The following is a 143673-nucleotide window of genomic DNA, read 5'->3' as shown; positions in this document are numbered from 1 at the left end:
TGAGGGTGCTGAAACACTGGCACAGGTTGCCCAGAGAGGTGGGAGATGCCCCATCCCTGGAAACGCTGAAGGACAGGTTGGAAGGGGCTCTGAGCAGCCTGATCTAGTTGAAGATGTCCCTGCTCATTGCAGGGGGGTTGGACTAGATGGCCTTTAAACATCCCTTCCAATCAAAACCATTCCATAATTCTGTGATTCTATGGTTTAGCTTGATCTTGGCCAGACCAACTGAAAACCAAAAGAAAATAGCCCCCAGTGATTTCTGTCTACCTCTTGAACTGGGCAGCCCTGAGAGGGAATAGGACTCCTACAGGTTCCTACCACTGGTCCCACTAACGAGATCACTGATATAAAGCTCACAAGCCTCTTAGTACTAACAAGGTAAGCACCAACAGGGCTGATGAGGCTTTGGATACCAGAATTTGCTTAATCCTGGGATGGGGAAGAAAAACCTGCCTCCAGGGAAGCAAGGTGCTTGACTGAGGGGTTGCTGGCACAGGGTGCATAGTGCAGCTTGGGGGTTAAAATGGTGTCCCCACCCCCGTGGGGGTGATCTTGCTGCCCAGAAGTGGCCCTGGGCATCCAAAACACACAAAACCCACCGAGATGACTAAAGCGTGGACACCGCGCCCTCAGCATTGACCCTCTACAGGTCCTCTTCTAGCAATCCAGCCTGATAGAATCACAGAATGTGTTGGGCTGGAAGGGACCTTTAAAGGTCGTCTGGTCCAGCCCCCCTGCAGTGAGCAGGGTTAATGTAGGCGGAGCCTTTGGGACCAGTTGCATGTTACCTGCCGTTTGCATTACAGCTCATTGTATGTTCTTCCAAAAAATATAAATAAATAAAGGGGGGGAAAAATGCTATTTTTAGGCACTTGAATCTCAACTCTAAGAGGCTCCTCCGTAATCTGAATTTTCTTTGCAAGTTTCAGAGTCAAGATCAAGTTTGTTTAGTTTTCCTTTAAATAAGGCCTGCGACATACTTGAACAAGCATCACTTGCCAAATACTTTTACCCCGCAAGCACTTCTGTATTTCATGGGCGGGTGTATGTTCTGAGGAACCTCTCTTACTTTCTCCCGCTTGTATTTATTTAAACAGAGATGGCAGACCAAGTCCTTCCCCTCCCTGGGGAGCCAGGGATGTTCCTTTGAGCACAGGGGGATTCTCTTTGCTGGGAACGGGTCTTCTGCACTGGGAAATGCAATGCAGCTGTAGCCTAACTGCTGGTGTCCCTTCCCAGCCTCCTTGTCTCCCTGCAGCAGGAAGGAAATATTTTTTCCCAGTCCTTTCTGTAATCACCTCCCCCCCGTAAGCGGCCAAGTAGGTACTTGTGCTGCATTTGGTTTGTCTGCAACTCATTTTGAAAGCTCTCAACTACCAAAAGGGACATCTAGTAAGGGAAGGAGTTGCTTCTCAGTTGCTGTTGCTGGCCCAGCAGCCATCCCTCCCTCCAGCTGGAGCCGGAGGCGGAGAGGGGGTTTGCTCCTTCCCTGCACAGCCCTCAGGAGACCCCATGACTCAGCATGAGCAATTGGGACTCCTGGGAAAGTGGCCAAACAGGGATCCTGCTTGCCAACTGCCCTGGAGCGGACGCTTCACACCCACCTTAAGGGACAGGTTTTGGTCCGCGTTTGCAGGTAGGAGCTCCCTGGCCTCAGAAGTGCGTCTCCCTCATCCCTCCTGCCGTGGGCAGGAGCCGATCCTGCCCTCCTTTCGTGGTTCTTGCAGAGAAATCCCAGCACAGGGCACTTGGAGCGCAGGCTGTTTGCCTTTCTGCAGCAGCCAGCTTCTCCCAGTGCTTCCCGGGCTCTGTGCCTGCACGTGTGAAGCATCTGACTTTGTGGCAACAGCCCCGAGCCCCAGAACTGCTCTAAAAAGAAGAGGAACGGGGTGGGGGGGGGGTCCCCTTGCTCCACAGCTACCATGAGGTGGTATCACCACCCCGGCTTGCTGGTGGCTTTTTGCAAGGTGTATGTTGTACTACAGAAAGGTCTGTTGTGAGGTAATAGAGGGTTGTGGAGGGTTTTTTTTTTCCCTGCATCCGTGTTAGGTATATTGTGATACTGGTCAACTGTCCAGTGAGGTGACAACTTTGGGTACTGTTGCAAAGGAGCTCAGTGGGGCTGGTCAAGTGTCAGCGTTGCTCCGACTGCCCACAGAGAAATCACACTGCTCCTTGGCAGAGGCTTCCTAGCAAAACCACCACATCAGAAGCCTAACAACTGAGGAAACTAAAGTACTTTCTTAGTAGGTCCATGATAGATAGGCAACATAGTGTTAGTGATACCGTAACTACATTTTAAAATATAGTAAATATATATTAATATATTAATATTTGTATATATTAATATTAGCATACGTTAATTTTCTCAGTTTCAGCTACTTCTTTATTCTTGGTGCTCTTTGCTTCTGCCAGTCATTTGACCTGCTGTAACGTCCCAGCTCCCGTACCTGTGAGCGCGTGTTAGTTATGATTCATCCTTTCAAATGGATACAACCCTGGCATTCCTTGTTTTCCTGGGCTGTGTCAGACTAAAGATGTTCCAGACTTCTTAAAGCTACCTTTACAGTATTGGCCTTAACAAAACTCTTGATCCATGCCAGTGCAAGAGAAAAATCTGGTTTCTGAGCTCCTTTTTTGCATGGTACATAAAGTGTCTTTTCACCTGTATTTGTTTGAAAGGACTCATCTTGTCCATTGGATGCAAGTAGGAAACATCCCTGGAGGATGTTGCTACACCTCCATGGGTTCCAAGCTCCGTGGGAGGTGCTCTAGCTCACAGGCACCAAACCGACAGGGTGCGGGTCTCCCCTGGGGCCTGAGGAGAGCCTGGTGATCCTAGGAGGATCACAGGTGGCTTTTGGTGTCTAGATGTGAGCGACTGAACTGAGACCAATAAGTTGCTGGAGCGGGTCCAGAGGAGGGCCATGAAGATGATCAGAGGGCTGGAGCATCTCTCCTATAAGGACAGGCTGAGAGAGTTGGGGTTGTTCAGCCTGGAGAAGAGAAGGCTCCGGGGAGACCTTATAGTGGCCTTCCAGTACCTGAAGGGGGCCTACAAGAAAACTGGAGAGGGACTTTTTACAAGGGCATGTAGTGACAGGATGAGGGGTAATAGCTTCAAATTGGAAGACGGTAGATTTAGATTAGATATCAGGAAGAAATTCTTTCCTGTGAGGGTGGTGAGGCACTGGAACAGGTTGCCCAGGGAAGCTGTGGATGCCCCATCCCTGGAAGTGTTCAAGGCCAGGCTGGATGGGGCTTTGAGCAGCCTGGTCTAGTGGGAGGTGTCCCTGCCCATGGCAGGGGGGTTGGGACTAGATGATCTTTAAGGTCCCTTCCAACCAGAACCATTCCATGATTCTGTGGTAAGTCTAAATAGGATGAGGCAGGATTTCCGGACCCATGACGCTGTACCTGTAGGTTGTCCTCCAAGCTTCTAGCCAATGTGATAGACTTTGGTTTTAAAATCTCAAAATGAGCACTTTGTGGGGCTTTCTGTTTCCTAAGGCACAAACATCTCCGTGGTCCCTGTTGGAAATGTCCTTGTCAGTGCCGGTGCTCTCTGGTGACCACTTTTGGGCTTCGAAAAATTTAAGTTTTTCAGTCAAAAACTTGATTTCAGGCACTTGGCTCCTCAAAAGAGATGACACGTTGCTCAGTCAGACACCTCAGCCCCTGGCAAGCACAGGGACATTGGCGTTTTGGGGCAGCAGGAGGAACAGGCATCCCCCAGCCCAGGGGAGCAAGAGGAGGCAAGCACTGCAATGGGAGTCAGCTGACCTGAAGCTCGTGACACCCCACCCTTGGCTCCATGGTGGAGCTGGTTGGAGTCAGCCTGAATCAACAATGGAACTGCAGCAGAAACGTAAGGTGAGAGCCAGAGCAGGGACAAGCGGGTGTTGGTGGTACGTGGGGCTGGGGTGTTGGGGGGGGTTGTGCTTTGACACCAGGGATGGCTCGTCTTATGGGCTCTGCTCTACCAAGGTGTTGAGGGAGCTTCTTCAAAGGTAGGGCATATATGTATGCCTTATATCTACAACATCACACGTGTTTGTTGGGTTTACCTCTTTTTCTGGTCCCAACAGGTTCACTTGTTCCTAACGGCAGCAATTCTTGGTCCCAAAATTTTGCCTGGGCTCGTGCTGAGATAACCCGCTAAGTTTTGCCTTCAATACGATGGTAATTTTTTTTCCAGATCTGTGGATTTTCTGTGGGATTCCGGTAAATATTACAAATGGTGTATGCTACATGGCCTTGGAACCACCTGCGCTTGCAGTTTTTGAAGTGCTCATCACCTACAGAAACTAAAAGTGTTCTTGATTGCCACAGATCCAGAAAAAAACCATCCCCAGCCTCATTTGATACTTCTGCTACTTTTAGAAAAGAAAAAAAATATTGAAACTCTTAAACTCTTGCCTTTTCTGCATTGTTGTTTCAAGGAAACCACAGCAACCCTCCTGTCAAACTTCCCCACCAAGTGAGAGGTTTTTGGAGTGCCGCCTCTTATGTATGTCCTTATGACGACTACGACTTTGCTCCTGGCTACTCTGCTGACCTGCCTATTGCTTCCAGTCAGCCACTCCTTGGTCAGTTTTCTACCTGTCATTGTTGTTGACCTATTAATTGTGTTTCCTATTAATGATATATTATTTAATTTTAATTACTACCTTCAACAAGCCAGCTAACCGCAGCGAGCTGTTAGCCGGATACTTTTTTCCCCTAATTAGTGATACGGTGATACTTTTGGCTTGCAAATAAGGCTGTCAAAAGAACTCTGCGGTTGGCATCCAGGCTCTGGGCGCCTTTGCTGCTGCGTCCCAGCGATGGGGACGTCACCTGGTGGGCCACAGGCACCTGGTCCAGCCGGGGAGCCTTCAGCAGAGCCGGGCAGCAAAGGAATGGGGCTGTCACAGGTAAGGAAATCCAAGAGGAGAGGGGGTAGGTCCAAGGGGAGGGTGGGATTTGCTAGTCTGCATGAGCTGGAAGAACTAGTGGCTGCTCCTGGCTCTTCCTCGCAGAAAGGAGGAATACGCCAGAAATGGGTGTATTTGTTCTGCAGCGCCCTGAACGCCTCGGGTGCTCAACGTGCAGTTTCACGATGAGCGGCTGAGGAACATCAGGTAGGATGGAGGAAACAAGAAAACCGATCGCATCCACAGCAGACTGCTGGCAACTCCACCTGACAGCTTCTGCCTGTGAAGAGTTGCCCAAGGCCAGCCCAGCTGCAGGATGAACCGAGACGGGGGAGTGGATGAGTCAGCCTTGCCTAAAGGCATCCAGCGAGAGTGAACTCGTGGGGCTGAATATCCTGACGGTGTGTGGGCCAGCACACACTGCCACCTCCACCTTCCACCCCCTCCCTCCTCAGGCAGGCACAGAGGGAAGCGACACCCGACAGCACTTCTGTCACAAGGTTAGTGGGGACAGGGGGTTGACGTGAGGTCACACGCACCCTTACACACAGGATGCCCCGGGCCAGAAGAACCATTACCAAAAAAAGTCAAATTTAGCCAGGCTGAAGTGTCAATAGAGCAGCGGGAAGAACAGCCCTAAGCCCTCTCCATCCATCCATCCATCCATCCATCCATCCATCCCTCCCTCCCTCCCTCCCTGCTGGGGAGCAGCAGGCAGAGGAGCTGGGGCAGGAGGGGTGAGGACGGGGCAGAGCCCCAGCCTGGGCGTCCCCCTGGCCCAGCGACACCCCCTCACCCATCCTGGCGGGGGTGAGGAAAGGGAGACAGGACCCCGGGGACAACGCGCCAAAGGGAAGAGGCACCGGGAACACATTTTATTGAGTTTCAAGGACAGCGGTTGCCTCACTCCACTCAGGACAGGGCAGTAGCACGTAGCAGGTAACCACCTCGCTGAAAAGCATCGCGGCATCGTAAGAAGTTTAACAGACATGAATCCTTGAATATAAAAAACACCCCACGCGTTAAAATGGATTTTGAAGACCTGCCATCCCTGCCTTTAATTTTCGCGGACTTTCTCGTAAAGGTACGTTTCGGCCCAATGAGGGACCGAATCGCCCGCACCCCAGAACTGCACACGACGAGCTGAAAAAATGGGGAGCAGAAAAATAAGCTGGATGAGAGCTGGAGGTGACCGTGTCCCTCAGAACAAACGCTTGATCTCAGTACTGGCATCAAATAGACCAAATGTTCATTTAACAGGAAAATATTTTGAATTTTATTTTTTCACGTTATTATCAAGTACACAATTACAATAATGTCACACATCCCTATATGATTCTATGTATTTTGTTTTTTTCTTTTGTCTTTTTTACAAAGTGTACAGAGGGAAGGACGTATACAATATTTAACAGGGTATTTTCTACAGAACAATAATTTATATTATGTCCTTGTAAAAATCTGTACCTTTTTTAAACATTAAACTGAAACATCCATTTTATAGCATTTGCTAAGCAAATTATTTAAGAATTAAAACTAACCTGTAACTAATGTCAGTACATTAACAATAGCTATAATTTCATTTTCTTTATACAGACAAATACATTTTACAAAATCCACTTGACCAAACCCTTAATTATTAAAAAAAAAGTTTCAACGTTGTGCTTAAAAAAAAAAAAAAAAAAAAAAAGTGTGTATGATTCCAGGCTACGTAAGAGAAAAAAAAAGGTGTAAAATTGTGTTCTTTGTCTTTCAGCTTATTTAAAAAAATAAAGTTCAAAATGGCTAAAATCCTCGGCAACGCTAGGGGCATTTACGCAGACTCTGAACACTTTTCAGGTTTCCAGTTAGAAAATGCTTGAAGGTAAGAGAAAGGGGCAGGGGGGGAAGGTCGCGAGAGGGTACTCTGCAAGATGCCAATGGCAAATCTCCGCTGGGTTTTACTGCATCTGATTTGGCAATCAGTAGGCGACAAGACAGACAGACAGACAGCTACGGCCATGTAGGAAATCCACTGACTTCCCCGGGGGTTTCAGCGAAGGCACAGTGCAGCACACCTAGGTATTGACGACACGCTAAAGGTCCAGGGCCCGTTAGTAGCGGTATTATACACGAGCACGTTGGGCAAGTCTGGGGGGCACTGTCAAGCAGGCATCGAAAGGAAAAAACCCAAACCATTATACAATAAAGGTAGCGACACGGCATTCGGCTCTCCTGAACTGCAAATTAAAACCACAAGTATCTGGGCTTACGGTGAAAAGGGAAGGGCTGAGCAGTAGGAGCAGGGCTGGGTAACACAACAAAATACAAAAGGCTTCGCAAGATGCACATCTGCCAAGGAAACCTTTGTCCCTTTACCACCCCAAACCTGAAATCATCAACTAAAACTCCTGTTTCATTGCAACAGGAAGTTCGCCTGCCTGCAAACAAGAATCGTTAGAGAATTGTTGGTGACAAATCTATCCCAAGCTGGCAGGCAGCCGGCTATCCGCAATTCATCGCCAACCTGTGGCTTCAGCAGGAATCTGGGCAAGGGGAGCGGGGCTGGGTCCTAAAATCTGGCTTGTAATTAAATGGTTTGGGGTTTTTTGCTCCACAGTTGTTGTTAAGGTACATGACTTTGTGCTTGGTACGTTTACGCTGCAATTAGCAAGTGATACGGCGCTATTTTATAATAGTCTTCAGGTGGCAAAATTGCATCTAATAATTGTAATGTTCTCCCAGCTGTTTATAAACAGATTAAAAGAACTGGGTTAATTCTGGATACTGTACTAATTAATAAACAGCAGCTTAACACAGCTGCTAATGGCTCAGGAAAAAAACATTCAATTTACGAACAGTTCTGCTACTATCATAAGTTACTTATTATGGATATCTACATTAAAACACCTCTACTCCTTATGAATGCACCTGCTCCACTCCGCCCCCCTCTGAAGCTCTCACTGTAAATATCTGGTTTCCAAAATCGAGGCACCTCTTGGTCTTAAAATTTTATTCTAAAACAATAAAAAACGTGGACCTGAACCACAAGCTGTTCTTTCAAAGAAATACTAACATACACAAAAGCATTAAGTTTGAGGTATGTTTACCGGCACGTACAGACAGTTGTGATCTCTTATCTCTGCAAACGCAACAACAGTATTTTATGTTTCCAACATTAAGACAGCAGTAAATTGGAAAAAAAAAACCCAACTCATTTTGTAACAGGCAAAACCTTTCAAAGACAAAGAAGCACGGAACAATAAACACAATATTTGAGCATACTTTCAAATTCGCTAAAGAAAGGTAACAAATGCCCCAAACCACTTTGAAAAATTTTTCATCTCTGAAACCTGAATTAAAACGCAGAACAGTTTTCCGCAATAAAGTCAGATGTGTAACTCCTCAAATGGAAAACAGTTAACCTGCCACAAAGTCTGTCTAGTCAAAACAAGACAATCAGGTGGGCCCTAGTGACTTTATCTTCAGCATCACAATTCCCCATTTTATACACACCTCTGACAATTTCATCAAAAGAAATCTCGTATTTTTAAAATTCACGACAAAACTGCATTAACATGGACACTGTGAGTATCAACGAGGTCAGTAAGATAAATATACTTAAATAAACTATTACGGTTGAAAAATTCAGTAAGAGACAGGGTTTACTTTATTAAATGCAACTTTATTGTTGCCATCTTTTCTTCATTTATTAAACAAACTGAATAGAATTCAGAACACGCTATTGAACAAAAGGTATAAAAGTCAACTAGAAGCAATAATCCTATTTTTATACAGCAACAAATCAAATGCACAGTATGTTTTTTTTTTGTTGGTTTTTTTTTTGTGTGTGATCGCAGGTGATTGGCTTTAAAATAAGCTAAGTGCCTGAAAGGCAAAATTCCTTTATAATTCCAGCCGTAAGTCTGTGAAAGAGACTTTAAGGCAGCCCAACATCTTTATGATGCCGCATAATGTGCTGGTTCTTCTCTGAAGGCCTTCGGAACCCTTTCTTGCAATACTCACAACGGTGAGGGTAGTCTTTTGTATGAATGGAAATAACATGCCGTTTGAAGCCTGAGGCGTCTGTAGTGCTATACTCACAGTACTCACATTGATAAACTTTCCTGCCACTGTGTGTTTTCATGTGTTTTTTCAGCTCGTTTTGTTGCCTAAAGCCCTTCCTACATCTCTTGCACCTGAATGGAAGATCCTTTGTGTGAACTGAGAGTATGTGGCGACTCAGAATGAAGGGATCTGCAATCTTAAAGTCACAATGTCTGCATTGGTGCAATTTTTTACCCTTGTGAGCCGCCACGTGTTTTTTCAGTTCCGAAGGCCGATGAAAGCCTTTATCACACATATCACACTTATGAGGATAGTCTTTCGTGTGGACTGAAATTATGTGTCGTTTCAGATCACTCGAGTTTGAGCTCTTATGGTCACAATGCAAACACTGATGTGTTTTACTTTCTTGATGCATAAGCGTATGCTGCTGTAGCTCTTTGGTATCTGAAAAAGTCTGGAAACAAATATCGCACTTGAATGGCGTTTCCTTACTGTGTTTAGTCTTTACGTGAGTTTTCAAGTTAGAAGAGTCGGCAGATCGGTATTCGCAATATTGGCACTGGTAGGGTTTTTCACCAGTGTGGATTCGCATGTGCTTCTTGAGCTCTGACGGATGGCGAAATCCTTTGCCACACTCCACGCAAATGTGAGGAAAGTTCTTGCTGTGGACAGCTAAAAGGTGGTGACTCAGTAATCCTTGTTCTGCTGTCTCATAGTCGCAGAATTTGCACTTGTGCATTTTATTAACTCCTTTGTCCCTGTGCACCATCTTGTGAGTAAATAAAGTTCCTGCATGAGAGAAGCTTTTCCCACACTCATCGCACTCAATAAGCTTTTCTGTTTTGTTGGTCAGCTTATGACTCTCCAAGTGGTTATGTAAACTTATTTTTTTATTCGTAGTGTAATCACAGTCTGTGCATCTGTATTTCTTCTTAGTAAGAAGGTGCTCCGGGTGGTTTTTCATGTGCCTTTTCAAGAAACCTCTAGATTTAAATTTCTTTCCACAAATCATGCAGGGGTAGACTGTCAACGGATGACCATCAGGGCCAATGATTATTGCTGAAAAACAACAAAAAACCCTTCATCAATATTATACTACAATATTACACTTCAATAAACGTCGTATTTCAACCTAAATAACAAGATGAATTGTTAATAACAAGATGAATTGTTAAATAAGATCACAGAGTCAGACGCATCACTATACTATATAATAAACAAGCTTGTTACCGGGTTAGGTAGAAGAAACTGAGGGAATTACTGCTTTCATTAATTACTGGGTTAGGTAGAAGAAACTGAGGGAATGACTACTTTCATTCATTATCAGGAGAAAGGAAATACTGTTTTTCGATGGCGACAACCAAAGCATCACCCAGCTGTTCTTCACCTCAAATAATTCTACTTCGAAGAATTCTGAATGAGTTCAGACCTTAAATACGCATAGAAACTGCTGCTGGTGCAAACAACAGCAGCCAACTTCTTTGACCGAGTATTACGTAGTAAGAATAGCATGTGATCTTCTTTGACTTTCCACGAAATCTGTAGATAAAGTTTAATCTGGCAGCTTAATCACCTACTGCTGACTACAATTGACATCTCCCCAAACTAACACCTCCTCCTTGTGCCATCTGTCACAGCCACACTCTGAAGAGATAGCGAGCAGGAATCAATGAGAACACACTTCACATACGGACACCTCAAAGCTTTGGAACTTATTTGCACTCATCCGTCAGCCTGATTTGTTTACCCTGAATTTGTCTAGGCATGCTAAAAAGCTCTCTTTTCCAAAAATGTTTTAGAAGGAGAACTGACTAGGTAGCTGGAAATAGAAAAAGCAAACTTTAAGATTACAATTTGCCTAGTTTACTAATTCAGTGACAGACAAAACCAAACTCCTACAGTTAAGTCACAATTTGGAAAGAAACTTTTAGTATCGTTTAAAGCAAGGCTGCTGAAGAAAACACTCATGTGCTTTTTCAACTTTATCGGACCAAATAAATCGTTCAGACCATAACACAGTAACAGCAGAAACCAAATAATGCCAAAACAGCACATCTGTTCTTACAGATGCAAGTAAGAACATTGCTGTGAACATCAAGGCAATTTATTTCACAATTAACCAGAAAAGGGTATAGAAGTTACACTACCCACTGTAACACAGAACGTTCAGATTTTCCACTTACTTATGGAGCTGACACAATGAAATAGATTGTTCTATATATTTTCAATAAAGAGAAAAAGGGTTTTTTAAAAGTACTGTTACAGAACACTGTTTATCTCACATCACCTTTAAAAAAGTTACATTAAACATTAAAATTGGTGTGGCAAGTTAAGTATATAGCTTTTTAACCTTTTGCTATGATACTGAGTTTTTCTATGTCAGAGATGGTTTCCTTTAAAACACCCCCCACAATCCAAAGCAGCTATGTGTTTAAGAACTTTAAAATGAAATATGCACTCATTTATGATGTAGAAATGTTGTCAACAAAATGATTCCCAAAATAATCACTGCTTTTCACAAGACATTGCGCACCCTACCAGCAAAGTACATTTGTTTATGAATAAGTGCCGAGAGGAATGAGAGTACAACCAGCCACCAGATACTCACCTGTTTGATACTGCCTAGACTCAGGTCTCCTTTTTTTCTTTGGTTTTTGCTTAGCCAGTCTCCCAAGTCCAGCTGACTCATCTATGTGCAAAAGAGCACTTGCAGTGCCATTCCGACTTTCAATGCCGTCATTATTATTACCTAACAAGATAAGGTAAAAAGTTACCTACTGTCATCACTCTACAGATTATTTGAGCAATAAATTCTACAATGACAACACAAGAAATGATAAACTATTATCTGGACATTTAATCAAACCATACTAATGTACAGGATGAGCTGCAAAACTTCTCTGTATTTAACTTACAAATTACGCTTAGTATTATGAACCTGCAAGCATTGTCTTTGTTAAAATAATTTTACAGGAGTTAATGGTTTTCCATTTCACAAAGAGTTCTCCTTTAAAAGCAGTATTTTTTGCATTTCTTCGGTTGCTCATTACGCCCAAAATGTTTAACATCAGTAAACAACAGCAGGACACTGTGCCCCATTTTCTTCTCAGTCCTGAAATACATTCATATTTGAGCTTCCATTCACTTCTGGACATCTGAATTCACCTGACTGAAGTTTTTCGCACACCAAGTTTCAGAACCAGAACTGCGATCAAAGAATCGTTCTGAACAGTCCATACACTTGCACACAAAGTACACTACTTACTATTGGCACACCTGATGCTTTAACACTTACAAATTCTTTCTACTGGGAACAAAGAGCATGCTCAGTATTGTATAAAAGAAAGAAGGAAACAATCTTTGCCTCACAGAACTTCGTGTTTAATACACAAAGGGTATCACTGGATGTAAAACAAACATGAAAATTACAGGTAAATACATCTATATGTTCAGGAAGGTATTTACCGGCAATCAGTTTAACACTGGTGATTTAAGGGCATAAATGAATTTTAGTAACAGATTTTATGGTTTTTCCTTGAATCAATAGAAGGCAACAGTTCCTCGTGAAAGCAAAGCACACAAATAAGACAGAAGTGGAAGACAGGGCAAGATGCTCAATAGCTGTTCCCTTTGTAGAGTGCTGGGGATGAATATTCATGATTAATAGAAGAAGATTCAGAGCCAGAAACAGGCATGTGCAAAGCCCAAAGATTCTGACGTATATACTAGCTCAAGTGTTGAACAGCAAATGTGACAAGTGACAGACACTGAAAACAAAAACCCATTTCACATCTTACACGTAGAAAGTTTGCAACAGGTGCATGAAGAGTCCTTCTGGAGTGTGACACAGAACAGGCCCCAAACATTTTCTAACACTAGAATGAAATTGTAAAAACCTTCTGGAATGTAAAGCGCACTGGGACTGGGCTTTGCTACAATACAGCAACAAAACAAATGTAACATTTTAAACGCCATTGCTATCAGCTCTTAATCCCTCTTTAAATGAAGAAGAGTTCTGAGAAGTGCAGATGACCAACCTCTGCCATTTTCATGCCTTCTTGCTTCGTTATTTCTTCCCTTCCCACCACCTCTCACCTTGCATGTTAGGCTGCTTACTGCCAACAGTGCAATGACTCCACTGTTTCCCACATTCTTAAATTCTCCTTTCAATTCCAACTCTCTGTTTTTAATACACTCTGCTCAACTTTCTCCTCCTCCTCCAAAAATCACTCAACGTTCAGTCTACCACTGTTGTTCCGAGTTCACTTAATTTCATTTTTAGTTCCCACTCAACCTGGCTTCTGTCCTTTCCTCTCCGCTGAAACTGTGCTCACCAGCATATGGCCAAAGATAAGGTCTGGGTGCGCTACCACCCGTCTCCTAAACAACTTTTAAACACACGCTGCTGCCTGAAATCTTGTCCTCCCTTGACTTACATCCGTGATTCCAGCCCCCATCGTGTCCTCCGCACTTCCCTGCCGTTTGTTTGCCACCACAGTCCACATCATGCAGACACGTAACCTAAGTTTTGTCCTCTACTCCACTATTTCTCCTGCTTTGTTTACTCAAATTACGTTTGGAAGGAGAACGTGGCAATACAGAAATATTTCCAAGACGAGATTTTGGTCTACCAGCTTACGTAAGTTTTGGAAATCAGTTTGTGCACCAGTTCTGCATGCTGGAAATATTCTCAAAGTTCTGCTATAATTTTAAAATGTTTCCCTCCAGATTCTTTTTTGTTAATCAATTGATTATTTCCATTAGTGAAATCATGTATTTGTATGTCCCTTCTAGAAAGCATTTAAATCAAGCTAGAGGTCAGTGTTGCTTTTCACTATTACACTGAATCTTACATATTCCCATCTGCTTTTTTTTTTTTTTTACCACTGAATAAAAATACTCAGTTCTATTCCCAAGCCAGCTCTTACTGTGTCCTAAAACTGTGAAGGACAGGTGTACTTGAGATGTAATTTTTCAGCTGAAAGCTCATGTACATCCCCTTCTACATCATGAAAATATGAAGGAAAATGCTTGTTAAAATAGGAATAAGAAGAAGCCTGCCTTACAGCTTCTCTCTTCTTCTGTTTTTAATATTAAGGCTCATTATGCCAAGAAATCATTCTTAAACTAAAACTTTAAAAACATATCGAAAACCACAAATACTCCACTACCCTTCAAAAAACAACGCCCAACATCTGCTAGAGACAGTGTCACCAGGAAGAATTCTTTTGAGTATTACCTACCATAAGCTGCTGCCCAAGCTATGGGCATGAAAGTTTTAATTTCAGTGTCATCAATTTGCTGTTCATGGGCCACTGCTGCATCCTCCTCTCCTACAATCACTTCCATATAAACCTCATCAGCTATTTCTGCAACATCTGAGAAAAAGAAGTCAAGAAAAAATTAATTGAAACACTGCACTGTTGAAAGTGAAAATCCCTGTTCCCAAATGAAAGCCACCTACTTACTTAAGTCTTCATCTTCGTGCTGAGAATCATTTACAGTCATGTAAACCATTTTCTCCCTTGGAATACGAATACTGCTATTTTGATCAAGTAATCCAACTGCGTGGTCATTCTCTGGCTCGCTCTCCACAATGTCTACTGTGCCCCCTAATTAGGAAGACCAGAGCAAAATATTTTAAATACGCTTTGTTCAAATTCTATGCTAAACTGCAGAAAACTGCGTTTGTAACTCTGTAACATTTAGACCCACAGCTCTTTACAGATGACTTGAAAAACAACAGTCTCTAATTATGCAAAATTTCAAATGCCAGGCTGAGTATTCTAAAATGAGCGTATTTTACCTAAGTCATCTTCTCCAGGATCTGCTTTGAATATATAGACCTTGATGACTTCTGGACAAATGCCATCCACTTTACAAGAGCCACTTTCTGACTCTGCTTCCATGGTAATTTCAGCAGAACCTTCGTGTTCTATCTTACCAGCATCATCCACTACAAAAACAAGTTATTACAATTATCCAGTCATATACAGACAGACATACACGAAAGACTTTATTATGTTATTAATCAAATTTGGAAGCAGTTTAAAATTAAGTTGTGATAAAAAACCTACCCATAAATATTTTTTTCACATCCTTGAAAACAATGACAATAAACCCAGAACGAAATTCAAGCTATATCTTCTAGTTAAGGGGGAAGAGAGCTGTGGTGATATGACTAGAGGCATGAGCACCACACCAGGCAATGCTAATAGGAAAACAGTGATCTGCAGCAAGATGATGGTAGAAAGAAACTGCACGTCAGTACTTACTCTGTGGCTTAATTTCACTTACTCTCAGTTGTAATTGCTTTCTCCTTCACAACTACTAAGCTATTAACTGTTTTTTTTTTTCAAAAGCATTATCTGTTCCTCAACCCTGTCTCTAATGCAAGTGGTACTATTTCTGCCAGCAAGACCCGGTTCCTTGCAAAGCGGTGTTATTGATGCTTCTTCAGCTCACCAGAGAGGAAACCTGAATGAAAACTACAGGAAGAAACCCCCCTACTTTCCTCATCTGCTCAACAGCTGAGGGATCAAGCACAGTGCCAAAGTGCTGCCCTGACACCACGGCACTGGTGAACCCATTCAGCTAATCGTTCATGGTGCCCTTAATGGAAGGGACTTGAACTCAATTTTATGCTGTAGCCTTACATACTATCCTTACTATCATCTCAAATTTTGTTCTCTTCCTTGCAGAAGTGGACCGACACCACGCTTCAGTTTGAACTGCCATAACTTGCCTAGTCCTCCCACATAAACAGGGCTAACAGCCAGCTTTACGAGGAACACATTTCTAATTTTTAAGACATACTCTACATCGGCATGCACACCCACACACCATCTTACTTTACCAAGCGTGGGTTTTCAAGACATAAATACTGAATATGCTTTCACAAAAATCAAATCCAGTATCTCAAGGCCTTCAGAGAATATCCCCATTTCAGAAGCCTCAGAAGTTTCTCAAGTGTTAAGATCGTTTAAGAATTCTTAATGTGATGGCATAGTTTTGTAATTTGTGACTTTACTGCTCATAAAGTCCCTTTTGAAGGCTGACACGGCTCCCTCAAAGCCATGCACGACTTCAATTCATGACAATAAGACACAAAATTTGTTCTAAAGGAAGTGTAAGAACTATCCCATAAATGCTGTAGAATTTTTAACTACCATACCTAGCATGTACAAAATACTTAACAAAGTATGCTTATTTTACCGGCACTCATTAAACTACCCTAACTAAATCATAGCTTAACTATTCAGTAACTGCAACTCTTCCATTTACTTCAAGATCTACTTTTTTAAAAAAAGCTCAAAATATTATTACTATTATTTTCCTGACATGAAGTCAATAAGTTAGGCTTTAAATTAGATAAACTAGCACATGTCCTGTCTCATGTATCAAACACATTTCTATTTAAGTACAATTTCTCAATCAGGCATCATTATTCACAAAGAAATATGAATAACATTAAATTATGAAGCACTAAAATAAATTAGTTTATCTTTCTCCGCAACAAAACAGCAGCAGAAAAAACATTAAATACTCTTATGCCAAGTTCATGATCAATGGCCACCATACAGAATGTTTCAAGCCGTACGATGTTTAAAAATTATTTTGTGTCACAGGACAATGTAACATCTTGTAGTTGAAACCCCAAAGCATTTTAAAAGTAAAAACCTTAAGATATTCTTTTGAATCATGTCAGCAACGTAGCTCCACAGTATGTATATTCAGTTATTGAGCAGACTTTCATAAATTCTTTGGCATATGCATAAAACACCAAACGTCACTGGAACTCTGACAAAAAGTAAACTTGCTTTCGTTCCTACACTAAATTTATGTAGTTGTTCTCCTTTAACTTGGCCGTTTCCAGTGTCACGCACGTGTGCTTGGAAAGCTTTCAAATGAGCGTAGACTGATTTTACACTGCTGAAGCCAAAGGGGAAGTCTGCCACCAAACTCAACTGATGCTGGAACATATTCAAGGAAGGAAAATTATGGCTGAAGCAATCAAAGAGAATGTAAACCTACGTGCACCAATTTGAAACAGGCCGGTTTCTTTTTAACAAGACGAAGTTTTTTACTTCCATACATACATGGAAGTATTCATTGATAACATTCACACAACAGAAGAATTCTAGATCTTAAAAATATGCTCCATTTACTCTTTGAAATAAGTTCTCCAAGATTCAAAATCACGATTAAAAAAAAAAATCATTATTAAAAACAAATCGAGTTTGTTTATCCCTGATTTCCCTCTATACTCAACAGTGTTTTCAAAATGTAACAACTGGTTTAAATATATTTTTAACAGCGCCATTAAACTGTAAGGAAATTGATGTGTAGGAATATTAGGCCAACTTTTCTCATCCAAAAGGAAAAAAAATTTCATTCTTGACAGGTGGCAATAGTTGAAAAACTAAAGCCCCTGAAGGGCTCTAGAAGTAACAGTATTTGCAGCATAGCAGCAAACAGGTAACAGGAAGAAAAGTAGGGTGGAAAGAAAAAGGTAGGGAAAAAAAAAAAATCAGAAGAAGAGACAAACAAGGCAAAAGCGAATGGGTATCTATCACACAAAGCACCATTTCCATGGTATTTTGTCCTATGGCTACATAAGCTTTTACCTCTACTGATTCCCTGATGCTCTGGCAGCATTTATGAAATTTGATTTCTATTTAACACTTTCCCTATGTTTCTGCATTCTCCACATATCTGTCTCACAATCAGAGACAATGATATTCATAAATACTTGACTGATCAATGTTTGAATCTGGAACTCTGATGATGTTTGAATTTTTCAGTCAAATTCACAGCCCACCAAGGGATCCCACAAATACTGTGCACGACTGATCTTCTCTCACATTGTTCCTCTTTGAAATTAAAAAAAAACAACAACCAACAACAAACCCCCAAAAAAGTACTTAGAAGTATTGGTTAAGCTTCTAAGAGATCAAGAGATTCCTTTCAAGTAGAGACCCGGGGCAGTTATTAAACTAATCACAAGTCACATGCTAGAAAAAAGTTGAAATTATCGTTATTCCAATGCTGTCATACCTTGTGCCTCCATTTAATTAGATAGTTAACTGAACACTAGAAACTTTATATGTATTCCCCCCCCACAACTAGCTGGTAGCTTTACTTCACTAAACAAGGATTCAGACTAATTCTCCAAGTTAAAAAAAAAGAGAGAAAAATTATTAGGAACATCATTATTTTACGTAAATTGCAAGAATGCATTCTGTGGCCAGTCTGCTGATGTTCCTCACAGACTTCGCTGATCAGAGGAGCCTGCTCTTCGCATACTATGAGCTGTAAAAAACAGCTAAAAAAAGTACGTGCTTCTCCAATGTTGTAATAATTGCTTCCATGTAAAGATAATGCTTGATTTTTTTATTAAAAGCACAAACAGACGAGAAAGGTGTCACACAACGTGAAAGATGTAGCATATTTAAAGCCTGTCTAGTTACCTTTTACAAGGATATCAACAAAAAGTGACCAACAGATAAAAAAAGGAATAAAGAGTAAAGTTAAGAAATAAAAGTACGCAACATTAAGAACAGATTGCTTAATATGTACAATCATGATGACAGCATTTTTCCTAAAAAACATTAAATCTAATTTTAAAAAAATCACATAATGTCATAAACCATAATATCCAACCAGTAATTATCTCCTGTATCTTTACCCTCCTATTAAAATATGTCCAATAGCATTTTTGTGACCAAAACAAGCCCCTGTGCATTGATAATAAAAGCAGTATTTAAAACACAGATGAGGCTAGTTTCCCCATATCGAAGCATACATGCTAGCCCAAGATCCTGCATTTGCTTAATTGGTACATCTTTTGTTTAACCAAGACACATGCACTTTCCTCCAGAAGTTGGTTTTAGGTTTTTATATCCAATATTTAATGGATCAGCAGATACAGACTTTGTAGCCTTGCAATCTTTTACTCCTAACTAGAAAAATGCCAATATTTGTAACTATCTTTTTTTTTTTAAATGGTTTCCATAAGCTTTTACACTTATTCTTTCCTACCGTTTCTCCTTTATGTGCAATTAAATGAGGGAAATAAATGGATTGTAAAAGATAAAATTCACTTAAACCGAAGAAACCTTCCATCTTTTTCAAGTACACACTGCTGTTTGCTGAATAACAGACTGAAACAATTCTTACAAACATTCCAAGAAAAAGTCTCTATCTACATCAGTTTAACAGATCTTAAAATCTGTCTGTGGAGCAATTAGGCAAGAAGCATCTATTTTGTCAGCCTTTATGTTCCCAAATGATTCTCTCCGCTGCTCAGAAAATGCGTATCATGGGATACTTGCCTGCTTACAAAATAAACAACCCTATTTAACAAGTCTTAATGAAAAAGGCCACTGCTAACTATTTTGTTTTCTCTACAATAGATTAAAAGCATGCTGTATTCCCCAGACAGACTTTGTTCAGTTATCTGTGACAGAAACATTTTACTTGTACTCCACGGGATATCACAGAATTCCTAGTCCAATGAAGAAGTTATTTTTACTGTCCAGTTATTTCTTAAATGGCAAAGCAGCTTTTCTAACCTGTGGGAAAACAGAAATCTGTTCTATTTTGATTTTAATGCCGCTGCCATTACACATGAGCACCAGTATACCCTATGCATCTGAAGCTCCCCTCAGGGCAGCAATCTAGCAGGGAACTTCCTGAGCTCCAAACTGGTATCTAACACTTGTCCTTCTTGTCCTGCTCTCCCTGGCACCCAAATCACACTAAGCTCTGAGGCATCACTCAGCTCAAGGGAACTCTCATCTCCCCCACCTCTCACGGTGACCTCCTGAGCAGCCTCAGCTACAACAACTGTTGGTGCCATTCCAGAGGTCAGGCAGAAGCACAGCAGCAAGTTCTACCTCACAGAAAGATAAACGTGATTGATTTGCTGCATCTTTAAGAACCTCCAGGGAAAAAGAGGGAGGTACTTATTTATGTTTAGAAAACAAATTAAGAGCATTTTCTTTTCTTGATCAGAAGTCTACTGGATGGCCCTAATGAAGCCATGAACTTTATGGCTTTGTTCATCAGATACATTGCTTTCAACTTAAACATCCATACATTGCTTTCAACTTAAACATCCAACAAGAATGAGAAAAGAGGGGTTTCACCTACACCTATGAAAAGATGCAATCATTATTCTCTCTCTTTTAGTACCCTGGGCTCTGACTCCTGTAATCAAAAGTGTTAATTCAGATACAACAAACAAAAGACATGCCTAACTCAGAGCAAAGTAAGGGTGTGGATGGACATAGCGTAGCCCCTGTATTTACAAACATCATCGGACCTCCTAAAACTGCAGCCTAAACTTTGTGAGGCTACCCTTCCCTCTCTCCAGACTCCCTTGTCAAACCTCCACTGTGCCTCACCATTTTTACTGCAATTAAATAACAGTATATCAGGAGTACTTTTGTCTTATGGAATGAGTTCGTGCCAGAGGATGTGTCTTACCTTGCCAAATCAAATAAAATCAGACAAGCAAAAATCTTAACTTCTATCTTATGGCCAGATGTAAGGCACTACTTTCCTTGGTTAGTAAATGCTGGGGATTTTTCTGTTGTTGTTGTTGACAAACACTAGCTAATCTCACCATTACTGTTTCACTTATGGAGAAACAATTTTCCAAGCCTTAAAATTTGCTACCAAGTAATTAGTAGCAGTGTGAGCCAGAACACAATTTATCCTTTCCTTACCAAACTCATGAACTGGCTTGTTTGCATGGCATATGCAAAAGAAAAACTGATTCATCAAACCTTCTTGATTCCTTTTCAAGCTACTATCAGTTTGCATTCTTTATTGAACGAATATCTGATTCTGCTCTGCCGTAAGTGTCCCAAGTCTACGATGGACCAAAAATGAAGCTTGGGGGCAAAGACAAAGTATCCAAGAAAAAAGGTGAATACATCAAAAGGTAGTGATAATACAAGCTGTGACAAGAAACGTTATCTTGGAAATGAAAAGACAAAAAAAAATGGCGTATCAATGCAGAAGCTAAATTAAATCTAAATGGGCAAAGAAATATTAAAATGCCGAGCTTCCTGAAGGAAAGTCACAGAATGAAACCCAGAGGCACTGTACTCTTTGAAAGGACAAACTGGTCTGAAACCAAGAAAGAAGGCAGAAACACAATATTCAAAAAAGTACACATAGCCTAGTCATTTCAAAACAGCTATTTTGAGGTTAAAGCTAAGAAAATTATCTTAAGAAAATCTATGTAGACGTAGTTCATTAGGAACAAAAATGGAAACACTTAAAAGAGAGACACCGTATAGGAAGAAGAAAGCAAAAAGATTTTGCCAATAACTTCCATTGAAGAATATAGACTGAGAAACCTACAACAGAAAGAACACAAAGTGTCATTGCCTGCTTTGCACGGGACTAGATAAAAGAAGACAGGCAAAGGCATCCTGAAGAACACTGCCTAGCTCCCAGATCTTAGAAGCACGTACATTTGGCTACTGTAAGAGCAGACAAAATTACATTCCAACACCTGCCCCAGCAGTTCATGGAGGTTTGGCAGAATCAAGCACGAATTTACAGGCTACGATGAAAAATCAAAAACTAGGCTGATGTTCCTTTTAAAAGCCACCTAATACCAAATTCAACTGAAGAACCGTGACAGTCAACAGATCAATAAATGCAAATACCGCTATGCAACAAAAAAATATGGAAATTAATTCAAATAATGTTTTCCATACAACGAAGAGACTATTTGGCAAGATAATCTTCACTTGACGGAAACGCACTAGACACTGACTTCACAACCAGAAGAACTTGTTATGCAGCCTTTAAACACAGTAGATGGTAATAGGGAACTTCCCTTTAAAATGAACTGTAAAACATACTTAACATTTTAAACACAAATAGAAAGGATGCATGTTTTGTAGCATAACGACTGTTTTAAATGCTTTAAGGTTCTGAATCTACACAAAATATAGCACAAGACTATCAAGAGGAATTTAATATTGAATAGAGTACGAAACTGCAGAAATACATGACTGAAAATGCAGAATAACCCAGCATATCTGTACTACCAATTTCCTTTGTTTTCTGACCGTTACCACCTGTTGATGACTGGTACATCTAAGATGACTTTCTAGCCAGGTGGGTATTTTAGGGATCATGTGATACGGCATCCACCAAGACATTCTATCCTCATTCAGCCACTGGCAATGGTTGAATGGGACACGGATCAACCCACCCCCTCAACTTGAATTTACACAGACACAGTTTGCAAAGTGATCCTGACCACAGCCCCAGAGGCCTCACTCTGCTGCCCATGCTGCAGGATGACAACCTGCAGGGAAAAGGTGAGCAGACAGACAGGAGCAACAGTACCTTGAAGAGCTACAGTCAGGGATAAGACACAGGTAAGGATCACCACCAGCGCCTTTACACAGTGAGGCCTCAATTACCCATAGGTGGATTATCCACTTTGCTGCCTAACTATGCTGCAGGTGCATTTCAGCTGCTTTCATCTGATCTAAGTCAGGTCCAGAATCAGAAAACGCATTCATTAGTTTGGATAAATTATTTGGATAAACTATTTCAGACAGCAGCACCCCTGATCTATTTCACCTCAGTATGATCCTGCAGCTTAATTTTACAATGTTCTGTGTTATCCATATTTTGCATTATCCCATTTCATTGTTTTCCCAGATAATAGAGAATTAACTGTACCTCATATAAACTCAAAACATGGCTGCACAAGGTTACTCAAGGAACTCAAGAGATGATAAATTAAGAAATGCAGTGATCCTAGGTAAGGAGAAGCAACATTAAAATCCATAAGTACAGAATATAAAATTAAAACAAGTTATTACACATTTCAAAAAAGCGTCCAAAGGAAAAAAAAGGAAAAAAAAGAAAAGAAAAGAAAAAAAAAAGGCAACTGAAGCAGAGCATGAAGTGTGCCTCATCAATGGAGTCATTTAATGCTAGACAAAACTGAAGTGCCTGAAATGGCAATTAAACAAACCAGCCTAACAAAGCTTTTCTATTTCTACGACAAACAAATATTCAGCAGTGACACTCTGATGTTCCTAGGTGCTGCACTGAGTAAGCATTGTAATAACTAACATAGAGTAAACTCTAGTTCACAAATGGATATCCTCAGCAGAAAAAGGGTTGGTGGTATGCTCTGTTCTTCTCCACCCTCTACTTTAAGTCTTTTGAAATATGATTCAAATGGATTGTGCCACTGTTCCTAAGGGAGATTAAGTATTCATGATTGCTTCTCAGCTGTGAGCAGCATGAGCTACTCTTTTTGTTAGCATACCTCCATCCTTTGCTTATTGAGAGAAGAAATCACATCCTAACAGCAAAGAAAACCATACTGTTGCCTGTATCTAACTATAAACGGGGTGGAAGGGGTGAGTGCCTAGCAAAACACAAGACAAAGATAATAAATTGTCATTTGGACTTCTAAAAAACAGAGTTTTTTTACTTTCCCTTTCCCATAATTTTTTTTGTTTGTTTTCTTAATGTCTTGGCAATAGTATTAGTAACCTGCATATACATGCGTTTTCAAACAACGTCACATTTATTTTCTTTCAGTTCTTACTAAGTATATGCCATTTAGTTTACTGGAATTCTTAACTCTTTTGTTTATATGCTATAAAATGCTACAAAAATAATTTATAATCAGACATGCATTTCCCAGTATTTCTCTCCATTAGCTTCACCAGAATTTTTAGCTGGTACACGTTCCTAAAAATTCCCCCATTTGAGTACCTTTGTGAGATCTGTATTTCAATAAATAATACAGAAAATCTGGCTCTGGTCCTGTCGTAACCCCTCCCTCAGATATTTTGAGCACCACCCAGGCCCATATCCTAAGAATTTCGATGGCTTTACCAAGACACTTACAGGAAATCATAAGGTAATCTTCACAGTTGCCCTTCTCATCTTGATGTTCCACAGGGATTCCATTGGCATCGATCACTGCCTCTGATGCACAGTCTGCCACCAAGACTTCTTCAGATACAACATCTGTTCCCAGAGTATCAGTGACAATATCTGCTTCTTCAACGTTATCATGAACTACATGTTCTACATGTCCAACTTCAGGTACATGCATTGACTCACTTGTCAGTACATGTTCTGGTATAGACATTGCTTCTGCTGTTATGTCAGTAGCTAAAACATCATCTGGGACAGTGCAATGAGCCAAAGAAACCTCTTCGGCTACGTCTGTGTCCAGCACTTGTTCAGGAATAATGACAGTTTCAGATACATCTGGCTCCTCCATGATGTCTGGGCACTGAACATCCTCGATAACAACATCCTCAATGACATCTTGGATTACTACAGAATCTGGATCATCAGGAACAAAGTTATGCACGGTTATATCTGAGTCGACTACATCTGAAACAAATACTGTTTCCTGTACTTCCACAACAATCTGATCTCCATCCATATGTCCTGCATCAGCTCCTGAAAAACATAATTAAAACAGCAGTTAAATTGTAAACTAACTCGGATTAAGCGGTTAATAACTGAAAGTACTTCTATTTTACTTCAACTTTTACACTATGCTGCAATTTAGTAAAACAGGCGTTAATAGCCTACAAGCAATTAAGATAGACAGATATATGCGGAGCTGATAAAGCAAGTCTTCAGTAGATGCTAACATAACTAAGATGAACAACAATTTTTAGACTCTCCCCCAATATCCAAACAGCTATTACTTGGCAGAACAGTAGCTCATTCATATTGCTCTGAGTAATAAAAACAACTGAAAATCAAAAGCGACTACTCTATACAAAAGCATTGATGCGGCATAGCATTTTTAAGCAAAGACAAAATAAATGACTGTCAATAGCATCTAATGTGAACACTTATCTACATATTATCTCCTGACAGACCTGTTGGATCAAAAAATGCATTTGGCTCATGCGGCTGCAATTCAAGCCCATCTTCATCCATGGCCTTTAACTCTCATCAGTCACAGTATCTGTAGAAGGTAAAAAAGAAAGGTTATTCAATTCATATTGTGCAAGGAAGGTTGCCTCTGCCTGTGCACTAAAAAGCAGACATTTTGGGTGCCTACAAACACAGAAATGGCTGATAAAGGGATATGAAAATATAACTTCCTTATAATCTTACAAATTAAAAAAAATTAAGACAAAGCCTAGACAAGTTCAAACTCAAGTCTTTTTTGGATGGTGGGGAATATGGTGCTGTCATATCAATAAAGTTCAATAAGATAAATCAAAGGTAGCAGCTAATAATCTGAAATGCACTCTGCTTTTGATGTCCCCTGTCTTCATACCTGGGCAGTCAGGAGAAAGTTACTCTTACATCATTTCAGGAACTGAAATCATCAATGTAAAATGGTTCCAGAACATAATACCACGTTTCAAACCTCAGATGTGTGAATATTTTAAAAACTCCTTCCCCAAGACGAAGTACCTATTTTCTTTTGTACTAAAAAAATGTCACTGGTTCTCAAAAATTACCGAATATCATATTCTACCAAGTTTCTTTGAACTGAATGTCAGCACTTCTTCAATGCATAATAACAAATTAAGATTTCAGTCTTCCTAACAAAACAACCAAACAGGACCACAAAGTTAAAACACTTACTAAAATCTGAAACTGCAATCTAAATTTTGCTGCTGAAATATGTGCATTATAATTAGGACCAGGCAAACCTAGTTGGGTAAAACGTGATCTAATATAAACTTGTACTGCTCCTGTGCACTTAGTCCAACTAGCTTCCTAAGTGCAGAACCAGCAAAAGGCAATAGAATGTTGCTACACATTTCTGCTTGTGTTTCTGTACAAGTGGAAGATGTGATTCTCCTTCCTCCAAACATTTTTCACAGTGTCAGGCAGAAATCTCCCCATTCCAGTAATACTTTCACAATGTGAAAGACATAGAGAAAACATTAAGACTCTGTCCAAGGTTTCCATAAGAATCATAACCTTTCTGAATCACATCAAGTAACATTTACATTGATTAAGTCTTCATGGGGGAAACTGCTATACAAAACAAAAAATTAACAACTACTCCAAAAACACAAACCTACAACCATAATCTGTAGCAAGTATTTTCTAGACTTCACCATTTTTCTAGCTCAACTCTTCGCAACTAAACACCTAATTTATATGAGAAAATGTATTTTTACAAGTTGAAGGAAAAATATAGCCAGAAATTGAACTGGAGGAAAAGCAGCAGCAGTCAAATATTTTTCCAAGTGGACCCATATTTGTGTGATGTTCAGTTGGAAGGCCCCTACATTTTAAAGGCAGCTGCTCTAACAAATCATTGTGGTGTCCAGCTGGACATAAATCACCTCATGATTATTCTGACTGCCAAGCATTTCTGTCAGAAGCACCCACCATTAACAGAAACAGCTCGTCACATAAATGCTTTCCTCAGAATCAAGAGCAGAAGAAAAGCGTTTCTCAGCCTCAAACACAAGACGTAGCTTGACTGATGGCAATCAACTTCTGCCATGCCACAGAAACAGGAACAGAATAACAAGGTTTCATATAGTTATTTAAGCAAGAATTATTCATACCCAAATTGGTTTACTTCCATCTATTCAGCATACACCTAGCCAGTCTATTACAAATGCCTTGAATGCCTATTCATGTGGTCATTTTTTCTGTGTTGCCTTTACTGGTTAGTTTCTTCTTTTCTGTAGCTTCTTCTCCAACTTCTTGTGTGGCTGTACCTATACCATATTCATTACCTCCTCACCCCCACATTTCATCTCTCCAGTTTATAACTACAGCCCACTCCCATCATTCACACAAAGCCATGCTACTCATCAATTTGTAGCAAAGATTGTATCAGCAATTCAAAGAATTTTTTTTTTGGAGGAGGCAGAGGGGATTAAAGGTTGGCAGAAATAAATTGCCTCTCTCCTCAGGCAACACACACATATGAAACTAGCACTTGCTGTCCAGCTCTCTGGGAAAAGTCAAGACGCTGTTTCTGCCTGTGCTTTTGACGGTTCTATTATCATACATATTAGTCTCTGATCGGCTGGGACCCAACCAGCTTGAAGTGCCAGTTCACCACTAGCTACTGGAAGAACTGGCATTTGTTTTCCCCGCTTCCTGCTTTCATCACCCACCTGACCACCACTCCACCACAAATTCCTACTTCTTATGATTCATGCATGCACTTTCTCTATCCTATCCTCTCCCTATATTCCTCACTCTCTCTATGGGAGAAGCTCTCCTTCATTGTCCTTCTGTCTATCGTTTTCACCCAGGAGACCCAGAGGCTGCCATCACTACTTCCTGGCTTCCAGAACGAGCCTGTTGACGCCATCTCTTTGCTGCTACCCAGATGCTAAAACCAATGAGTCTGTGGTGTTCACAATGGTGCAGCTTCATAAAGACGCTGCCACCAGCAGTGACAGCCCAGCAGACCTTCAGCTGCATACTCTGCGTAACAGTGTGGCCTCTTCTGCATTGGCAAGGTCTTTTCCCCCACAGGGCGGTAATACGCTGCAAAATGATGGCTCAGGTTCTACACAAACTGAAGAAGTTTCCCAGGCACATGGGTTTTCAAGACCAAGTCTAAGAAAGGACACAGATTTACACTTTGGCACTTGTTCCAAAGAAGAAGAAAAAAACCCCAACCCTTTCACTGACTGAGTTTCTTCCAAAATAAGGTTTCTCTTAACATGCTTTTATACCCAGACGCAGCCAAAAAATTCACGTACAGAAATTCTTACCCCTGTGCAGGACCACAAAGACTTTAAAAGTGCTCCACTAGGGCAAAGACCCCACCTCCAAACATATTTGCTGTGGAAAGAAGACCAGAAGAACGTGCAGGCATTTAAAACAGGATTTAATTAAACTGTCTAAAACGATAAAAGCGCCTAAATCAAAATCTGCAGTCCAAAAAGGCATCAAGACATCCGTCCATGGATAGAAAAAAAAAAAATCCCTAAAATTTCCTGAAATCATCTCAGGTTTTGAGCATACTAATCAGTAGATGCGGAAAATACTGTGTTTCTTCCTGCTTGCTCTTCTTCTGAGCAGTGGGACAGTACAGGGGTCCAAGACTCTGCCACACAAAGGAAGGTATGCCACATGGTTCTGTACTAACTGGCAGGTGATGAAGACACTGCTCTGCAACACGAGAAATACCAGAGCTTCCTGTTGTGAGCACCACACCAAACACCTTCAAATTCCTTGGCAAGCGCCCTAGGCTCTGTGGTACCACAAGCAATTCCAGCAGTTCATTTTCCTGCAACATTTCGAGAAGGGCAGAAAGTCCTCTCAGTTTTTTCAAAATATTCCAGCTGACACTTACCCCAGGAGCAGGTTCTGGCACCAAAGCAGACAGGTTCAATTTTCAGTTCCGGTTTGGGAACCTAAACTCTCAAAGAGAAGCAGGTGTCCAGCCACGTCCCTACACTTAGTCCTCCTCAATGCCCAAATCTACGTGGTTCTTCTTCAAATCTCAGTAATTTGGGAACTGCTCTTCTACCACTATGACAGAAAAAGTCTAGGCACCTAAAACCAGGTTTTATACTGCTGAAAAGAACTAAACATCTACATCTTTTACTTGGCTTGGGTCTATGCCAGCTTCATATGGATCAAGAATTAATACAACTCTGAAATACACCTAATTCTGTTTGTAAAGGTAGTTCTTACAAATTGAATTTTACTTTACTTACAAATTGATTGTTTGGGTTTGGTTTTATGAAAGTCAAGGCAATATTTTCAAGTGGCAGGACAGATTAAAAAAATACATATTCATGTAAGAAATGGTATTAAGCTAATAGAAATAAAATAACCTCCCAAAACAAAAATGGCTATTTTCCATAAATCTGATCTTGAGTACAATCGGTCAAGAGAAGCAACACAGACACTGCACAGTCTCGCCACATTACAAATCCTTGACTCAACAGGCCTACGAAGGTAATCAAGATGAAATAAAAAGAAATAGACGAGCTGTCACGTTTTAAAGAGAGAGCAACTTTAAAAATAGATCCTTAGAAGAAAGCTTTAATATGACACAGAAACTGTCAGTTTCTCTGCTCTCACCTAAAAAAAAAAAAGGACATGAGGAAAAAGAGAAAAAGAGGAAATCTCAGAAAATCCATCCTTATGAAAAAGAAATTGATAGTTCTTAAGATAGTCCTTTGTCTACTCCTAAGGAAAGAACAGCCCATCTGTTTATTTGGAGTCGGGGGCATAAACCAAATACTCACACAGCAAAACTCTGACGCTTCCTCAAAAAATAAAGGCATAAACAGCAAAATCCCCCACGTAGGGGCCCTGGCCCCTACCTACGCTGAGATGACTTACAACCATAACCAAGTTCCCATCATGCCTTGCAACATCACATTAAAAATTGCAGCACGCCTTACATGTCCCAATTGGGTTAGAGCCCCGAGCTACCCGAAGCTTCGCTGTGGTTATGAGACGACCGTGGGTTCAGTCTCCACTACTGCTGCAGTCACAACTCTCCCTGCGTGACCCACTTACGGAGAACGCGATGTACACACACGCATATGAAAGGTTAAAAAAAAAATTATACTCCTATAGCATCTAATTCTTACATTGAAAATAAGCCGCACGATTATTAGGTGAATAGCTAAAAAAATAAAGACAATGTAACAAACGCGACCATGTTTTATTTCTTGATGCATCTCCCTCAGTTTTGGCAAGAGAATTGGTACTGCTGTTTTCATTGTGATTTTGTTAAAAAAAAAAAAAAATCCCAAGTCTTTTTCTCTTTGTTCAGTGGCGTGGTTATTTGCAGAAACTGGTTAAAAAAAAAAATTGGGTTTTCTCCAGATTTCACAGGGATGTTGTGCGTCAGGCGACACCCAAGCTAATTCTCAACAAACCCTACATTAAGGAAATAACCAGTCCCGGGGACCCCTTTGAAACTACTTTTCACTGAGGTGGGGGCCTCTGCAGGCGAGAGGATAGCCAGAGGGGAGGGGAAGCCAACAAGAAGGGGGAAGGGGACCCAAAGGGGCTTAGGGGGACCCCGCGCCTCCGCACCTCGCGGGGCGGCCGGGCGACGCAGGCTGAGGGCGAACCTCCCGCCGCTGCCCCAATTCCCGGCCGACCGGGAGGGAAGAGGAGAGGAGATCGCGCCCGGCAGGAGGGGGCACGGCTGGCAGCCCTGGCGCGGCCGCACAGGAAGCCGCCACGGGCCGGAAAGCGCCGAGCTCCCCTGCGACTCGCTGGCTGGCAGGCGCCGAGGCGGGGAGGAGGGAGAGGAGGGGGGAGAAGCGGGGGTGGGGGAGGGCTACGGGCTCTCCCTCTCCGGAGCCTGCGGCCCGGCGCTGCGATGAGCGGGGCCAGGGGCTCCCCCCTCCGGCCCGGCCCGGCCTGCGCGGAGACATGGGCTATGGCGAGCGATTAATTCAAGATGGCGCCCGGCGCCCTCCGCCTCCCCCCCCTCGCGCGCCGCCATTTTGTCTCCTCCTCCAGACACTCTCCGAACCCCCCTCGGCCGGGCCCGGGGCCTGGCACCGACCTCGCCCGCCTCCCCCCGGGCCCGCAACCACCTCCCTCCGCTTCCGCTCCCCTCACGCCGCTGCCCCCGCTGCCCAGGGCCGCGCCGGGCGTGCGGAACCCTTCGGCCGGGGCCCTGCGGCCCGCTCTTTTGCCGGAGCCCTGGCGCGGCCTAGCTGCGGCCTCCTCGGGGCCTGCGCTGCGGCCTGGTGCGGGCAGGGGAAGGCCCGGGCCGGGCCGGGCGGTGGGGCCCAGCCCCGGGGCTGCTTACCGTGCGGGTGGCGGGCGGCAGCGCTCGCCTCGGCGCGGCGCGGCCTCTCTCAGCGCGACTGGGCCGAGCGCGGCGGCGGCGGCTGCGGCGGCGGGGCGGGCGGGCGGGAGGGGAGGGAGGGGCCGAGCTCGGAGCTGAGTGGAAGCGGCCAAGCTCCCCGGGCCGGGCCCGCCGTCAGCACGTCACGTCACTGCCCGAGAGAGACCCAGGAAAAGGCGGAAGGGAGCGCGCCGCCGCCGCTGCCCGCCGCCTCGGGCCAGCCGCCCGCCGGGGCCGGGGCCGCCGGGCGGGCCGGGGGCCGCTGCCGGGCGAGGCGAGCCGGCGCGGATCGGGGTGGTGGTAGTGGCGGCGGCGGCGGCGGGGGGTGGGGGGGGGGAGAGGGAGAGGCGGCGCGGCCGCGCTCGGCTCCCTGCGGCTCCTCCTGCCGCCGCCTCCGCCGCAGCTCGGCCGCGAAGCGCCGCTCGGGGCTCGGCGTGCGCCCCCGAAGCGGATCGGCTGCCCCGGGGACCCCCCACCCCACCCCCCGTCTCCCCTCCCGGCCCCTCCATGCTGGCGCCGCCCGGGCGAGCCTCCCCCGCCCTCCGCCTCCCGACGGCCGCCATTCCGCGGCGCCGGCCGCCAGGCGTGCGGCCCTGCCCGGCCCCGCTGCGGGCTGGAGGGCTCCGCGCTCCAGCCGGCCTGTTTTACTCGCGTCGGAGGGCCGGGGGGGTTGGATTTTTAGGGCGCGGGTACTCCGCGCTGGGGCGAACGCGGACCTGGGGTCGGGGCTTGCGTGGCCTCGGGTCACGCCGGCCGCGGGGGGGCGGCCACCAGTGGGAATTATTGCGAATAACAACAACAACAACAAGCAGCGAGAATCGGTGCCGGTGGGGTGGCGGCGGGCCCAGCCGGAGCCCCGGGTTTCCACGCGGAAGGCGGCCCCTCCACGCGTGACGGGCTCCCCCCCCGGGAACAGCAGTACCGTGGGGAGATCGCCTTGAAAATTTGAAATAATGTGCTGTCGAAAACAAAGTCCTGGCTAGCAGTGTTTTCTCATCTTGTCCTGAAAATTAATCCGAATTATTATTTTTTTTTTAGGAAAAGAATTGATGTTGATCCATCAAAAGATGGATCCTAAAGTTTTCGAGGCATCAGGAATTTACATACCATGAATAATCTCATGGAGATGAGGAGGTACATTCGATTGGGTCAGAGTTCTTGCCTAATTGTGGGATCAGGGCTTGAGGAGGCTACTTTGTATGCTGTTCTTGCCATTTAAGTAAACTGGAAGGAAACTGGCTGTTGCACTTATCTAATGATGCAAATGTGACTTATCTGGTCATGGACAGCATATGCATGCTGTTTATGTTGTGAATGAGCCTTTGGGTTCCAGCTTTGACTCAGCTTTAATTTTACGCACTAGTCTTTTCTATATTAACACACAGGCTTGAAAAATAATTTGGGCAATGCTTGTAGTTTATGCCAGTGTAATGTAGGGTGAACATGTACCCAGCACAGTGCAAATTTTAACCATGATACTGAGAATGGAAGAGGAGCCATAATACTTCAAAAATTAATTATTTTTATTTAATTCCATAGAGGTTGTAGTTAAACTTCTGTAGGATCAGCCCAGACCTGTGTTGTGGGAGAGGGTCCCTAAAATATTTACCTTAAAAAAGAATTGCTGATCTTGGCCATACATGTGATATTAATGTAAAATAGTCTTAAGTAAATAATCATGTCAGGACAGAAGGGGCCAAAGGAACAAGAGCAGAGAAAGATGATGGTAGATTCATAATAAACAACAAAGTATATCTGACATAAAAAAGTAAAAAATGGCCAAACTATTCATTGGTTTTGTTTATGCATTCCTAAGATCCTTGGTTGATACATGTCTCTAATAGCTTGTATTAGACAGTGCTTTGATAGAAGCTAGGCCGTTAAAATAGTTAAGGGGCTGGAGGATCCTGATGTATGAGGAAAAGCTGAGAGAGCTGGGACTGCTCAGCCTGGAGAAGAGAAGGCTCAGGGGGTTTTAGTGTGTGTATTAATACTGGACAGGGGAAGTAAAGATGGCAGCGCCAGACTCCTGGACTAGGAGATCTGTAGAGATCCAACTTGGATGATTCTACAATTTTTAAGCCCTTTTCTCCAACAAATGTAAAGTGCTTGGAAAATTATAATGAACTGCAGGTTATCCTATCAGGTCTTTGGTTCCAAGGATCAATCTGTCATTCACATAAGGAATGGAAGTCCCGAATACGGGGCACATTGCCCTCAAAGATTCAGCATATCCAAATGTTATGTCATTGCAGGGGAAGACCTCAGAAAAGCTGTGATGTGAGTGAAAGGCAAATGACTAGGTGTTTTGTGAAGACCTGAATCTTAACTTCTTGACTGGTTGACCATTCACCCTGTCTATATATAACCGTTTCACCTTTATCCTCATGTTCTTTACTACTCAGGAGCCGGATACCAGCAGCTTTTGAGTCATTAGAGAGATGTTTTGTGCCGATGCACCCATCACCTAAACATTGTCCCCAGCCACTGTGGTTTCCAGTAGGCCAAAACCACCCTGGTATGATCAGGAGCAGGGCAACTCCCATCGGTGGAGCTGCCAGAAAGGAGGCCATGTTTACAACTGATACTCACAGTTCTTTCTGCTCTCACAGCTGATGGAGGAGTCCAAGGGCAGAACCCACTTGAAAGCTGCAGATACAGTAGGTATGCTTGCACCACTTTGTAACAACATGGGTTAACTTACTTGCACAAATGTTTTTGTAACTTGCACTTTCTGGAGTGGAGTAGGCAAATGGTAAAAATACATTGTAAGCAGTAGGATTTCCAACCTTAATTAGTGATGCAGAGACAGAATATATCTTGTATATAAAAGTTTATAGCTCAGTTGTTCACGCTCGTGTGAACAGAGCCCTTGCCTTACGACATTAATTTTACCTGTGATCCAGCGTTTCTTTATGTTTTTCCCTAGAGCTTGTTTTAGCGTCACTCAGCAGTAGGTACCATGCTGTATCTGACTTTGCCCTCCCAAAAGCAAATTAAGCTGGTGGCTTTTGCTGAATGTCCTCTTAAAATTATACTAGTGCTTAACAGTCATGGAGTTCTGAAGATATGTACTGGTAGTTTCTTACTTGGACACTTAATTATGACATTGGTTATTATGATGTTATGAACAGGTTCCGTCTAGGTTTTCTTAAAAAGAAGCATGTCAAGTCATGAAAAATTGGTAGGGCTGTCAGTCAGTATGGCTGATAATGTTTCATCCATCTCACTGTTAATTTACATGTGAATAAATTGTAAAAATTAGTAAAGAACCATTTTCAGTCACAGTTCCTTCCTATTTTTGTGTGTCTTATTTAGCTCCCTTTCCAGGTATTGGCAACCTGCTCAGCAAACAGAGTGTGCCGAGTAACACTGAGAGATTTTCTCAAGCTCTCGCTCCTCTGTTGCTAACTGCCCTAGGTTTTAAGATGGTAAGTTGAGGGTCATTGGCTTTGTGTTGACTAGTTTGAAGGCCTTTATGTAAAAATGTGTTTGCTTCTTGATCTACAACCAAATTGAGATATTTTAGCATCCAGTTACGTTATCATGTTTCCTTAACAGTAGCAGTTTTTCCACCTTGACGAACCCATCAACTGGTGGTGGGTGAGTGGTCATTTTGAGTTTAATCAAGGTTACTTCACTGTACAGAAAACATACTGAGCTTACTGAAGTGCTCTGTTCAGGCTTTTCCTATGCAGCCATACTGGTGGAGGAAGATTAGAGGCTGAGTAGGAAAGGAAGTAGGGGGGGTTCTAATTTCTTGCAGAATAGTTTTCTGTTAATATATTTCATGGAAATTCTATGAATAGTTTTTCTGTCTTCCAGCTTCTATTTGAAATTTGTCTATAAAAAGGAAATACTGTTTTATCCAGGGATCTAAAGTTTTCCATAACTTTTTCTATTTTAGTTGTTAATAATACCACACATGCACCAATACTTACCTGCAATCATTTGAATAAAAAGGAATGACTAAGGAGGATTAACAAGATTGCTTGTAACAGTGGTAAAAAGGTTTAGTTCCGAACTGTAGTAACTGGTAAGTTACCAAAAGGAAGAATTGGAAAAAGCATCTTTTAATTGTAGCTGGCTCTGGTCCACCTTTGAGACTAACTACATAGGAAACAGGAGTAGTTAAATACAAAAATTTGCACATGTGATTCTGAGGCAGTGTTTGTATTACTACTATCCACTAAACCATTTGTGATATCCATGAAAAATTAATTACCTTTATTAGTAACATCCCAGCTATTAATCCAAGCAAGCCATGGTATGCATCAAAGACTACATATAGATTTCAAAAGAACCCAAACACCCGAGTATTTAGTATTGTTTTCATACTGCTTGTATCACTGCTAAAACTGCCCCTGACAAGGACTGTAGAGGAGAGAGCTTTGTAGTATGTTAGCAGCAAGAGGTTTTAGCAAGCGTTTATTTCCATCAGTAGCTGAAAAAGGGGTGGTGAAATAAGTGCTTCTGTTTTCTATGTGACAAAAAAAGCAATACGTGTTTGTAGTTCATGAAGATTACACAAAGCAGTTTTCACTTTACAGACAACTGCAAAGTTTAAATTGTGAACTTTTGCTGGGATAGGTTTGCCAGGAAGGTCGGTTCCTTGGCTAGAATTAATTTACTCAGGAAGAAAGGAGTGTGGCATAGACCATGTCGACAAAAGTGGTGTTTTGTGATATAAGCTACAACTGTACTAGGAGCGTTTTTCATGCATTATTTGGAACAGTTACACTGAAAAGGAACGCTTGTGAAAATATGTTCCAAAGCGAAGGAAGTATGAGGGATAAGCAGTCATTCTATCGATACTGTTTAATCTGCATGTCCAGATAACCCTGGAGCCTTAAAAGTGAACGTAACAAAGGAAAGGGTGTCATCCCAGAAGTCTGTTAGACTTCATAAGCTGTTTCTGGACAGTAATCAGTAGAAAATACCTAGTGAGAATTACAAGTATAGGTAAAATGTAGAGTGGTACGTGCCTCAAAATACACTCTTGCCTGCCTTTGTCATCAGAGGAGGCAGCTGGTCCATTTACAGTAATAAATGTGTATCTCAAAAGGCTTGAGCCGTTTCAGAAAAAGTGATATCAGGGCCAGTTCCTGTTTGTCTGAGCAGGATGAGTCAGGTACTAATAAGCCAGCCCATCATGTTAAAGTCAGTCCTCAGCAAAATAACGGAAAACACGGGATTTCTTTGATAAAGAATAAAAGGGCACGAATATAACTACTACCAGTAAGTGTGGCTTAAGGAAAAAAGATCTTGGCAAACATACTGAGCTTCATTAATTGAGTAGAGGAGAAGCTTCATCACAAAATTAATTGTGTAGATGGAGTAGACTTTGGTAATGTGCTTCATACTACACACCAGTGAGTCTCAGTTTCCGTATAATGTTAAATGGCTTAAAAGCTGACGGACTGACAGATCTGAAGAAATAAGTAACATTACAAAAAATAACCAAACGGATAGATTGTTCACAGAAGTGGAGTCTTAGTTACGGTATCTGGTCCAACACTTCCATCCATGGTCGAGAAGTCATCGCAGTATTGCTGCTGATTTTATTTGTGGCTGTGAAGAAGACATTGGAGTAAGGACGGATGATGAGGAAAAGGCAGCAATGCAGAACAATCACACAGATTGGATTACTTTGTAAATGGAACCACATAGATAAGTCGTGTCTTAATGTGTCCAAATGCAAAATTGTGTATCTAGGATTAATGAATGCACATCATGTACCTAGAAGATATTACTGAATCCTGGAAAGCAGAGACTTTAGAAAAGATTAATAAAGGGATGCAGTCACAAGACACCTCAAAAAGGTCTGGTATGCACATGGAACAAAAAGGGCTAGTGCTGTTTGGGGATGTTAACAGTGGAGTAGACAGTAGAAATAAGATGAGTTTATATCTGCTGGGTGCCCTTTTTTAAGTAGACTGAAAACTGGAGACACTACAGAGGGTCATAAAAGAATTCAGAGGCTTTAAAAGTCTCTAGCTGTTTAAAAACAATAGGAACAAAAAAATAGAGATGCGTGAATTATATAGTGCTTTCCTGGTAATGGGAAGTCACTTTAGATAGCTGGAAAAGATGGATTCAATTAAAAAACTTAACTTGGCTTTCTAAATGGTAAAAGGTGATTAACCATGAGCAAAACACAAGGGACAGGATGGGTTTTCCTGCCCTTGATGCCTTCCACTCAAGATTGGATGGCTTTCTGTCATTTTTGCCCCAGTCAAAGTCCTTTGGTTCACAAAGGAGTGAGTGAAATTTAATGGCTTACACCATAGAGAGATTCATATTGGGCCATCTGTGGCGATTCTCCTCTGCCCTTTCAGAGGTGGAAGCATGTACAGGTATCTCAGATAATGCAGTTTCTTGAAGGTATATTTTTTAGTATTCTGATATTTTTTATATATAGATAGTTTCAAATAATTCATTTTGCTTTGTCAAGACATGCCCAGGCCTAGTTGCTATGTAGTAGACAGTAAAATCTTGTCCCTTTTTGTAGTCTCCGTGTTCAAAATTTCTAAAGGAGTGTCCAGACATTAATTTGTGTTCGTAAGTTAAACTAATGTACTTAACTAATACAAACCCGCAGAGACAATTCTGTGGAGTTTTCTAGTGTCTGTTCTCTGGTGCTTGCACTCAGGCAGCGGTGCCTGTTCCTCCCCTCTCTCCAGTCTCAGTACAGGATTGATATTGTTAAATATTGCCAAGCCTTTTACTGGCAGACTGAGACCCTCTTCCGGTTCTTCTTTGCTGACTGCTTTAGGAAAGGGTCTTTCTGTGGCCACCACAACAGAATTTTGCCACCAGGTTGCCTTCACCAGCCCTTCATTATCTCCTGGCAGCCACTTGGTCCTTCACCAAAACTATCCCAGGCTAGACGTTACAAGGGTTTCCATGGAGGACCTGGAAACATCCAGTGAAGAACGGGCTGCGACCCACAGAAGGAAATGCATCAGAGCTGACTTGATCCCAGACACCGTGCCCAAGATCAGTATGAAGAGGAGGTTCATTAATTCCTTTCACTTGGGGCAAAAATCCTGCCAAGAAAACACTTGCTGGAACCTCCCAGGGCAGTGCCGGTTATTGCTGTGTGCTGTGACAGAGGCTTATGGCTCTCCACAAATTCTCAATGGATGAAGCAAAGTGCTTTGAAACTGCCTACAGAGAAGTGAGGACAGCTCAAGTCATCTGGAACTGACAGGATGTTTTACCTACAGTATGAAGTGTCAAATCATATCATGGCCAAGGAACCAGCATCATCAAATTAAAAGAAATCACAGCATAGGACAGATGCAGTCAGACAAAAAGGACAAAAGAAAATGGACACTGATGTGTGAGGCGGTGTTATGAGGAGTCAGGGCTTGGTGTTCCTGGTGTACAGAGGAATGAGAAGTGTATGTGATTAATCTTTCTTGCGGGTAGGGGATCACAAGCCTCTAAAACTGCCCAGGTCTCACTATGCATATGGGATCCATAGGCAAGTGCTTTACTACCTTGCTTTCCTCTCCTAAGGCATGGTTCAGATGGTTTGACTTCGTTTGGCAATAAATTCAGTCAGTCTCATTGAGGGCCCAACTTAAATGCCTCTATGCAAACGCATGTAGCATGGGGACCAAACAAGAGGAGACAGAGACATGCACACGCCTGCAGGGCTATGATCTTACTGGCATCGTGGAGACATGGTGGGATGGCCCCTATGACTGGAGTGTTGGGATGGAAGGATACAGGCTCTTCAAGAAGGACAGGCAGGGGACACGAGAAGAGGTGTCGCCCTCTATGTCAAGGACCAGCTGGAGTGCATGGACCTCTGCCTGGGGACGGATGAGGAGCTGACCAAGAGCTTATGGGTCAGGATTAAAGGGATGCAGGGACAGGTGATGTTACAGTGGGGGTCTGCTACAGGCCACTGGACCAGGAGGACCAAGTGGATGAGGCCCTCTACAAACAGATAGGAGCAACCTCACATTCACAAGCCCTGGTCCTCATGGGGAGCTTCAGCTACTCCGATACCTGTTGGAGGGACAACACAGCAGGGCACAAGCAATTCAGGAGGTTCCTTGAATGTATTGATGATAAGTTCCTCCTCAAAGTGATAGAGGAGCCAACAAGGAGAGGTGCTATGCTGGACCTAGTTCTCACCAGCAGGGAGGGGCTGGTGGAGAATGTCAAACTCAAGGGCAGCCTTGGCTGCAGTGACGGTGAGATGGTGGAGTTCAAGATCCTTAGGGCAGTGATGAAGGCACACGGCAAGCTCACTGCCCTGGACTTCAGGAGAGTAGGCTTTGGCCTCTTCAGGGATCTGCTTTGTAGAATACCATGGGATAAAGCCCTGAAGGGAAGAGGGCCCCATGGAAGCTGGTTAATATTAAAGGATCACCTCCTCCAAGTTCAAGAGTGATGGAAAAAGAGGAAGTTGGGCAAAAATGCCAGCAGGCCTGCATGGGTGAACCCATGTTCATCCAACTCTTGGAGAAACTCACACTTAGAAAGGAAGCCTACAGAGGGTGGAAGTAAGGACAGGAAGCCTGGGAGGAATACAGAGAAATTGAGCAGCCAGGGGTCAGGTTAGGAAAGCTAAGGCCCAGGTATAATCTGGCCAGGGACATCAAAGGCAACAAGAAAAGCTTCTACAGGTATTTCAGCAGTTCAAGGAAGACTAGGGCAAATGTGAGCCCTTTCCAGAAGGAAGTGGGAGACCTGGTCACCTGGGATATGGAGAAGGCTGAGGTACTCAATGACTTTTTTGCCTTGGTCTTCACCAGCGAGTGCTCTAGCCACACCGCCCAAGTCACAGGAACTGTGAGAACAAGGAACCGCCCACTGTAGGAGAAGACCAGGTTCAAGACCATGTAAGGAACCTGAAGAAGGTGCACAAATCCATGGGACCTGATGAGATGCATCGATGGGTCCTGAGGGAACTGGCAGATGAAGTTGCTAAGCCACTATCCGTCGTATTTGAGAAGTTGTGGCAATCCAGTGAAGTTCCCACAGACAAAAAGGGGAAACGTAACCCCCATTTTTTAAAAAGGGGAAAAAGGAAGACCTGGGTAACTACAGGCCAGTCAGTCTCACCTCTGTGCCTGGCAAGATCACAGAGCAGATCCTCCTGGAAACTATGCTAAGGCACATGGAAAATAAGGAGGTGATTGGTGACAGCCAACATGGCTTCACTAAGGGCAAATCATGCCTGACAAATTTGGTGGCGTTCTACAACAGGGTTACAGCATTGGTGGATAAGGGAATAGCAACTGACATCGTGTACCTGGACTTGTGCAAAGCATCTGACACTGTCTTGCATGACATCCTAATCTCTAAATTGGAGAGACATGGATTTGACAGAGGGACCACTTGTGGATAAGGACTTGGCTGGATGGCCACACTCAAAAGAGTTGCAGTCAATGGCTCGATGTCCAAGTGGAGGCCGGTGACGAGTGGTGTTCCTCAGGGGTTGGTATTGGGACCAGTGCTGTTTAACATCTTTGTTGGCAACGTGGACAGTGGGACTGAGTGCACCCTCAGCAAGTTTGCAGATGACACCAAGCTGTGTGGTGCGGTCGACACACTGGAGGGAAGGGATGCCATCCAGAGGGACCTGGACAGGCCTGAGAGGTGGGCCCATGCGAACCACATGAGGTTCAGCAAGGCCAAGTGCAAGGTCCTGCACCTGGGTCAGGGCAATCCCAGACACAAATACAGGTTGGGCGGAGAATGAATTGAGAACAGCCCTGAGGAGAAGGACTTTGGGGGTGTTGGTGGATGAGAAGATCAACATGAGCCAGTAGTGTGGGCTTGTAGCCCAGAAAGCCAACCATATGCTGGGCTGCATCCAAAGAAGCATGGCCAGCAGGTTGAGGGAGATGATTCTGCCCCTCTACTCTGCTCTGGTGAGACCCCACCTGGAATACTGCACCCAGCTCTGGAGCCCTCAGCACAGGAAAGACAGGGACCTGTTGGATTGGGTCCAGAGGAGGGCCATGAAGATGCTCAGAGGGCTGGAGCACCTCTCCTATGAGGACAGGCCGAGAGAGTTGGGGTTGTTCAGCCTGGAGAAGAGAAGGTTCTGTGGAGGCCTTATAGCAGCCTTTCAGTACTTAAAGTGGGCCTACAGGAGGGATGGGGAGGGACTCTATCAGGGAGCTCAGCGAAAGGACAAGGAGTAATGGTTTTAGACTGAAAGAGGGTAGATTTAGATTGGATATCAGGAAGAAATACTGTGAGGGTGGTGAGACACTGGAACAGGTTGCCTAGAGAAGTTGTGGATGCCCCACCCCGGGAGATGTTCAAGGCCAGGCTGGATGGGGATTTGAGCAGCCTGGTCTAGTGGGAGGTGTCCCTGCCCATGCCAGGGGGGTTGGGACTAGATGATCTTTAAGGTCCCTTCCAACCCGAACCATTCTGTGAAACTGGTCACAGGCTGCTCACAAGTAGAGGCTTCCCTGTTCTCCAGGGGGCTCTTCCGGATATCTGCCTCATTAAAGATGGGATAAAATCAGCACAGAACTCTAGGACAGTTACCTGTCATCTTCTAGCTTCAGCAACTAGCAGTCCTCCTGGGTTTGCTGCACAACATGCTTCCACCAGGCAGTATTCTGACTATGGAGCTGCAGCACCAGCTGAACGTTGCAGCTTGGGTGTGCCACCAGTCACCCTCTCCTGGGAGGCTCTGAAATGGTTTTGACCCGTTCATCTGCACTTTGCAATCGCCATTGGTCTTCAGGGTGCTCCCTGGAGAGACACGAAGAGAGAACTGGCTTGGTGTTGGTGGCAAGCTTTGCATAGCTTCTGGGAAACAAGGCTTGGAAGGCTCAACCTGGGCTGGAAAGGTGCCCAGGCCGTCACAGTGCCTGGGTTTCAGGGAGCATCTGGCCTGGTGTTTGTCAGAACAAATGGCTGGGCCAGGTACATTCCACCCATACCAACACACGCAGCGGAAAGCCACCAGCTCACTTCACCCATGGAGCTCAGGGACAAAAGTGCGAAAGGCACTCGGGAATCCTGAGCCACTGTGGTATGGCTCGATAATTGCCCTTAAGACCAGAAGTGCCCTCCTGTTTTATTCAGCAGCGTGGAGGAATTTGACTATGTCTGTCAGTCTCCAAAGCCAGGACGAATTCAGACAACCAAAGTTGTGGTGCTGACTGACCCCCCTGTGCATACAGGCAGCCAAAATGTTTGGGAGTCAAAGGCTTGAGCGCAAAGGAAGATGAATGTAGTTGTAAGAGAGAAGGATTTTCTTTTGGTGAGAAAACTCGTTGCAATGAATGAAGTAATGAAACAAAGACTCACCTGAAAAATCATGTATTAGTACACAAAATTCTTTGGAAGAAATTGCTGTTAAATGCTTATCAAATAACCAAAAGACTTTCAAAGGTTTTCATGGCATTGTAAAACATAATCTTCTCAAGTCCCAGTGTGGACATTGCTGGGGTCTTCCACTTGGAGGAAGTTCATCATGATCATGGTAAGGCTGGGATATTGAGTAGCAAAGGAGCGGGAAATACACAGGGTAAACAATGAGATGTGATCTGAGAATATCCCGTTTGTGATCTGAAAAATGGACTTGGATTTGGACAGAGCTTCTAATGGTTCCTACTTATAAAAGAAAGAATAATTAAAAATGTGTTCAAAAATACCAGGCTGCTTACTGATGTGTTTTTTATTCAAATATTATTGTGCATCTTAAAGACCTGTATCCAATATAAAGAACATCCTGGTGGAACCACCGGCTGTGTTTGGACCCAGAAGAGGAATGCGGAAGGCTCATGTTCAGTCTGCCTGTGCTGTGCTATACAAGAATCAGAATCACAGAATCATAGAATAGTTTGGGTTGGAAGGGACCTTTAAAGGTCATCTGGTCCAGCCCCCCTGCAATGAGCAGGGACATCTTCAACTAGATCAGGCTGCTCAGAGCCCCGTCCAACCTGTCCTTCAGTGTTTCCAGGGATGGGGCATCTCCCACCTCTCTGGGCAACCTGTTCCAGTGTTTCACCACTCTCATTGTAAAAAATTTCTTCCTTATCTCTAGTCTGAATCTACCCTCTTTTAGTTTAAAACCATTACCCCTCGTCCTATTGCAACAGGCCCTGCTAAAAGTTTGTCCTCAGCTTTCTTATAAGCCGGCTTTAAAGTACGGGAAGGCCACAATAAGGTCTCCCTGGAGCCTTCTCTACTCTAGGCTGAATAACCCCAACTCTCTCAGCCTGTCCTCACAGGAGAGGTGCTCCAGCCCTCTGACCATTTTTGTGACCCTCCTCTGGACCTGCTCCAACAGGTCCGTGTCTTTCCTGTGCTGAGGGCTCCCGAGCTGGACGCAGTACTCCAGGTGGGTCTCACCAGAGCAGAGCAGAGGGGGACAATCCCCTCCCTCCACCTGCTGGTCACGCTTCTATGGATGCAGCCCAGGATGCAGTTGGCTTTCTGGGCTGTGAGCACACATGGCCGGGTCATGTCCAGCTTTTCAACTACCAGCACCCCCAAGTCCTTCTCAGCAGGGCTGCTCTCAAGCCCTTCATCCCCCGGCCTGTATTGCTACCGGGGTTGCCCTGATGCAGGTGCAGGACCCTGCACTTTGATAGTTGTAGAGAAAGACCAGAAGAGGGTCCAGATATTTACAGTCTTTCCTATGGTGAGGGTATACAATCAGTGAGTTTGAACTTACCTAATAGGTTTAAATTGGTGGAAATGTTATAAGGCAAATATGAAATCTCTACAGTTGTGTATATGTCTCAGATAACCTCTCTATTTAAAAATATTAGCAATGTGCAGCATAGTGTCACTTACTTTGAAGTTGTCTGACATTTTGTATTGTACAGGTTTTTAGTTGTTCATAAAACTTTGCCAGCTTTCACAAGTCTGAAATTTTCCATAAAGGGTGTTGGCCTCAAACTGAATTTTTTGGGAAGGTTCCAGACACAGTTTTTCTAGCTGCCTGAGATCAAAATAAAGATTTTTTTTTTCCTTTGTTAAAAAAAAAAAAAAGGAAAAAAGAAAATAGTTTTGGCTTTTTTTGTTAACTGAAAAGTTACAGAAAGAAAAAAAATTAAAGAAGATCTTACATTTAAACAGTGGGGTGGTCCTTATGTTGAGCAGTGGTCTCTGACAACCTCTGGAGAACCGAAAAGTTATTTGGCTGCATTAAAATCTTTAAAATATTGTGGTTTACAAATGTCCAGTAGACCTCTTATTAGTTAATTGTTAAAGGTAGGGTTTCACAGGCAGTTTTATTTCTAGCACTTCCTTATTAAGTGCTGTGCAAGCTTAAAGGAATTTTTAATTAGGTAGGGAGGTTAATTATTTATTCTAGAATTTCAAATAACAACTTCTTGGTTTAAACTCTCATTGTTTTAGGAGGAAAAGGTAAAAAAAAAAAAAATAGTCCAAGATTTCCCCTGTAATTCATTGTCTTATTTGTCCATGAATCAAAGAGTTCGCCTCCCGAGTTGTTGGTGCGTACACGTAATAAAGGTGAAAGGACTAGTAAATATTCAACCCGAGACGTTGCTGGAAGTCAGCACTGAGAGATCTTGAAAAAGAAAGGCTAGAGGAGATTCAAACAGTTAAAAGGTAGTTCTATTTTCTTGGCTTAAAAAGTCGTAGATGGCCCTGAGGGCTATCTGCTTCACTGACTACATAAGCGTTCGATTTCGAAATAGGACTGTGGCAGCCCCTCCCTGTTTCTCTTATAAATAGTTTAAGGAGACAGCAGGGCATTACAAAACAAACCACTGCACCGAGGGACAAACCCTCTTTTCAGTGAGACTTTAATGGGACCAAAATTTGCCGCTGGAGAGCGGCAGTAAAGGCAACACTGATTTTTAGGGTTGTATTTGTAGGTTGAAAGCTGTGCTATTTGCTGTCTTTCCAGCAAAACTCTTCTGTAGCTACGTTCACTGTGCTCTGGGGGAGCCACAAGGGTACTTCGAATCCCTCAGGTCAAAGATCCTGCGTAAAACTGAAAATTGAGTTCCTCTGGCACAGATAACGAGCAATCTCTTTTATAATCCCTACATAAAAATACACGTTGTTCCTCGAAAACTGTCATATAGGATTGGACTGACGTGACTCAAATGAAGAATGGGGCCAAAGAAGTAAAACCCAAATTCAATCTAAACTCCTGTAAGGAAAGGCTTCTCTGAAGAAGCCGCTCATCTCTCGCTGTCCTAACATGACTTTGAGACGTGGACTCTGCGGTCTGTTTAAATCGGTAGGATTCGGGATTTATTCAATACGTGCAGCAGCTTTTCAGCAACCTGCAAGCTGCCAGGTAGCACTGGTAGGTACCAAGAGTCCACTCTTCTGGGGCGTTAAGCGTGAAAACAGACACCTTCCCACAAAGCTCTAAATCCTTTCGAAGAGAGATGTGAAGTTTTAACCGCAAAGATAAATTCCCAGCATGAAGAAGAGCTTCATGGTAGAAGAGCAACAGTGCGAAGCAGCAAGTATGAGGTGAAGGAAGAATTAGCCCTTCAGAAAAATGGAAGTCATTTAAGATGACAGTTTCCAAAACACTTAAAGCGCGAGCTTACCTTTAAGCGCGTAATGGCCCCCCTGGTATCAAGGGGGCAATTTGTGTGCCTAAAGCGTTGAGGTACAGGGTTTGCAGGGCTGTGCCGGCGGTCCCTGCCTCAGCACGTTTAACATACGTATTGTCAGACAACTAGGCAAGAAGCCAAACCCATATGGGGAATACGTGAATGCTTGCCATTGCTGTGGAAGGACTAATTACGTCCTCGTACCTTCTTTTGGTTTGGTTGAACAGTACGGCTCCATTTTAGATTTATAAAGGATTAAGTCGTATACAATCACTGCCAAAAGAAAAAATGGGAAACAATTTAAAGCAAGAAAACCGCTTTTTTTTTTGCTAGTCTTTACGTTATGAACAGCATTTTGGCTGTAGCCAGGTAAAAGTACAAAAGAAAAAGGATGCTACTTCTGCGTGCCCAGTGCTGGTCACTGAGGTAAAAAAAGCTGCTTTAATGAAAACTTGCAAAAGCTGCGACTTAATTCTGTATGTGTAGTAGGTAGGATTACGTTGTAAATTAAATATTTTGAGATTTGTAATAGATTATATAGTTGAATGGATGATTAAGCAAAAACAGGAAGAAAAATGAATCAGAGAACCTTAAGGCACATTTGCAGGAGAAAATGCTTTTCAGGTCTTCATCGTAAACTAAATAAACCGAAATAACTAAAAATAGAATTGTGTAATGATTGGCAGGGGAAGAGGCTTTCTAAGTAACACAATGAATCCTGTCTAGTACATTAGATTCCTTTACAAATGTCCACAGAGAGGCAACAAAGGAGAGTGGGTGCCCTGATTCATTTGAATCCTTAGGATTGTGAAGCATGAAATTTATTTTGTGAATCTGCAATATTAACAAAGTATACGAGGCTTTATAAAGCAACTGCTTGAACTGAAACATTGGTGTTTTATAAATGCACACCCTGCAATTTCTTAATGGAGCCTTCCTCAACACAGGTAAATATCATATATATTAACATTATTTCAACTAAAACATTTCAACAGTTTTCATCCATGCTTGAGCATGGTGTTTTAGTTCCTCGTATTTTATAAAAGACATTGAAGAATATGTATTTATTTAAATATTTGAGGAAATTCCTTCGACGAGACGCCTGTTCCTTGGCAGCAAAATTCTCGTGCCTATTCCTTCTTCGTTGCACGCTGCCCTGGTTAGGAGACTTGTTTGTTTGGCTTTTAATCCTTTCAGGGTAAGAAAGGAGGAGAACTTATTTACATACTTGTATCACTTACATACAGTTTTTCACTGTCACAGCTGAAATATTACTCACTGTGTACCAAAAACTCCCTAAATACATTTATTCTACCTCGGATGTGAAACAAGCGCTTCTACTATGCCAGTAAGACGGACTGGAGACATACAGAAAATTAGACGCGCACCTATGGCCTTTCAGTGCTTAAAGGGCGCCTACAGGAAAGGTGGGGACAAACTTTTTAGCAGGGCCTGTTGCAACAGGACAAGGGCTCATGGTTTTTAACTAAAAGAGGGCAGATTTAGAATAGATAGGAGGAAGAAATTTTTTTTACAATGAGGGTGGTGAAACACTGGCATGGATTACCCAGAGAGGTGGGAGATGCCCCATCCCTGGAACCATTCCAGGTCAGGTTGGACGGGGCTCTGAGCGACCTGATCTAGTTGAAGATGTCCCTGCTCATTGCAGGGGGGTTGGACCAGATGACCTTTAAAGGTCCCTTCCGACCCAAACCATTCATGATATAGATGTAGCTTTACAGAAACAAGAGCAGCAACACGAAGCCAGAGGGCGTCTGTCATTTTAACGTCACGGCAAGCGAACTTCAGCCGTGAACCCGGCTGTGCCAAAACGACCACGGCAATGGAAGAACTGCTGGCTGGCAAGTGGCGTTCATAGAGCCTGGGGGCTGCGGTAACAAGGCAACTGCATAGAATCACGCGTGCACAAGCGCCATCGCATGGTCAGGAGGTGACAGGGTCTGGAAGCCAGCGGTTTACTCTATGTTGTTATTATTTTTATTATTAAGGGAGGGCAGCTGTGGGAAGCTTTGTAAATGTTTCGCCCTGGCCTTGCAGCAAGGAGTGACCCCGAGCAGCAGGGGCGCGCACAGCCGGGGCATTACGCCGCGGGCTGAAGCACTGGGGGGAAACCAGCGTGCGACCAGGACGGGGGCAGAAGTTTAAATCTTTCACGTAGGCAGCGCTGAGGCTATCGGCAAGATGACTCGGCACGGAAAAACAGGAGAAACAACTTTTACAGCAGGGAGCTAGAAGGAGCTTTCGAAAGTGCTACGAAACTAACGCAACACAAACTTGATTTTAAAGTGCTTTGGGATTTTTTATATACTAGAACAAAATTGGCAAAGATGTTAATCGAAAATTCATGCTCCACCCCTTCAGAACAAAATCTGAGGTTTGGCTGGAAAAGGCGTTTCCTAAACACATACTGAAGTCTCAGAAATAATTACTGACACAGCGCCTTAACTTTGCGCCATTGCACAAGTTATCTACTTACTTGTACTGAAGAAGCATGATGTATTACATCACGCTGCCTTCTTAAATATTGAAGTGATGCAGCCTGGCACAGCGACGTCTTCACTCAGCATTGTATCCTTTAACAATGCTTTATTTCAACTTGAGCCCATACAAAATGCTGGATGATAGGTCAAACCTCCTCCCCTGCTGTGTTGTTCAAAGCCACTCAGTGCCTCAAGCAGGAAAACAGGGTGAGACAGAAGCAAATGTAACGACTGTGAAACCAGCAGAACCGCTCATCACCTGCATTTTTTCCCCACCACATTTTATTTCGGCTAGTTTAAAGGACAATGTCAGTCCTGTAAGACATTGGGAGAGGACTCTTGCTTGAAAAGTGGACCGTGAAACCGTCCTCTCACCTGATTAGCTACCTGCTCCGCTGTTAGGTATATTTAACTCCTACAACAGCAAACTTGATGCATCAGTATATAACCATGGGGTTCTGGTGATTGCGTAGAGCTTCGAGTTTTACCTTTAGGAACAGGTCCTACATGTTAGAGCCACAGTGGTCAAAGCAGAAATGTCTTTTTGCCTTTACAGGTACGATTACAAATCAAGTTTTCCTAAAACCTTTTATTTTAAGGACCTGGTCTAGTGGGAGGTGTCCCTGCCCATGGCAGGGGGGTTGGAACTAGATGATCCTTAAGGGCCCCTCCAACCCAAACCATTCTATGGTTCTATGATTCTATACAATGCAACAAAATAAAACATCATCCTCCATTTTTGTTGAGTCTAAGCCTACCCCTCCTTTTAAGACTTTATATCTTCCTCAGTGTTTTACAGCTGTTTCCCCAAAGAATGAACCTCAATAAGCATCATGCAGGACTAGCTCTTAGCTTTCTCTCTTCTGCATCACAGAATTACTCTATTTAGTTTCTGCACAGCCACTCGCTGATCTTTTCCTAGTGAGCTAGTGTTATTTATATGCAATAGTATAAGTAACATAAGTATATATGTACTAATGCCTTAGAGAAGGTAATGATGACTTCTCCCCACATTTTCATGAAACCAGGACTTTGAAAGCCAACCAAAGCTATTGACAGCAGCACCACCACAGCTCTGGGAAGTGCTCTCTTCCTGGAACCCTCCTTGTTATACAACCCACCAAAACACAGATATTCCACAGATACTCTCAGGTGTGCCTCCTTTCTTTAATCAGCTCAGAAGAACGGTTCCTGAAAATGAAGCAGGGGAAACCACCAGAATTTTGAGAAAGCAAAACCAGGGATGTTTTGGATTTATTTTGTCCATCATTCACTTGCATTTTTACTACTTGGAATTACAATATTACAGTTATAATAGCCCCTCTTGAACTGCATTATCATTGTGACTTAACAGATCTATAGAACTGATACATGCATGCAGGCTGGGACGTAGTATTAGTTTAATGCAGATAGAGTGCAAAGTCATACATACAAAGTCTTAAGTTACGTTAGGTATCTGAGGAAACAGAAAGGTTATTTTCCACCTGGGGAAAGCAAAACATAATTTCTCACATTCCCTGTCACCTGAAACCTTATGACAGAAACTTCATTTTAAACCCAAGCTGCCAACAGAAAAGACTGCCTTTCTCTCCTTTAATTTCTAAAATAAAAAAAAAAAAATAAAAAAAAAAATCAGTGTTTCAAACCTGTTTCCTCATGTGATTCACCGCACATCTGTACAAGCACTGGAGCTGATAAAACAGGTACAGGCAACAAGCATCCAAGAGCAGGAAAGGTCCAAGCTTCAACAGCAACCCAGACTTCTGCTCGTTTAAAGCAGCTGTATCATTATCATTAGTTATCGTTAACCCGACGTTTCCCTATTTCAGCAGGCTCGTCTTTCTAGACAAGTTGCTAGGGGGTGATTCTCTTGCCCATTACGCAGCAAGATCTGAACGGAAGAGAACTTGGAACAGGGCCCTGGGAAGACGCTTCTACGTCTGTTGTCACTGTTAGTAACTAGATGCTAGTCTACAGGACAATGAGACCTTCTGGACAAAGAGGGGTGGGCAGCAAAGGGATCGCTTTCACCTCTCATTTTCAGAGAGGGCCATCAGGAGAAAGGGAAGGGAGAAAAGAAATAGGAATAAACTGAACAAGCTCTCCCGTGGGCAGGTGTTTTTTCTGCTTTGGAGTAAGTTGTTTCCACCTGGAGTTAATTAGAATCCCAGTTCTGAACACTGGTCCTCCAAACCCCTGTAGCGTCCTGGCAGTTGTTGCAAGTCCCGTGCCATGAAGAGGATTATGGCCATAGAGAGGATTAAAATCCCCCTGTGGTACCTGGAGTGATGAGGACTTCGGCATTCTACACCGATGGAGAGGAGAGGTGCAAGTCCTCGCTGTGAAGGAGAGATGTGACCCTTGCTATCTGGAATAGAGCGTTTCTGCTCTCTTAAAAGATATTTTGCTCCATTAATAATGTTTTGATACTCATCCGGATGGGAAGCAGAAACATTAGAAAAAAACCAAAACGGAGGCCTACATCCCACAGAAAAACTGCTTTTGGAGACTCTGTAGCCACAAAGGCTCGGATGTGGAGCATAGTGCTGGAGAGCTACTCTAGGTCAGGGGTTGCATGCAGGCCTGGAGAGCAACCACTCTTTCCTCCCAGAGCTTCTATTCAGTTTTAAACTTAATTTCCATCAGAAACAATAGGAAACTAATACCCACTTTTATTAAGAATAACCTCGTTTCCATGCATAAAATCAAGTGAAGCAGCAGTCACCACACTTGCATTTAAAAAAAAATTACAGTGAAGAACTGCTTTAAGTTTTGTCCACCTTTTCTTCCTTAAAATCTAATTTCTTAAACTAGGTAACCAACCTGAATTTTAACTGTGAGTGGTTTGCTGGGCAGTACGGTATTTGTGATATGGATAAACACAATGGAGAACTCGGTTTCTTAAGTAGCTTGGTTTAATTCCAGCTAACCAGCAAAAACTCCTTGGAATGACAGCCAGCCAGCATCTCTTACTAGTTTTAATACAGAACCAATCACAGGTCGATAAAAACAAAACAAAATCAAAACAGCCAGTAACTTACACTGGTCTGGCAGGTTTCTTGGATACCAGAGGTCTTTTGCGAAATATTTATCAAGGTGGTAACTTTCCTCCCCATAGTGAAGAGGTACCACTATTCTAGCACCCTCTTAAAACCAGTGACAAGTTCTGACAGGCTACTGGAAGAGATTGGGTTACCGAAGTGTAGGTACTGGTGCCACCTCAGATGCCCTGCTATATCCAGTTACCGCTCCAGAACGCGGTAACTGCGATAGCTGCCAATTCCATACTTGTGTCAACAACCTATCTGAAAGGCAACTGCACGCCTGCATTCAGGTAGGTATATCTGACCTATGAAGGGTAAAAATTAAAAGAAAATTATCATTCTGAAACAAATCCCTGCTGAAGTGAGACAGCTCATAAGTAATCTGCTACTATTTTCATCCTGGCCAAGAAAACGTAAGTCATTTCCAACTTCTTAGTTTTACATGGCGTCTCTTCCTCTCTTCTCATTCATCTAGATCTCAGCGTCACAATCCAGTGAATGCAGAGTGGGCGGACACAGACACATCAGCACATGATACATTTACACTCACGCTGCTCATACTTGGCGCTCTGAGGCTGCAGAGGCACATGCTCCACGTATTCATTGAAGCCTCAAAACGTTCCCATTATTCTTTACTCATGCCAGCAGAGTCACAGCTTTCCAGTTAGAGGAAACCTAACATTTTGGTGGCAAAAAAAGAATGTTGTATTTACACCTTCCCCCCACTGTCACAGCACGACAGAATATATAGCACATTGTTTATGTCATATGTAAATCCTAGCTGACATCTCAGACTGCCTATACATGCTCCTAACCTCTCTTGGGAAGGATCAGAAACAGACTCTGGGCCAGACACACTATTCTGTAACAACCACCCCACTCTCGGGCAACTCTTTTCTGCACGGCACAGCATAGACGCGCAAATAACGAACCTAAGCCTACCATCACAAGGAAGTGGAGAACAGTTCAGAACACAAGGAACTGCCTTGGGAGAGGGCAGCAGCTGCTGAAAAAAACCCCCCAAACCCTAGCCCAGCCTGGAAGAGCCATCGTGAAAGCAGGCTGATGCAAGAATGGGTCAGATGCAAAATTCACTACCCTGGCACTTCGTCGCCTCTGTTCTCTCTAGTTCCCACCAGTTCCTGCGCACGCCATCAGACCAACAAAATATTACTTAATATTTCAGAGGGAACAAGACACTTCCATAAAGCATTCCTTAACATTACTGATAACACACACCTACCAACTACAGCAGTATCAAATAACATTTTAGACCTAAATCAAGTAATGACCTCCAGCTATTTAGCTGGAAGGATGTAAGGCAGGCTACTAATCCTAGCACTAGGACGATACTAGTACTTTGCATTTATTACCTACCCAAGTGAAGAAGGACATTAAGTGCTTTGGAAAGATTATGGCACTCTCATTTTTTTAATTGCAGATGGAGAGATGAAGGCCCAATCTACAAAACATCTGGACACCTAAAAATGCCTAACCAATTCCTCAGAAGCACGTCAGCATTTCTCTATCAGTAGACCCACACATTCAGTTCATCTAGAAAGAACTCTTTGGACTAGATTTCACCCTGATGGTGGCGTCAACCTAGCTCTCTGCAGTAGCTTACTTTTTTTGTGTGTGTGCTCACCCTTGTGCTCCCAAACTAGGCAAGACATTAAGTTTATCCAAATTCCTAGAACTCAGAGTTACAAAACCGAGCTTCCAAAGCATGGAAGATGCATTCTTTGAAACAGACAGATTTAAGATTGTATACTGCTCAAGTACGAGGAGAATTGGGAAGAACTATAGCTGAGCTCTCTTTCTTTTAAAAAGGAGAAGGACTATATAAAAATTAACGTATTTAGTCTCAACACCATGTGAGGTAGCAGTACTTTACAAATGGAGAAACTGAGTACAGGAATGCAGATGGAATAAGGCAACACAAAATACAACGCAAAATCAGGAAAAAAACCTCAAGCTGCTTCATCAAAGTCCATTTTGATGGGTGAAATGGTTTTTACCTTTAGAACTAGAATGCCCTTGAAGATTTTAAACACTGAAAACAGGCTTTGAAAATGAACACAGTACTTTGTATAAAAATATGAAAAGTAGCACGACTTGCTAAATAGTCCAGTATATAAAATACCTAGAACTATGTACATTAGTACAAATGGAAGAGTTAAATCTAAATGGATGAAAGTATTAGCACCCTACAGTAAGTTTATTACACGATGTTTTCTCCTAAGGAGTGTGATTCAGGCTAGCTAAGTAAAAGTGGTTTTATACCTTTTTCCTCATCTCATTCTGAATTCCGTCTCCCCCCAACCCCACCCCCACTCATTCCCTTCTACAGCCTTTTCCAGATATTTTATGGTTCAAGATCGAAGCTAATATTCACTCAATATAACTTTGAAATAAGCAGTTTACTCCTACTGTATAAAGAACTCTCAGGTCACGCACACAGAGTTCCACGATGACAAACACTTATGTTTCAAATTAATCACATTCTTTTCATAAATCCATTCTAAAATAACGTAAAAACCAGTGCTGCCAGTTCAGATCCAGTTTACTCATAGTTTTTCTTTGGGGGTTTAACCAAAATCCCTCACAATATTGGAAGTGACAAATTTAAGTCAGTCAACGTTGCCATCCTAATTACCAAGTGAAATACAGCTATAAACCTGAAGTCAGAACCATACAAACTAAGAAATAAAGTTTTTGCTGTAAACACCTGTAAAGAAAACACTGTGCAGAAAGGGGCCTAGTCTTCAAGGGGCGTTTGGTTGTATTTTTTTTTCCTTTTAATTCTTGCACTGGTTGAACGATCACTGCAGTCTTTGTTACTCAGAAAAGTTGTATGAATTAATGAAAATAAGCAATATTTTATTTCAGTATCAGATTTATAGTTTGTGTGTTACACTGGGGCTGGCTTGACTGATATTAAACAGATATGTCTGAAACACAAAATAACATAAATTAGACATGCCATGGGACATGTACAATTAATTTCTACTAAAATGTGGATAATTAAACCCACTTCTACGCCAATTCTTTTACACTTTTAATGGTGATAGTGACTAGTATTTTAGTAAGAGGGTAAAATTCAATAAAATGTACGAGGACAGCCATACAACTCAAAGATGATGTTTGCACAGCTTCCAATTCCGCTGTGAAAATACACCCCCTCCGAAATAGAAATAGGCACTTCATCTTTAAAAATGAAGCACTTTCTTTTGTTCTTCAGTCATCATCAACAGTTGGCTTGATTGTCACTCCTCTTCTGATTTGACCCCAACCAATTAAACTGCAAAAAGAAAAACAGTTTGTATTACTTCTAATAGCAGTCAGAAATGTCCAGGATAAATCAACATCCTTCTGTCATTCTTGCACCTTCAGTTCTCACATTTCGCATTTCTCCGCTTCTCTCCCACCCAAAATATCCTACAAGATTTAAGACTGGTTAGTGGAAACACACAATAAAAAGAGAGTGAGGGACAGAGAACATCTGTATGTTTGTAACCAGTTAAGGGATGTCTCTTTGAACAGTAAACTAGAAATCTGAAAATGCTTTCACTTATGTTGTACTGGTGGACTGTAAATCTACTCACAGCTTGATCTCTCTCACCTTTGCCTGCAGCGCTGCATTACTTTCATATAGAAATGAAAATGTTAAAATTCAGACAGGATGACAGTAAGATTCTAAACAGAGCTGTAACTCTGAATGAACATGTAACCTATAAAAGGTAATTCAACTCTCAGGTAAGTTGTACTATTTATATTCAGTAACATTAAGGCCCCTTTTATAGGCCACTGCTGCCTCAGAAAAATATGCTTGTAAAAAGAAATTAAGATCATGTCCATTTCCACAATCAGCAGGCAGTCCATGCTATTAATACAACTGTCTTTAAAACATTTCCGATTTCTGGCACAGAGATACACAGAAACATATGCATCTCAATTTAATTTGCTGAGCAGTACAGCCTGTCTCTGGACACCAGAAAAATGAAGTATACTAGCCCATCACTTCCCACTTCCTAGGGCCATATCCACAGGTCATAACTAGTCCACCTCTGAATTCACTGTTCCTTGGATTCACTAGTGTCTCCTGTTTGCTTGGCCATTTGCTGATAAACCTCTATGCTCCTATATATTTACTTTCTATTTTATACCTCCTGTTCATCTCTTGCTTTCTCGCTTTCTTCCATCTTTTCAGTACTCTATTGCTTCAGGCTACAAGTTCCTTTTCACAGTACCAACTGTATATTGTCTTTACTCCGATTGGATTTTATTTGGCTGCTTTTCCCAGCTTTCCTCCTTTCCCTTTTCTCAACTTTCAGTTTCCTTACGTTGGCCCTTTGACCATTTAATACAGCATAGAAGGCAACTTTTTAATAACTGGATCTTCACACCAGGCTGACACTACTTGTTCACCCCATAAACCAGAGACAAGTGGGCTCTTTGGCAAAATGCGGTCATGTTTTTCAAGTGGGAAGTAATCTACAGAAGCAACAAAACTCGCATTAAAATTTACACAGGCTGTCAGTCCATAGCTCAAAAAAAGCATCATTTCAAATATAAATAGTTTCTCCTCTTCCTTCTGCTTTCCCTGACTTAATTTGGGTCCTGTCTTTTATCTCCCTGCCTCCCTTCAAGAGATGTTACATTTTAATTGGGTTTTTGTTTGGTTTTTTTTTGTTTTTTTTTTTGTTTTTTTTTTTTTTAGGGAATAATCTCTTCCCTAATTTGTCAGATAGCTCTGAGACAGCAAGCACTGAATTCTCATCTATGCTTTCCTGTTGATCTGAAAAAGAAACACACATGCATGGATATTTAAAGCTTGGTTCTTTTTCATATGGTAGGGACTTCTTGTATGAATGTACTCCCTTCTACTTTCCCCTCATACTATAAGAGCTGTGCAGGGTCAACAAATCTGAATACCCTTATGTTCTTATGATATTCAGGCAGTCCTATGGAACACGTAATAGGTACAGCATGCATCATCATTTAAAGAGAAGTATGGCACCAAGCTTAAAATGAATCATCAATCAATTCTGCTCATCATTTTCAGCCTCTAGGTGATTCTGTGCAGTCAGCCATTTTATACTCGTAATTTGAATGGGTCAATCCAGTTTGATGCTTTTTTCTTTCCTCTCTACTCATAGTACATAAAATACTTGAACCTTAGAATGTCCCTCCTCTATTCCCCTGATATTACTTCAAAGTTGCACTAGAAGTCACACACAGCTCAACAGGTTGAACATCACTGACCTAGGTGTGTATAAACACAGGCTTTCGCTTAGCATTACTAGAATTTTCAAAACACGCTGCTGAGATAGCCTACTGTTAGCTCAATTACAGCATGGATGTTATGGCAACAAACCATGAACCTCTGATGTTTCCCTGTCTGTTAAGTAATAGATACACACCTGTTAACGCTTCTTTCACAAGAGGCTAGAAATTAAATTAAGCATCCCACAATAGTGGTGTCAATGTGTTAGGAGAATCCAGAGGAATTTTAAAAACCGACATATAACTAGAGCAAAATCAGATCCGTGTATTTTTCTTTTTTTTGCTAACATTAAAACAACTGGGTACTTTACCAATTTAGCACCAACTTACCGCCAGTGCTTCTCAACTCTTCGACTCAAGGCAATTTTTTCTCCAACTTCTGTGCATACTGGGTTGGTTAGCACAATCTTTCCCAAATCAGCCTTTACTGCACTGACTCTCCCTCCAGTAGACAGGGATCCTATGTTTACCATTAAAACTTCATTCTTTGATAATTTTTGCACCTGAAGTAAAACGTACAAAACTTTGAAACATATGCTATAGTATTAAAAAAAAAAAAAACAAAACAACAAACAACATACCACAGACAATATGAAGTATCTCCTGTTACCTAGATACCAAAAAGAAAAGATATAGCTGAGAAACAAAAAAACCCTATTAAATACCCACACACACAAACCATGCACAAGTGTCAGTGGATGAAGTTTATATTTTAACTCTTGTGAAAGGACAAATATGTAAGTATGTTGGGTATATAGTACTGCAGGTTCTTCTTGTAGAAAAATCCCAAGAAAGTATATCATGCCAAAACATCCTGAAGATTGCACATACTGTTTTAAAAGCAAAACCAGTCTCAGATATTGCTACAAATTGGAATGTTATACCATTTTTTTAAATACTCTGGATATTCTCATTTCCCTTATGCCTACATACATCAAAATGATTTCTCAAAAAAGAATTAATTTCACAGGACAAGGAGACAGCTGAGGCACTTAATTTACTGTTGCATGAAGCAGTCATAGATTTTACTGCTAACGGGGAAAACTATGATTTTATAGTTTGATTTGTGTAAAATGGACCACGGAACCTGAGACTGCACTGTGCATCAAGTTCAGTTTCTTTGCAACTACAGCGTTTCAAAAATACTTAGCTTTAAAAAATTCTTCAGTGAAAGAATCTCTGAAAGGCATGTAAGTAGGAAGTAGATCAGTATGTGTATAAAACTAATTATTGCACAAATAAATAGGCTGATAGCAAAGGAAAACAACTACCAATATGTTCAGAAGAAGACCTAACTTCAAAGACACAGAAATACTTTATGGTACCTTAAACTACTCTGACAGGAATTCCTACTCCTCTGAGAAGTATTCTTCTATAATATTAAACAAACAGGTAAGTTTTGTGACAAGCATGTATGAACAGGGAGACAAAACTACTACATGAATTAGAAAAAATTACATACTAATAAAATTTAGCACAAGAAGTTAATAAAAGAAATTAGAAAAAAAATCCCATAGTGTTGTCTCTCTAAAAAAAGGGGTACAGACCTTTGCGGCTTTCTTGTCTCCTTCAGTGCGCACACCTAATAGTCGTCTCAACAAGAAATAGGAAATTTCTAGCTCTGTAAATATTTCCGGCAGTGCTCCAACTGCACCAAGAACTTGGCCTACCATTCGGTCAGCCCGACACAAAGTTGGATCAATCTTAGTTCCAACACCTACAACAAAACAAGAAAAGTCACAAGGAGTAATTGCAAGGTAGCTGTCATGTTTACGTATTAAAATATTTGAAGGAGATCTAAAACCAACAAACTGAGAATGTACTGGGAATTCCCTGTTACCTCACAGCACTTTCAGAATGTCAGCAAGACCCAGCTCTGTCTGTTTCAAATGAAGAAACATTCTACTGTTAAAGCCAGTACAATTAACAATGCAAGTTAATCTGACTTGGCCACTGACAGTCAGGAAAATGATTTATTTATTGAATATCTAATTTTCACACCCATGCTGTCTCTCTATTTCTACATACGTGTATTATTTGAAATTGCTCATAGCCTTTTTGTTTACTACACTGAAATTCATCGTTAAGTGAAACCAAGTGTTTTCAATAACCATGAAGAAATTAATCTTTTAATAAGAGAATACTCTTACCTATAAGACCTCCTGGAGCAGCATATTGTAGATCATTGTGTTCAGCAAAGAGTGACACAATTTTGGAAAAGATTGGCTTGCACATGAGTTTTCCTTCACTGTCCTTGGACACAATACCAGGACGGACCTCAATTTCCTGGCCCACCTAATTACAAAAGTGAAAAGTGATTAACTGAATGTTTCACAGGAACATAAAGCTAACTACTAGTCACAGATAAGACCTACTTATCCCAAGATCTAGTTATACAAGACCTTGGTTCCGGGCTACTATAGAATTTCTAGGACTTCTGTTGCACTGTTTACTGCAAATCGAACAATATTGAAAGCTCTGTATCTTACAGACAATGAAGCAATTGATTTTCTCTTCAATACAATTTACAGAACTGCTTTAGCAAAGGATATTTATCAGCAATAATTCCAGTATTTACATTTTAGTTTATTTTTTAAAATGACATCTCATTTAGAAACGTTACAGCACTGGGAAAAATTGAGTTAATTCAATCGGTGCAACTGATCAGCATCAATAAACCGCAAGACAAAGAAAATACAAGTTGTACAAATGTTCAAAGATGTAGTTTGCTTTCCAGTCCAACAGGGCAACTTTTAAAGCACCCATTTATTGACAGTATCCCACAAGCAAAATAAAAAAAACCTGAAATACACAGAATACTTGAATGGGTAAGTGGGACCTGTGGGAACCCATACACACTTCAGAAGTACCTTTAAAGTTTTTCTGCTCCCCTCTTTCCCCCCGGTAATTCAGCAAGTAAAAGTGGTAGGACAGAAAAAAATTTAGCTCCCTCAATTTTTGTAAGCAATGACATCAGTATCATTATTAGCAAAAGTTAAGACCACAGTAACAAAAATACATGTTTCTTGTTCTGGTATTTTAAAACAGGTCAAAATAATGGACAGAGAGAATGGATAGGTGTCATCTGACCATATTCTAGTTTAAAAACCATTCAATTATATAGATTCATTTTGTACTAAGCATGCAAAAACTCCACGAATTTTTATAATTGTAAGTCTCCAGACAAGAGAGGGAAAAGGTTACCTTTAAAACACCCTTTAGAATACTGCCACCAGCTACGCCCCCCTTAAGATCATCAACTTCACAGCCAGGCTTGTTGACATCAAAAGATCTAATTACTGAAAAGAAGAGACCATAACCAAGTTTATATTTAAGATCAGGTTTTTAAAGAATTTGTGCCTTTCTTTAGCAACTTTGCTTCCCTATTCTTATTAAGGTATACATATATTTATAAATATTATGAAAACATAATTCAGGGATAACATTAAAATATGATGAATATTTTATTCTGAATTTTTAGGTATATAGCTGATTTTGTTCTCAAAACCATTTAAGCTGCTCATATACATAAATGGCTTTTTAAACTGTTTCTGCAGAGCAAAAATTAATTTAAATATCAGTATCTGAAAAAGAAAGCAATGATCAATTATTAACTCCTTCAATATTCACAAAGTCAATTGTGACTATTGTAACCTTGTTTTAATGTAGTCAATTTTATGCATTCTGAACATGTTTTGTAGGTCTCCCATGCTTGGTGTGTGGGAAAAAAGCAAACAAACGGATTCACTGTAGTGGAACTGAATTTCAAAATATGCTGTACAACAACTCGGGCTTTCAGGAGATACCAGGACTCTAACACAGAAAATCTAACCATGCTACCTATAAGATTTTCATGGAAATAATTTAATTTTCAAATTCAAGAGTTTGTTAGTACTTTGTTAAATCAAATTTAAATTCATAGCAACTAAAGGAATGTTCTAAGACACAGGCAAGTTTCTCATCTTTATTGCATTTTAGTGCTGTTATACACATAGAACATAGATAAAAACCAGCAATTACCTCAAAAAGATTTAACTATAGCAATTAACTATGAACAAAAGACACAGCTCTCAGAATATATGCAAGTTTTAAAATAAGAGTGCACTAAATGCTCCTTTTAAACCTACCTCTTTAGAGCATTCAGCAACATGCTGAATGCTTTAAACTTGCCAAGTATAGATACTTGCAATAAATGGTTAGCCACCAAAGCCCAGACCTAAGCATTTACATACCAATAAGCCTTGGTTCAGATGTGAAGTCTCGCAAAGGGACTGGGATTTTCTTCACTATATACTCGCAAACTACCTCAATGTTGTATTTCAACTGTGCTGAGATTGGAATTATTGGAGCTCCTTCTGCAACTGTACCTAAACCAAAATCAAGTCCAACATGAAGCCTTAATACGGTATTTATAACAACATGACCAAGAGTTCTGTCATTATTTCAAGGCAGAATTTCAAGGCATATTTTACATGTATTTCCCAAAATAGCATCAGAGCATTTACCCTTCCCTTCAACGTTTTAGCTCAAAGCAGCCAGACCTACTTTGAGGCGGTTGTGTTGCCTCTGGATAATTGTGTACTGACGAGCTTTACAGTTGTTCTCTGAACACTGTGCAAGATAATCTTCTGTTCTAAGGGAGAATTCACTTCTTACGTTGCGATCAGAAATATTCTTAAAATCATTTCCTCAGAGAGACTGGGTATCTCAGTATTCAACATATCAGTATTAATTTTACAGTCAGACTTCATTCTGATGAACTAAAATGCCTATCAACTTAATGATCTATATTTTCTAAGTTTTGCAATACAAATACATATTTTAGAAAAATCCTAACTTTATGGAAGGATTTATTTATTTATCAAAGCTTGTTAAATATAGTTTTAATGGTATCCATGTTTCTTGTGATAACTCCAGGTCTCACAAAGAACTCCAAATTTACACATCAAGCCACTCCAACATAGCTGTTATGAACAGCTTATGCAAGGCAACAATTCTGAAACAAAAAAAAAAGAAAAAGAAGAAAAAAGAAAAAAAAGAGAGAAGCATTGGCCACTTTTGATGGTGACAATCTACCTCTGCAGCTTTTCACATACTCCAGCTAAAGCAGATAAGCAGGGAAAACAGTGGAAGCTCTGGGGAAAGATGAAACTCAAAGCACTAGATTAAAGTTGAACAGAACTTTATGGATGGAGTAGGATAACTCTGTCTGAACTGGACTTACAGAGAGAGAGAGAGATGAAAGACAAATCTTTTGTGATTAGATAAAAGTAACTAACGCATTTATAGCTATAACGTGCCCCTAGAAAGCACTGCTTCGTTCTCTCCTGCACTGTAGTAAGATCACAGTACAATCTCCAGCAAAGAAACAATCCAAGAAGATACAATGCCAAGAAGAAACCATAAATCCAGTGAAAGCTGCTAGACAAGACCTATTGCTAGTAGTTTTATATCAAAAGCTCTAACCAACAGCTATAACACTACTGTACGTAAGCAGTCTGAAACAGATAAGAATCACAACTTCAAAGGTCTGTTTTACAGATTAACAGACTATGTATACCAGCATCGTCTGAGTAAGAAAAGCTCTTCTATAAACATATTAAAAAAAACACTATATGTTTTTTCCCAACACAGAAGAATTACCACCACGAACTGGATTTCTGCTGTTGAAAACTTACCTTGTACAAATGCAAGAATCTGTTCATACTGTTCTTTAGCCTGGCTCTCCTTCACCAAATCAATCTTATTCTGTAGAATCAAAATGTGTTTCAGTTTCATGATTTCTATAGCAGCTAGATGTTCTGAGGTCTGGGGTTGAGGGCATGACTCATTACCAGCTGAAAGAAGAAAAGCAACTGCAATATAGAAACTATAAAGATAGGTAAAACTCCTACCATTAGGACATCTACTTTCCATTCTATCTTTATAAAAAAAGAGTCAGCTCTCAGTAAGCTACACGTGAAGCATCCCAGTTAATAAGCACCTACACTTCCCCAAAACTGCTGGCTTTAGCGTCCACAGAATATAAGACAGATGAGAGGGTGACTGAGTCCCCCATTATACTTGCTCCCAAGAGAAACACACATTTAAAACTTCCAAAGATACTGACAGCTAACTTCTGTCTACTTGACTTATTCCATCCTTTAGGTCTTTAGACATCCCAGTACTGGCTAGCATAGTGGACAATTCACCTTTCAAAAAATATCTTAAAATTCTATGTTTTTTTCTTATCACCAAAGCCATAAAAATGCCAAGATTCACAAACTCTATAACACACAGTAGATGTATCAAGCATGTGAATAGGACATTTATCAGCATGCTTTGGATTTTAGCCATCCAACAAGCCAACTTTGGCCTGATGTGCTATTGTGGTGGTTGATCTCAATTGAAATTTGGTCTATCACATTTTCTAGATTTAAACAGGCAGAAGGAATGACAGCTTATCAGCTATCTCAGACCATTTAAACTACAGTATCTGAAGCTGTTCTTGTTTGTTCACGTGCCATATCGAAGTAACATAATTGCTATTTATCACCAGAGCGCACTACATTCTTCTATAGACATACAAAAATGAGTTTTATTCACTTCCCATTGTTTACAAATCAGATGAAAAGTTGTCTACATCAAGATAAATCTCCTGTACCTTGATTTTTTTCCATATTCATTGGGGTTTACTGTTTGTACTCATGTTTGTGGACTCTCCTGTATGGCTAAGGCTACGTATTTAAAGCAAACTGAAGCGTCAGAGAAACACAAAATGTACCTGTAAGCCAATGCATTTCCATAAAATGATGTAAGTTTTACAGTGCTATACTACTACAAGGTTTCATCTTACCTAACTGATCTTCTATCAACTGGGCCAGCTACCAGATTAATGAGTATTTATAGCTATGTTTAAATAAACGAGCTAGTTACGGTACTTTTTTTTGTTTTCATCACTCACCCCACTAAATTTTAAAACTCATATAAAGTTGCTTCATGATATTAAAAAAATAGAGCTCTGCTTTTGTGTAGCAAACATTACCTATCAACAGTAAAGCTGCATCCATTACTGCTGCACCGTTCAACATAGTAGCCATCAAAATATCATGGCCAGGACAATCCACAAAAGAGACGTGCCTGTTGTAGAAAAAGGTTAGTCCAAAAGCCAATAAACAATTTCTCTGACTAATTTATTTGAGTGGCTAAACAGACATAAAGGTTAAAAGCAGCTTTAAAATAGATAGATAAATAAACATTTCAAGACAGATGCTGAGAAGTAACACCTTAAAAATATTTTCGTAAGAACACAAAGACTACTTAATGGCTATTGAATAGTTTTTCTGAGTTTTAAGATTTGATACCATATATCCACACTAGATACTGCTTTAATATTTCACGTTACTTATAGATTAGACTAGATTTAAATGCACCAGAATAAAAACCAACGAACCAAACTCCCCACACAAGCAGAAAAACCCAAACCCACAGGATTTCTCTTATCTCTTTTAAAAGTCATCTCCCATTCTTCAATTTTAGAAAATTATGCATTGTTAATTACACAGTTACAATTGCACTTTACTTCAAAGATTTATCCACAGACACAATGTTACAGCTCTTAGTTCCAACCTTATGATTTTATTGTGCAGACCACAGTAGTCAATTCACTACATTCTTGCCTGAACCTATTCAGTAAAGCATCCTTGTTTCCTGGTAGCATACCACCAAAAATCCAAGGTACTAGTTTGCTGCTTCACTGACAATATTAAGAATCTACTACAAGCAAATAAACAGTAAGATAAAGAATCCGAAGCTTTCAACCAATAGTTTAATAATGGCTGCATGACTGTCACACTCCAGCAGAAGCTACTGTTAGAACAACTGCTCTACTGGGAATCTGGGGAAAGGAAGGAAATAGATGATTACAGCACTACTTGTATTTTATATATAAGCATGAACTAAGAATCTTGTCATACAACAGTCTTTGTGACTACTCTCATTTGTGGTGTCTCACTTCTGTGGTTACTATGTTTGCACAATGACCATACTATACTTTTGTAGAAATTAAATAAATAAAGGACACCTGGCGTCCAGTTAGAGGCCTGATCTCAACATTAAGCATCAGGCTTTCATATATTCATTTTAAGAACTTTGAAAACTTTCCTGCCTCTAGGAAGAAAAAGTTTAACAAAGGTCACCCTCCAAAATGGAATTTTAAAGATGCGTTTGTGAGGTTCACTTTAGTTCTCATTCTAGTGGCTTTAAAATGTACTTATATTAATAGCAGAAAAAAATTCATTTCAGAGTCCTGCAAATACCCAAGGACAGAAGACACAGTTGTGCCCTACCATCACAACTAATAAAAACAAGGCTGTTTAGGTGACACATTAGATCAGGGGGATCCAGCATGTAAGAAAATGTGGTCTGCCATAACAATACATTCAGCTTGCAGCTCAATCCCGACTATTTTTCATTATGTAAAAGGAAGCAAACACAATTTATACCATTCATTTTACTGCAGTTACCTGACTAGTTTAAAGTTCCCTTTGGTGCCAGGAATATCTGTAGGGAACTCATCTGGGGTGCTACTTCCACAGGATCGGTAACACTCTGGCCGGGAACAGCTTGGGTCATCCAGCTTGTAAATCTGTAATTAATTTATTAAAAAATTAGAAAAAGTTTAATGCATCAAGGGTTAATTACTTACCAGCTTACATCCACCCAGAAACATATTAGCAGCATATCTGGTAGACTTACAGTAATGACTCACCTTTGCATTAGCATAGCCCAGCTTGATTGTGATATTTCTTTCCAGTTCATTTTTAAATCTGACAGTATGAACTCCAGATATAGCTTTGACTACTGTTGACTTTCCATGGGCTACATGGCCAATTGTACCTACATTTTAAAAGCAAATGTTTGTCAATAAATTGTTTAATTTTGTGCAATGTTCCATTGCAGTCAACACATAATTACCCCAAACTCTCTGTAGCCAGTAAGTCGCGAGCTTCCATCAGAAGCATGTATGGGTTTCGTAATCATTTTTGTTTAAACAAACAAGATCCTAAATTAAGCTCCCAATGGACAGATCTTTGCACTTTCATGAAACTCATTTCAATGTTTAATTTTAAGGTAAAATAAACTTTGCTTTAGCAACTATTCCCCGCTTAATTCAACAGCGTCCTTAAGTAAAATTGGTGCTATTCAAATTAAAACGGTTTGACAAGTCTCCTCCTGCTCCTTGATAAAATTTATAATAAAAACACTTTATCTATATTGCATTCTGTTTCGGTAAGAATTTCTTAAAAATGTTCTCACATAGGTACCATACGTTACTACATGAGCACCAGAAAGAGTCACGTTAATGCACCCCTCTTTTTTAGGAGTTTGGTTTTACCTATATTAATTGTTGCTTGTCTGCTGATGACTTCTGGTGAAAGAGGCGTCAGCTTGGTAACATCCTGCATGAGGGAGATTTTAGAATTTACTCATCTTGTATCTAAAAGTTTAGAGTATTATATGTATTTTCATAAAAATTATCCAGTTGTTCTGTTCAGCAAAATCCAACCAAGCTCATAAAACTAATTCTATATATGCATTCCGTATGTGAAAGTATGTGCAAGTATGTGAAATAGGACAAAAAGTGAACAAAATCCTGACTGTAACTCAGTATAGGTTGCAAATTAAAACACTGACTGTAAAGTGGTAGAGGCTGCAAGGTGTTAAATAAATACAGAAGTAAACAAAACAAAAAAACTCATAAAAAGCTCTAGCACACAAAAAAACCTTACTTATCCATAATTAATTAAATGAACTTTCCAGGGGCTACATGACGAACTGCACGTATGTTTTAAGAACAAAGATTTGTCAACAGACAGTTGTTTAACTGGTATAAGGTTCCACTACAGTCAATATATAGTTACAACTAACACTTTGGAGTCAGTAGGTCCAGAGATTTCATTAGCGCTATGGATTTAATTTGGGTTTTAATGGTTATTTTTTCCTTAAATCCTGTTATTACTATTTTAGGTACCAGACGAAAATTCTGCTGTCCTAAATAGCCTGTTGCGTGAACCTACTAGTAACTCCTGGCAAATCAAAATACATACAAATACATTCCCTATAGTTAAAAAGACAACTCTGGAAGAGTTGTTTTGGTTTTTTTAAAAAAGCTGTTTGTCCAAATATTGGACAAATATTGAAATCCACTGAAATGTCCTCTGCACTATTTTTGAAAATGTTGACACTTAATTTCCATCCTGCACTGAATTCATATGTATGAGCTGCTCAGTTCAATCAAAGACTCAACGATGCCAAAAGAGTGCTCAGTGCAGGACAGGATATAAATATTTTGCTAAGATACAAATAACACACATACATTCGTTTACATTAAATCATGCATTGTTTACACTTACATGCATGTTCCACATAAAACAATCAAATAAACACATCTGTGTAAGAGTGTAAGCTCACTCACTCTATTCTCGAATATTACATGAATAAAATGCTCATGTTCAATATAAAGCAAGTTTTCTCCACCTAACACAGGCAATTAAATTTATATTACGTGTATAACTAACTTAAAACGACTGCACACACTGAAGTCAACGACGGGAACATGACCTGCAGATGGCACCATCTAGCAGGGTAACAAGCACATAAGCATGATGCAAACCCTGTCATCAAAAGAAGTGTTCCTGGTGCACACAATTATGCACGCCTACAATTTTTTCCTCAAGACTGGTATAATGCTAAGCTCAGCTATAAGCTCCAGTCAATAGTAAGCATTAAAGGGCCAACTGAAAAAGTACAGCATAGGCCTTAAAGGTAATTCCTACCAACCTCCCAACTAGGCTTATCTGTGCTGTTTCTGACTGGCAAATGCCATGGTCAAAAATGAAAGGAAGTAAAGAAACTTTTTGAAATTACTAAGATGGTTAGCTATAAGACAAAAAGAATTCTTGTGCTCAAACCTCAAGAATATCAAACATTATTACTGTAAAGACAAACAAGCCCTTCTAGTTTGCTGAACACCAGCGAGCCAGCACCGTGATTTTCGACTGCTTTTGTCTGCACATAATTGTAGTAAGTGAGACAACCCAGGTGAGACGTTTAATAGGCAAGACTACCACAGCAAGAGACCACTGCAACTTATTTTCTTGGCAGTCAAGAAAATTTTCTTATTATACCAACCAAGACACGGCTGGCAACCAATCCATCTATCCTGCTTGGGAAACAGGACACCAATGTATGATTCTGCTTGGGAGAGGGAAGAGCCTTTAACACCACTAAGGCAGGGCAGCCCTTACGAGGCTGCACATCTCGGCACAAAGGCTTCACTCGCAGAGCCAGGACGCCAACCCACCGAGCTTCGGACTCGCCTCACCACCAAGCCAAGCGCCTCAAACCCGCTGCGACCAGCCCAACCTGCTCCCCGCGCCTGCCTCCACCTACCCCTTCCCCCAGCCACGGCGTGCTGCAGCTCGGCCCCCCCAACCACCGCCGCCTTCCGAGCCCCCTCCAGCCTTAAGGGCCCCAAAGGACACGGCGGGGCCTGGAGGGAGGCCCGGATCCCCTCAGCCTCAGATCGCCGCCCCTGCTCCCCACAGCGGCCCGCCCGCCCGGCCGGCCGGCCGCCCAAGCCCAAGCCCAAGCCCCAGCCCCAGCCCCAGCCCCAGCCCCGGGCCCACATCCGCCGCTTCTCGGTGTCCTCGCCCACGGCCACCCGCCCTCCGATCCCCTGGGCGCCCGGCGAGCAGGCCTCACCAAGGTGGCGAGGTCCTGCCGGCTGAGGTGCGGCTGCCCCAGAGTCACTCCCGCCTCGTCCCCCGCCATCTTGGCCCGAAGAGGAAGCGAGGAGTCTGGCGCGGCCGCCTGACCCCCGCCTCGGCTCGTCACCGCCCCCTCCGCCGGCCCGCACCCCGGCACCCGCCGACCGCGGGGCAGACGCCCGGCTCGGCGACCGGCCGCGCTGGGCGGCGCGGGGTGTCTGCTGGCCCCGCCGCGGATCGGCAGCGGCTCAGGCGCGCTTCGAGGCAGCCCCGAGAAGGACCCCCCGACCCACACCGTCACCCTCGCACCGGGTGATGCAACCGGGCCCGCCGCAAGGGCCGCTCCGCGTGCGCGCGCAGGCGCAGGGCGGGACGGCCGCCTCGCGCCTGCGCCTCGCGCCTGCCGCCGGGTAACGGTTGTGGGCTGAGGGGGAACGCGCGGAGCTGCTGAGGGGAGGCCCTTGGGCGGGGGTGGGGGGGAGATGGGGGTTAAAAAGCAGCGTTAGGGAGTCCATGTGGGGGTCTGGCACACGGCTCTGCACCAACACGCGTCCGGGGAATCCGGGCTTCTGAGTGTTCCTGTGGGGAGGGGATGGATGGTCTTTTGTCTCCGCGGCAGGGCCGAGGTGACTGTGTGCTAGCGCTGTGTGTGCCTACACACGCAAAATACTGCCATTGCTTCGGTAGGGCGGTCAGGGTGGGGACCTAGTTTGGTTGAAAGGCGCACCAAAAAAAGGAGATTGATCCTGTGTTTGCGGTTTGTGCATCAGCATCTGTTGATGCACGTCTCGCAGCATGGTAGCTGTAGGTTTATTTGGGGTAGTGAGTGGGTGTGATGGAGAGGGGAAGATGGGGGTAAAATTGAAGCGAGATGTGCTTGTATGTCCTTGGAATGAGCATATCTAATTTGATGTCTGATCAGCTTACCCGCTTGAACAGTAAAATGTCACTCTGCATATGTTAGTAATCTCTGCTGGCCATCAGCCTGATAAGATTTTGAATTTCAACCTTTCTCTTGTTACTGTCTTTTGTAGACTGAGTGCTTAGTGTTAGGGAGACCATATGGATAAAAGACCATGCCCCAAGATACAAACAGCTTAAATCTTTTGTACCAAGCAGCTAAAAGCCCTGCCAAATGTGTGCTGTTTTCAGAGTTGGGTATGACATAAATGCTTTTAAAATCGAATAAAATCCCTGATCTAGTGATGAGAGCCAGCTTGGAGGTTCGCCAGAGACTAAAGGCCAAGTTCACAATCATCCCCCGTGGGAAATTGCATTGACTTGTCCTTGGAAACTTCTTAAAGGCATAGAGGTTGTTGCTACTAATAGGATTTCTTCGATGATCAGAGAAACAGGTTTCAGTGTAAGTAACCAATCGTGTCAAATACATGCATGTTCATCGGCAGTAGCTTTGCCTACTGGAAAATGTGATGGTTCTCAGATTTTGCCTGGCTGACTGCTTGGATCAAAAAAACAGGTTTGGAGCAGACAACCATGTGATTGAAATGCGATGATGGAAATCTGTGAAACTGGTATGCCTGGTTTAACAATGCTTATAACCTCCTGCTTTCACAAATGCAACTGTTTCCATTGTTTCCTGATACAAGAGTTAGTAGTGAGTTCTGCTGGATATACCTAGAGCAAGTACATTGCCAGCATTCTTATTTTGAAGAAATGAATGTGAACGTGTGGTAAGAAACCTTACCAGTATGTATAATGGTGTTGCCAATGACAAAAGGTAATTTGTCGTGCAACCCAGTAATGTTGCACATTGGTCTGGAAAATAAGTTTTCATACCTAATCTCTCATCCAGCCACACGGTGTTTTCAATTCTGTATAAAATATCTCACTTCTGTGAATAATAATAGATCCTTATGACCGATATACGTAAAGTATAGTGGGAACATGATGCAATACTTCGTTGTAGTTGCTTCGACATCCAGGCATACATAATTACTCTTTTATGAAAACAAACTGAAAATACTAGATTCTGTAGTTACTTAGGCGTTTAAATTATGCATTGCAGTGTAAAATTATGGGAACAGTTTTTGTCACATTTGCAGCAGCCTTTAGAAAGGATTTAGTCCTTGCCAGGAACTGTCAGGATCTGAAAAAAAAAAGCCCAAACAACTGTTGCTAATATTTTAACAATGAGATTATACATTTTGCATATTCTGAGGTAGTCTTGTTACTTTGACTGTATTTGGGAATATTTGTGGTATGAAGAAAACCCAGAAAAGTCTGCAAATGTCTAATTAAAGTAGGTAAAACCATTTCTAGTTGTCATCAACTGTATTATGCTTATACTTATAAATTAAATAATGTTTAAAATTACTCAAATTAAATGGTAAATAGTACATTACTGTAGCTCAAAAACGCATGTCCAGAATTTTATTCATTGCAATAGCCGCATTTAAGCCACTGGAAACTAGTAACTGACTTCATGCAGATACCTAAATTGGAGGCATCAGCCCAAATCTCTGTGTAAATTAATATTAACTAAGACAATGTTGATAACCTTGGTCATTGTCGAGGGCCCAAATTTAGCAGTCTCACATTTTTATTTAGGAGATTACAATTGAGGTGTTGGTATCATATTTTGATTTTTCGGTAGAGGAAATTGTCCAATGTAAAGGAGAAAGGGATGGGGTGCGTTTTGCGCTTTTAAGTGCTGAGAGTAAGTATGTCAAAGCTGTTGGGCTTTTCTTTTTTTTTTGGCTAGGTTTGAGGTCGTCTTCTGTGGCAGCGCTTAGGAGAGACCTGAAGATCATCTTACGCCTCAGCTTACCACAAACTGCAAACAGCAAAATGACAGTCAGGTAAAACCAAAACAGTCCTGCTTAGCTTTTTCCACGCTTGCTGACCTATGAAGGTCAAAAGTCCGAGGAGGGCAGACGGATGCATGAAGTTGTATTACTTCTGTGTATGAAGAACTTTCTACTCCAGTTTTCCCTTGCTGAAGCACGAGATGCGAGCAAGTATGTGCTTGGTGCAGCAGAAGACGTGTCCTATGAATAAAGGAGGGAGGGAATGTCTTTTCTTTGAGACTTGTGCTGCAGGAAGGGTATCTGCCTTAGTGGAGTCAGTACGTAAAGGTTGGTTGCTTCACTGCAAGCGCACAAGTAACAGGTTTTCAAACGGTGACTGGGGAGATGGGGCAAATGTACCGCATGAGTAAGCAGATGTGGTGGAATAGTATAAAGTTTGCCAAGCAGAGAGAGGTTGGGTCGTTGGGATGAAGGAGCGAACGGCAGCAGGTTGTAGCGTGGAATAAGCAGGCTGTGAGGGCGCAGTATGGGGGCAGCTGAACTGAGTGGGAATCGCAGTGGGAAGTCTTTTGTGGAGCAGCGCGTGGAATTGCTGGTTCATTGTGTGAGGCTGTGAAAGGTGGGGAAGATGTTCATCTTGGGGGTGGCAGCTATAGAGGAGGGAGGTACGGCTCTTGTTGTATAAATCAAGAATGGGGTGCAGGTGGTAATGAGAGACTGAAAATAGGCAGCAAAGGGGATGGGAACGGCAATAAACAGGGAGAGGATGGCAGCGTGTGGCCTGCTATTTAAAGCAGTGAGTGACAGAGAAGGTGACAGGGAGGTATGTAGCACGTAGCGAATGGTTTGGGGGTGGCAGTGGCAAACTGAAGGTCCACGTAGTTTAGTTCACCTCTTATAAAAAAGTCGGAGTTTGCTGGGCAAAGGTGAGATAGAGAAAACAAGGAGCTGATGCTTGTGCTAAGGCAAAGCCCTCTTTGTCCCACGCTAGTCTGCCATGTCACCCCCCTGAGCTGCCTGCAGCTTGTTGCTACACCAAGCACTGGTGGCTGTGGCCCTGACCCGCGGGACTCTGGTGACCCGGTTCCCACGCCGGCTGGCCAGGCTGCCTGTGGGGAGCTGGGCAGGTGCCGCAGGAGGAGTTCAGCCAGCTCCTAGCAGGGGTTGCTATTGCCCGGGGTGGGCTGCAGCTCAACACCCCCAGGAGGCTGCTGCCCTAGAACACCGGGAGCTGCGGAAGCTTTGGGGCCATGGTTTGCAGCTGAGCTCCAGCACACAGACGCAGATGATGCTTGGTGCTGTTGCGTCCCCAAGGCCCCGCCATGCGCGGCCTTTGCTAGGCTCTGGTAAGGGGCTCCTCTCACCGCGGCTGCCGGTGCGGGACGGCAGAGCCAGGGCCGGCCCGGCACCTGGCTGACACAGGGAGGTGCCGATGGGACAGGGCAGGCCGCCGGGCGCGGGTTGGCGAGCGGAGCAGGGCCGGGCCAGGCCGAAGCGGGGGCGCGGCGGTGCCGGTTTGCCGCCCCGGGCAGCCGCCCCCCCTCCCTCTGCCGGGTCCCCGGGTGGCGGCGGAAGTGACGGCCGGCGCGGGGTGCCGGTGGTGGGGGAAGATGGCGCCTGCGGCCGTGCTAGGCAGCGCAGAAGGTAAACAAGTGTGAGCGGTGGGGGGCGGGCGGGAGCGGCAGAGACCCCGAGGGTGAGGCCAGGCCAGGTAGGGCCGGGAGCGCCGGTGCCCGGGAGTTGCGGCACAGGCGCGGCGGGGGGCGGCTCCCCACCTCCCCCTGAGCACGGACCGCGGGGAGGAGGGAGCCTAGGATCCCCCCTTCCTCCGCCTCCTGGCTTTGCCTCAGCCATTGCCCCTCTCTTCAGCCCCCCGGCGCCTCCCTCCGCCGCCGCCCCCGGCTTTATGTTACACAGAGGCCCCCCTCTCCGCCGGTCCAGCGGGAGAGCCGCGTCTTCAGCGCCGCCGCCGAGAGGTACGTGAAGCCGCCGCCGGGGTCCCCCGGGCCCTCCCGCCGCTGCCCGCCCCACCGAGGGCGGCCCGGGCCCCCTCCTGGCCTTCAGGCACCCTCCTCCCCCGGGTCTGCCGGCCGAGGCAGGCGGCGGCGGCAGCACGGGCGGCCGCCGGGGAAGCGGGCGGCGGGCATGGCCTGGCCGTGCCGGGCGGGCGCCGTTAAAACCTTGCGCGCCCGTGGAGCGGTGGATCGAGGGGCGGCCGCGGCAGGTCTCTAACTCAGAGACCGCCTGCCCTGTTCGTTGGGAAGCTCGGCCTGTGAGCTTTGGCTCACAGCGGAGTGGTGCTAAACGTGTCAAGCAGACAAGCTGAAGTAGGTCATCTGAGTGCCTACCCCGAAAATGGCTATTTCGCGGTCAGTGACGTTGGAGGAGAAAAAAGTATCTGTGAACAGAACGAGTAGACTGCTGTTCAGGAGTCGTACTGGAGCTTAGACCTATTTGGTAAATACTTAAACGTCACTTACAAAATTAAAGGTTTCTTCTTTTTTTTTTTTTTTATTTCCCCCTTTAGAAGAAGAATAGGGGAACTATAAAGCTGTTACTGGATAAAAGGGCAGAACTACTGAAGTCTGGCTTCCTGTTGACTTCTTTATTGTCTATACTCGTTCCTAAGATAATAGCCCAGCTCTTTCACCACCATTGCCCCACTTCGCACTCAACTCCCCTCAGTATACCACCATGTGCCAACATCCTTTCTGTCTTTTTCCTTCCAACACCTAACTAATGTGTTTAATTTCTACCACATGTCCTATAAACTTTCCCAGTGTCACTCATCTCCTTTCACTTTCCTTAATTATACCCTGTGGCTGGTTTGGATTTACACGTGTTGATTTGCCTTTCAGCAAGCAAAGCAGAACAGATAACTGTTGAGCTCACACTGGAGACACTGGTTCTTTTTTATTTATCTAGCTGCCAATTTGGGGGAAATTTGTAAAAATTTAATATGTTTGAAATTTCTGTCCTTGACAAATTAGACTGACATTTGGTATTGAGGTCAAAAGCTGCGTGTCTTGAACAAAAGGCAAAATCTCAATCTCATTTTCTCAGAAGATGCTAAAAGTATTAACTAAGTTAGGAAAAAATATACAGAATAAAAAGTAAGAGGTAGTTCACCTATCTTAATTTATATTAAAATTATTTTTACTAATATTGTTTAGGTACTACTTGTAGCTCATTACCTTCTTATTATGCTAAATGTTTATGTGCTGAGTCCAAACACTTTGATATAAAGAAGTAGGGTTATATTTTTGCTACTAAGAAATACTTAATTTGCTACTTTTCTGTATAAAATACATTGTGATTTTCTCAATAAATATCTTCACAATGAGAAAATAATTCTTTATTTATAATTTGTTCTTACATTTTTAATAATTAATCATTATAGAAGCCACAAACGTATATAATAAGGAATGTTGGCACTAGGGATAGAGCAGTTCTGTCTGCTTTGAGAGCAGTGGCAAATCTGTAGTTTTCAACGCTGCAATCATCTAAGAGGTATTAGTGACACAAGTTTTTCTAGTTAAAGACTCATTCTTATGGATGTATTAAAAATATTTTATACTGGGCATCTGTTCTGTTATCAGCAAATATAATTGGAAGAGCATTGAGCTGAGCTTGCTCTATGTTCAGGAGCATGTTTTGCTACAGTTGTAGTGACGCAATGATCTTCTAGCCAAATGTTTTAAACTACCTTAACGTCTGGAGTACAGTTACATCATCCACATAATGGGCTAATACAATGCGAAACTAATGTATATCTCGTTGATGTTAATTCATGAGACAGAAGCTGAGTTTAGATTCAGTTAGGTGAAGGTAAACTGGTCAAGTAACTACAGCTGATGCATAAGCCTGGTAGTCTTGAAATGTTTGTCAAGCATGTACTTTTGTCAGAATCCTTTAGGTAGTCATCCTAAAGCTTATTTAAGGGCTGATCTGGGGAATATATTTTATTCTCTGGTGGCTAGTATTGTACAAGGGAAGTTTCTGGCATATAATCAGTTAGTACTCATCTAAATTCAACATATGTGAAAACTATACTCTTCAACAGTATTTTGAAACAAAATGGTTCTGATCTTTGTGTGTGTGTGCTTGTAACATTTGGATCATTTTGTGCAGAAAGACTGAATTTGCTTATAATACAAGCTTTTAGGAACAGAGAGTAACATGAGTTGAGAACCCTATCCATTATAAATACGTGCATGTGAGAGTATCTACTTGAGTTAGAGGTTTCTCAAAAAGAAAATGGAACTAAATACTCTCCCTAGTACTGTACTCCCTGAAGATAGCTAAAAACTACTCAGCAGGGTTCTACCTTACTTACAGGGTGACGTATAACCATACTGAGCTGAGACACAATCCATACTGAGTTTTAGTATGTTTGGTTATAGCTAGTTCTGATAATGCTTCTAGAATAACCATAATGACCCCAGAGACAACTGATGTGTTATAAAAGTGCCACTGTTGTGAACTGATGCAGGTTGCTCAGAGATAGCAACATGGGTAGAGATTGTAAGAGGATCTGCCATGGTCAGATGCGTGCCCCTAAGAAATTCTTCATGCAGTGTGGACACTTTTCATGAGTATTCAAGTTTTAATTTGTAGAGTTCTGACAGTCTGCTTCCTCTGACTGACAGCGACTGGTAAACTCCTAACTTCTTGCTTGTAAAGTAATCCAGTGTTTTTGGAATTCTCAGCAAGGATTGGATGAAGTCTTTAGTGTGAACCTACTGATATGTTTAAGATAATTTGTTTCCCCAACTTAGTATATTAATTATAAAGGATTTTAGATAAAACACATTGTAACTTGCTGTGTTTCTTTGTTTCCTACATTTGCAATTGTTGTAGCAATGGAATGTTTCCATATCCGCTGGTTATTGATCTATCTCACTTTTACACCATTCCTTCTGTTGCTGATAGTGGGAATTATGGTAAGAACTGGTGGTTCAGACAAGGTTTTAGTTAATGGTTTTAGTATCAAACCATGTAACAAAGGTTTAATTTGGGGGATGAGTTATTTAGACTGTATAAGTGTATTTTTATTCACTCAGTGCATTCTCACTCATTGCAGCACGCTGCGTTCAAAGGCCCGGTTTTCAGTGACGCATATGTGCAGTTGAGAATGTTTTACTTGTATGTGTAAATGCCTGTGTGTATTGTATTTTTGTGTGTGTATATAACATTTGAATACGGAGAAATGTCCTATTTGTGCAGGAAAGTGTTTTAACAAAATTCGGGTCAAAGAGTTCTGCTCAAAGCTGTCTTTGCTATGCAGCTCACTAAATAAAGCATATGTAATGGCTTTAAAATTTAAAAGCACATATTTAAATGCATGTGTTTGATGGATGAAAGGAATGGGATAGATGGAACAGATTATTGGATTTCAAGCTCTATTTTAGTACTTTTTGTAACCAAAGTATGGTTCTGTATGTCTGGTGATATCTTTTTGTGTAACTCCTAGATACAGTGTTTTATTATGTGAAAATTTGTTGTTCAGCTGTGTTCACATAGGTGCATTTTCAGAATTTCTGTGACGTAGGCAGAATGAACAAGTACTTCAAAATCTGTAAACAAAGGAACTTGCTAGTTCTGTCTCAGCATATCAAATGAGTTATAAAGGAACAGCAGTAAAGCAGAAATTTGCCTTTTAGCTGGTGTGCTATAGTCGGTATTGTCAGTTGCTTTCCTAGAACAATACATTTCTATGCCTAGAAAGTGCATATAAGTTTACATATTACATAAACACAGTTATTTAAAGGGCACTTTTTCAGCAAGTACTGCTTTTGGATAGATTTTTAAATCAAGCAGGATGTGAGCCAAAGGTGGATATTCCATAACTTCCTTCTCAATAGCCTGTGCATTTAGACTCCATTTCTTCTGTTTGTGACTAAGAGCGTCAGACACCCTGAGGAAAGAAGGTTCTCCTTGTTTAGCAAGAAAAAGCAGTCTGGAACAGGGTTTTCAGACTTTTATTACAGCTGCAGAATAAAGATGAGAAATCAGTGTTCCAAGTAAGTGCTTTTACAGTCATGGCAGAGTAGACTCTGTAATGCATTATGTGCTAAAAGAGGAAGAAATGTCAGGGAAAGCTAATAAGGTTAAGCGTATTTCTCTTTTGGCTTTTCAGCAGAGAATCTTACTTCCTGTGCTGCATTATACTGATCGGCTCTAGTATGTGCAGAACAATGCAGAACGTCAACTTAGATTATTTTTTTTCTTTCCCCTTTATTGTTTATACATTGGAATTCTTTGTTCCAGTTTTCTTATAGACCACTGTATGCTACATGTCTTCCTTAGGATTAAGTGTGCTATTGTGATTGGCATGGATGAAGAAAATCTAACTCTAAATTTTGCATTTTTATTGAAAATGTGAAAAAAAAATGGTTATGTTATTGTCCTCCGGGAAATAAGCTGCAGCGTTCAAATAGTGCATAGAATTACATCTAAGATTGCAAGTCTGTGTGTGGGAGGAATGGCATAGCTATGCTTTAGAAAAATTACTTCATTTGAGAGTATTTCGTATTGCTTTTTTAATATTTGAACTACCACATCGCTATTTGCTTTTGACTAAAGCTACTAGCTACAGAAACGAAGATTTTTACCAGTTGATCATAATATGCATTTAACTATCTAGTTTCCTAGTCTCTGTGCTGTTTTAACTCCCTTGTGTATTTGCGCTGGCCAATACATTTTTGTGTTGTAAAGAAAAATATATTTGCTGATATTGTGTATGGCTTTATGCCAAAAAAGGGTATTTACTCCTTTTATTTAATGCAGGAAGACAAGTAGTTTTTCACTTTTCACTCATAGAATTCTGAAGCTTCTTTAGATGGTGCTATGGAGAAGTCTTAGTGGTTTTGTCTCTACTTAAATAATCCATTAAATGCTGCCATGTTTGAGAGGAAGAATATTTTGAGATTGAAAACTGTAGATTTACTAAAAATAATATAAACAGGGATGTGAAATGAACAATTAAGTGACTTAAACCCCCACATTTTAAAATATTCTGAAATAATAATTTCGTAGTGTTGACCACTTTGTTACCATTGTAGAGTTTTGCGTCTGACTTCCGGTTTTAATATATTTTTACAGAATAGCCAGTTTTAGGAAGACGTGAAAATTAGAACCCTAAAAGGAGTTTCCTAAGTGCAGGGGGTTTTAAAGTGTATTTTGGTGTTTCCTAGCACCTTATTTTTTCATAGATTTAAAATTTGAAGGGTAGTAGCTTATATCTGATTTGAGTGTGTGTGTCTTATTGCTCTTTAATCAGAATTAAAATTATGGTCATAAAAAAAAATAATCATTGCAGTATCCATGGAAAAGCAACATGATCACAGAATTATAGACTGGTTGAGGTTGGAAGGGACCTCTGGAGGTCACGTGGTCCACCCCCCTGGCTCAGCAGGTGGCTCAGCAGGTTGCCCAACATCCTCACTGGTGCTGGTTTCTTGGTTTTGTGTATTATTTATTTGTTTTGATCCTTAAAAGGAACACTGGAGGTGCTTCTCTGGATTTGGTGCATTTACCCTGTACCATTTGTCTCTGCTTGTCTTCACTTGCCAACTTTTCCTTTTACTTCTTTGAAAGAGGCCTTCTAAAGCCGTTCTATGTAAAAGTTAATTTCTTTCCTTTTGTTTGCAGAGTGCCTATAATGTAATTATCTTTCTCAAGTTAAGGGGAAAGACCCTGTTATGTGTTTGGAGCTTACTGGTATGGTTCTTCTACGGTGTTCACGTACGCAGTAACATATGTACTGTTTTGAAGAAACCCCTTCTGTGAGATTGCTGCCTGCGTGAGCCTGTGATGGGACATCCCATTATTTTCAGATTAATATATATTGCTTCAGTCACCTGCTTCATTTCTGACTGACTTCTCCCCCCCCACCCCCCCAATATATTGTTGTGTTACTCTGTTTATTTCTCACATTTGTAAATTCCAACTGCCCTGCCCAGTCTTTTCCATTGATCTTGGAACTGAAGCTGAGCCATATGTCTTTGTTGGTCTCCTAACGAAATGTGATTTACACAATTGTACTGGCTGAGAATCCCGGTAACCTTTGAACTTCTTTGCCAATTTGAAACAGAATTGAGACATAGTTATTTCAAGTTGCTGTATAGTTTATGAAAACGGGTGGCCCATTTAAAGGCAAGTGACCATTAAATCTCTTAAACAGGAAAGACCGAAGTATGAGCTCAACTATTATTAAACATCAGAGAACTGGAGGTGGGGGAGGGAGGTCTTACAAGTGCTCTAGTGAAAGAAAAAAGCTGATGTTGGTGTTTACCTTGTATTTGATATCAGAAATCCAATAAGAAACCAAAATCCTGAAAAGTGAGGCCTTATTTTGAGGTGCTAAGAATTAGTAAAGTAATTCTTTCCTTGTATGTTTTTATGCAAGAATTGGCAACAGCTAAGAAAAACATTTGATGGTAATTTTTTTCTGGTACGCGTGTGCTGTTTTCAGAATTAAGGGACTCACAATATGAAGCTCCAGAGCAGTTTGCATTTTCTCTCCAGTGACTCTGAGGGGAGTGTGCTCTCATCAATACTGGCAAGAAAGTGATTGCGTTGTCAGCTTTGTTCTCTTGCTGCTGTTCTTACTTTCAGGAATTTTAATTTTGTCATAAAACCTTAATTTTCATGTATACTCCTGGCATTAACTCTATTGTGCACAAAACCTGTCAGCAGGCTTTAACAGCGTGGGAGCAGTGCTAATTCCATGGGGTGTGGCTACAAACACCCACTCACCATTGTATTTTTGCAGAGACAAAGAGTATCTCCAGTTTTGTTTTCCAGGATGTGTGCTGATGAATTAAGGAGAGGAGATGATTATCTGTTGATGGAGTCTAATAAAATACATTCCAGTTAAAATGTCAGCAGCCAGGATGTGGTGCTTGAGGAAGTGGGAATAGCATGATAACTGCTCTTGGAAGTTGTGAAACCTGGGCCAATCTAGAGTCACTTCTGAGTCCATATACTGCTGTAAAGTTCTGTAACCTTGACAGTTATCAGTTTTTAAATGTGTTGATGTTGGTGTTACTTAGCTTTTCATGTAGGTTACCAGTACCAAAACATTATTAACTTTAATTGTTATACAAAATTCAGTTTTAAATGCACAAATAACTGAGTGAATGTTGCAGTGTAATTTAAGGTGGCATAAAGTGAAACAAAAATGGCTGAACCAATTCTCGTAGCTGGTTAATGCAAAAGCAGGAAGATGTTACTCTTCTTCCCCGTTCCTGCTCATGTGTGATGTCCTGCCCTCTGCATCATATTGGTTCTTGTGCCATGCCCCCTGCTGTGTCAAGTCAGAAGCAAGCTCACTGATAAGCAGAAAGCTCTCTGGTTTTGAGGTTTTGTGTGTGGTGGTGGGGTGTTGTTTGCATCACGCGTCATTGTATGTGTCCTGTTCCCCCCACCTTGGTTTAGTTTTCTGTCAGGTTTGTGAATTGAATTGGTTTTCTAGAGCAGTCAAATGAGCCCCAGAAATGGCTCAAAGTAGGGAGCGGGAGCTCAGACCCCAGAATGACAAAGAAGGAGAATGGAGTGCACCATTGCCCTTTGATTAGTTATAAATTGTTAGATTGATTCAAGCTGCCTCATGCAGCTTCACCCTACCTGAACCCAAGGAAGTTGAGCAAGATTGTGACAAATTCCTGGATTTTTAAATAGTTTTGATAGAGATTTTTATTGAGTGTTTATCTTCCTTAACTTTAACAGGGTAGGATCCTGTTAGTCTTTAATTTATTTTTGGCTTATTTACAGCTTGACTATAGGCTGCACGTAAGTAACACTATGCATCTGCAAATGTTCACATGCTTAATAAGCAATTAAGCTTCATTAAACCCAGTATACAGAATATTATTTATTGTGTCTTAATCTTGTTGGTGCTTCCTATTGCCTTAGTATATTGCATTTTATGAATCTCATCACCTAATTAATTCCTATAGTAAGAAACAAGGGGGGGGGAAAAGGGACTGTGTTGTCACAGGAGAAGTGAGACACACAAACTTAAATAGTATCTCTGAAAATGTTCAGTTTCCTAGAAATAGCTTTTGAGTAAATTGACGTATATCTTTAAAGGGACTAAATTTTTTTTTTTTAGGTTATACCTTGTACAAATCTACTGGAGCTTGTTTCTGAAGTTAAGGAAGTTCTGCTTCCTTTCTGAAACCTTTGATATTCGAGAGTGGGTGTTTTATTGCTCCCCTGAGATAAAATCTTTAGAAAGATTGAAGGAGGATAGGAAGAAAACCATGGCAACCTCTTTAACTTTGCATATTCATTACCTGACCAGTAAGTAGCTTGGAGTGAGGAATCACTTTGGCAGTACTGCATAGTTATTCTTGTTCATTACCCTCTCTTTAAAATGAGAATATTTTGGGGGGAGAAATATTTAAAGTTTGTGTTTTAAATTGTTTCTTAAGTTGATTTTTCAACTGAAGAGAAAACAAAAAGGATGGTGAAGACTTTTAAGTCTTAATAAAAGCAATCCCGGGACTTACCTGGTCAGGAAGGGCTTGTGATATGTTATTAGAAACAACAATTTATTTTTATTTATTTTTTTTTTTTCTTCCCCCCCAGGTGATTCATGGCAGGGGACGTGGAAGGGTTTAGCTCCTCCATCCATGACACCAGTGTCTCTGCTGGATTCAGAGCGCTGTATGAGGAGGGATTGCTTCTTGATGTCACACTTGTCATTGAAGACCACCAATTTCAGGCCCATAAAGCACTGCTTGCCACCCAGAGTGATTACTTCAGGATTATGTTCACAGCTGATATGCGAGAACGAGATCAGGACAAAATCCATTTGAAAGGTCTGACAGCTACAGGCTTCAGTCATGTCCTCCAATTCATGTACTATGGAACTATTGAACTGAGTATGAACACTGTTCATGAAATCCTCCAGGCTGCCATGTATGTCCAGCTTATAGAGGTGGTAAAATTTTGCTGCTCTTTTCTCTTAGCTAAAATCTGCTTAGAAAACTGTGCAGAAATCATGAGACTTCTGGATGATTTTGGTGTAAACATCGAAGGAGTCAGGGAAAAATTGGACTCCTTTCTGCTAGAGAATTTTGTGCCACTCATGTCCAGACCTGACTTCCTTTCATATCTGAGCTTTGAGAAGCTCATGTCTTACTTGGATAATGATCATCTGAGCAGGTTTCCAGAGATAGAGCTGTATGAAGCTGTTCAGGCCTGGCTGCGCCATGATAGAAGACGCTGGAGGCATACGGACACCATCATTCAGAACATCAGGTTTTGTTTGATGACACCATCCAGTGTTTTTGAGAAGGTTGGTGCATTTGAAAACCAATAGACAGGATTCATCATTTAGCTAGGGCAGCATGTCATTAAATAGGTAAGATTCCCAAACCTATTAGGAGGAACAAAAAGATAGCATTTATTTTTCTAATAAACCCATAAAAGACAAACATATAAAAGTATTGTCATCTGATTATTAGACAATAGTATGTACAATGACTGGAGAACAGGTAGGTTTATAATACATGTTTTTAAGTGACTTCATATGAAAGGACGTTTTAAAATAAGGTCACTTGTATCAAGTTTTATTTCAGTTGTTCTTACTGTTTTACACAAGTTGCTTCTTGCTTTCCAGAAATTTTAGAGGTGCATACAGTATGCAGTGCATATGTCACGATAATTGTTACAGATATAATCAAAATATAGTGACTGTAGATTTTACGTGTTTTAAGTACTGATTTTTTTATTTACATATGGAAACTAGCATCTGCTGTTAAATCTGCAGGGTGTTCTTGTTGTTGTATCTTTAGTGCTTGTGCTGTTACATGGCAGTTGTAAGTAAGTCCTGATCCTGCAAAGTTACACATAAATTTGCTTCTACACAAGGCACATAATACTATCAAAGGCTATTGACGATGTGAAATGTAATAATTTACTTTAAATATCAGGGGAATCTTTGTGATCTAAAATTCAACTGATCATTGTATGTATTAAGAGGCTAAAAGAGTACTCGCTTTTTCTACTGTTACATTGAAGAATAGACAAAAAACGTTGTTTTCTAGTTCTTGAGAACCTCTGAATATTTGTCAACAGTAGAGAATTACAAAACTTTGTAAGCAGCACTCTCTCAGGCTAGTAACGATAAGGGTATTTAAGTTAGGAATTACTGAAACTGTGCTGTTTTGCTTTAACAATGTTAATTTTGTGTGATAAGATACAACTTTAACTTGTGTATTTTTCACCTGTCAGTGAATTAATAGGATTTAAGACCCTGTGTTTTTGTTGGGCTTCTTACAAATTAATTTCCTATATATTTTTACTTTAGTATCTAGTGAATATGCAGGTAAAGTTGTGTTGTTCCTGGTCATTTTAAGGGCTACTGGATCATTTAAGCAGTCATGCTTACACTTATTTGTATTTTAAATCATATAAGCTGTTAATTACTTCAGAGACTAGTGAGTTTTTATATTTTGGTTTTGTGTGTGTGAATTGAGTAGAGGATGTAATAATACATAAAATATATTTATGATCCTGTATTAGCCTATAGACATAAACAAAATAAATACCTAGACATATTTTAGAACAGTAATGTAATGTTTATATTGGGTTAAAACATTTCCAGCTAGTAAGAGCTGAGCTCTGCAAGATACTGTGTAGTGTCTTGTTTCTAATAATGCTTTTGCCTTATTGTTACATCATTTAAACCCTTCAGTAGGAAAACTAATAGAATTCACAGAGTATTCTTAAGGTCAGTCTAATAGGGTAAGACTTGTCTGAAAGACTGCTTCAGCTCTTTGAGTTTTTGGGACAGGATTTCAAGCATCAAGCCGTCTTCAGTTAAATTTCTGTAAGTGAAAAGTATATGTTGGTCTTCAGCATTATATTTAGGTGTAACTTCTGGATCTGATTTTGGTATTAGTGGTATAAATCCTGCATACAGTGCTTCTCATGTTTTATCTTGACAGCTACCAAGTGGCCAGATAGGTACAACTTAAGGAGAGAAGTAATTTTTAGCATCCCAGTTAGTATACCCATGTATAAAAGCTTTATCTGTGAATACCCTTTCCATTAATTGTATGTGGGAGCAGAGAGAAGCCAGTGAAGACTCTGGAGTGGGACAACTCAGCAGACGGAAGCACAGCTAAATAAGTCTGTCATTTGTTGCTGCAGCTAGGAATATATTTGTGTTTTGCCCTGGCTAGAGAGCATTGAGTAATCCAGCATGACAAGTGACAAAGGACAACTCCAGTTGGAGCTAACATCAAAATATAGACCACACTTCTTTTTTTCCTTTTTTTTAAATAAAAGAGCATGTCTGTTAACTGTTCTAGAAGTAACCTGAGGAGAGTTCCCTTTTGTGTGTAGAAGGGGGAAGATATTGGTAAAACTGCTTTTTTTGGTGATCCACAAACAGAATTCACCCTTTTCCTGAAGCCAGCACAGACGAAACGCCTGCGTGAATGTATCAAATACAAACTGGGGTTGACTCTTATGGTCCAGCGAGCTCTGTATTCGCTGTACACTGGCTGGCTTGTCATATGTACTCTTATGTAATCTTGCTAATATGCATTTCTAAGATGCCTGTCATTGTAGTATATAAATAACTTATATAACTTAACTTTGCAAGTCACAGTAAGGATACTTTTGGCCTCTTAAGCCATTCTATTTCTTACATCATTTTTTGGAAGAGATGTACATTTTTAGTGGGATGGCTTGTCCTTTTAAGAAGGAATTGATGAGTGACTAGATTTATACCTTGAGGCTGATGTGCATTTGGAGTGAAGGTGCAGCCTGTTTGCTTACTCTAAACTATCCTGGAAGAACTGCTTCTGAAGTATGAATAGATACTCCTTTTGTTCCTCAGTCCTTAAAATAGATGCAGATGTATCAGGAAAAATGCAAAGATAGATGAAGTAAAGATCTGGGGAATGGTTAGGAAATAAAGGCAAAGTGTATGGGGAGAAGCACAAGTTCCATTATCCATGTTACATTTTTCTTTGTTTGAAACATATCTGTGGCTCTCTAAGTCTTGAGGAAGGTTGGAGTTAAAAGTTAGAGGGCATTTCTCCTAGATGATTGAGTTCATATCTGTGTTATTGGAGGCAACCATGTCATGATTTCCCTTCGTATACTGTTTAAGCTCCATTTACTTTCTGTGTACGGCTCAGATTGAAATGTTGTTTCAAAACCTCTGTCCTTAAAATCAAAAGGGTTTTTTGATGTCCACTCTGGAGGGCTTGTTATGACTAGCCCATGCTGATTTATAAATTCCCAGTTTAAAGCAGAAGCTTCCTAATCACTAGGTGAATGAGCTTCTGCTTTAGAGGTAGGATGAATAGCACATTATCTTTCAGTATGTGCTTTCCTGTGCCTAGAAAATAGTAACTTTTGAGATGATGCCATTGTAATTTTATGTCATTGTGACTTTACCTTTGATAAATGTGTTGAATTTCTTTTTTTTTTTTCTCATTTACCTCCATGTCTAGTAATTCATATGTATCTACTTCTGCAACTTCGTATGCTGAAGCTTATAAGAAGTGTCTAGTGGATGAGGTTAGTGGGCCCCTCTTATCTTAAATAGGTGCTGCACTTGATATTTTTATGTCTAAAGGTTATTGCTGACTCGGATAGATTTGTTAGCAGTATTTGTTATGTGCTGAGCATCTCAATCCTGGCATATAGATTCTTGGCTCCACTTCAATTTGAGATATTAGATTTGAGTTAGATTCCAGCTTGATCGTGATAATTTCTCTTGCCAGTTTATAAAAAGGAAGAGCAAAATGCTCAATTTGAGGGCATTGTCCTTGTTGCACAGAGGCTATGTCATCTTGTCTTTCTATGGTTAGGCTGAAAAACAGTAAGTGATTTGTAGCACTTGTAGAATAGCCCTTCAAAGCCAGATACTGGTACTGACCAGTTTTTGTACTGGCCATGGGACGTAACTAAGTAATGACCCATGCTAGAAAAAGGGAAAGTTAAGTACAACAGCTTCTCCAATGCTATGTATACTAGTGTTTGGTTGCAAAGTAATTTTTGTTGCTGCTGTTTTAGAGACATACCTGTGTCTTTTTCTATTTGACTGAATTTTAATTTGGAATAAGTGTGTTAACATTTTGATAATGTTTGTTGACAGGATTTACTTTTTCATAGAATATACATGGGAAATTCTGAAACTTGCGTAGCTGCTGCAGCTAGAAAAACATGCATTGCAATAGAGCAAAAAAAATAGGCAATAATTAATAGCTGCATTAATTTGGAAAGCCAGCAGTTTTTACTGAGTGTTTAACTGATTCAAAATGAAGAAAAGAAAATGTATTCAAACTCCAAACTATGGCAGGAGGGATGGTGGTGATTTTGGTAAGGTTTTGATGGTTTTGGTGTTGACTACCTAAGGGGTGAGTAGAGGTGTGGATGTTTTCAATTATTTTCTTCATTTTTTTTTTAATTGAATGAAACATTTGATTTTGTTTATGCTGTACCCTGTCTGTGTAGCTAAAAGTCGGACTGTGAACCACTGTAGCTGGTAGATGATGCAATGAGATAGTTCTCATAAGCGTTCTTCAGGGAGCGCTTACATTAGTGCTATGTCGTCCCAGCAGAACCTCTGTAAGAAGATTTTGTCCAGAAAACTGAAGAGAAAGAATTGGAAAGAACATAAAAAATCACACGAGCAAATCTTTAGCGCTTGGGTTAAATTCCTTTTTTACAATAAGACTGGGGTTGGTAAGAAAGTCCAACTTAAAGTTTTCTTTGAGACCCTTCAGCAAGATAACAGGATAGTCTTTCTTTAAACTTTGAAAATGCTGTGAAGCATTTATATTTTTTTTATCAGTTCAGAGTTGATGTACTCTTAAGAATGCATTTTTTTTTTTTTTTTTACTTCATCATGGTTAGTGTACATTTCCATCTGGTTTAGATGCTTTGCAGAAACTTGCGAACATTCTGTCTAATTGAGTATGTTGATAATTAGGTGCATGTTCCTTCTAGAGCTTCTCCATTTGACCTTAACAGGAAAATCTGCCTGTTAGTAAGCTCTTGGATATTTGTTGATCAACTACTCGTTGCTGCTTATGGGTAATGGCAGAAGCCTACTTTTGAATGCTGAGGGATTTCCTTCAGCATATTTCGTGTACCAGACAGCAATTCCCACAAAAGGCTTGCTGAAGGCCACGTTCTTCAATCTACTAAAACTGAAATATATGCACAAGTTACAGTTGTGTTTTAATACCTAAACACCTGAATTTTAAGGCTTCTCTATTTTGATTATACACACAAGTAATTAACAGTACTGTAAAATTATTCAGAAGTGTAGGTGTTTGGAGGGTTTCCTTACTATGGGCTGAATAGGACTCGCAAATAATTCTGGAAGACTTGAACGTGAAGGTGGGCAAACTAACCTACATTTGCCTTGTCTTCATTTGCATCAAGCAAGCATGAGCAGTCTCTACTTTCAGATAGGCATATCCTGACGCTCATCTTAAAGCATCATTTGAGCGTCAGAAGTATCGCTCCTGTATGGCAGAGGTTATGCTGGTGCAAGGTGGAAGGCTAGAAACGCTGATATTTTTCTCAACAGCAAAGTCTAGGAAGCCTCCAATTACCTCTTCTTACCAGAATTTACGTAGTCTACCACTCCATTTTGTTTTGTGGTGGTTTTTTTTCTTTTTTTTTTTTCTGAATATTGTCAGAAATCCTAGTGTTTATATATTTTTATTTTCATCTCTTCAAGATTGTGCTTGTAGATAGCTTCCTCATGAACTTCAGTCTGAAAGAGTTCTTTATAACTGGTAGTTGCATTTGCTTCTTGATGTCTTTCTGGCTTAAGGTAAGAGATTGAGGCTTTGCTTTGATGTTAGTGCCTTTGTCTAGATCAGTAGTAGTAAAATACTAATAGATTGATTCCCTGGTCTTGATATTCTGTCTCTGGAATTAGAGATACTCCTTGTTTCTTTTTGCATGCTCTCTTGGGGTGAGATTTAGGCTATGTGAAGGAGTAGAGTGGTGAGGATGTATGAGGCTTATTTTAATTCCACTTTCTGGCTGGCATTTCAATTTCTAGATCTAAAGACAGAGTTGTAAATGTTGAGGGGGAAAGAAAAAATGTTTTCCATCTCTGCCAGGCTTTGCTGGCATGCTTCACGTTGTAAGCATGTTAATCCTGTTGTCTTCCATAATCATCCAATAAAACTTGAAATGCATATAGGTGGAACAAAAATCGTTTATCTTTTTGTTTAATTCCAAAAATGATAGCTCCAGTTTGGGAATGGGTGAAATAGTTGTGCTGTTTCAAAATTTGAAAGTTACTTTCAAGGATAAAGTAACCCGCCCACTATTCTTGGTTATTTGAACTTCCTGTTTCATTTTTTGTAACCTTTAAGGCTTTCTATATTTTAACATTTTTCTGTGCTGTGGTTCTCCCCCCTCCAGCATATTTTCTGGAACTTATGTTCAATCTTTTCAGTCAGGCAAGGAATCTGATTTATTCTAACAAATGCCATATCAGCAGATCTCCTGTGTTTGTATGATATATTCTTTACTTGCCATAAGAAAATAGATCTGTTATTTCCTGGAAGAGTTGGGCTTACTGTGATTGTTTTATAAGCACTATACCTAAGTAAACCTTTTTGCTCCATCATCACCCCTGGTAAAAACAGTAAAAAGAAGTTGGATATTGCCTCAAGAATAATATATGCAATTTGCCTGTGGCCATCCTCTTTTTCCATGCAAAGATAAGTTGAATTTGTCAAAATAAAGTGGGGGAAAGAACAAGTGTAAATAAAAACATCAGATCGCTATAACTCTAGAGCTACACAGTGCTTTACAATGAATGATAGGTTAGTATTCAGGGAAAATCTGGTGTGTGAAACAATCTCAAAATCTGTGCAAATTGTGTCCAATAATAACAGTTCAAAAGATTTTTTAAAATGTTTATCTGACAGCAAAATGTCTTAATTACCCTCTCTTAATAAGGAAGAGAAATGAATAACAGAAAGCTAACAAAATTTGAATAGTACGGGTTTATGGAACAACAGCTACTTTATTCACAAGGTATAAAGAACATTCATTTCCAAATTGCTTTTCATATACATGAAAACTCACACCACGTCCCCTTAGGTAAGTGTATATAGGAGGAGGTGGAGGAACGGATACTGAAAAATAGCATCTTCTGATGTTATCTTGTGGTCACTTTGAAATTTCAGAGCGGCCTGATGTTTTTTCAGAGATGGTGGAACTAAAGGCATTCAGAGTGTTTGAAAGCAATCCAGTTTTATGTGAAAGAAATTGGGACTTAGAATCAAATCTGATAGAGGATTTATGGATTTCGCAATATCTAGCAGGTTTTTATTTGTTTTTGAAGTGTAATTCAGAATGCTGTGTTAGACCAGACTGTACAGGAAGAGTGAAGCCTCTTTGAAGAGAATCACATGATGACCCAAGGGATGCCCAGACTTAGATGATTTAAAATGTTCAAGACAGCGATGTGTTTTGGAATTGTATCAGGACCAGTCTCAGGAATTTAAATTGGCTTAGAGAGTAGGAATCTTCCCCCCCCTCCCCCCAACTCCAGTAAAAATGAGCAGGGATAGCTTTTTTAAATTGAGATAGCACTGAGAAGGAGCACTTCACTACTATGTGGTAGTTCAAAGATTGTAACCTTCACCTGGGAAGTGGAAGTTCAAACACACCTCTGCGATTTACCAAATGAATGCACAACCAAAAGATTATAGGTTGAGATGTCTTTCTCTTGTGTTAAAGGCGTTTGTTAACATGTGGAGCCTCACAGAGGGGAAACCATAAGGTAACCATCACGACGAATGGTTAGTGCGATCATGTGTTCTGAAGGAAGGGGTTTGGGTACCTTCCCTTCACACTCCACCCCAATTAAATAGCCCTATGAGCGGAGCCTAGCATTTGGGAATACCTGCTTGGGCTGGTTGTGAGAATTCAGCGTAAATTAGAGCAGGGTAGACCTCGGTAAACACAGAATGGGTGTGTAGAATGTTTTTCAAAACCAGGAAAATAGTGCATTTTTAATTTCAGTGCTTCATGGATTAAGTAGAGGATGAACAGAGGCTTTTTGGGGGGAGAAGGAATCATGATTTTTAGACTTGGGGATTTCAGTTGTGCCTAATTCTGGCTTACATACTGCATGTAAGTATTCTGCTGAAAAATGTTAGTCACTGCTGTTAATCATTTAATTACCTTCTGGATTTTGGATAACAGTACGTTAGTTTAACCCTCTGTGCACAAATGCAATCGCTCTCAAGATTGCCTGAATGAAACTAAGTAAAATAATCTAATGACACGTAGTCATTTAGGTTTTCTGGATTGTTTCTCTTGGTCAGAATTTTAATATCTTTTAAATGTATTCATAGGTAAAAACATCAGAGTTTTATCGATACTCCCGGCAGCTGCGACATGAGGTTGATCAAGCCATGAATTACTTTCATAGCGTTCACCAACAGCCTTTGATGGAAATGAAATCGAACAAAATCCGTTCTGCCAAACCCCAGACTGCAGTATTTAGAGGAATGATAGGACACAGTATGGTAAACAGTAAAATTCTTCTCTTGCATAAACCAAGGGTCTGGTGGGAACTAGAGGGTCCTCAAGTACCTTTACGACCAGACTGCCTTGCCATTGTGAATAACTTTGTGTTCCTATTAGGTGGGGAAGAACTGGGGCCAGATGGTGAGTTTCATGCTTCATCCAAAGTGTTTAGATATGACCCAAGACAGAACACTTGGTTACGAATGGCAGACATGTCTGTTCCACGTTCTGAGTTTGCTGTTGGAGTTATTGGGAGGTATGTTTATGCAGTGGCTGGGAGAACCAGGGATGAAACATTTTACTCAACTGAACGGTATGATATTACTGAAGATAAATGGGAATTTGTGGATCCCTATCCAGTCAATAAATACGGACATGAGGGGACCGTGCTTGGTAACAAGTTGTATATCACTGGTGGAATTACATCATCTTCAACTTCTAAGCAAGTGTGTGTGTTTGACCCCAGTAAAGAAGGGACAGTAGAGCAGCGAACAAGGAGAACTCAAGTGGTCACTACCTGTTGGGAGAACAAATGCAAAATGAATTATGCAAGATGCTTTCACAAAATGATTTCTTACAATGGTAAGCTCTATGTCTTTGGTGGTGTCTGTGTGATCCTAAGGGCCTCCTTTGAATCTCAAGGATGTCCTTCTACAGAGGTTTATGACCCAGATACTGATCAATGGACTATATTGGCTTCTATGCCAATTGGTAGGAGTGGTCATGGTGTAGCTGTTCTGGACAAACAGATAATGGTTCTTGGAGGCCTTTGTTACAATGGTCATTACAGTGATTCGATTCTCACGTTTGATCCAGAGGAAAACAAATGGAAAGAAGATGAATATCCGAGGATGCCGTGCAAGCTGGACGGCTTACAAGTCTGCAGCTTGCACTTTCCTGAATATGTTTTGGAGCATGTTAGATGTTGCAGCTAAAACAGAATGAACAACTTGATGAAGTACAAAAAGCTATACCTAATGTGTCAAAAAATACAAACCAGTTGAATTTCTTCAGAGACATTACCTTGTGTATAAAAAAACCTGCTGAATGCTTAAGAGAAACAGGATGTACAGGGAGAGTACTTACCAAGTTTATTAGAAAAGCCAATACTGGTCTGATATTGTAAAAGCGTTGTTGTTTTTTGGTTGGTTTTTTTTTTTAACAAACATAATTGTAAGTAGGAGAAAGAAAAATATATTTTTTAGTGTGGTTATTTTTTTGGTAACATGTCCATAATACTTTCTTCTCTTTTTTTTTTTTTTTTTTTTTTTAATGGCTATTATACCACTATGCTTCTGAAATCACTTGAGTTTAACAAAATATTAGTGGAAAGGAGGAGGACTTTATTTTTGGGGTTTTTTTGTTGAGCATCAAAATAAAGCCCATCATCTGTACGTGGGTACAACCAGGTTTAAAGGAACAAAACTAAACCATTTGTGTATTTTATGTTGTCTTTTGGATGCTTTTTCCATTAATTGCAAAGTATTCTCAAATCTGCTGGGTGTTTTTGTTTTCCCTTATGTATGTTGAAGAATAATCTTAACCCCTTTGCATGACCTTTTTCCTGGTTTTGTATAGTAGTACCAATAAGTCTGCCAAAATGCAAATTACACGTTTTCTACTAAATCGAAAACAAAACATTTTTATATTCAAAACACTATTTCTATGCTGCCTTCTATTTGTCTGCATTGTGTTTGTTGGTGAGTAAAAAATATATACACACATGCATACACTGTAAAAACTATATATAAATACATCTTTTTGTGTGCAGTTACAATATTATATTTTAACTAGTGCACAGATTCAGCCATATCTGTTGAATTCAAGGTATAGTACTATCCTTTAATGAGCTAAATAATTCAAAGTTCTTAAGTAACTGGAGGCCTCATTTGGTATCGAAGTATCTTATCTTTAGTATGTACTGATTGATTCAGTAACTTTAAACTCTTTATATCGATGCTACATAATGAACTGTTGATAATTTGTTATTTTATAAATTATTTTTTTAAAAGTAAACACATCTTCCCTGAGTTTCTTTTGTGTTTCAATGTGTGCTGCCCAGTCGTCTTTTTTATGAAAATGGAAAACGTCAATAAGCAAAAGCTCAGTGCTGCTTTGAGCCACAGTTATTTTTGGAACTGGATAAACTATAGTTTATTCTCAATACTTTGCTGGTACTCATACTTCAATATGAGTATTTTGTTTGTACTCACATTGAAGTGTTACAATCTTTTTTTATTATTATTTTAATTATCAACTTCTATGAACTACTGTGTTTTGAAAATGTGGAGTTAGGTGATTGGATGGTTAGTACCATTTATGTTTCTTTTACAAAAAAAACCTAGACAACTATAGCTACTGACCTCGGAGTGCCTGAATTGAGGTGTGTGGTCCAAGAGGGCTTTGAATAACTCCATCGTGTTATCTTGCAGGTATTACTGACAGTGGATTGGTAAGAATTATCTGCCAAGACATAAATAATAACAGTAATTACATTCTGATTTTATTTAATAGTGCTTTTATTTAATAGTGATTTTATTTAATTAGCCACTTCTAGAATATAAAGGAGAGATTTGGTGAAGTTGAGGGCTCACACTTCGTTCAGATGTTTAGGGGCAAAATGCTGAAACATTCAGCTGCATACTTGGTAAAATCTGTTGTGTTTCACTTTAAGCAATAGACTTTACTTTATATGCAGCAACGCAAAACTGCTTTACTCAGCATCTTCCAGTCAGAAATCACTGTAGAAAAGGAATGTACAGTACTCAGGGAGTTCAAAAGAATGCACTTACAAAGGGACCAAAATCACCCTAAATTTCCTATGTTACAAGTAAGACCTGCTTGCCTAAACTAAGTTTGAAATAATTGATAGAAGTTAAAACAACATGTAAAACTCCTCATGCCTGTTTTTTGATATTTTTGTAGTAATTGTGTTCTGGTTGAGATATGAGGATTTGGAGCTATGTGGCAAGTTGGCAGATTATTTTTTTTTTAATTAGAAATGATTTATTGATAGAGTATTTTCTTTCCATATGTTTTAACAGAAAGAGAGAATGTATGCCACAATAGCTGTAAGTGATAAGCTACTTATACCAGTAGTGACTGGACCAAATATTGATTCAGTCTTCTGATGCAGACTAGTTTGCAGTTAAATTTAACTATTTTTTAATCAAAATTCAGTTTACTGAATTAGAAATCTAATTAACTTAATAGTTTAACTTAAAGCCTGTGTACCTTACACTAAAACCTCAGTTTCACTGTGAGATTTGTGTGTACATTACCCTGCATGGGCGCAGAGATAATCTGACTCCAGTAGGTGTGGCTGTGTGCAAGTAAAAAGGTTCTACTGTACATAGTTTATAGAATATTGGGGCACAGTAAAAAAACAAGGTTTTTTTCATTGTTTTAATGTTTGTGTCAGCAGTTCACTTCTTAATAAGTTTGAGGCAGCAAAAACTAATCCTGCTTGAGTAGGCTTTCATGGGCATGTTATGCGTAGCACAGAGTACTTCACTTTTATCTAGGGCCAGTCTGTGGAATTGATGTGGTTCTGGATATCTGGTCTTCCGTGATTCAGGTGTAGTAAAGGGACATGGCCAAGACTTTATTAAAAAGAATGGTAAGGATGGGGGTTTCCTCAAGTTACGTTTTTGAGTTTGCGTTTAAGCACCTTCTGAAGTTCTGTGCGCTAAGCAACTGCCACTAAAGTCCATGGTGAGTATAGACACTTGAAACATGAAGAACCAGATAATTTTTAGGTGCTCTGTTTTTAAGTTCATATTTATCTTCAGATGCCCAGTTCTGAAAGATCTCTTTCAGGATTGTAGTAGTAATTATTCTGTGAAATTTTAACTTGAACTGTTGGTTTCAGCTTCCCTGAAGTTGTGTCTCCACTGAGAAGCTGGCTGCAGCCTTTCAAGCATTAGGAATGATTGGAATTTGCTTGGGTTTAGAACATGTGGGAGTATGTGAGAATGTTTTGTTAATTTACATTTCTACCATGCTTTTATCGTTTGAAACACGAAATTATCTTTTCCATTGCAGTGGAACTTTTGAGGCAGTTATTTCTGTTACTTTATGTGTCAGAGGGATGTTTTTTTTAATTAAATATTTCTGTTTGTGTTGGCTTTTAGTATTTAGTTTCAGATAGTTTAGTGTTTAAGTAAAAACTAAACTGGCTAATAAGAATTTTACTATGAATTTTTCAGCATTATGATCAGATTAATATGAGTTTTAAAAACATTTAAATGCCTCTCACTTGTCAAGGAAAAGGTAAGTTATGATCTTTGATTAGTAAGTTTGAGGAGGTTTCTTCTATTCCACCCCAGCCATAATGGAATACCAGCAAATCTGATCTCACCCACATATTTAAACTTCAACACATTACCTGCTTTTAAACAGCAAGTATACTTGCCTTTTCTTAAAAAGGTGGACATAGTGAGTTACAGTCTAAGTTGGGTTTTTTTTCCACATTTATAGCAAAAATGGATCAGCTTCATGTCTTAATTTAACAGCTAGCTCCGTGGGGGAAATTTTGTTTTCAAATGAGCCAAAATGGACAAAAAGCATGGTGTTCTGGAGACGTAAAGGGGCTGGACACTGACAGTTCCCATCCCACATGCTATTATAATCTGTTCTTAGGAGACGGGTAATTCTTTTCCTTTTCATAGTAGTGTGTAAGGAAAAAATAGCTCATTTTTCCTCACAAAGTTTTGGTAGAAGTTTTGTAGTGGAAGGTATTAGGTGGAAAAAAAAAACTTTTGAATTTTTTCCCCCATCGATTCAGCTGGAGGAAGGCAGTACTTGATTTTACAAAGGCTCTGCTACTTCAGAAAGCACTGCTAGCAAGAGGGGCTAGTGGCAGCATACAAGCTACCTGGCAACCTGCTTTTATGTTACTTTATTTTGAAAAGTGTTGATGCTCTACTTTCTGCCGTATTATAGCGGTCCCGTTTTAACTGTCTCTAACAGTGTGTGACTTTAATATTTCTCTGGTTTCTGAGACTTGCAGCCGTTTTTTCTTGAGGACCTCTTGCCTTACAAACCCAAGTGCTGCATTTTTTCATGCTGATAATATGATAACTATTTGCATCAGGGACAAAGCTTCACTTGACACTCAGGAAGCAAAGGATAAAATTCAGCAGGTACAGATTCAAATTGGTTTAAAAAGAAAAACATTGCTTAACTCATTATGTCCATTCTTTTGCAAAAGGAGGGTAAGCATTATGGGGAGATGCTAAAGGCTCTTTAAAAATAAACTTCAACCTTGTGTCAGCATTTATATGACAAAGTCTTTTTAGAAATAGTGGCATTTGTAGAAGTATTTTGCCTTTTTAATATATTTTTCCTTACAAAAAAAACCAGTGAATTTGGCCCCTGTTTCTTCTAACACATCAAATGTGTACTTCACATATGTGAACAGGCCAATATAAAGAAAACAGAAAACTGTTAAGGTACTTAAAAGAAAACATAAAGGCGCAAATGTTATTAAACCTGTGCTTAAGTGTTCATAGGGTTGGGGGCATCAGAGAAAACATCCGTCTTGCTCTCCTCCCATTAATAAAAATATAACCAGTGAAGTTATTTGAATAAGTGTGGTCCATCACAGGTGGCAGGGCTCAGTGAGGAGAGTGGTAAAGAATATAACTGGGAAGCACGTGTACTCTATTTAAAACAAAGCTTGCCGGTGTCCTGTAGCTAACATTTTGAGATTCTAATGCTTGTAAAACAATCTGAAGCTGCTTAAAATAAATACTAATGACTACTTTTGCATCTGTATTATATTTTTGAATGGTGAGTAACTTTAAAATTTCCATTTGTGTGGGTAAACTTCATAAAACTAGTTGTATGTGGCAGAAAAAACTTTTTGAGCACAGCTTTCCTGGATTTCCCTCTACTAATTTTTTTCTTTTTCACTTCCCAAATTTCAATTAATGTTTATAATGTCTTCTAGAAATAACTTTCAAAAGTCAATTTCAAATACCTTTGGATTAATATTAAGTTGGTAGCTAGGGGAAAACCACCTCTATTTGCAGACAGTAGTTTTTATTTATGGCTCTGGTAGAAAACCTTGGCGTAAGTCTAGAAAATACAGTGTTATATGTAGGACTGTAAAATTAGCTATAGTTAAGGGGCTTTTATTACCTCAGTGGGACCCACCTAACTTTTATGTCAGTTCTGGGAACAGGCGAAGGGTAGAGTGAGCTATGGTTTTATTTTAAATATTTTCCCTATATATCGTTATTTTTGTAGATCTTTTTAAAATAAATTATTATATGCTGGAGATTACATTTCCACTATAGTATCCCACTTGATTCCAGTGTACAATATCAGATTGTTTGTATTGCAAAGAATGTATTTGATAACAGGAAAGGTCATTTTCAAATTCTGCTGTGTTTGTGCTAGCAATTGGAAATACTTTTCCTGTAAAAAATTAAAATGATATATATATGACCTCATATGTACCTTTGGATTAACTGTCTAATGACTGCCCCAGGGCTGCTATAAACTTCTCTGAGTAATTTAAGAATTGCCTCTTTTTAACTGTTTTAAAGCCTTTTTTGTTGTCTTTTTTTGGCAGAAGGTAATTTTCCCTAGCTATGGATACAGTATGCTCAGACTTGCATATGTGCTCTGTTCAGTTTTTAAATGGAAAAAATGTATAAAATGTGTATAAAGAAAAGTGTAAATAAAATATTTTTAATCTTTAAACACTCTTGTGTAAACTTTGTGATACTTGCAAGTGTAGTGGACCTGGATTACTTTCTACAGGACTTAAGAGTTTACTCAGTTAAGCAACTCTTCAAAAATGTTAAGTGTTGCTATAATTCATAATGTTGAGTTGAAGTTATCCCAGCAAGAGAAGCTGGATGTCCTTATATAGCATCAAGCTCATATCTTTAGCTGTATTTTACAGTCTTGCCAATTGTAATTGCTGCAGTGCATTCATGTGGCTACTCCACATTTCAGTCTTGAAATAATGTTTGGAGTTGACTTCGTTACGTTCGTAACTCCATGTCAAGGCATAAATTTAAACTATACGACTGAAAACTGAAGCCAGCCTTTGGGGTTAGTCAGCAGCCAAGAAATGAGACTGTTCCCTGCTAGCAAATACATGAAATTGAGACAACACGTGTTCATGGCACATTTGGAACTTGAAGTGCCAGAAGTCCAAGTCGTACTGCTTAACGTTTCCCATAACAGGAAGGGGAACCTTCACTTCAGGATTAAAAGTGTCAGATTAGAACAACATTCAATACCAAGGGCCGGGGGGGAGGTAAAACAGGAGATTATGATCTTATTTTCCCAAGCAGTCTGATGAAAGCCTTTTTTGTCAATCCCTTGCCACACTTTTTTCCTTTGCCTCTATTTTTCGGCAACTCTTTTGCTGTCAGGTCAAAGCCCTCAGTTTAAAAATCTACGATCAAGAATGTTTGAAAATAACTGTTCTCTTTTTTTTTTTTTAATATTGAGTTCTAAAATAGCATTTTAATTTTATTTTAATACTTGGAATGACTTAAAACTTTATTTGGATGAAGTAACCCTTTTCCCCCCTCCTCCTTTGGTAACTTGACTTCATCCTACACTAAATAGTACTGTTTAATGGGAGAATGCTGTGGCTGAATTTGTGCTGATCCCAGTGGGATGAGTCATGGGAGGAAGGGCCTCTTTTAATTGAGATGTGTCTCCATTTTTTGGCTCAAAAGGATACCAAATGTATTAGACTGATACAGTGGAAGTGAAGATGACAGCAATCGCTTCACACTGTAAATGTTATTTACAATTATTTTTGTTCACCTTTTTAATTTCCCTTCTCTGTGAGCCAGGGTGTGTTTTTGGCAATACCTTTCATGCACAATGCTACGCTGGCTGACTTGAATTACTTGTTAGCAACCCTGTAGTTGATTAGGAATCTCAAATAATGGTTCCATTATTTCACTAAGGAGAGCTCTTACATTTTTAACTGGTTCATAGTTGCTCATACCAAATTCTTCACTTCTTTGGAATTTGTGGCCTTATTTTTCAGCAGTAGTTCAGTCATCTGTGTTCACTTGTTTTCTGTGATATGAAATTAGTATTAGTTTGGCAAAGTTGGTTTTTTTTTTTTTTTCCAGTTAATTCCTTCCAGATTCTTTGGTGTAAGTTATCCACCCTTGTTGACTTGAAATTCTTAATTTCAACTGATATTCCCCCTTTGTTACAGATTGGGGGGTTGCGGTTGTGGGTTTGTGGTGGTTTTCTTTTCTTTTCTTATTCCATCAGCTTCATAATATGGAAAGGGAAACTGTTGCTCTGGGTGTTGCACGGATTCTGTATTCTGTACCTTTTGAGTCCATAACATACTCATTGACAACGTGATCCCCCACCTGGCCTTTAGCCTGTCAAGTCTTGCTGATGTTTTGATCTCTTCTTTTAATCCGAGTGCCTTCTTGTCCAGGATAGCTTTCTTGGCATGCGCAAAACTTTCGTTCTTTCAAGGGAGAGTGTAGGGAATATGTGAAAAGACAGCTTTCAGTTCTTGCTTTCATTAACACTTTCTACTTTTACATTTGATGCTTTAGTGGCACTGACAGGTGCTTTTGGCGATGTTTACAGGTAAAAAAATAAACCTCATCATGATCTCTGTTTAAGCACCCAGTGTCTCTTCAGTCATCTATCCATTGGAATGAATGGCAGCATTAAGCACCACGTGCTGAGCCTTCTAGATTGATACGTAGTACTTGAGGAACTAAAAAAATATTCTTTGTGCCACGTTTGTCAAATATGTCTCCTGCTGATGTCACCCTTGGTAGCAGTTCTCCTGTATTCTGGATAAATGTTGCTCAATAAGTGGTGCTAAAAAAAAATATTTGTTTTCTAATGAGATAGATGCCTTTAATGGTTAACCCTTTTATTGGACTGTTTAATTTTACCAGACAGATGCGTCTTCGGCCTAAACAGGCAGCCTCCTTTCCCACACCCATTTCAGTATATCCTCAGGTATGTTCTAAGCATTGGTTTGTCTGCTTTTTTTTTTTTTTTTTTGTCATGTGGCTCATCTCACAAGTTTGAGTTACACCAACCATAAAATTCTTTTTCTGTGTGAGAATCTTTATCTCCTGTGGTGAGTTGTGCACGTTGTGGGGCTGTTTATATGTATTTGAGTACCACTGATGAGACTTTCTGACTTTACCATCCCTTCTTCATCAAAAGAATTGCACAATGCTAACTGAAAGCAAGTATTCCCCGCATGTTTAATTTCCATAGTCTCAGGGGAGAAATTCCAAGATGGTCAGTGTATTCCTCTTTTGTTTGCCTTCCCAGATTGCCGAAGTCGTACAAAATGCCTGGGACTGTGCTCGTGATGGTGACAGCAGTGCCAATGCAACGGTATGGCCTAAGCACTCTCCTCTGTGTAGGTGTAGTGATGGCCTTCATTTTGGTTCCTGGAAAGCAAGAAATTGCTCTGCTGTCTTCTTGCAGCTCTCGGAAAGCTCCATTGGTTAATTCATTTCCAGGATGGAATCCTGGTCACTTCGGTGTCCTTGGCTGGCTGTGAAATGTTCCATGGGATTTGCCTTGTGCAACACATGCTCTCACTCCTTCCTCTGGCTCTTACAGGTAGTTCTGGGATTTTTTTTCTCTAACGCAGGTGGCAACTTGGTACTAAGAACTTATTTTAACTTCTTATAATGAAAACCAAAACATCAGAAATTAAAGTTTCAGAAGACATTTCAGAATACAAAACCTTTTTTTTTTTTTTTTTTAGTTTCTTCTGATTTTCAGTTCATTTATTGCAATCAGGAAGGATTACTGACAAATAATAGGGTTTTTTTCTTCACTGTTTCTCCTGACAGATTATCCAAAATGCTAAAAAGAATTACATAGTCTGAAAAAAAAACCAGGTGATGGTAATGAACTAGTCTGTAGCTTTTAATTTAGTGACTTTTCATGGTCTTTAAGTTGGGAGCTGATCCAATTAACAACCTTATTGGGAGCGGTTTAGCTGATTTCTGAAAAAGCTGGATTTTGGCTCAGTACGGTTCTCTGAAAACAAGGGGAGTGAGGCTGACCTCTACATAAGTTAGTTAAACTAAATACTCCAACCAAAGAAATCTCAGTACAAAATTGTTAACACCCAAGTATTTAACGAGCTGTACTTTGCAGAAGTTATGAACCTTACAAAACAATCACAGCTGCTCAGTTTTAGTTTTGTCCTTCCTTTGCAGTGCAGAGATTTTTATTTTTCCCATGGTAAAAGTTAATTACAAGAATGTATGTTTTGCTAAACTTGTCAAACCGGTGTAGGAAGCCGTGCTTTCAGATTTGCAGCCTTGTTCAAAGCAAGGCAGAATGCATTAAAGTGACTAGAAGGGTTAGCAATTTCCCAGTGCCTTAACTTCTGAAGATTTATGCATCTGCTGTGGATGGGAATCTTCCAGTATCCTCCAGAGATAATGCCTAGGACCAGGCATGCAATTAACCTGCTTCATATCCCCGTTCTTCTGTAACAATGGGTTGAACCTCAGGCTTTTCAATTTGTGAAATTACCATTCCTTGATGTTCAACGAAGTCGTTTCTATTTGTAACATCCAGTTTCTGTACCTGTATAATACCATGAATTTGTACACACACAAACAGGAGTAAGAACCTATTAACTCACACTTAAGAAATGTGACGTTTTTCTCATCTGTAAAACCGGCAAAGCGAGCCAAACCGTTGTTTTTACCTGTGCCAGCACCATATTGTACTAATTTGCAAGACTGAAGAGGTAGTTTCAAATTCTGTGCTAGACAGAAACAGTTAAAAGTAAGACAATGTCATTCTGTGCACCACTACCCTCTGCCCCTTCCCTTCCTACACCACAAGCTGCAACTATGCCAGCCATAGCCCCCCTCCATAGGGCATAACTATAAATGACTTCACGTTAGAAGAAGTAGAAGGTGATAACATCTGGTAAAGCTATAAGGGTGCCAGTCTTCACTGGGGGAAACGATCTAGATGACAGTTTTAATTAGTGATTGTGAAAGAAACCGTGACAAATGTCTTAGGATTTCCGAAGTGCACTTCAGGATTAAGGGTGTTACTCCTTTGTGGAAAATGTTCCCAGAGTGGAAGCAGCAGTTGAAGGTACCAGACATGATGGTTTTTGATGGATGAGGCGCAAAGGAATGGAACGGTGCCAAAACCAGACTGAACAAATGCCATGGTACCAAAGAGCAAGGAGCTGTCATAGGACTTTCTGGCTAGTGAATACTCTCCACAGAAACACAGGATTATGTCCAGAAAGGGGCATCTTGCTTCTAGTTTTGCCTCATACCTCTCATTCTCTCTCAATCAAACATGCCCTCTTCATTTTTGCTAGCTTCCGTTGAGTTTGAGAAGTGCAACACGTTGGCTGCGTGGACACTGCAGTGTGCCGGTAAGAGTGAAATGAAGAGATGACTGATGAGTTGCATGGAAATAAACATCTAGAAAATAAAAATATTTTAAAAACAAATACATGCTTTTCCTCTCAAAAAGGATATTACTCTAAGACTGAACAAATAAAGCCATAAACCCAAATTCTGCCCTCTAGAAACAGAATAATAAAGGTTTTCCCTGAGGCTCTTCTCCTGTTGCATCAAATGGTGGCAGCATCAGTGAAGAAGAAACCTGGGTGATTCTTCATGTGATGCTTGGCTCTGTCTCCCTTCTTGCTCCAGCTGCACAACAAACCCCTGCAGAACGGTCCCTGGCATCCTGTAAGGCTTCAAGCCCCAGCCTAGGGGCTTAATGGGGAGGCAAGCCACAGTTTAAACTGAGCATTAAGTAACAACGTAAGTATAGGCCTTGCTGCTCAAGTACACAAATCTTTGCCTGTTTCTCAGTAACTTGTATCATGCAAGGTGTTGCACAGCGTGCAGCAGTACGTGCTGCACTCTCCAGCTGGTCTCTGTGTGTGTGAGTGGCAAGTCCCGTGCAACTCCTCTCACTCTTACAAGTGTTGCTGTTAGAAACATTAAAATGCAATTTTTTAGAAGCAAAGAGGAGGACACAAGAACACTTTCAGCAATAGACTGTAATAGTCACATAATGGTATATGTATACATAGTAAGCATATAATGCATTCTGCTTCTTATTCATGGGAGAGCTACATCATGTGCCCTGGTGGAATGTAAAATAGAAATTAAAACCCCTTCAAAAATGATCATCCTAAAAGTCAGTTATAAATAACAAAGCAAGCTCAGGATGTCACCGTTAATTATTAAAGAGGCAGCACAGCAAAAGAAGACTATGTGTGCCTTTAATTGGAAATTATTTGGTAAACCTAGAAACTGTCATTCAGGTAAATAAGGTACTACGTTTAACATACATATTTATGAAGATACCGAAGTCAATACATTTATAGGCAAACGAGGGGATGATATTCACATCATCTTGCTAAAATATTAAGGCTTACTTTGAAAATAATTTTTAAGGTAAAAAGATTTGATGCTCTAAATACCTAAAGAGACTGGCAACAGATGCAAGGCCATTCACCTGTTAGCCTCAGTTAACTTCCAAAATGTGTCCAGCTCAAATGAAATCCGAGACGCAGTTGAATTTCGAGAGGAGTCGGACTTTGTTGTGATGGGTACTTAAGAGCATCAAAAAGGGATGTGTGTCCTCGCTGCTATTAACAGCGCGTATCTGTGCTTTAGAAGACGATGGCTACAGCACGCAGATCTCTGTCGGTGGTATCAACTTGGTAACAGAATCACTCATCGGTGCTGGAAAGGAGTACTTGAAAAACGTGGAACTAGAGCTACTGAGGGCTGCAGCGACAAGCTGGATCGCACTGGGGTTTTTTTTTTGCACGATACGTTTCTCTTTTCTACCTGTCCCCTGCCTTAGCACATAGGGTCTTTATTTGGAAAGCACCGAGTGTATTCCGGATGCTGCCAGAACGTGACAAAACAAAGCCGATGAGACAGCACGCGCCGAAGTGCCAAGGTCCGCTTTACCCCAGATGCGGTAACGCCTCCGCCGCAGTTACAGGCAGGTCGGTCAGCGGGAGAGCGCAGGGAGCTCCGCGGCGGCCCCTGTCCCGCGCATTCGGGTGCGCTTCCTGAGGGCAGCGCTGCAGGCCTCGCAGCTGCCGCACCGGCAGCTCCGACAAACGCTGAAAAATGACCCGCCTTAAGTATGACGAGCAAAAAGCACAAGGTAAGTTTCACTCCAGATCAAACAGTGTTGCTACATACAAAAATCTGCTCAACCTTTCCCCCCCCCCCCCCCCCAAGTTAGGAAGTGAAAAAAGTAGCAAAATAAGAGGAGCCGGCGCCGGCAGGGGCGGGGCTTCCGGCGTTGCTAGGTTACCGGCGGGCGGGCCTGCCTGACGTCAGAGCGCCGCGACGCCGCCGCCGTTGCTTCCCGCCCGCTCGGCGCCGCCATGTTGAAGGTGAGGAGACCGCCGCCGTTGTCGTTTCGCTCCCCCTTCTCCTTCCCCCGCCTGTCCGTCCGCCCTTTCCGCCGCCCTCCGCTCCCGTCGAGGCGGCGGGGGTGGCCGCGGTGCCGCCGGGTCGTCGGTGTTGAGGGCGGCCCTGTCCGGAGAGGCCGGCAGGGGGCGGCCCCGGAGCGCGGCCGGAGGGGCCCGGCGCTGAGGCGGCCTGTAGGCGGGTGCTCCGGGCCGGGAGGGCCCCCGTTTCTCCCGCTTCCCCCTTTTACGGCCGGTTTTAGTTACTTGGTTGAGTAGAGGCGGTAGCCCCTGGTGTTGTTACCAGCGAATGATTTTTTTATTTTCTCCCCCCACCCCCACTTCGAGCTAAAACTGTTCAAAATCTCTATCAGCTGGTGGCAGCCATACCCAGGATATTTTCACAAAATCTGCATTTGGTGGCAGCTGTACCCGGGGTATGTCTCACAAGCCGTTACTTTTACTCCTGTTGCAGCTGTGTAAGCTCTCATTTTAATGTTTCAAAATCACGTGCGCTATCCGTGTTGCACAAAAACTCCACACAAACAGCACGTTCGTTATTTAAAATTACTTCTTAGACACAGCATCATGGGGCTGTGAGTGAGCGTTCATACAGCGTTTGTATCCGTACAGTTGTGACTGTCCTCGTCTCGGAGCTTTCCCCTTATCGCGCGTAGGTTGTCAGTGACATCTGTGAAAAGGAGTGAGGGCGGTGATCTGGGCTTAAATTGGATAATTGGCTCAAAAGTCTTTGCCTCTGATAAGAATAGCCCCGTGTACCTTCAGTCTAAAAAGCAAGTTGTATGTTTCAATCAAATTGTTGTCATGACTACTCAAGGAGCTGGAGTTTTTTTTGAAACCTGGTGACACTTGATTTTTGAATTTCATTCTCTTTTGTACCTTTATTGTTTGTTGGATATTGATAATATATCAATATATATCAGTATACTGATATGGTGAGCAACTTATGCTTGCTTTAGCCTTGCTGCAGCTGCATTTTTTTTGTACTTTAGTATTGGAGCAATTACTGGAATTCTTATGTAAGGATTTTATCTCGGAGTCATTGAGAAATGCGTGATAGTGAATTGTTATTAAAGGGGTTATATGTGAACTCGTGGGTTGAGGTACTATGCATAATATTACTACTTTTATACAACCATTGAGGTTAGGCAGATTCCAGTGCTTCAGGCCATCCTAATTTTTTTGCCCCTAAGACTGAAAGGGGAAGGTGGCTTCTTGTCCCTGGTATCCGTGCTTCAGGGAGCAGGAGTGCTTGAGTTTGTTTTTTGGGTTTGGTTTTTTTTTTTGTTGGGGTTGAGAGATAGGGGGAAGAATGGAAAAAGAAGAGAAAAGTAAAGTAACTTCATACATGAGAGCAAATACCAGCCTTCAGAAAAGAATGATTAAGACTTTTTATTCTTCCTTTCTCCAGTTTTGACACGCTGACAATAACAGTAACAAGTGAACTGAGAAATCACAAGAGGAAAAAAAGACAAAAGTTCTAGTTAATCTTTAGCTCTTTCCCCCCATTTGCATTGAGAACTAATATGGGATTTATTCTTCCCAGAGGTATTTTTTTTTAGTTAAGAACTTTGTGAAAGACAGTAAAGCAAGACAATGGAAGGTGAAATGTGGTAGTCTTTTTCCCCTCCAACTCTCAGATGGAATTTGCGTATGAGTGATCTTGTGTCTGCAGATAAAGTTGAGTTCTTCAGCTAGAGAAAGGAATAAACTTAATACCTTTTTTTACTTAAAGTAAACGCAGAGCATTGCCTAGAGAGAAGAATGTCAGCTCTGCTTTTTTGGTATCAACCGAATAGCTGTCAGACAGGCAAACTGAAGGCACAGCTCAATCAAAATCCATTACTAAACCAACCAATTGGTTTAGTAATGCATGGTTAATATGAAATTAAGAAATTAGATCCTAAAATGAATTTTGGAAACAGAAAGTAGAATGTTTACTCTTTCATGCTACCAAATAAACCTTTTGTGTTTGTGTGTGTATATACAGTACTCTAGTACTGGTTGTATCTGTCCCATAAACTTGGTTGATGTAGAAGGCCATTGCGGTATAGCTTGAACAGTGCATTTAAGGAGAGATTCTTCTTGCACTTTTACTAGTTAATTGTGTTTTGTTTAAAATGTAAATATGAAACCTTTGGAAAATGTCTGCACTTAAGTATTTTGATAATATGGTGTTTCCAGTGTAAGTGGTTCTGTCATGACTTATATTTGTTTGTGAAACTAAGGTGGTTATGTTCTTATGCTCTGCTGTTTGCGTGCATCTTGATATACAAATCTCAAATATTTAAAGGGTTTGGATTTACTGTTTCTGCTGGTGACAGATAATTTTCAAACAATATAAGTGGTGTGGAATAGCAACAAAAAACCAAACCTGTTGTTTAGCACAACAGACTGGATTTTTTTTTCCTAAACAGAGGTTATCAATAATGAATTATACTTTAATTTTTTATGTTGTTCTTGGTTTTTTGTTTTTTTTTTGTTTGTTTTGTTTTGTTTTTTTTTTTACTGCAGGGGACGCTTGTAGAAATGTTAAATAGGAGTTGTAAAAACTCTGTATATGTATTCATGTAACAAACTTTTGCCATATTCAGAAATTAAGTTTTAGACACTTGTCTCTGAGTGCCTCTCTCTGAAGCTGTGTTTTTCAAGGCTTATTTCAAGAACCTCCTCTGCTGTTAACTTCTTTTGAGTCTAGTATATGCCATTGATTTGGTAGTTGCCCTGTCAAAGCTGTCTGTAGTTTCAGATTGGTTTGAAATTTAGTTTCACATGACATATTTGTACTGAATATGGCTGTTCAGGTAACTGGTAGCTGTAGTTGAAATAAATTTGAAACTGCTTTGAGGAAGCGAATGGAGTCATGAATGTCTTGATGTCTTTTCTGGATGTGTGTTTCGTTCTTTTAAATGTTCAAAAAATCACAAGAAGTAATATTTTACTAAAAGCATATTTTTCAGAATGAAAATGCATTTCAGATTTTTGCCTTTTCAGTGACAGAACAGTTTTGCAGTGAAAAAAGGAAAGAATGAGGAAATGTATTCTACAGTTATTAATGGTTAGTGGCGTTCATGTTTTCATCTTGGCTAGTGAAAGTATGTGAAGAGTCTTTGTTTAAGCAAACATTGTTAAAGATTGTTCATGTCTTTCCTTGGCTGTGAAACAGGTGATCCGGTCATTGGTGTTCCATTATAGTGCTGTAATGACGAGTCCATAAATACAAATAAGGAAAAACTTCCATTTTAAGCAAGTTTTTCCCTACGTTTTGATCCATCGGATCCCTTTTGTCTTTCCGAAAAGAAATCCTATGACCTAGTTCTTGTGTGCTGTTTCTTTACATGTAAATGAACGTTTTTAGGAAGTTTGACAACTATGTAGTCTAGTTTTGAGTTTGAGGAGTCTCTTGGTTACATTTAATAAATATCCTATCTGAAAAGCAACGGAAGAAATTTAAGCTGCAAATACTGATCTGTCTGCAATAAGTATGTAATCTGGATAACGTTAAAGCTGTTTTCTAACAGTTCTGCAATGGGCAGAAACAAAGTTTCAGAGTAATTGTCCTGATACTAGGTCAGTTATCATCACAACAGCATGAAGGATTTACTGGTTTGACGAAGGCTTCAGTTTCACAAGCAGCTAGGTCAATGTAATGTACCCTTACTATTTCTGAAAAGGAAGAGGTCTTGCTGCCTTCTTCTTTTTCACCCCCTCTTCCCTGGCCACACAGTTCCTCTGGTGCCTGTCAGACTGTTTCATGGATGGGTTCAACTGACTAACCCCCCCACAAAGCTCTCCGCTTCTTTTTCAGGAATTAATCTTTTCCCAAATTGGCGAGGTGAATTGCCTCGTGCTGGAAGCATCCGGCCACCAAAGCTAGGGCAAGGTGAGCAGCAGGACTTCTGGGAATGGGTGCCGCAAACAGAGCCAAACCTCTCCAGTTTGGTGGCTGCAGGCTGTTAGATTCGCTCACACTGTAACCTGATACAACAAACCACGGGCTGTTGTAACTCTGCACATTTATCTGAGCAGTGACGTAAATATGAGACTTGGAAAGGTGTCCCATTGAAACGTTGCTGTTAATGAAGATATGCATTTGTTGGAAAATGCTTCCTGTGCATTCTTGATTTGCTACACGGCTGAGATTTTTATCTCATTTTTTAAGTTAAAACATTCTCTCCTATTAAGAAATACAATTTAGTGTAGGTCCTGAATATAGGAAGGATTATATTCACATTACTCATGGCGGTTGTATTGTGTGGCTGGATTGAATATGAAGTATTCAAAAACAGTCAAGTATCTGTCACAATGCACTGTAACTCATATTTCTCACAGAAAAGTAGGAGCCATTCCTAAAATTCTTAGGAAGCAGCAATTATATTCTGATACTTTCAACTGTAGGTCTCATTTTTTTCTAGATGGATCTAGATGCAGACAAAAACTAGAAATAAAATGCTGAACTTTTTGGTACTGAGTGCAGAAAAATTGAGGTATTACGGACATTCACAAAGTTGTTTAAAATATGAATCTAATATATCTATTTTAAGAAAGTTGACAAAAATTATGTTTCAAGTGACAGAAAACAGAAGATCTTTTTGTGAGATGAAAACTGATGAGATTAGCATTTATATCTACTGTCTCCTTTAGCCTTAGGCTTTTCTAAACGCCATCTGAATAATTTAGGTGTTACCATGTGAGTGCCTGAGAGCATTAGATTGTGTGCCACCGACTCCCCTTTCTCCTACCTTCTAAGCATCTTAATATATCACTTATTAACATACAGGGGTACATGAACATTGTCTACATGGATGTGTTCAAATATGTTGCCATTTTGTTTGAATTTAATGATTTACGGCTCTTCCTATAATGTTTCTAGGTAATTCGGCTGGGGGCCACCCCTGTTAGCCTGAGCTTGCTCTCTATCCAGGTTTATGCTTCCTCTTCAGAGAAGGAGACTTCCAAAAAGGAGTTGCTGAAAATTGAGGAGGTAAGTATGGTTAGAGTCCAAGCGCTCATCTATCTGTATGGAAGTATCTATGGAATTCTGAAAGACATTATATTTTGATGTGTGAAACATTTAGGTACACTCTTTACCCTTTTTATTTTTGCCTTTAAACTTGCTTCTCTATTTTCAGCAGTAGAAATGTTGATATACAGTTTTGCTTCTTTTACCCAAGGATTGCATTTGATGCCCTCCGCTTAACAGCATCAGGCTTGCTTGTGTGCAAGATCTTTTGCCTACATTAAAGCCGTCTGTTCTTCATTCAGAAATTACCTTTTCATCTTTGTAGATTTACTTGTGGTCGTGTTTCAGATCCACAGAAATATTTTCCTTGCTTTTTATCCAGGTAACACCATGTATTTTTTATTACAAGTACTGTTGGCAAATTTGAATAAAATTTCATTTATGTTCTCCAGTAGGAGAGCAAATAAAAAGTTTCTATTTCTAAAAATATTCTCTTTTTTTACAGGCAAAATTCTTATCTATTGATGCTTTGAGTCTGATACAGTAGCCTGCAGAATTTTATGAGTTTTCCATTGTTTGCAGCATTCAGACCAAAGCAACAACAAATACAATAAGTAGTGATAATAAAAAGCTGTTACTTTATGGTTGTTCTAAGATGTTACAGATGTCTTGGTTATATCACAAGTAGAGCTTTAAAACTTCCTGACAAACTGTAGACTCACCAGCATCGTTGCATAGGCTTTTAACAGTCTCCGACATTAAAAGAAAAAATAAATTGTAATTCATAAATAAATACAGCTTTATATCCATGAGAGTTTGTAGATGTTTAAAAATTTTAAGTACTTCAACCCAAGTGAAAGTGTTGTTACATGAGCAGCGAAACTAAATGAAACTTATTTTTGTGTATGCTTAAGTCTTTTGGATGTGTCTGCATGGGCAGTTCACTTGCATCATACGAGAGGATCGATAGTTGAAGCAAGTCTCCTGGCTTTCCCCCAGTGAAGTCACCTTAGCTTGGGCCATTGTGTGCCCTACACTACCGCTGGCATGAGTTAGTAATGAGGCAGCAGTTTGAAGTTACATATGTGCTGAATAATTGGCTTGCCCATCAGCTCCAGCCAAGCGGAATGTTCAAGCTGTGGAGTTTTGGCTGCCTTTCTTACCATTCACAGTGTACCTTAGTTTGGATCTCTACTGTCAGCTCTCTAGTCTCGTACAATGTATGAGAATTTCCTTATCTCCGAGTCTTTTGTCCTTGTGCCAGACGTGGCTGTTAGGTAGACTAACAGGATCAAAGTTAAAACTGATTGTGACTATGATTGCCAGAGATGAACGGGTTTCCTAGGGAAATGAGACTTAAAATGCTTGTCTTTCAAAGTATTATGGGAAATCCATCTGTACGAGTTATTGAATTATTTGGCAAATTCTATGTCATTATATATTTCGTTATGGTTATCAGCTTTTTTTATTATGATAGAGATACAGTTGTTTTCCAGGTTGTCTTGAAAAGTGGGCTAGCAACACTTTGATGCATTAATATATGTAAACATCAGTTTATAATAAACTACTAAATGTAGTATAAATGTGGTATAAAATATAAGCTCTTTGTACTGGACATCAGTGTAGTGCATAAACTGCTAGGAATTTTAACAGGTTTTGTTTTGATCTAAACTTTGCTGTTCATCTTCAACAGTATAGACTTTGGTCATCTCTTTTTTTTTTTTTAATGGGATACAATTTTAAATATGTTTAGGTAATTGTAATAAATACCTTGTGATGATAAACCCTAAATACTGTGGTTTAGTATTTATTATATGAAGATGCCTATTGTTCTTCAGGTGGATGTTACAGTTCCTATTTGCTCAGACCCATGGTGCTATTAATGCTGTCAGTTGCTGTTGTGGTTAATGACGGCAACATTGGAATGTCATACTATTTTCCTGCACAGTAACAAACAGACAAATTTGTATTGGATGTTACCTTTATTAGAAGCTACTTAGACACTTTAATGATGGTTTGTGCAAATATAGAAAATAATCGATTGTGATTTCAGAGTTCTAGGACATTTAGTATGTTAACTGGGAACCAGAAGTGCTGATTAAGACCAGAAAAATTTTTTCACAATTATATTTTGTGTTCTTATTAAACTAGTTTAATATTAATTTATAGTCTGTGACTTGGCTCATATAGCAGCCATGGATGAATTGTATAGCAATTAGAAGTCATCTTCGTTGTAGTATATAATTAAACTTTGCTAATAATGGTTGTCTCACAACTGTGCCTGAATTTTTATTATGCATTGTTTATGTAGTAAGCACAGTGTTAAGTGTTCTCTGGTTAGACCGTTCATGCCCTGAAGACCTACTTACACAATTACAGCTTTGTTTTTAACCTCTTGTTTGCTAATATTCACAGCTGTCGCTCTACTCCTCTCCAGCTCGTGAGACTAAATATGTGGAGGATCCACAAACCCAATTGGAAGAGGGGGTTTCACGTTTACGGCATGTTATGGAGCCATACACAGCCTGGTGTCAGGTATAATGGTTTTACATCACATCTGGTAGTGGTTCGGTGCTAAGGGTTGAACTGGGGTTTTGTTTTTAGGCACAGAATCAATAGATAGCAGCAAAATAAAATTTAGTAGCTGTACAAACATTTTTCCAAAATGCTGCATGACTTAAAATTTTCCACAGTTCCTGTCATAATATTTACCCCGTCCTCATACAAAACCAGTTGTTTCTTTCTACTAATTGGATGAAGTAACCCCCTCCTCTTCCATGCTTTTGTCTGTCCAAAAGAATTAAAAGGAAATTAACTAAAGCTTTAAATTGTTACCTGAAATAATCTTCATATCTGGATTTGGTACTGTCCTGTGACTGAGGAAGACAGGAGAGTGATTAAATTTGCAGTTTCCATGCTCCAGGAGTGTGCCATAAATTATCAAGCAGTGTGTTTTGGACCAGTGACACTGAGTTGTCCTCACTGCAACTGTGACGTTGCAGAAAATAAATCGGTATTTGCTGCACTTTGTTGGGGGAAGGAACATGGCCTTCCAGAAGAGAGAAAATCCCAGGCCACTTCTCAATGGCAAACCTGGCAGACAGACCTTACACCAAAACTTTCATTTTTATTTTATTAAGTAGTATATTTATACTGAACAGTTACTAAACACAGTAATAGTCTTTGGAGCATAGAGGAAAACCAAGATCACTGTAACCAAGGACTAAATTATTGATGTTAGATTGCAGAGTCATATGGTGTGTGTCTTGCTCTTTTCTGACCCAGCAAATGTTGAGGCTTACTTTTGAAGCAAGAGCATCCTTGTCATCTGATTGTCTCTTGGCAATTTTGGGTGATTCTCTACTTTGCGCTATGGCTGTTGTGAATCCTTCTTAAGCTGCAAGCTGGTTTTCCAGTTCTCTGTAGAAAGCCAAGCTGTTCAGATCAGGGTGTCCTTTCTGCCTAAAAGTTCTACGTTGTGGTACTAACCTTTAACAGTACCAAAATATTTTTTTGGAAACACTCAGGGTTACTCAGTCAAGTGATGTGTTTCTAAAGTGCCACCAGCAGGAGTACTGACCTGTTTTGAAGGAGAAGGGGGATTTTCCACTGTATAGTTAGGGCTCTGACCTCCTAAATGCATGGGTTCTGCTTGGTTGCCTGTGGTAACCATATCCAAGAATGAAATTTGAGTTTAGTTGCCCAGTAGGACTGACTGCAGGTAAGCCTTGAACAGTGCTTTGTGTCTCACTGGCCTGTTGTCTTCCTATTTGTTTTATTTTTGTCTGTGTGGTGATCATTTACATAAGATGTGCTCTTCTGCTCGCACACAACAAGCCATTTCCTGGCAGTGGTTTACTGACTCATTTTATGAAGCGGGCATGTCAGCTTTATGGATTTGGGGTCATCTTGCTTGCTTAACTGTAGTCAGGGATAGTTTTGGTTTTGCACCACTCCCACCCCCTGCTATGTTAAAGAAAATAACACTTTAGGTGTCTCAGTTGTCTTCAAAATTAAAAGCATAACCCAGGATAATGAGAATATAATTGATTATGTTTATATATCCATTTTACTTCTTCAAAATTGCTTGCTTAACTGTAATGGAAAGTCAGTTCAAAACAGATGTAAAAACGAGCCAGTTATGTGTGAGCTGTGAGAGAAGATCAGACTTAGCCTCTGGGGTCTTTAGAGCACGTTCTTTTTTCATAGGCTTTCAATAAGACTGACATCCATTTAGAGTTACATTGTGTGTCACGTGCTAACACTTTCTTTTTCATGACAAGTTTTTTTTTTAAGTCACTCTTGACAGTGAGGAAATGGAAGTTCTAAAGGTATTATTCCCCATGCAGTATCCTAAACAAATGCTTTCACTTCTGCACAGGTACAGCTCAAGTGGTATTGCGAGACCATTTTCTGCTTTAGCTTTGGGCATACGTGTTTATGAATTTGTTCCCTAATTGATAGATAGTCTTATGCTGTCTCTCCGAAGGATTATTAGCATAGTAACAATTAGCACGGTTGCTCTTACTGATTTTTTTTTTCCTACTTTGATTAAAGGCAGTGTGAATTCTATTACTTCCTGCATATTTTCAGTTTGAGAAGAAAATCTAGAGCTTTTCATTTTCCAAGTCACTTCAAAATGTAGTTTTGTTAGCCTAAGATAGTCTCTTGGAAAGTGGAATTTGCCACCTTGCAGAATGAGTTGTGTACCACTGTGAAGTGCTAGGAAGGAGTTTATTACAGTGTTGTATTTCCTTTCTTTGCATCAACTCAAGTATTTTTGTGATACCTAAGTACACTGAGAAATCTGAGATAATCCTGAGTTTCAGGTACCTGATCAGGAACTCAGTGAAATATTAAAATTGACTTCTGTCTTTCGAGGTATTATATTTCATCTGTGTCCAGAGACTACTTTGAGAAAAAGCTGTATGTTATGCCACATGTAATATTGAGCAAGCATAGCCCTGTAAATGAACGTGGAAGTGGGAATAAAAAGAAGTTATTTTAGGGACCCAATGCTTTTTTTTTTTTCCTTATTTTTTCTTTTCTTTGTCAGGTCGGTTACAATCTGTAGTTAACATTTCACTTCCTTGGTATCTATTTACAGTTGTTTTCTTTTTCTTTTTTTAGGATCTTTATGCCAAAGCTATGCCCAAATTAGAAAAAGCTGTTGAGCATGGTAGAGGTAAATCAGTTTAGTTTTTTTAACTAGCAATTTAAAATGCAGGAGTGTACTGTATTTTGTGTTAAAAGGGAATTCCACTAAACATCTCTCTATATAATGTCTAATGCATTTAAGACTACTTTATTTGCACTGTCTATCTGTTTAAATTTCCTTTGTAGGTCATTGTGACACTACATTTCTAGACAATTAAAATCTGAGACCTGCATCTGTGTCAACCAATGTTCCTAAAAATGACAGTTATGCAGGAAAAGAAGGAAAAAAAGCCTCACTGTTTATTCCCAGTTGGTAGTATTTACTTAACCCAACCTAGTAACTGAAACTTCCTGCAATGTTTGTTACTTGTCGCAAGTGTTAGGTCTTCTGTTTGTATTGTTTAGCCTTTTCATTTTGGTTTATTTCCTTGAATCACCTAAGAATTTTGAATTAATCCCAAATAATTTGTATTTATTTTTGGTTTTGGAAGCATCCTTTCATACTTGGGCTCATCGGAACTGAGCATGCATTTCAGATGCTGTGCCTCTTTTCCTTAAATTTTACAGTCTCAGTCTTTCGAACTCCTTTGTTCGAAAGGTTTTTTCATAGTTTTCCATTCCCCCATTGGACTCCCATCTTGGAGTGAGCTTTGTTTATGCTGTGTCTTTCCTTTGTTCTGTGATTTGTTTTTTGTACAGTGTTTTTCTGAAACTAATTCTTGTTAATGTGTAAATGTAAGAATCCATTTTGCAAAGGTTTTTATCACTAATCTTCAAAAAGATATAACGGAGATGCAAAAGAGCAAAACAAAACAGATGGCCCAGGAGCAAAGGCAGAAGCTTCTATGAAAATTGGTAAATACAATACGATGTTCAGTTTCATTCATGTGTCACTAGAGAAGATCTCAAAGGCTTTGAATTTTATGCCAGCAGATCTAAAATGTGCATGATAGCTAAATGTGTTTTGATAATTCTTTGTTTTCGAACAATTGCCAGCACGTATTGATGATTCCTTATCACAAAAACACTTTCACATTACATTAAAGCACTTTGCTCTGACTTCTTTTCAGAGGGATGTGAATTTCTCCAAAACCCCCCTGCTGGATTTTATCCAAGGCTTGGTGTGATAGGTTTTGCTGGAATTGTTGGATTGTTTCTTGCTAGAGGTAAGTGGGAACCTTTTGAACTGCTTATGTTATCATTTGGGATAAGTAATTTATTTGTGGGTTTTTTGAATACGAATTTTTAATTGTGATGCATGAGATCCGACTTAACTGTACAAGCGTAATTCTACAACGTTCCTCCAATCATAAAGAAACTTCATGTAAAAGGTATGTAATAACCATCAATTATTGTTTATGAATACTGCATTTGTTACTGGAATCTAGTCTTCGATCTTTTCCATTTCTAGCTTATTATAGCAAACGAAAGGGGTTTTTTAAGCCTAAAAATCTCTTTAATTACTTAACTTTTTGATCATATATGTCAGTGTAGAAAACTTTGGAGGAATAGATTCTGGTAAAATACAGAGGTTCATGAAATATGATACATGTTCAATTAGGTGTATATTCAAGTTCCTTCAAAGTATTGTGTGTCCAGGCACAGAGGTGCTGTAGATGGTGATATTCAGCAAAAGTACTTGTGAGCTCTGGGTGTGCTATAAATACATGCACATTTTGTGTTATAGATATGTGGTACAGTTAATTTCATCACACTAGTTGGAGGAACTAAAACGTTTAGGCTTGCGTAGAAATAAATGTTATTTTAAGACATGTTAATTGTGAAAAAGTATTTTGTGTTTGTATTGAGATATTCTTAATACAGTGAAATGAAGTAATGCAAGAAGAAAACTTATAGGTAATGGAACTGTAAAGTTCTAGCATTTAATTACTAGTAGGGACTTGCTTTGGATAAAAATACTCCTTTGTGTGGGGCCTGTATGTGTTGAACAAACTGGAAGTGTGTGCTTGACTGTGTAGAAATGGAAAGCATTCTGTTAATATATGTGCATACATATATGCATTCCTCAAAATATTTAATTCTTCAGGGAAGATGATGAAAGCAGTGCTTTGCTTTTTTTTTCTAGTATATTTTTTAAAATGAAAATCAGGGTCTCCAACTTCACTCATTTGAAGTTCTTTCTATTCAAATTCCTTCTTATTGAGTGTTGTGAGTATGTATGAGATCAGTTTCCAGCCTTTATGACTGTTAGAATTCGGGGTGGGGTGTGCAGTCTTGTGGCTGGATCTGAAAGATTAGAAAATTCTAAATTTAATAAAAATACCTCATAATACAAATGTCTGATTTGTGAATCTTTTAGGATGGGAGCCATAATTTTTAAACATTTTGCCTGGTTATAGTTTACAACACTTTCTGGAAATAACAGTCAGTATTCAAACTGTAGAAGGAAGTGCCCCTTAATTTTGATGCTGCAGAAAGTTAGAATCAAATTTCTTCTTTTTTTTAGCCCTTCCTCCTTGGTTTCACTGGAAAAAATTGCCCTCTTGGAAGGTACAGATAAAATCTTCCAGGTCTAACCATAACACTTGAAGATGCAGCTGCCCATTAAGTAGAAAGTACGGTATTCAGAGTTTAATCATGTGGCTGTTGTACAGTCATCCAGCTTGGTTTAAAATGCTGTTGAAGATAAGTTGTTCTAACCTTGAGCAGTACTGGAAAGGATACGGGAGTATTCCTAAACTTCCCTCTAATGAGTATCTCCAGCAGATAGGAGCCTGCTAGAAGGCATTAATATCTTCAACTATTACTTTTATTCATAAAATGTTATTGTTGGCACACTGATAAGCTGTCACTGAGGAAGATTTCCCCGTTCCCAGAAATGACAACAAAAGTGTAATTTCTCTGGTTATAAAGATGCAACGAAGCTTGCTTTTTCTGGTCCTTCTTAGAGCTAATTGGTACCAGGTTCCCTCTTCACAAGACTAGCGACGTCACTTTATGAATGTCTCTTGTTTACTGCTAAGCTTCTCATCTCATCATGAGCGTGTCAGTGGAAATACTAAACACTTCTAATATGCATTTCCTCTTCAAAATTCATTATTTCTTTATTAGAAGCACAAGTGGCTTTGCACATAGAACAGGCTGTTCTATGACGAACGGAACTACTGCGTCCTGACTCCTGTACGTCTGTTCTGTGAACTTTTTTCTCCTGTACTGCTTGCTTTTCTCTTTTACCTGTTCCCTTCTGTGTTCCTTTCTGACTGGATAAACTGCAGCATGCCCTGTAACTGACTCAGTGATACATGTTGTCACTGGCCAGCCAGGATACACAACCCGTGGCCAGCTGTGATACAAGGATGAACTTTTCAGGCAGTTAAATTATTTTAGACTTGTATAATTGAATAGAGAGTTCAAATTGTTTAAAATGTTCAAAAACTACTTGGGGATGGAGCAATAGACGTATAGCATAATTGTAAGTACTTCCAAATGCTTTGCAAATCGCTATAGCGAATCAGGAAAAATTGTTCATAAGAGCAGTTGGGGAAGAATCAATATTTGTCAGTCAAAGTAACTTACAAAGTTTGCACTGGAACATCTCTTGTTCCGCTTGATGTGTCAAAAGAATGCTATCCTAATGTTTCTTTGCCTGAGTTTTTCCTTTTAGCTTAGAAAAGAGTATCAGTTGGTATAATTCTTTTAAATATCTCTTAACTGTCTTTTACTTCACTATTCAGTACTGAAATAAATTATGTATTACTGCAGTAAATACAGTTGTAAGGTAATTTTCACTATGGAAAGATGTTAATAGAAATATTCTCTTAAAAAGGTTAAAAGAATAATTGCTGATCAGAGTAATCATGTTTCTTAAGAAAACAGTAGGACTGAACACAAAATATGCAAAACTGTATTTAATAAAATAGTTTCCCTTATAAGTCAAAGGGACATTCAGCTATCTTGGTTAACATATAGCCTAACGATGTTTTTGTGTTGTGTTTTTTTTTTTGTTGCTTTTTTTTGTTATGAAACAGGCTCAAAAATAAAGAAGTTAGTGTATCCTGCAGGTCTCATGGGTATTGGCGCCTCCATGTATTACCCTCAGCAAGCGGTTGCTATTGCAAAGGTCGGTGATGATACCTTTCTTTGGAGAAGTTTATTTTACTTTGATTAATGCCTCCTATCTTCAAATTAACTGTTAATCCACTTTTAAAAGCTGTGTGATTGTTCTTGGCACTTAAAATGATAGTTATTTTATCAAAGAACATGCAGTCTAGACCGAAAGATAGTCAGATATTTTGTTTCTTTTAGTGACTTTTTTTTTTCCCCTAACGTCATAGAATCCTAGAATGGTTTGGGTTGGAAGGGACCTTAAAGATCATCTAGTTCCAACCCCCCTGCCATGGGCAGGGACACCTCCCACTAGACCAGGCTGCTCAAAGCCCCATCCAGCCTGGCCTTGAACACTTCCAGGGATGGAGCATCCACAACTTCCCTGGGCAACCTGTTCCAGTGCCTCATCACCCTCACTGGAAAGAATTTCTTCCTAATATATCATCTAAATCTACCCTCTTCCAGTTCAAAATGGTTACCTCTTGTCCTGTCACTCCACTCCCTGATAGAGAGTCCCTCCCCATCCTTCCTGTAGGCCCCCTTTAGGTACTGGAAGGCTGCTGTAAGATCTCCCTGGAGCCTTCTCTTCTCCAGGGTGAAGAACCCCAGCTGTCTCAGCCTGTCCTCATAGCATAGGTACTCCAGCCCTCTGATCATCTTTATGGCCCTCCTCTGGACTTGCTGCAACAGATCCATGTCCTTCTTATGTTGGGGGGCCCAGAGCTGGACGCAGTACTCCAGGTGGAGTCCCACGAGAACGGAGTAGAGGGGCAGAATCACCTCCCTCGACCTGCTGGCCACGCTTCTTTTGATGCAGCCCAGGATGTGGTTGGTTTTCTGGGCCGCGAGCACACATTCCTGGCTCATGTTGAGCTTCTCGTCCACCAGCACCCCCAAGTCCTTCTCCTCAGGGCTGCTCTCAATCCATTCTCCCCCTAGCCTGTATTTGTGCTTGGGATTGCCCTGACCCATGTGAAGGACCTTACACTTGGCCTTGCTGAACTTCATCTGCAGTAGTATCTTCGATTTGAGGAACATAATTTCTGTTCTGAATCCCTAACATCAAGTAATTATAAATTAATGTAAATATGCTTAGTGAGTGCAGTTTGCATGTTTATTTACAACACTAAGGAAGCCTGAAATATCTTGAGAACAAATGAAAAACAGGGTTTGAAAGAAAGAAAAAAAATAAAAGAAGGGAAATAAATATATATATTTCTACAGAGAAAGCATGGGAACAACATTTTGAGATAAGCATTATTATTAAGGTTTTCTGATAGAGTTTTAAGAAAGCATGCACATTCTGGAATGGGGTAAGAATTCTGTTGCTTATTTGATGCCTTTGCTGTTTATGCATTTGTTGTTTCAGGCTCATAAGAAACATGTTAACTTACAGTTGCTTAAGTGAGTTTCCTGTGAAAGAACCGAAGAGACCAGACTATTGCTTACAGCCCCTGCTGTTGTCAGTTCATATGCCTTGCTCTCCACACTTAATTGTACCGGCAGATTCCTTAGTTCTCCACCACATACTTTTTCAAATTCAGGTTTTAACTACTCACAGTGCACATATTTTAGTGTATCAGGAATACTTTATATTTCAGGCTTTAATAAATTGGCTATCCAGTTATTGGAGACTTGTGAATGACACTGAAATGTCAGGATGAAAATATGATATTCTCAAGAACATAATGATGTTCTTTGAAAACTGAAAAGTCATTGACTTAGGGAGAATCAAAAATGCTGCGTTTGGACTCTGCCAGCATGGTGATTCCCTGATTTTTGATGGAATCTTTTTTTAGTGCTTCCAGGATTCAGATGCTGTAAATACAGATAGCTCTGAGTTATTCTCAGGGAGTGAAAATTATACAAGTGGCAGGAACAAACCCATCAAAATTAAAGAAGCTTACACATTTCTGTGGGAAGCTGTGTATTGACATTCTAGTTGCCTTCTGAACAGTGAAGTGGGAGGGGACTGAATGGTCTTCAAACTGATGTTACTGTTTTTAAAGAAGCTCAGTTCAGTCTTAACTATGGATTTGCTACTAACAGCTTCACAATACCTTGTTTATTTTACAAAAACTTTAAAGTTCATCATTGCCGTTTGAGTAATTCACAGTTCTTAGGCTGACTGTAACAAAAAAATCTGATATGAGACCATGAGCTTGAAGCTTGATTGGAATAGGTTTAGCTTTGTTGACTTGGTCAGGACACTAGACGTATGAGTTTGAAAACTTCTGTGGAGAGAGTGATATCCTGGATACTGTTTTGGTTCCTCTAATCTCTCTCGTGCTTTTCTTAAAGAAGCAAACTTTTAAGCACATTACATCTGATGATTCATAATTTTTATTTTTTAATCTGAAATTGAAAGCACTTTCCCTTCTAGCAATTACTTTGAAGTGTTTCATAGGCCTTTCGAAAAACGTGTGTAAGCCTAGAAAAGGATGCTGTCAGTACAAAGCTCACTTGTGAAGTTAATAGAACAGTATAGGAAATATTCTGGAACATAAACTTTAAAATTTTTATTTATTCTTTATATTACGTTCTTTATTTTTCTTCCACATTTGAGTGCTTTTTTGTTTACAGTGATATAGTTCCTTTCATTTGGTAAACTTTCAGATTTGACCATACTTTAATAACGTTTTGGGTATTGGGTTTTTGTTTTTTTCCCTTCCCACCTGTACTGTTAGGTATTTAGAGTGTTTTAAAGTTTTTTAATGGAGTATTTTTAAGCAGGAACAAGAAATAGCTTATGCGTAGTTAGTATTATTTCTCATTTTTTTTGTTGATAGCTGTGTCCTCAGCAATATTGCAGACAAAGAACCCACCCTGTTTGTTCGCTTATTGTGGTTATTTTTCAGTCCTGGTAGGTTTGTATTGCTTGCACAACTGATGACGCTATCGTTCCAGATGAGCCATAGGCTCCTCTGACTGCCAGAAGTAGTTTATTGAAGTAGTTGAGAATGAGCACTCCTGGTACTGAAAAAGAAGATAACTCTCTATACCTGTAATGTTTGAATTGAGGGATTTTGGAGATTTAACGCATTCATCTGCAGAACACTGTGTCCTTTTTTTCTGATGACTTTTATCACCTTCAAATATAGAGAAAACTCTGTGCATCATACTGACTCGTTTAAAACCGAAGTACAACTAATTCTCAAATGTGGAACTGTAATTGTCAAATGTGGTGACAAATATGCTAGCTGTTTGTATTTTAAAATAGCCTATGTTTTGCATTTAGTTGTGACTCAGCAGCGTAGTTCCTGATTTGGATTTTTTTTTGGTTTAATTCTAATAATTAAATAGCCTCTTCTGTAAGGTAGTAACGTGATCTCTGCCCAAAAGCACATCCCTTACGATTGTGGTACGTAACTGGTGTAGTTAATTTTGTTCAGACAAACAAAGGGAAGAGGTTCTTTGCACCATGTGCGCCTGCTGGTAGAGCTCCTTGGCACAGGATGTTGTGGATGCTAAAAATTTGCATGGGGCTCAAGGGGAAGTGCAACAGCTCTATAGGAGGGGAATTCCTTGGGCATTGTTAAAAATATCACCTCTCCAAGCAGCGAATTGTTGAAGACTGGAAGAAACTTTAAAATTTTATTCAGAAATTGTTTCAGAAACACCAGAAAACTGTTTCAGAAACAGCATTTATGCTTGCTCTGTTTTCACAGTTTTGGTTTTCCAGCTTTGCCTGCTGTGGGACATAGGGTGGTACCTTCTTATTTCTTGATTTCATAAATTTATTAGCTTAATAGCTGTCTAGTTGGGCAAATTGTCCATTTTTGCTGTTCTTTATTTGTAAGAAAACTAATAGTGATGTGAAAGTGAGTACTGAGCTGAGCCTGGAGCTGTAAAAGCCTAACACATTTGAGTTTTAAAGAATGCTCTGAATATTACAGTTCCATATTGTGTAAGGGACAGGAGATACTCTCTTATTAGTCTTAGGGATTTTTCCTGTCGTAAAATGACCTGTTTGTGTAATATAGCAAACATCGTCTTTCCTAGCTGTTTTCTGTTTTGAGAGGTGACAGATGGTTACTCATTACAGACATCTATCAGCAAATTAGGTCTTTCTTCTAAATAGCAAATAAAAAGAAGCAAAGGGGTACTCTTACTGTTCTGTCAAAGCAGTGAAAATGTAAAATTGCAAGACAATGACAAAGTAGGGGATTTTTTTTTTCTTTAAAACGAGTATGGTCAAATTAAGAAATAATGTGCATATTTTAAATCTCTTGAACACTGAAAACTAAGAAAACCAGAATTGTTTCCATGCAGCGTCATTCCACCCCTTTTTATACAGATGTATTTTCAGGTAATCTTCAAGCAGTTTTTTAGCAAGTTGGCTTTTCTTATTCTTCATGTGTCATTTTTTTCCAAGATGTTTATTAATGCCGTACACCTGAGCTTGAACAGGAAGATGTTAAAGATCTTGTGTTTTGAGACTTCTTCCACTTAAAGAAAGAAGCAAATAATATTTCACAGATTATTAAGTTCATGCGTTCTGGTATCTTTTGTTTCAAAGGTTGCTGGTACACAGGTATATGACTGGAGTCTTCAGGGGTATATTGCTGTAGAATCTCTTTGGAAGGACAATCCTAAGAAGAAGAAATCTGGGAAAAAAGGTGATAAGGTAAGAAGTCTGAGGAACTTGGTTTCTGAATTTACCACTGCATTTTCAGCCAAAGAATATACGAACAGTAGTGGGGTTTTTCCACTCTGACTCAGATTTATTTCTGAAGACAAAGTTTTCGTTCTGTCTTTCTAAGCTACAGAAACATATTGACCTTATTTCAAGTTAAACTTTCAGATATGCTGTTTGGAGGTTTTCTTTAGTATAACCTACTAAATGTTTAATATGAAAGTTGGGAGTATTGTGATTGGAATGCTAGGGATCAAGGCTCTTATGGTCTTGATTATTTAAAAATGGATTTTTTTTTTAAGTATTTTAATTTGGCAAACTCCATCTTAAAAATCTGAAATAACTTTTTCTTCACTACATATTTCCTCTTTGAAAGAGAGAAAAATAGAATCTTGTTTCCAGTTTATTCCCTTTGAATATTCATGAATATTTGCTCTAGCATGATGATGTCATTACGCACTGCTCTATTAAATGTCACTATCTAGTCATAAAACCAGCAGTTTATAGGGATATACAGTTCTTGGGGATTTAGTCGTAGATAACTAGCTGTTTGGTTTAATACTTACAGCCCTATTTTAGGAAACTTTCATTTAATTGGTTCTTATCCAGAAGACTGTCAATAAAAATTGAGTTTCTTTTAATCTGCTTTGAACCAGGCATCCTGGTGAGGTGCCAAGCTCAGTTACTGCTGAAAGTTTCTGTTTACTATATTTCCAGTTGTTAAACACCGTAGGAGGGGTCAGACTAACATTAACATAGGTGATTTTTATTTTTTGTTAGTTAGAATAACATAGGTCTTTATTTTATGTTCTACAAGTCATTTTTTTTTTTGGTCTGGTATTACTGTCTGTGTTATATTAAGGAGACTGATGTCTTGCCTTAGAAATGCCTGTTTCTGGTGACAGAGCAAATAGTAACATCATGGCTTTGTTTTCCAGAGTCTGGCAAGCACTGATGTTTCTTTAAAACAGCATTTTTAATTAACAGTGCTAATACAATTAAGTGAATCTCTGCATGTTTATGTTCAGTTTTAGAATGGAGAAGTGTTCCTTTTTCCCCGTACAGAGCAGCTTTCCCTAATCCCCCAACAGAGCATCAGTGATACAGTATGATTTCCTTATGTACTTCACCAAAGAAGGGAGGCCTTTTTTTTCCAGTGGTCCATGCTTATACAATACCACCATTTTAAGGCATGTGTGCATTTAGTTACTTTAAATCTCAATATCTCAGCAGGTGTGCTCTTCCATAGTTGATTTATAGTCATCAAAGTAGTTGTGCTATATTTAAGTCGTATTATTCAGTGATGAATTAATTTATCCTTGGTTTTAGTTAGTGTTTCTGTTAGTATCTAACTATTTGCTTATATGTTTATGTGTGTTAAAGTAGTGTATGTTAAGACTTTATATTAATTTATTTATATATATAGTGTATATTATATTTCTGTATAAAACCACAGACTGGTTGTGGTTGGAGGGGACCTCTGGAGGTCATCTGGTTCAAGCCCCTCCTACTCAAACAGGGCCACCTACAGCTGGTTACCCAGAACAGACAGCTTTTGAATGGAAGTCTCCAAGAGAGACTCCACAACCTCCCTGGGCAACCTGTGTCACTCTCACGGTGAAAAAGCATTTCCTGATGTTCAGAGGGAGCTTCTGTGCTTCAGTTCATGCCCATTGCCTCTGGTCCTGTCACACAGCACTGCTGAAAAGAGCCTGGCTCTGTCCTCTGTGCACCCTCCCTTCAGGTATCTGTCTATACCCACTGATGAGATCCCTCTGAGCCTTCTTCTCTCCAGGCTGAACAGTCCCAGCTCTCTCAGCCTTTTCTCATAGGAAAAGATGTTTCAGTTTCTTAATCATCTCAGTGGTGCTTCGCTGGACTCCGGTATGTCCATGTCTCTTATACTGGGGAACCCAGAACTGGATACAGTACTTAAACTTTGTCTGTAGAGTTGGTCAAACATGATACACGACTGTAGTGAATTGTAGGATTTTAGCTTTGTGTATCTGTAACTGTTTTCTTCTACAAATTGCTAGATGTTGTGACTGGATAGTAATGTCCAATAGAGCAGTACACAGTGACATCGTTATGCTAGAGCAAATATTCATAAATACTCCCCGCAAAAAAATCCAAAAGAAGATTCTGTTTTGCTGCTTCAAGTGCATTTTGCATTCTACAAAATGCTGCCAAGTTGCAAAATCAGTGCAGTGTGATTGATTAATGATAGTAGTTGGAAGATTAGAACTGACTTGTAAAGAAATGGGAACTTGTTTTAATGAATCATTATGTTATGTAATGTCTTGATCATAATTTAGAACCTGCCTGAAGCTTCTGGAGTTAAGTATCTTAATGATGTTTTTGTTTTTTATGTTGTAGACATTTCTGTTATCCCACAGGAGCAGGTTGTCTTTGTAGTTGTACCTCACTGATACAGATAAGCAAACTGACTTCTAGGAAATATATGTAGATGGCTCGGTGAAGCAGAGTGTAAGAGACTGGAGAACTGTACATGTTGATTAAATGTGTGCCAGGGAGAGCTTGTAAGGTTTTTAGGGAATTTTTTTTTAACTGCTACTTAAAGAAATAAAAGTTCAAGTGTTCTGCTGTTTTAAATTCACTTCTAAACTCACTGCATCTTTAATTCCTGATTTCTAAGCAACTGCGGACTGCTTCCTATATCTTATTTTAGTTGTTTAATGTAGCCTGGCAAAACTAACAGGTGATTTGAAAATGGTTTTGAACCGTAAGAAAGTTTTGGTCTTTTACTGTGGACCTTCTGATTGAGCCATAGCTCACAACTTGTAACAGTTCATACTAGGTTGACAATGACGTATGGCTTCTGGGTTGTTGTAAAGCAGAACTCCTGTCTGACCAGAAGATGGTATTTTCAACCCAGGTGCCTAAGATATAAGCGGGATAACCACTGAGAGAGAGAGATGTTCTGGAGAGGCAACTGCACTGCAGGTATGGGACTGAGTTCCCTAGGTAGGTCTAGCTGTGGGACTAGTTCCAAACAAGCTGGGTTGGAGAAATGCTCACGTGTCTTCTCAGTGGCTGAGTCTTAAGAGAGTGGAAACTTTAATCAGTGAGTGGAGACTTTCATCCATGGATACTCATCCTGTATGGGCCCTGGGCACTTTGGTAAATGCATTTGTATAGGTGTTTGAATAAACAAAGGTTAGTTAATCGTACCGTACCTTTCCTAAAACCTAGGCTGCCAAACAGTATCTCAAAAAATAGGCAACATTAAAACATTTCCGAAAGACAAACTGACAGCATCAGTAAAAATTAGCTGAGCTTTTTATTTTATTGTGTTCCAGGCTTTCAAAAGGAAGCATGTGGTTGTTATTGGAAGGCAAAAACTTTTGAAGCTTTCATCTTATTATAAGGCTTATTCAAGCACTTGCTACCTCAGCAGAAAAACAAACGACATGCAAAATTGCAGAGGCCACTAACTAAACACACTTCTTTCTCTTCCTCCTTGCAGAGTCTTTAAATCACACCTCTTAGTTGCCAAAATATGCTATTTGCACAAAGGGGTGAAATGCCATAAAATGGTTTCCTCCTGAAGTCCATCTAATTGATCAGATAGTGTTAACTGCTGCCACTTCATGGATTAGGCAAGATACAAAAATCCTGTAGCTCAGATGAAGAAGCACTACGCACTTGATGAAATTGCCTGCATTTCAGTGATCACTTGCCACTGGAATATACAGCCTTATGGTTTCTTTGTCCGCTGTAGTTGTTAAAGAGAGGGTATTGTCTCCCTGGTGTCTACAGAAGCTGAGCAGCAGTCGTAAAAAGTCACATGCTTTTGAAGTCACTAGAATGTGGACTAAAAAGTATTTCTAATGGAAGAAGTCTGCTCTGAAACTTCTTTTTGGTGAAGCAGTATAAAATACGTAGTTGAGGGGGGTTAGGGGTGGGTTTGGTTTTTCTTGTTCTTTTTGTCTAGTTGTTTTGGTTTTTTTTTTTAAGATGGTGTTATGATGGTCTATCAGAATGTGGTCAGTCACAATTAATAATGAAAACTTCTGCCTTTTTTATACATATAAGCACTGGTATGTCCCTAACGTAAGACGTAAGAGGTGAAGTTTACCCTAGAAAAACTTTTTGTTCATACAGATGATTAGATCCACCAAATCAATATCAACTTTTCCAGCAAAAGAATTTCTGTTATAAGTGGTGTTTTTATTGGAGCTTTTCCTGATGCAGAAGTTTCATGGAAGAAAAGCAGTACTTCTGACTATCTTGTACTAAAATTGGCAAAGCATTCTAGGGTAGAGTTTGGGGACTTCTGTCCTCATTTGACAACCCTATGAAAGAATTGGGTTGGTTTTGTATATTTGTTTCTTATTGTCATACTAGGCAGCTAGATTCCTTAACTAGTGAAGGCAAATATAAATGTTATTCTTGAGTTGTTGTTACAGCAGATGTAACCCATTTCATGAAGCCATGCCAGAGCGAAAGATGTTATTTTTTGTTGTTGTGACATTTGCTCTAGCATTTTCCGGTTGCTACACAAAGGATCCTTGCAAATAGTCAAGGAATATCTTGGCTTGTGTTAATTTGTTATGTTGCTCATAATTTGTTTGATAGTCATAGGTACCACAGCTGTGAATTACTTCTTGCTTGTGCAGCAATATGTCATTAAAATGGATGTGGTATGTTAATTTTCTGAAGGTTTTATGAAACAAAAACCTGTGCCAAATTGAGGTCATATCAACTGAAATCTAAGTTCTGCCAAGAAAGACGAATTCCAGGACCTTCTGCTGCTACATTTCAAAACACTGTGGCTGGAGCCCCTCAATACAGCAAGTCTGTCTCATAAGGTTTTTGAATACCCTGTTTACAGTATAGTATTCTGTTATCCTGAAGCTGCCTTATTGAAGGCGACAGCTCTTCGGGATGTCAGGATGAAAGCCCTCTGCTAAAACTGCACAAGGACCTTATGTAAAGATCAATGTTCACGTTCGTTATTTCCAGCAGAATGAAACATTTTCCAAAGAAGGGACAGCAGGAGTAGTTATTCAGTTTGTGTATACTTTATCTCGATATAAAGGGCACAACTTTTCTACTTCTTCGCCCAGGTGGAGGAGATGGTAGAAGACATGTAACCATCTTGTTGGGAGGCCAGGTGTATTTTAAGGGTTTTATCTTCTGAAAATCTTTTGCCTACATGAGTGATCTTTACTCATAAGAAATAATTCCACAAAAACCAGTGGAATTAACATTTATATTATCAGGTTGTAAATCTTCAGGGGAAGTGATAGTGAAATGGAAGATGTGTCCCTCAAACCTTGTTTATTTTAAACTTAACGTGCAAAATTTGTAGAGAATCGTACCCACTTACACCTTGACACATTTTTTTTTTAAATGATGTGTTTGAAGCACTTAGGAGGCATCAAACTTTCATTACTGGGGCTTTGCAGTTATGCAGTCTAATACCCTGCATTGTCTTCAGCTAGTCTTTGTGAGTAACTGATCCTTCTGCTTTGCCCAGTAATATCATAGTTCGTGCAAATCCTCTTTTTCTACATTTCTTTTCTTTTACTCTTTTTTTGCCTTTCAGTGCTTACAAAAGTGTTGAAGTAGCTGAACTGTTAGGCCAGTGAATTGCAGCTTTTTTTTTTTTTTTTTTTTTTTTACCCACAATCCCTGTTTAATACTGGCTGAGTTTATCAGCTTTAATACCTGTCCCCAGGTCAGAGGGATGGACAACTATAGCAGCTTGAGGATTTTGTGCGACAGATAAACTTAAGGACTGTGGCTTTCAATACAAAGGATTATAACTTCTTTACAGAAAACTGTTTAAAGATCAGTATTTCAGAGCCACAGTTCAATACATACCACCCGTAAGTTTCTAACAATCAGGTCCTGTTTGTCAGTTGGCTCATTTGATGTTTATTTTCATGAAATGCAGCCTTTTTGCCCTTCTTCTTCTGCCTCTGGTTTTGGTACTTCCGTAACTTGTACTGTTACATTGTGCTGCAGGGTTGTTAGCTCTCATACTATAATGACTTAGTCTTCAAGCGACGATGGCACCCATTATGGCACCAAGTCACTTAAACCCAGGTTTTGTTCCAGCCAGTGAGCTAATGTGTATTGAAACACATAGAAAAAGGGTTTTCTTCAGTTAGTTCTCACTTTGTCTTGTCTTTGTCTCACTCAAAGACTTCTGCTGTATTTTCAGCTGTTCTGGATTCTTAATCTTCCCCCAACACTGAAACAGGTGGCACACATTGTTTTTACTGAAGTGGCCAAAATGTGAAAAAGCAGAACAGCGCTAGAACTCTAAAAACACCCTCTTTTCCAGGTCTTGTCTCTTTCTCGATATGTGTGTTCTTTCCCACTTTGATCCAATCACTAACAAGATCTTACAGAAAACTTATTTATATTTTTTCTTTTTTTCTTCCTGTCTGTCATTTGGTTGTTTAAACAGGTTGAGAGATTGAGAGAAACTCTTGCAGCTTATTTTTATGTTTTCATTCCTGCCTGGTCTGTTGATAGAAACCATCTGTGACTTACCAATACTATTATATATTTTAATACATATTTATTACACATATAAAATATATAAATATTAAAAATATAGCTATATCTATGTAGCTGTCTCTGAGTGTTTTATTAATTGTTAGCTGGTGACAGAGTGCTTCCAAGTGCAAAGACTGCTCAGCTTTGGGTACTTGTTTCCTGTGCTTGCTCAGGACAAGCATCTAGGAAATTGTGGACCTGGATTTTCCTCACCTGAAAGCTGTGGTGGAAGTCGTGATGTCAGTATGTTGGCTTGCGAGCTTTGCCATAAGCATCATGGATTGTGTCCGTAGCACACCTTAAATTGTGTTTTAAGAGGAGAGTTTTTAAGTTGCTTGTGTTTTGAGCATCTTTTAAAACACAACATAAGCAGCTGAGAGCTTCTTTCTATGCTTGTAAGACTTGTCTTTGGTAGCTTCTGAACAGACAAGCAAAAGTTTGGTCATCTGAACTAAAAGTTTGGTCATCTTCCACTTCTGGCAGAAAATACCATTCCCTGTCATATGCTCTCCTTTTATTCTTTGGTAGTAAGAACAACAATAGAGTAAAATCTGTAAAAATTATTACTTCTTTTGGATTGGATCCTTAGTTTGGGCTGTGGTGAATTTAAACGTGTTACAGGTAGGAAAGACAGAGTCTACTCCACAAAAAGTTGAGCTTTTTAGGGCAACTTGAGTAATGTTTTTAAAAGCGCTTCGTATTTCTGAGAGAGTTAAGTTCAAGCTCAGGTGAAAATAAAGGATGGAGAATAAGTTATTGATTGACTGGGGGAGGACGAATAAGGTAAACCAGTGCAATATTGCTTTATTCTAAGCAATACATTGCAAACAAAAGATGACAGAAGGAAAGGTAAATTATTAATCTGTGAGCCCAGGTGAGCTTTTGTTTTTCTTTTGCAGCTGCTGTTTTTTTTTCTGGTGGTCAGACTCTACCTTTCAAGAGTTTTCCATAAGCATGGGAAAGATGTATACCTACCTGCCTTTGGAGTTATAATTTCTAAGGTTAGGTGCCAGTGTAAAAGGGCCTGGCTGTTGCAGTACTTCCTCAGAGGAAACAACAGAAACTAATTTCTGCATCAGACTAGGCTGTAATGTGAGAAAAAAGCCACTCCACATTATTTTTTTTTACATTAGGCTAGGTTGCTTTGGGGACTTTTTCTCTGTATGGAGGGGAAATTTTCACAGAATCATTGCATTTTTTTTTTAAGTTTGTCTTTTTCAAGTTGAGGTCTCAATTTATCTCTGTTAGATATTGTGAGCTAAGTCAGGGTGTCTTCTAACCACTTGTATACTGAAAACCTTACAAAAAGCATTGTGTACGGTCCCCTTAGTTACGATATTATTTTCAATTTCAAATAATGATTTTTTTTTTTAGAGTATTTAATCCCGTGGAATCCAGATGTATTGAACACTTTACTAATGAAAGTTTTACGGAGATTTCGTATCAGCCATCTTTCAGCTGAAACTGTCAGATATGTAAGAATGCTGCAGAATATTTCCCCTTCTGCTGTGGGATAGAGCTGTGATGCCTGAACTCCTCTGGCCACCGAGATACATTATGGAGTGGTTGTGTTGAGCCAGAAAGTAGAAAGACCGTCTTGAATATGTGCCTGCTTCTAATTATGAGAAGGCATCATGGCACAGAGGCAGCCTGTCTTCTGGGTCATTGATCTAAACAGGTTTTTTTGCTTCTGATCTGGTTTTGAGTGTGACTAGAGGACCTTGACACTTTGTTGGAAAATTAGGTGTGTTTATGTCCTGTGCTAGCTCAAGCAAAGCCCTTTTCTGGCTACCTGTATTACTGCTTGATCAGTCTCAGTCAGGCTCACTATTTACGTAGTGGGCACACGCAGTGGATACAGTTAAAAGAACTTCATAATTGCTAATTCAGCAAATGAGTTTGTGTGAGGAATGACAGTTTAGCAGTGGATTGGCTTGAATTAAATAATTGAGCTTAATAGATCTAGTGAAGACAAGCCTTGAGATGAGATCTACTGAGCTCACAGAAACAAAGGACCTGTTTTCCTGTACTTTTGTGTGTGTGTGTTGCTTTGGGTTCTCTTCCTCTTTCAGGACCAAAAAAAGAAAAAAAGTTTACCTAGATGGTGTTTGCTTTTCACAAGTTAAAACAAGCAAGTGGAAAAACATAGAACTCTCTGTGAACATCTTATTTTTAGTTCATTTGTTCAGGATTAAGTAATCCCTGAGATGAGGCATTGTGAGTCAGATTATTCATTATAAATTGTAGTAAAATGTCGTAATTTACAGGTTCCTGTACAGGAAAATTACGGAGTAGATCATTATTTTGAAGTGGGTGTGGTTTGTGGATGTGAGTTCCTGTACTATGAAATATCCCAGGATCGTGATCAGAACAAAATGGGGTTTTGAAAGAAAGAATTAGCTTTTAAAGGTCTTGCTAGGCACATTTTGAATAAGAAATTTAAGAATTATCTTTAGTGATCGAATCTTGATGTGTTGAGTCCATATCTCCAGTGCAGCATACGCAGGGTCTTACAGACTCAGTGCCTTATCCGTAGTATTCAGTTTATGCTGGAACATAAATTTGACCCATCCTGTGAAGTGCTTATGTTTTCCAGTCTCTCCTGGCTTCTTTTGTTACATTTGCCATCACATTTAAGTCACATCAGTAAAAATACCTTTTTAGAATAAAAAGAAAATGCTGTATAATTTTCATGTGTAGAATTTAAGAATAATTGAGGCTGAGTGTGGCCTCTGATCATTTCATCCAACTCCTTGTTCAAAGCAGAGGCAGCTTCAGAGTTAGATTTGGTGGCTCAGGCCTTGTGCAGTCAAGTGCTGATTATTTCCAAGGATGGAACTGCACACAGTTCTCCGGAAAACCTGCTCCAGTGCTTAATCAGTGGTGTGATACATATTTTTTCCCCCCCCGCTTAGATCTAATAGAAATTTGCCATGCTCCTGTGTCCTTTTGGTGTGAACCTCTGAGAGGAGCCTAGCTGTTCCAAATATGTAAATGACCAGTAAGGAACTGTGGATAGCAATTAGGTCTCCCCTTTGTCTGGTCTTCTCCAGGCTGAACAGACCCACATCTCTCAGCCTGTTCTTGTATGTCATGTGCTTTGGTCCCCTGGCCATGTGTGTGGCCCTTTAAGTATTTTTTTTTTTTATTAATATCTATTTAAAACTATAATCAAATGCCTGTTCGTTATAGCATACTTGGCAAATAGACAGACCAGATGCTCTAACAAGCCTCTCTTCGTTCTTTGATTTCTATCATTTATTTCGTGGAAAGTGTGAGAACACTCTCTCAAAGGATATGTACTAAAAGAGACCTATTGTATAAATCCACGCAGAATTCAGAGAATGCAAAATAGCAACTACTCTGTGGGAATTCATCCTCTATTATTAGTGCAGGCAAAAGGAGTCAATTAAAACATTTCTGTTGAACTACTTGTTCTTTCAAATCCTTTAATTGCTCAGCTGACTACAGGAAGACTAAAATTTAGAAACTGTTTGGGAAGAGATCATATTTGAGTATATTGTACTGAATTAGTCTCATCAATCACTTGATTTTGCACAAAGGTTTTGTTCTAGCTTTTGAAGAGGGTTTCTGTTCTGGCAAAACATTATCATGGGTTGCCTCAATTGAAATTTTGCATGTATTTTCCCTCCTCAAGGGTGATGCAGATGGTGACAAGCCCCTGGAAATCCATGCTGCTTCAAATGAAGAGCGAACCCAGAAGTAGAACATCAGATCGCTTGGCATCAGACAGGTAAAGCATAAAGGCTGTTAGCAGTATGGGGCTACAGCAGCAAAATAACCTGGAAAAACTGAACATTTGCAAGTTTGACTTGTAGTAGTTTTCTTCTTCATATTGATGAAGAAAGAGGGGAAGTGAGGTAATAAATTTATCCATCTTAACATTTGTCAAGAATATGCGTGCTCCTTGATGCTGTTTAACCTAACTTACCTAAATTCTTCATCTTCGTGGAGGAAACAGAGGCAGCGTTTCCCAGTTCTCCAAGCCAGAAACTCGAGTTGAGACGCCAGTTCTGTTTCTGACTAGACCATAGGGTTGCTTTCTAAACTCAAGCAAGTCACATGATTGTTACGGTTTCTAGAAAAGCAAAACAAAAGCACCCTCTCAACTTTAAGATAGTTCAATTTCATGGGACAAAAATTGCTCTGTATTTGAAGTTTGTTATTACTAATGATAATGTTATTGGACATCATTTAGTACAAGATACCAGCTAATGTTTGCTCTGTCATCAGTTGAAGAAGGATGTCTTTTCTGAACGTGTTTTCTAGTTACTTGTCTTTGCCCTGTATTATTTTCACACGTTAAAGACTTACTTTTCATCAGAAAGTGATGTAGAGACATTGCAGAGACTCCTCATTATTTTTGTATGTAGTGTTCCACTTACCGGTAAAATTCTTTTTTTTCTTTCATAACTGACAACTGTGTAAATAGAATCCGGATTTAGGAAACCGCACCAATTTTTTCTTCCATGCATCATCACCAGTCACAAATGTTTGCAGATGTGATGGAACACACACATCTGCTGAGGAGCAACAGCATTCCACTATTACACAGCTTTAAAAGCAAAACTAGTTTCTAATGTTGTGTTTCCCTTAATGTATTTTCAATTGCTATAGCTAATTCTCACAAGGGAAAACAGGTATGTTGACTGTCTGATTTACTTAATACATTAGTTTTATCTTCAGACATACGAATGTCTTTAAGAATACATGTTTTCCAAGTATTTTATAAAATAGGCACGTAAAATAAAATAAAAAAGGAGAAAACCAGTTTCATTTTGAGTAAAGATATCCAGGGATATCCAAGAGGAAGAAAAGCTTCTCTAAAATTCACTAAAATATTGTGCTTATTGTGAACTAGGACAGAGCTACTAAATGATAAAAAGACAGGAAAATTGTTTATGTGTGTGTGACACTGTACCAATATCAAGGTTCATTACAAACAGAAACCTGTAAATAGCTTTTATTTTCTTTTATCATTTCTTACTATGTGAATGTAATTTCTGTTAGGTCTTTATTCACTTTTTGAAATGTTAGTGCTTTTTGCTGAAGGTGCATTTTCTTTTTAAGGGGAGGGTGGGTGGAAGGAAAGGATCAAAAGCTGTCAGACGTATGCTGAAGTTACCTTATACTTTACTTATACTAAAGGGATCCAGACCCTTTTGTCTTCAGGATTTTAATCATAAATATACTCCTGCTATATAAGTAAGTTTTGAGGGGAAACCTCACTAACAGCTGCTGTCTCAGATGTTCTACTGTCTGTCTTTTTAAAGAGTGAAGATACTTGCTCAGGTGCTTCAAGTACCTGGGTGCTGCTGGTTTTGAAATCTGCTTGCCTTGCCACATACTCTCTGGAGGAGATACATAAATGGAACTACTAGATTTTTGACCTAGAACAACCAGATGGTGAAAGTTCAATTCAGTATCAGTGCTCAGCAGTTCTGCGGGGGTGGCGTTTTGTTACTTCTGCTTGAAATCAAATCCAGTTATTTAACGTGATACCCAAGTCCAGATGTTTTGTTGGATCTGGGTCATCCCAAAGGTTGGAGAACGCTGCTGTGATCTTCGAAAAGATGTATTTGTTTATTGTGAATGAGATCAGTCCTGAAAATCTCACTGTATTTTCAACTGTTGGCAATATTCCTAGTTGAATCTGGTTACTAAAAGAAATACAATCTCATTTTCCTCATAAAGATTTGCCACAGCATGAGTCTCTGAATTGTGAATCGCCAGCCAAGGACAAAATCACTTTGGGTTGGAGACAGTAACATATTTCTCCATTTGAAAAAACAGCAGCATTGCACCTCCTTTATTATAGTGTGTTTGTCATCAATAATTATATGCAAAGTACAGCTCAAACCACATCCCATTGTGGGAGAAGCAAGCTTTAATTTTATCCAGCTGTTGTGCTGAAGAGTTGTGTGGAAGTGACATGGCTTTATGTTTTTCCGTGAAGATAATGTATCTCATTTTCAACTCTGTTCAGGTTCTATATTTATGTAATTCCATTTCTTCGAGTTAAATTACCCTAGCTTTACAGCAGAGCAAGTGAGATTAGGAAAAAATGCAACTGATGGGAATTAAAAGAATTCTATTGGAGAAAGTTAGTTTGTTTATTATGCAAGATTCCAGCTGGTGTTTTGTTGCTTTAAAGTGTTCTTTCTCTTTTATGTTTCCATACAGTTCAACTATGGAATCAAGTTCTCTAGAGCAGACATAATCATTAGTGTTCTAATGTCAGTAATATGAAGAGTTAAGTCTCTTTATTAGAAGTAAACTGGGATTGAGAAATTTTTTTGTGGCAAGTTGATCAAAGTCTTAATTGCGCTTTGACAATGGAAAGAAAAGGCCTATGATACTTAATTCTGCTTTCTCCCTCCCTCTCCCCCTTATCCTCTGTCCCCTTTCTTTGGTTATAGGTGAACAAAAAATATAGACATGAGCAACAATTTCCCAAGAAAAAGAGGAAAACCATCTGAATCCATTTTGATTTTGAATGTGACTGATCTGCCTTCTGCCTCAGGAAAGACTGATGGGTGTGCTGCTTGGGCTTCTGGTATGGAATCTGTGAAAGGACACTTTGTATTTTGGGTCAGTCTTGAGACCTTGTCCTCAGTTCTGCGGTGGGACTCAAGTCTGCCCATGCTTGTCCCATTGCAGGATCAGCATTGCGAGTAGCAAGTCTCAAAATTCCTCAGTCTCTTGTTATTATTTATATATAAAATATATAAAATAAAATTCCAATTATACAAAATGGTCCTGTTTTTTTCCCTCCTCTTATTTTCTTTAAACTCAGGTATGTGACATGTGCGCAGCCTGTGAAAGGTTCTCGAGATGCTGTTGACAATGCCTGTATTTTTTAACAGCGAGAAAAAGCTGAAAGTAGCATGATGTTTTGGCTAACATTAGCTAATAGAATTACGACTGAGAACAATTACAATGACTCTTGTGTTTTGTCTGAGTCTCCCCCTCCTTTCTATACAAATCTTCTGCCTCATCGGTGCCAGCAGGAGGTATATAATGAAGCATCTGTGAGTTCCTGTCTAGTAGACGGATGGGAATGGAGCTGTTAATGTTTGTTCTTGTTTTTGCTTGAATGCACAGCTCAATGGGAACCAGAACGTTAGGTTGGTGGGAACCAGCTATAGAATAACTGGGCTGTTTCCTTATTCCCAGCCAGGGAAGGGGAGGAGAAAGTGAAGCAAAGGGAAATACAAAAGGATTTCCAGCATTTTGAAATCTTTGCACAATAAACCCCTTTCATCATTTGTTGCCATTTCCATGAGACACTTTTTTGGGGCGTGATGCTTCACAAGTTACTGTAATCCAAGTAGCTCAGAGCATTTAAAGCTCTATTGGTGAGTCTTAAATGTTCCTAAATTAATCAGTGAATATGAGGACTGGGGGAAGGATGGAATTAAGTGTGTGCTTGTATGATATGTTAACTTTCTACAAAGAACAGGGAAGAAAATATGAAGTAGATCATATTGAAAATGCTTTTAAACATCTTTGTTATTACTTGGTTAGGTATTCTGGCTGAGTATAGTCCACAGATTTTAGAGAAAAACAAACAGACCTTGCCAATGTGAATACCAGTCCGTGTGGGCATAATAAAACAGGCCAGCTCTTTTTTAATACAGGCATAAGGCATGTGGTTGCCTCAGGCAGAAAAACAGTATGTCCTAATGTGCTTAGTGCATGTTTTTATGATTGTTTTAGGCTGGTAAAGATGGATGTTGATTTAGCAAAGGGAGCAGAGTTCTTGCGTGGGGTTTGGGGTGAGTGTGTGTTTTTGTTTTTTACTTTCAATTCCCCAACATAGTTCAAACAGGCTTGGGAGGATCAAAGTAGTGTTTTTGTCAATAGTGGAAAGGAAGATTGGGAAATATCAGTCATAACTGTAACTGCTCTGTTACACCACTCTTGCAATACAAGCACACATTTGTTTCTTCCCTTAAAGATAGCCCTTCACTTACACACTCTCGTATCCTAGAGAAAATAATTACCATTGACTTAGGAATACAGATTTAGGTGCCTGTATTTTTTTTTTTCAGTAGTATTTAGCATATGCCACACTGGCATTTAAGAACGTGATTACTTGGTAATTTAGATATTTCCCCCCCTAGACTCCACCAGGATGTGCTTTCCTCCTTCTCCTTTTTGATGCGGTTGTTAGCCTGCCTTTCTGCTGCCTCTGAGACCAAAGTGTAACTTTTCCCATCCAGTCTGTTTTGTTAGCTAGTCCTCATACAAACGCAACAGCTCCTAAGCTCCATTTGTTTACACGTATACGCGTGTGCGTGTTTAAAAAATCCTGGGTTAAATAAGTATCACTTCCTTTAAATGCTTTTTACTTGATCATATCTTCATACTGTACGTTTGCACCGCAGCTTAAAAACGTCCCAAACGATAGACACCAAACCAGAATGCTCTTATCTAGCAGGAAACGACTGCCTTGGAGCACCTGCACACACACATGACAAGGAGATGGTTCCAAAATGTGAGCCAAGTAGCCCTAAATTAAATCCTTTCCTTATGTCTTCTGTTTTTCACAAGTACAGGAAATAAGAAAAAAAAGTTTCATGCTGGTAAGAGTGCGAGAGTTCGTAAACATTCAACTCACTTGGCACAGACTTTCCTAATGAGGAACAGGGGAGCAGTCGACCACGGTTCATATATATATATATTTACATATGTACGCATGCACGGATGCATGGAACCAATTTGTGCATGCACGTGTTATCTTTTGCCAGACTTTGCCTGTGGGTATTACAACAGAAGTGAAATAAAAACGGTATATTCCACACCCAAATGTCACATCCACAGTTCGGTCATCCTTCCACCCAAAGCCTTCCGGCTGGGTGACTGGCGTCTGTGCAACTGAGGAGACAGTGTTCTCATCCTAGCATCCTCGGCCACAGTGGCCGTTAGCAGATGTGTTGGGGCCAGGTTGCAATGCTCTCTCTTAAAAACACCATCTTTTATCTCTCTAGCATGTGAAAATCATAGAACTGGAGATCATCAGGTTGGCCCTCGCAGCCCTCAATGCTGGGATGGCAGTTCCTGTAGGCAGCATGTTAGTTGTCTGCGGAAGACAGCGTAGCCTCTCTTTTTGCTAGAAAGAGCATCACCAACCCGGAATAATCCTGTTAGCCCAGGTAAACACGTGCAATCTGGCAGCCTTGAATAAAATCGCAGTATTTTGCCACAAGTTTTCATTGCAAATATCTGGGTTAGGCTCAGTGCTCTGACTGCGGAGGCCCCAGATGCAGACTTACAAGCAGGGGTTGTAGCTGAAGCGTTTTGGAGCGTTCTTCGTTGCATCTGTCGCCTTTGGGGAGAGCTATAACTGCAGTGCAAGAAAGGGCAAGATTGATACAGAGGGAATCGTATTTTAGACCTAGAGAACAGAATGCCCTGGGAGTTGGGGGGGCTTACTACTGCTCTCTTTAAGACCCAGCCGAAAATTCTTGGTGTGAGCACATTTGCTTTGGAACAGAGCGGAGCCCCTGCTGCATGCGGTTCTTTTTCCCTTTTCTTGTTTTTTAAAGGTTATTTCCGTACCTTCCCGTAAATCCCAAGCTCCATGAAAAGCTGGTTTTATCATAATAAACTGCTCTTGACGAAGCGCATTTTGGCTCTTCAGGCATGCTGGGGAGGCCTGCATAACTTCCCACTGGACCTTCCTGGATGTAGCGTTTCGAAGCAGGGTCGGTTATTGCACCTGGATGGCCCGGCAGCTGGTTAGGTCAGCCCCACTGCGGCATGGTTTTGACAGGTACAAAAGCTGCTTGTTTACAAGGAAAAACCTTTGATAACGATATCTTAACTACAAAGCAGAAGATGTTTTAGCAGAAAAAAGGACGTTTCTAATTGTGTAACAATGCCCTGTCCTCTTAAGTCTGGACCATTAGCTGATTCTGGTATTTTTTGATTGTTTATAGTTCTTAGTGGGACTGGAGCTGACAGCTTTCTCAGGATCTCTCTGGAAGCAACGTTGGTTTATTGATGAAATTGTGTTGTTTTCTTCTGTTTCGTGTCAGTGAAGTTCATTACTGGCCATCCATGGTTAAAGACCAAAGTCTGATCTGGATTTTCATCTGGCCTCGAAGTTCATGGATTCCACCGGAATGCTGCTCTCACCGCCATGTTGTCAAGCTGGTGTTACTGGTAGCTGTTGCATTGGTGGTGAAAGGTAGAGAAACCAAAGGTGGGCTCAGGCTGTCTCACAGCTCGTTACCTGTCTTCTTCCTCTAAAAACACCTTTCTGCATGGGGAATGGAGCTACAGTGCCTGCACCAGACTAAGCTCTCGGGCTTTTTTGACTCCTGGCCTTTTTTTTGGGGGGGGCGGTGCATTTAGAAGTCTGAATCTACCAGCTAACAGTCAGTTGTGGGCCATGTCCAGCTGTGGCAGGTAAGCTGGATGCGGTGCTCCATCACCAAGCCCGCTTACTGGGGCATGAGCTTGTTATTGGTAAGCTTTGCTGGATCTTCTGGAGAGAGGAAGATGGACCCTGGGTGACTTGCTGCTCTGTGTGCCTGGGAGTAGCCATGCAGCAGCCTGAGCTGTGCTCGGACCTGCCATCCCGGGCTCTTTGTGCCCACCATGGAAACAGCAGTGGGGGCAATGGGAGAGGTTGTTCAGGGACCTTCTCTCTTTTGTAGTGTGAATATAAACCAGCACGAGACTCAAGAATTTAATATGATGGAGATTCAAGCTCAAGGATGTGCTTTACATGTACTCTGAGCGTCCAGATCTTGTTCAGCAATACTAACCTGTCCCATGAAGTAACAAGATGGGTCCCTCGCTGTGTGCTTTTTGGCAGAGAGGGCAGATGCTGTTGGGAAGGCCGTTGCTGCCGTCTCTTACCACTTGGGTTTGTCAGCCCTTCTACCCGAGGAAGGTGGCTTGCAGCCCTGAGGCCACTGTGCAGGCGAGTGCTGGAGGGCTGTGTGCGAGCACTTCGTCTTGCTCCAGGGGCTTGCTCAGCGTGCATTGTAAGGTCGCAGTGAGATCAGCAGCCTCACGCCTGGATAAAAGAATAAGCTGAAGAGGAGAACCTCATTTCTTCCTTCTTTGGCTGTTGGGGTGTGAAGGCTACAGAACCGTACTGCCTCCTGTACTGAAATCTTTCAAAACCCGGTGTTCTGTGTCCCAGTGCATCCAGCTCTCCCAACACTGAATCTTAACCTGAATTACCTTCACTCAACTCCAGGGTGCAGCACCTGTGCCTTTGAAAAACTGACCTGTTTCTTTGAACTGAAAATGAACTACATCCAGGGCTTGGCCCAGAATCCTGAATGGCCCTGCGAGCCTGCTGTGCCCATGCCCTGCAGGCGGCCGGCTTGAGAGGCAGAGGGGGAAGGAAGGACACCCCGAGCACAGATGCTCGGTGATGTTCCCTCCCTGCCAACTCACGGCTTTACCCCATGGGTAGAAGCTCTGGTTTTCCCAGCGATGGGGAGGGCGCTGAAGGGTGACGCCTAGAAGTCTCCGTGGCTGTACACACGTCCCAGCCACGGGTCACAGGCAGGCAGCTGCGGAGGCAGCCCTCACCGCCACAGTTTTAGCCCATTTACTTTCTTTTTTCTTGTTGTTAAAAATTGTGTACAGGAACATGCAGAGTTACTGTATCGACCCACAGCGGAAGAAAAGGGATTCTTCCCTTCCCCCCATGCCCTGCCTTAGTTTAAGCTCATGAACGTCCTCTCTGTAAATTTAGCAAGCTTCAGACTCACTTCCTTTTGTAAGGAGACCTGAAAGAGCCATTTCCTGATTCGTACAGCGCTCTTGTATGCGCCCACGAAGTGCTCATTCATGCCGTGAATCATAAAGGTAACCTCCGTTCAAAGCACGGCTCCAGCTCCGGCTCCGGCTCCGATACTTTGTCATTGTACAAAAAAAAGAGTTTTGTTATTCAACGCAGCACGCTGAAGTCGTCTTTGCATTTACTGGGGAGCCGCGCCAGTGGGTTTTTTGAGCTTCTGTCTTAAAAGCATTGTTTACAAACCGCCTGAACTGAAAACGGGCTGGCAAAAGCACCGAAGCCAGCCCAAAGGAATATGTTTACTCTCGTGTGCCAGGCTTGACACATTTTCCATATCCTGCCAGAGAGGAGGAATGGCATGGGGAGCTGCGAGTGAGTCAGCCCCGGCCCCCCGGCGCGGTGCCACGCACGGCGCTTACGCAGCAGCCTGGCCGGCAAGCCCAGGCAGGCTCGGGGCTCGGCGCAACCCTTCGTACACTAAACTGAGTGAAGATGCGGGAGAAAACTCAGCTGCTACCAGCAGCAAAGGTCTTCTTTTCCTCTCCACGGCTCGGTGGGAGATCAACGAGGCAGGGTCTGTTGTGTTTATCTCTTCTGTGCTCGCCTCCAGGTTCATCTGCCGATAAAAAAGATGAGCTGTCACTGGCTGTTGGAAGAAGGACACGTGCATCTGCTCGGCTCTCCCCCATCTCTGCCAGAAGAGAGCCAATTCATACATAATATCGGAGTCCTCTGCCATTTAGCAGCTTTTGCACAGCATCCAACTGTACAAGGACGTGGCCCTGCAGCCAAACAACCTTTGGCTGTACTTTTGCCTTGATGGGGTAAGATCAGTACGATCTATCCTTGTACGAGAGAGCAAAATACACAGATGCTAGAATCAGCAACTGTGTTTTGACCAAGAAGAAAAACAGTAAAGGGGAAGAGGTCTTAACTTGTGGAAAAAAGAAGTTACTCAACATAAATGGGAGCACATCCTCTTTTACTGCTATGACTCTTCTCAAACTCTTTAAAAGGCCAGATATTTGCAAGTTGCTTTTTAGCATTACTGTTTTTACGCTATTTTCCTATTTGTAGGTGATGTTAGCCTGCTAAGGAGACTCGCTTGCTTGAGGAATGTTAAGAGGAGCGGTGGTGTAAAACCCCCCTCAGCCCTGGGCTGGCCAGTGACTCACGCCAAAAAGTAACAGAACTGTGGGAGCAAACAACCCAAGTGATTTTAGCTTCCCAGTGGGTAACCTGAGGTGTAACATAGGCGGGCAGAAACTTGTTACATACCTCAGGTCACAAGTCTCTGAGCTAAGAACATGCTGTGCTCGGAGCCTGATTTTTGTCCTGGAAGGCTACGGGGGTTAACTACCATGAATAAACTCATAGCCATCAATTGTAAGTAAACTGCCATAAACAAAATCCTAACAGTTGAGGTGTGAAGCAGTCATTTTAATTGGTAATCCTGTGGGATTTCACATATATTTGTATTTTCCTAGTGGAGTGAAAGGCACGAGGAAAAGGGTTTTATTTGCGCATGAGTTCTCCCTTCTTCCCCCGCAGCCGAAGAACTGCTGTGCCTGCGGGAAGGCTGAGGAGCATCGTGTGAATCAGCCGGCTCACCTGCCAGCCCTGGAGGGATGCTCCCGGAGCACAGAAGACCTCGACACTGTCCCTCCCAGCCAGAAAAGAGGGACCCTTTCTGCCCATGTCTGTGGAACGCAACCCTGGGGTCCGTAGGCAGAATATCCTGTGACGTTTCCATACTTCATCATTGACTTAATTCTCTGCGCCAACTTGTTGTCCCTCGCCTTTCTCCGCTCGCTGCGTTTGTGACCTCTCTGGTGGACTTTCCCAGCTTTGCCTGAAGCGCCTCCCTGGCCCGGGGGCCCTGCTGAGGTCTTCCCAACATTTTTCTCTTGCCTCAGTAATTTTCTTGAGGAATTCTGACACCTCATCACCCCTGCTTTCAAGGTTTCTCATTTATGGATTCCTCTAGCTCCTTCTCACGTGTGGTTACCGCTAGCAGCTTTTATGACTGATTTTGAGACAGTGTTTCCTTAAAACCTGGTCAATTATTATTTTGAGAGCTGGTGAACAATAACCTCACTCTTTTTTTTAATATAATGTATTTTCAACATCCAGGTTTTCAGCCAGGTTAATTTTTAGCGGTGGTGGCTGTGCTGGCTCTGTGGCCTCATTTAACCCAGTACGGGGGGCCTTGGCTTTGTGCCGCCATGTCTGGAGGACTCCTGGTGGCCCCCGAGACGTTATTCCTGAACACACAGTGCCCGGGGCCGTGGCGCATCGCCCAGTGCCAGCGGGGGTGCGTGTGCAGGTCGTCTCCCCGCGCCGGCACTGCTGCAGCCTCTCCTCTCTACGGGGGACACGCTGCAGATCCGGGCGGCTGTCCCTAAAAGCCTGGCAACAGCAGCTTTGCAGCGCTTTTGGCACCCTGCGGCCAGAACCATTTGAAAAGACGTGACAGCATGCCTTGCGTAATAAAAGAAGTGATGCGTTTGAAGAATATGAGTATTTCTGAAGAGACTGGCGTTGCGTTTGGTTTTCTAGTGCTCGGTTTCCTCCTCGGGTGAGGGGAGTGATGGGGGACAGCTGGCCCAACAGGGGGGACATAGTGGTACCCGCGAGCAGGTGAGGTCCTCGGACTTGACCTTCCCCCCAAGCTGAGTGCAGGGACAAGGGCAGTGACAGACCAGAGGAAGACGAAACATCAGAGCAAGGGAGAGCAAAGTGCGCGATGTGGTCGGAGAGGACACAGTGAAAGCACGCAAAGAAACTATGGTAGATTTTTTGTATGCGTGCTCTCCATTATTGACTTTCTACCCCCACTAGGAAAGACAGCTTTCCTACCTCTCCTTTCTCCCCTTTCCTACTCCCA

The 143673-nt window shown here is 40.6% G+C and overlaps 4 protein-coding genes across 14 annotated transcripts; 2 read left to right on the top strand and 2 right to left on the bottom strand.

Annotated features, from left to right (window-relative positions):
• Nucleotides 1-8559: 8559 nt before the first annotated feature.
• Nucleotides 8560-31039, bottom strand: ZFX (zinc finger protein X-linked). Of its 4 annotated transcripts, XM_063343343.1 has the most exons (9): nt 28285-30679; nt 27701-27770; nt 24869-24957; nt 23871-24437; nt 14770-14919; nt 14432-14575; nt 14207-14341; nt 11572-11712; nt 8560-10022 (listed from the first exon to the last, which is right to left on the bottom strand). In XM_063343343.1, exons 3-9 carry the CDS (start codon nt 24927-24929, stop codon nt 8836-8838), a joined length of 2385 nt encoding a protein of 794 aa, XP_063199413.1. In that variant the 5' UTR covers nt 24930-24957; nt 27701-27770; nt 28285-30679; the 3' UTR covers nt 8560-8835. The 4 variants fall into 4 exon arrangements, with proteins under 4 accessions (XP_063199413.1, XP_063199393.1, XP_063199404.1 ...); XM_063343323.1 differs by lacking the exons at nt 27701-27770; nt 28285-30679 and adding an exon at nt 30721-31038; XM_063343334.1 differs by having other exon boundaries at nt 27701-30679.
• A 22671-nt stretch (nt 31040-53710) lies between these two features.
• EIF2S3 (eukaryotic translation initiation factor 2 subunit gamma) lies at nt 53711-68171 on the bottom strand. The gene is made up of 12 exons (XM_063343281.1): nt 67879-68171; nt 65510-65573; nt 64883-65010; nt 64638-64759; nt 63158-63252; nt 61812-61970; nt 60366-60500; nt 59338-59432; nt 58284-58428; nt 57681-57850; nt 56464-56636; nt 53711-54148 (listed from the first exon to the last, which is right to left on the bottom strand). Exons 1-12 carry the CDS (start codon nt 67945-67947, stop codon nt 54085-54087), a joined length of 1419 nt encoding a protein of 472 aa, XP_063199351.1. The 5' UTR covers nt 67948-68171; the 3' UTR covers nt 53711-54084.
• A 49-nt stretch (nt 68172-68220) lies between these two features.
• On the top strand, nt 68221-96912 carry KLHL15 (kelch like family member 15). Of its 6 annotated transcripts, none has more exons than XM_063343237.1 (4): nt 68221-68293; nt 70606-70702; nt 81248-81959; nt 90025-96912. In XM_063343237.1, exons 3-4 carry the CDS (start codon nt 81255-81257, stop codon nt 91132-91134), a joined length of 1815 nt encoding a protein of 604 aa, XP_063199307.1. In that variant the 5' UTR covers nt 68221-68293; nt 70606-70702; nt 81248-81254; the 3' UTR covers nt 91135-96912. The 6 variants fall into 6 exon arrangements, with proteins under 6 accessions (XP_063199307.1, XP_063199298.1, XP_063199327.1 ...); XM_063343228.1 differs by lacking the exon at nt 68221-68293 and adding an exon at nt 68380-69246; XM_063343257.1 differs by lacking the exon at nt 68221-68293 and adding an exon at nt 69322-69415.
• A 6294-nt stretch (nt 96913-103206) lies between these two features.
• Nucleotides 103207-137657, top strand: APOO (apolipoprotein O). 3 transcript variants are annotated; one of them, XM_063343292.1, is made up of 10 exons: nt 103555-103601; nt 106632-106695; nt 108511-108621; nt 111016-111135; nt 113731-113785; nt 114828-114923; nt 117747-117838; nt 122345-122452; nt 132654-132749; nt 135436-137657. In XM_063343292.1, exons 2-9 carry the CDS (start codon nt 106666-106668, stop codon nt 132720-132722), a joined length of 681 nt encoding a protein of 226 aa, XP_063199362.1. In that variant the 5' UTR covers nt 103555-103601; nt 106632-106665; the 3' UTR covers nt 132723-132749; nt 135436-137657. The 3 variants fall into 3 exon arrangements, with proteins under 3 accessions (XP_063199371.1, XP_063199379.1, XP_063199362.1); XM_063343301.1 differs by lacking the exons at nt 103555-103601; nt 106632-106695 and adding an exon at nt 103207-103366; XM_063343309.1 differs by lacking the exon at nt 106632-106695 and having other exon boundaries at nt 103547-103601; nt 135436-137656.
• Nucleotides 137658-143673: the final 6016 nt, after the last annotated feature.

The sequence above is a fragment of the Chroicocephalus ridibundus genome, chromosome 1 (assembly GCF_963924245.1).
Source record: "Chroicocephalus ridibundus chromosome 1, bChrRid1.1, whole genome shotgun sequence".
Classification (NCBI taxonomy): Eukaryota; Metazoa; Chordata; class Aves; order Charadriiformes; family Laridae; genus Chroicocephalus; species Chroicocephalus ridibundus.
Note: the sequence above shows the minus strand (reverse complement) of the source record. Positions and strands in the feature narration are given on the sequence as shown.

Coding starts and splice junctions, on each gene's coding strand:
- KLHL15 (XM_063343237.1), top strand. CDS start 81,255: ATGGCAGGGGACGTGGAAGGGTTTAGCTCCTCCATCCATGACACCAGT. Junction 81,960..90,024: donor CATCCAGTGTTTTTGAGAAG/GTTGGTGCATTT, acceptor ATGTATTCATAG/GTAAAAACATCAGAGTTTTA.
- APOO (XM_063343292.1), top strand. CDS start 106,666: ATGAGGAAATGTATTCTACAGTTATTAATG. Junction 111,136..113,730: donor CATACACAGCCTGGTGTCAG/GTATAATGGTTT, acceptor TTCTTTTTTTAG/GATCTTTATGCCAAAGCTAT. Junction 122,453..132,653: donor CTGGGAAAAAAGGTGATAAG/GTAAGAAGTCTG, acceptor TCCCTCCTCAAG/GGTGATGCAGATGGTGACAA.
- ZFX (XM_063343323.1), bottom strand. CDS start 24,929: ATGGATGAAGATGGGCTTGAATTGCAGCCGCATGAGCCAAATGCATTT. Junction 14,576..14,769: donor TCCTGGAGAAGATGACTTAG/GTAAAATACGCT, acceptor CTTCCTAATTAG/GGGGCACAGTAGACATTGTG. Junction 11,713..14,206: donor AGCTTGGGCAGCAGCTTATG/GTAGGTAATACT, acceptor TTATCTTGTTAG/GTAATAATAATGACGGCATT.
- EIF2S3 (XM_063343281.1), bottom strand. CDS start 67,947: ATGGCGGGGGACGAGGCGGGAGTGACTCTGGGGCAGCCGCACCTCAGC. Junction 65,574..67,878: donor GGCAGGACCTCGCCACCTTG/GTGAGGCCTGCT, acceptor TCCCTCATGCAG/GATGTTACCAAGCTGACGCC. Junction 54,149..56,463: donor AGAGTTGAGAAGCACTGGCG/GTAAGTTGGTGC, acceptor TTCTTTTTGCAG/TTTAATTGGTTGGGGTCAAA.